The sequence below is a fragment of the Hypanus sabinus genome, chromosome 8 (genome assembly GCF_030144855.1).
Source record: "Hypanus sabinus isolate sHypSab1 chromosome 8, sHypSab1.hap1, whole genome shotgun sequence".
In the NCBI taxonomy this organism is placed as follows: domain Eukaryota; kingdom Metazoa; phylum Chordata; class Chondrichthyes; order Myliobatiformes; family Dasyatidae; genus Hypanus; species Hypanus sabinus.
In genome coordinates, this window is record NC_082713.1 from 16,609,232 (window position 1) to 16,753,410 (window position 144,179).

The following is a 144,179-nucleotide window of genomic DNA, read 5'->3' on the forward strand; positions in this document are numbered from 1 at the left end:
TTTGCCAATCACCTTTCCAGCTCTTAGCTTCATCCCACCCCCTCTGGTCTTCTCCTATCATTTCATATTTCCCCCTCCCCCCACTACTTTCAAATCTCTTAGTATCCCTCCTTTTGGTTAGTCCTGATGAAGGGTCTCGGCCCGAAACATCGACAGTGCTTCTCCTTATAGATGCTGCCTGGCCTGCTGTGTTCCACCAGCATTTTGTGTGTGTTGTTTGAATTTCCAGCATCTGCAGATTTCCTCGTCTATTGTCTCCATTGTCTATCCTGCTTGTGATGTCCTCAAAGAATTCCAACAGATTTTCCTTAAAGAAGCCATGCTGACTTTGTTGTGGTCAGATAACTGGCCTATAATTTCTGTTCTTCTGCATCCCTCCGTTGAAGAGTGGAGTGACATTTACAATTTTTCAGTCATCCAGAACTGTAATGTGTGGATCTACTACTTTTAGAGCAATGACCCTGCCCCCCCTTAGCACTATGTACTAATCTGTTGTCTGCAAGCGCACTGTTGTCTATGCATGTGCATCATTCTCTCTCTCGCAGTAATGTGAATGCACCAGTTAAAGGTGTCACCCACCTGCATGCTTTTATTTTAATGGTTATGTAGTTGTGCAGAGACAGAAATTGGCGATGCTTACGACCCTGAATGCCAGAAAATATCATGAACTGCACCGACAGTTATGGGAAGAAATAGTGAGAGTTAAACAGCATGAGAAAGTTGTTACAGATGCAAACAGAAGCGTGAATACAGCATAGCACTCGGTGAAAGACGTGGCAATGGCTTCAGTCAAATAGGTTGATGAATTTGATAGCAGTAATGAAGGCTGGGAGTCATATAGCAAGAGGGTGGAACTTTATTGAAATGTGAAAACACGGAGAAGCTAAAGAAAGCCCCTACGCTTCTTAGTTCAATCTGTGGAAAGAACATAAAGTCTCTTATGCAGCTTCATAAACCCTGCAAAGGCAGCAACCAAGCTGTTCAATAAAATTGTTACAATTTTACAAAATCACTTGAGTCCTAAACTGCTGGTAATAGCTGAGAGATTTAGATCTTACAAAAGGAACCAGTCAAAGGATGAAAGCATTTCTGAATATATTGCAGTGCTGTGCCTTTAGAGACGGACTTTCTGATGCATTATGCATTAAGGGACAGTCTTCTATATGGCATGGATAGTGAAAACACTCAAAATAAGCTAGTATTTGAAAGAGACATAACCTTAGAATGGGCATTGACCATTGCAAGATCTTTAATGACTCCAGCGAAGGATGCCGGAGAACTAAAAGGAGGTTAGTATGTGAAATGCACAAAGTATCCCTGAATGGTGCAAAAAGTCAAAGGTGTTATTGATGCAGCAAATCTTCCCATGATGCAAATGACTGTTGGTTGAAAGAAAAGGTCTGCAGACAATGTCACGTAGAGAGAATGTGCAAGGCAGACAAAAATTCAACGGAGTGAAGAGTCTCAAACACAAAATTAAACAAATGCATAAAGTTACCAAATGTAAGACAGGATCAGACAACATAGTCTGACAAAGGTGAACAGTCATGCCTTGAACTGTATTGTATAACTGAAGCAGATCACATAATCAATCACCTGGATCACAATTGATGTACAAACAAGCTTGATGAACTCAGCAGGTTGGGCAACATCTGGTGAAATGAGCAGTCAATGTTTTGGGGCGAGACCCTTTGTCAGGCCTCATTTGACTGCTCATTTCAACAGATGCTGCCCGACCTGCTGAGTTCATCCAGGTTGTTTGTACGTGTTTATTTGACTACAACATCTACAGTGTACTTTGTGTTCACAATTGATGTGTCTGGTGTAAAACTGAAAATGGAGCTGGATACAGGATCAGCTTTGTCTGTAATTCTAGAGGCTGACTACAACAGACTGTTTTCGAGGATACCATTAGAGAAGACCTCAATGATGTTAAAGATTTAAACAGATGAAAATGTGTTTCCTAAAGGCAAACTGAAAGTAAATATGATGTATGAAGGCCAAACTCAACAGTTAGAGCCTTGTGTATTGAAAAGTGGAGGGCCAGCACTTTTCAGACATGGATGGTTCAGAAAAATCCAACTAGACAAGGCACTCACTTGAAGCCCTCAGTATGACATCAATAGGCAACAACAGCCCCAATGGTAGCACTAATCAGAGACTAGCACAGCTGCTTGATACTAATGAGAAAATGTTTGAGAAGGGGATTGGAAAACTCAAAGGCATGAAGATCAAAATTGAACTGGATGAAACAGCAACACCAAGATTCCATAAATCATGTCCAGTGCCTTGTGCACTACATCCTAAAGTGGATCCTGAACTTCAAATCTTGGACATGTCTGGAATGGCCACACCCATTGTCCCGGTGATCAAGAAAGGGAAGGCTGGAGTCGTTCTCATACGTGGGGATTTCAAGGTGAGCATCATTCCAGTGCTGGGTACTGTGCAATATCCCCTTCCATGAATAGAAGACATTTTTGCATCTTTGGCAGACGTCTGCTCACCCATTATGGCACACCCCTGCCCATCACATTGGTGTGCAATGTATTGGAGCTGTTTTGTTACACATTATGAAAGATAGATCTGAACCCCAGATTGCTTCAAGATCACTGACAGGCGCAGAATGCAACTACACACAGATCGACCGAGAGACCCTTTGTCTAGTATGGGGAATAAAAAAGTTCCACCACTACCTCCACGGACAAAAATTTATGCTAGTGACAGATCACCAACCCCTTGTATCCATTTTCAATCTCAGGAAGGGAATTCCAGTTATGACTGCTACCTGGTTACAACATTGGGCACTATTCCAAGGAGCCCACTCTTATGACATGGAGTTCAAGGACACCAAACAACACAGCAACACTGATGGCCTGTCACGTCTTCCACTAATGTCAACCTGAGAAGAAAAGTCTTCATACTGACCCAGCAGAAATGTTCCACATCACATTGGTGGACCAGCTACTGATAACCAATTCCAAAATACAAAGGGAATCGAGGAATGACCCGACATTGTCAAAAATCTATGAAATCACCGTGCAAGGATGGCCAGCTCATGGTAACCCCGTGTTTCCAGAGTTCTCAGAAAGATGAAAACAACTGTTGGTATGTCAAAGAATGCTGATGTGTGGATCTTGCGTTATGGTTCCTTCTAAACTGTGCACCAGGGTGTTAGAAAATCTGCATGAAGGACACCTGGGTACAGTCAAAATGAAGAGTCTCCCCCAAAGCTACGTGTGGTGGCCGGGTATAGATAAGCAGGTTAAAGACTTGGCCAAAAGCTGTTTGGATTGCTAAACAGTTCAAAATGCACCCCACAGGCACCGTTACACCTGTGCAAGTGGCCGTCATCACCATGACAAAGCATATGTACTGACTTTGCTGGGCCATTCAATAGACAATAGACAATAGGTGCAGAAGTAGACCATTTGGCCCTTAAAGCCTGCACCGCCATTCTGAGATCATGGCTGATCATCTACTATCAATACCCGGTTCCTGCCTTGTCCCCATATCCCTTGATTCCCCTATCCATAAGATACCTATCTAGTTCCTTCTTGAAAGCATCCAGAGAATTGGCCTCCACTGCCTTCCGAGGCAATGCATTCCAGACCCCCACAACTCTCTGGGAGAATAAGTTTTTCCATAACTCCGTCCTAAATGACCTACCCCTTATTCTCAAACCATGCCCTCTGGTACTGGACCCAGCATCTGGAACATATTTCCTGCCTCTATCTTGTCCAATCCCTTAATAATCTTATATGTTGCAATCAGATCCCCTCTCATTCTCCTTAATTCCAGTGTGTACAAGCCCAGTCTCTCTAACCTCTCTGCGTAAGACAGTCCGGACATCCCAGGAATTAACCTCGTGAATCTACGCTGCACTTCCTCTATAGCCAGGATGTCTTTCCTTAACCCTGGAGACCAAAACTGTACACAATACTCCAGGTGTGGTCTCGCCAGGGCCCTGTACAAATGCAAAAGGATTTCCTTGCTCTTGTACTCAATTCCCTTTGTAATAAAGGCCAAATTTCCATTAGCCTTCTTCACTGCCTGCTGCACTTGCTCATTTACCTTCAGTGACTGATGAACAAGTACTCCTAGATCTCTTTGTATTCTCCCTTACCTAACTCTACACCATGGCCTCCATGTTCCTGATTGCAGTGGATGCTCATTCGAAGTTGCCAGAGGTTATACCGATGAAGTCAACCACCTCAGCAAAGACTGTCTCCACTCTGAGGACCACCTTCATCAGAAACAGTTTACTACAAGAACAAATTCAGTGACAACGATCCACAATACATGTCAGAAGAATTACGGCTGTTCATGAAGAAAAATGGCATCAGACATTTCAAGTCAGCGGCTCAGCAATGAATGGGTTAGCTGAAAGGTTTATCCAAACCTTCAAGAAGTCCATTAAAGTGATGGAGAAGGAGGACATTTCTCTACAACACAAGGTGGCCAACTTCCTTTTTGCATATCAGAATTCTGTTGATGCGACGACTGAACATAGAACTGCAATGCTGTTCATGAACAGCGATCTGAGATCTCGCATAGACCTCCTGACACCAGATCTACAGAGGGAAGTTCTGAATAAACAGTTCAATAAGTTGCAAAGTGAAACAACAAGGAGCTTTGAGATTGGACAGAAAGTCTTAGCGCATGAGTACTGAGAAGACAAGTGGATACCCGTTAGGATAGCTACAAGAACCGGACCACTGATATATACAGTGGATGTTGGAGATCAGGTATTGGACCAGATACTGGATGCTCAACCGAAGAACACACCTCTGAATCGATTGCATTCAATAAGGAGGACACATTACAGTTACTGGACTTGTGTCTCAGTGATGATCATGTCACTGGCAGCAACGTGACACTGGAATCCGAGAATGTTGTCTTGAACAAGGCACCTGCTAAGCCTGATGCCACGCCACAGGTCCAGAGGTGCAAAAAGAACGTTATCATTGACAAGCTACCTGCCAAGCCTGATGCCACTCCAGAGGTACTATCCTGAAAGAAATATGTGGTTGTGCGCAGTCACAACAGGAACCATGCCAGAATCTATTCATTCTTGAAAGATCATTACTAATGCCTCCACAATCTCTTTTAGAACCCTGGGGTGTAGTCCATTAGGACCAGTGACTTGTCTACCTTCAGAACTTTCTTCCTAAGCACCTTCTCCCTAGTAATAGCAATTGTAGTCACTTCTGCCCTGACACTTTTGAACTTCCGGCATACTGCTAGTTTCTTCTACAGTGAAGACTGATGTAAAATATTTAATCAGTTTATCCACCATTTCCTTGTTCCCCTATTACTTGCTCTCCAGCTTTATTTACCAGTGGATTGATATCAACCCTCGCCTCTCTTTTACTCTTTATATATCTGAAAAAATAATGTTTGCTATCCTCTTTGATATTATTGGCTAGTTTACATTCATATTTCATAACTTCCCTCCTTATAGCTCTTTTAGTTGCCTTCTGTTGGCTTTTAAAGCTTCCCAATTCTCTAACCCCACTAATTTTTTCTCTTTTATATGCCCTCTCTTTTGCTTTAACGATGGTTTGACTTAACTTGTCAGGTATAGTTGCTTCATCCTGCCTTTAAAATACTTCTATTTTAGAATATATCTATCCTGTATCTTCAGAATTGCTCCCAGAAACTCCAGGCATTGCTGCTCTGCCATCATCCCTGCTAGTGTCTCCTTCCGATGAACATTGGCCAGCTCCTCTCTCATGCTTGTGTAAATCCCCTCACTCCACTCTAATATTGATATATTTGACTTCAGCTTTTCCTCTCAAATTGCAGGGTGAATTATATCATATTGTGATCATTGTCTCCTAAGGGTTCTTTTATCTTAAGCTCCCTAATCAAATCTGGTTTATTACACACCACCTAAACCAGATTAGCTGAGCTTCTAGTAGGCGCAATCACAAACTGTTGTAAAAAAAAACCACCTTGTAGGCATTCTACAAATTCTCTCTCTTGGGATCCAGCACAAACCTGATTTTCCCAATCTACCTGCATATTGAAATACCCCATGACTATTGTAACATTGCTGTTTTGATATGCATTTTCTATCTTCCATTGTAATATGTAGCCCACATCCTGGCTACTGTTAGGAGGTGTGAAAACTGTATAACTCCCATCAGGGTCTTTTCTCGCTGTTACCTTCAGGTAGGAGGTACAAAAGCCTGAAGGCACACACTCAGTGATTGCATGATTTTTAAACTATTCAATACACATATATTGTAATTGATTGATTTATTTTTTATTCTATATTATGTATTGCATTGAACTGCTGCTAAGTTTCATGATGCCAGTCGGTGATAATAAACCTGATTCTGATTTTTACCCTTGCAGTTTCTTAACTCTATCCACAAGGATTCTACATATTCCGGTCCTACACCACCTCTTTCCAAGGATTGATTTTGTTTTTTTTTTAACCAACAAAGCCACCTCTGTCTCCCTGCCTGTCCTGGGATGTTAAGCTCCCAACCATAATCTTCTTTTATTCACAACTCAGTGATACCCACAACATCATACCTGCCAATTTCTAACTGTGCTATAAGATCATCTACCTTATTCCTTACACTGTGTGTATTCAATTATAGCACCTTCATTCCAGTATTCATTGCCCTTTCCAAGTTTGTCCATTACACTGTAACTTATCCCACTGACTGCAATTTTGCCGTATCATCTGCATGTCCTTCCTGATGGTCATTGATAGATACACATAGTGTCTAGTGGTATAGTAACTGCCCCATCCTCTGCCCTATTACCCCAGTTTCCATCCCCCTGCCAAATTTGTTTAAGCCCTCCCCAACAGTTTTAGAAACCTGCCCACAGGAATATTGGTCCCCCTCGAATTCAGGTGTAGTTCATCCCTTATATACAGATCATACCTTCCCCAGAAGAGTTCCCAGTGATCCACTAATCTAATGCCCTTCCCCCAGCACCTTTTCCTTAACCACGCATTCACCTGCAAAATCATTCTGTTCTCACCCTTACTGGTAAACATCCCATTCGGAGATGACTACCTTTGAAGTCCTGCTTCTCAGTTTTCTACCCAGCTCCCTAAATTATCTCTCCAAGACTTCCTCCCTTTTCCTACCTATGCAATTGGTACCAATATGTACCAAGACTTCTGGTTGCTCACTCCTTTCGATTGCCATGGACCACATCCAAGATGTGCAAGACCCTGGCACCTGGGAGGCAACATGCTAGCTGGGTGTCTCTATCGCATCCACAGTATCTTGTGTCAGCTGTTCTAACTATGGAATTCCCTATCTCTACTGCAGCCATCTTCTCCCCACTTCTCTTCTGAGCCACAGCGCCAAAGTCATTCGCTATGGCTTTCCCAGTAGGTTGTTACCCCACAACAGTATCCAAATCGGTACGCTTAGTACTGAGGGGAATGGCCACAGGTGTACACTGCACTGGCTGCCCATTTCCTTTCCTTCTCCTCACAGATACCTCCCTCCTGCAACTTAGAGGTGACAACCTCCTCGTTGCTCCTATCTATCAACTCCTCAGTTTCCCGTATGAGCTAAAGGTCATCGAGCTGCCGTTCCAGTTCCTTAACATGTCCACTGAGGAGCTGCAGCCTGGTGCACCTCATGCAGATGTGGTCATCTGAGAGACTGATTGTCTCCCAGAATTCCCACATCTCACACAAAGAACACAACACAGCCGCTGAATCCATTATCACTGCTCTAACTTTGTACTAACAAAGAATGAAGAAACATATCAGATACTTATCTTGCCCAAGCCTGATGAGCCAAAGCCTCCCCACTCCAACAATGGCCACTCTGCTTGTCCCTGACTTATTTTATTTGAGCTTGCTAATGAATTGTGATTTGATTGGGCCTCCCCAACCTGTGAGTCACCTCCTCTCTCACTCCCAATTTGATTGGGCTGCATCGGTGTCAAAGAATGACACAAATGGTCATTTCTTCAACACACCAGCTATTATAGCTAATTAAATTGTCCCATTTTCCTGCCCTTTTCCTATGTACTCCATTGCTTTGAGTATGCGTGAGTTCCCAACCTGGCATCCACGTACCCCTTGCTTAATGATACTGGTCTATGCCATAAAAAAGGTTGGGAACTCCTGAATGGATCATTCTGATATATATTCCTTCCCCATCACCAGCCTCTGTATTTTCCAATTTAATAGGCTGGCTTACCAATGTAAACCAAGAACAAGTGCTCATACCCAACATTCAGCCAAGGGCATTGTTCAAAGCAAGCAACAGCCAACTCTTGATCTGCGGTAGGGCATGCCTTACGTCCTGCTTGCCTCTGGTTTGGAAGAGGTTCTTACCCCTTGTTATGATCTTGCACTTTTTTAAAGATGATGATTAGCTGTATTTGTCACACGTATCTAAACATGTAATGAAATGCATTATTTGAGTCGATGACCAACACATACTGAATATGTGCTGGGGGCAGCCCGCAAGAGTCACCATGTTTCCGACGCCAACATAGCATGTCCTCAATTTACTAACCCTTACTAACACATACATCCATGGAGTGTGGGAGGAAGCAAGAATACCTAGAGGAAACCCTTATGGTTACAGAGAGATTGTACAAACTCCTTACACAGAGCAGTGGAAGTTGAAAACTGATCACTGGTACAGTACAGCACTATGTTAGTTGCTATGCGACAGAGCCACCATAATTGTTTATCCATACTGAGGAGTGCAGTAGAACAGAGTGATCTGGGAATACAGATACAAAATTCCCTAAAAGTGGCGTCACAGGTAGATAGGGTAGTAAAGAGAGCTTTTGGTACATTGGCCTTTATAAATCAAAGCATTGAGTATAAGAGTTGGAATGTTATGGTGAGGTTATATAAGGCATTGGTGAGGCCGAATTTGGGGTATTGTGTGCAGTTTTGATCACCAAATTACAGGAAGGATATTAATAAGGTTGAAAGAGTGCAGAGAAGGTTTACAAGGATGTTGCCAGGACTTGAGAAACTGAATTACAGAGAAAGGTTGAATAGGTTAGGACTTTATTCCCTGGAGCGTAGAAGAATGAGAGGAGACTTGATAGAGGCATGTAAAATTATGATGGGTATAGATAGAGTGAATGCAAGCAGGCTTTTTCCACTGAGGCCAGGGGAGAAAAAAACCAGAGGACATGGGTTAAGGGTGAAGGGGGAAAAGTTTAAAGGGAACATGGGGGGGGGGGGGCTTCTTCACACAGAGTGGTGGGAGTGTAGAATGAGCTGCCAGATGAAATGGTAAATGCGGGCTCACTTTTAACAATTAAGAAAAACTTGGACAGGTATATGGATGAGAGGTGTATAGAGGAATATGGCCCAGGTGCAGGTCAGTGGGACTAGGCAGAAAAATGGTTTGGCACAGCCAAGAAGGGCCAAAAGGCCTGTTTCTGTGCTGTAATGTTCTGTGGTTCCATGGTACTGTACTTTTTCGGTAGCTTTTGCACTTTATTCAGCATTGTTAGTGTCTTGCCTTATTCTAGCTCTTTGTACTGTGTAATGATTGGATCCCTGTAAGCTTCTCACTGCTTCCTGGTGCATGTGACATTAATAAACCAATACAAGTGCCACATTGGCTTGATTTCCCAATTTCCCTCATCATGATGATGTTTACCTCTACTGGGCTTGCTCTTTTCCCCAGGGCTGAGATGGCTAACACAAGAGGGCACAGTTTTAAGGTGCTTGGAAGTAGGCACAGAGGAGATGTCAGGGGTAAGTTTTTTTACACAGAGAACGGTAAGTGCATGAAATGAGCTGGCAGCGACAGTGGTGGAGGTGGATATGATAGGGTCTTTTAAAAGACTCTTGGATAGTTACATGGAGCTTAGAAAAATAGAGGGCTAATGTAATTTCTGACGTAAGTACATGTTCAGCACAGCATTGTGAACTGAAGGGCTTGTATTGTGCTGTAGGTTTTCTATGTTTCTATCACTGCTGAATTATATTTCTTCTTACTACCTTGATCTACCTAGTATATAGAAGTATCTGTCTGGATGGCATACAAAGAAAATCTTTCCGCTGTTGTGGCCCAATCAATGTTTGATTCAATGTGTTGTGTATTCAGAGATGTTGTTCTGCACACCACTGTTGGAACACATTGGAATTTGAGTTACTGTCACCTTTTGTCAGTTTGAATCAGTCTGGCCAATCTCCTTTGGCCTCTCTCATTAACAAGGCATTTCACCCTCAGAACTGAGGCTCACTAGATGTTTTTGTTTATTTTTCTCCCTCTTTTCTGTAAACATTAGAGAGTGTTATGCATGAAAATCCCAAACCAGCAGTTTCTGAGTTACTCAAACCACTCCATCTGACACCAACAATCATTCTATGATCAAAATCACATTTCTCCGCCATTCTGATATTTGAACAACTGAACTCTTGACCATGCATTCATGCTTTTATGCATTAAGTTTCTGCCACATGGTAGACTGCATTAACAAGCAGGTGTACCTCAAGGTAGCCATTGAGTGTATATGACAATAACAATAAATACCACTTCCAATCTAGGATAATACTGTGAATGCACGGTAAGGTATAGCTGTCTTGTAGATATCACATGGAGCTTCTTTCTGATGACCAGGACAGCTCTTTTATGAAGATATATGATTCTGCCAATACCAGCTAAGTAAGCAGCTAGGTGATGATTTATCATAAGACAAAGGAACAGAATTAGGCAAATTGGCCTATCGAGTCTGTTCCGCCATTTCATGATGGCCGATTCATCTCCCCCTCAGCCTCATTCTCCTGCCTTCTCCCTGTAACCTTTCACACCCTGACGAACCAAGAACCTTCACCTTAAGTGCACCCAGTGACTTGGCCTCCTCAATTGTCTATGGCAACAAATTCCACAGATTCACCACCCTCTGGCTAAAAAAAAATCTCCTCAATTCTGTTCTAAATGGACATCACTCTATTTTGAGGCTGTGCCCCTAGATTCTAGGCTGCCACACCAAAGGAAATATGAGCAGATTGGGCAACACACACAAAATGCTGGAGGAACTCAGCAGACCAGGCAGCACCTATGGGGGAGGAAAAAGTACAATCGATGTTTTGGGCCAAGACCCTTCAGCAGGACCTACCGAAGCATTTTGTGTTTGTTGCCTGGATTTCCAGCATCTGCAGATTCTCTATTGTTTATGAGCAGATTGGGTGTTGTTTGCCCACATTTTATCAGCAATTACATACAGAATGTACATCATTGCAGCAACACACATGCTGAGGCTTTTTTTTATGGCACCAGATGTATGCATTTTCTTCGTGAAGACAAATTCATCTGCTACCTTAACAATACTTTCCCTCCAAATTCTCTTTACTCCATTGTGTGGAGAATTGCCTCACCATTACCTTGCATTTAAAACGCTTTGCTGTTTGTGCCATGGTCTCTCAACCTATTTCTCCATTCTGTTCAATTAACAGAGCCTCTGACCCATCCAGCATGTGAGCACTGTTATATGTCAAGTTGTTTATTCAGAAGAATCTGTTTGAGCATAGGACAGTTCAGCACAGTACAGGCCTATGGGCCTACTATGTTGTGCCAATGCTTTAACTTACTCCAAGATGAATTTAAACTTCACTCGCACATAGCCCTCCCTTTTTTTCATCCATGTGCCAGTCTGAGTCTCTTAAATGTTCCTAATGTTTCTGCCTCCACCGCTGTTCCACGCACCCACCACTCTTCATGTAAGATGCCTCTTATCATCTTGTACACCTTTCATACTCCAAACCAGGGACCGTCATGGTAAATCTCTTCTGCATCCTCTCTAAAGCTTGCCCGTCCTTCCTATTAGATTGCATGCACCACTTGCATGCAATCTCGTTCCACACTCTCATGACCCTCTGAGAGAAGTTTCCCCCATGTCCCCTTAAACTTTTCACTTTTCACCCTTAACCGATAACCTCTATTTGTAGTCCCATCCAACCTCAGTGGAAAATGGCTGCTTGCTTTTACCCTGTCTATACACCTCATACTTCTATAGACCACTATCAAATCTCCTGTCAAACTTCTACATTCCACGGAATAAAATCCTAACCTCTTCAACCTTTCCTTTTAACTCGGATCCTCCAGTCCTGGCAACGTCCTTGTAAATTTTCTCTGTACTCTCCCAACCTTGTTTACATCTGACCAAAGTTGCACATAAAACTCCAAATTAAACCTCTCCAATGTCTTATACAACTTCAGGATAACATCCCATTTGCTGTATCCATCTGAATATGCCTGAAGATGGTAAACACCTCCTCTGTAACCTGTATAGGGTCCATGAAGTCGATGCTGCTTTACCTCACTCTATAGACTCCGTTCCATTGCCTGCATAAACGCAGAGGCAAAAAATCCATATAAGATCTCCCCCATCTCTTTTAGCTCCACGCAAGGATTATCATTCTGATCTTTCAGAAGACCAATTTTGTCCCTTGCACATGTGGGGAAAAAAGAAGAGAGAATGCCTTTCTCTATGAAATCTCCTGGAAGGCTTTTATAATATATTTTCAATATTTCTGTGTAGAACATGACATTTGAAATTGAAAGTCCAGCAGAATTTGTGCAAAGATATTTTATTCACAAAGACATAAATTGCGCAACCCCTTTTGTAAGACACTTTGCTGTAACAAATTTTGAATAAGAACATTCATAATTTCAAAATGACCTGTCACATCATATAAAATAAAGCTAATTTGCTATTATAAGGATTTTTATACAGAATTAAATACAATATGTACATCAATTACTACTCTTCACTCTTTGTTAGGCATAGAACCAGACAAACAATGACTCCAAAGTGCATTTTCTTCAACACATCTCAGCCCAAAATGCAACTCAGAAAAGCTTACACAAGATGACATAGCAATGACAGAATTTTAACACTGACTATTGTTACGCAAGAGCCTATGTTAGATAAACCAAACCTCATTGCTCACTCTGCTGGGTGAAAATTTAAAATTAATTGCTCAATGTTTGTATGATAAGTTGATATTAATACTCATGTGAAAATTGATACTTGATTAAGGAGTTCTGTTGACTTAATTTTAATAAGATTTTAAGGTAATCTGCAATAGTTTGAAATAAATTCATTTGCATACTCTACCTTAGGTTAATGCATTGAAAATGAAAGGACAATATACTGGGATATTATGAAGGTGAGACTGAAATATCTCGAAGTTTGAATCATATTTCTACAGGTGTGGACAGAACTGGAGCTTGGAGACTGAGAGTCTCAAAAGGCTGTACAACCTTCTTGGGTGTTCTTAACTTCTTTGTATTCTTTCAAACACCATGGCAGGCAGGATATCAATGACTGTACATGACTTTCACAAAAGCCTTTGAATCTGTCCATTGGGAATTTGTATGGAACATCCTTGTAAAATTTGGACCCTCATAGAATTCTTCTCAGACTTACACTCCCTATGTGATGGGATGTGGGCCAGGGGTCTAGTGTAGATCCAATCTTACTGGAGACAGGTGCTCATAGAGTTAGAGCATGAAAACAGGTCCTTCAGTCTAAATCACCCATGCCAACCAAGTTGCTGTATTGAGCTCGGCCCATTTGACCGCATTGAACCTACTTAGTTCTGAAACCTTTCTAGCCATGTACCCGTCCAAATGTAAATTGTACCCTCATTTTAAATCTTTTGTGTAGCAATGTGGTAGCTCACTCATAACAAAGCTTCCCATTGGGATAGAACCAATCTCCAGGACAAATGGGGAAACAGTTTAATCTACATTAATTCCACTTCAGATCCATTTCGCTCTGACAACTGTATGCACATATAATGTGTGAGTATGAATATGCACACAGCTTGGGTTCTAAGTCATCACTGGCTGAAGCATCCAAGAAAATGAGTCTTATATTTAATATCCATAAATCAACAATCTTCTATCAATGCTAGAAATCCAAATTAGCACACATGAAATCCTGCAGGAACACAGCAGGTCAGGCAGCAATCTATAGAAAGGGAAGGGTCTCAGCCTGAAATGCAAACTCTATTCCTTTCCATACATGCTGTCTAAAATGCTGATTTCCTCCAGCATGTGGTGTGTGTTAATTTTCTATCACTTCCAAGGGGACTGTGGCCTTATCATGATTTGAGGGTTGTATGCCTCAATGACCTGGAGAGCTATGTTGGCAGGAGTTAGGGCTTTACTCTTTGGATCCTGGTAGGGTCACCCATGCCAAACAAGTCACACTAAGAGTGGTCCACTCATCCTCTAGGTTCAGCTCAGCTCAGGACTGACAACCCTCGACTGGTCAAAACCAAATTTGTTACAGAAACAGCAATGGAGAATCCTTCTACATCTGAATGCAATGGTATTCCTGAGTCGCCATCTGGGACTTGCATGACTGACAGTAGTGAAAACCAAGAGGAAGGTACTGACACACAATGAAGGAAATGTGAACGCCACCGGAGATGGAGCAACTACATTGCTGTCCTAAATGCCAGTGGCAAAATGGGCAAAAGAAGAATTTTCTATCAATCTGAAACAAGCCAGAAGAACTCAGCATCAGCGGGAAGAAAGAATGCCGAGCTCTTCCAGCAGATTGTGTGTTGCTCCAGATTCCAGCATCTGCAGTCTCTTGTGTACCTATGGATCTAGTCCTTGTGCACAACACCATTCCCCAATAATAAAAAGATTAAAGATCTTGGTTTGTTTGTCACATGTAAGTCAAAATATACAATGAAATGTGTCATTTTGCACCAATGACCAACACAGTCCAAGCATGTGCTGGGAGCAGCCCACAAGTGTCACCATGATTCCAGTTCTAACCTATATGTATATGGAATATGTGAGGAAAACAGCACACCTGGACGAAATCCATGTGATTATGAGGAGACTGTGCAAACTCCTTACAGCAGCAGCAATTGAAAATCACGATCACCAGTGCAGTAAGGTGTTACATAAAATGCTATGCTACTGTGTCATCCTCATGGAAAAAGGTCCATGAGTCGACCCTGGATAATGTGGATTACTTCCTATCTCAGCAGCTCTCTTTCAGTGAAGGCAAGGCTCTCCAAGATGATGTTTGCATAGCCAACACCAATTTCTTCAATGTTTTCTCTATTTAGGCTGTCAAGAGAAGAGCAAACCTGCTGAATAGAAGAAATGATTTGAGAATGTGGCCAAAGACTGTAACATCCTCTCATGGGCCATAGCAGCTCAAAGGGCAATGAGCGATCACCACGGTGTTTGAGAGCTGGGAGTTCATTCATCAGGCCCAAGCAGAATCCCTGCCCACCCATTAACTACCTCCTCCCTCACTTCTAACAGAGTCTGCCGGTACTGAATTGGCCTCATTAGTCCCCTCAAAACCTGCAGAACTGGAATGAAAGGAAGCTGTCCTTGATCCTGAAGATTTTTTTAAATTGGTAGGCAATGGACTGTTAAAGAGTAGCTTTCAAAAGATGAGGGATTAGCTTTACCTGTTGCTTGTACATCAAAACATACAGTGAAATGCATGATTAGCATTAAATCAAATCAACGAGGATTGTGCTGGGGGCAGCCCATGTGTCTCCATGCTTCTGGTGCCAACATGACCCATCCTCAACACACCAACCGTAATCGTACATCTTTGGTGTGAAGAAACCCAAGAGGTCATGCGGATGACAAAAGCAGTGGGAAATGACTCCCTATCAGTGACTGCTTACTGCTATGTCCTACTATTTAATAGGTGACATTGAAGTATCTTTAAGTTCTGGTTGTATTAGTTAAGCTATATTATGTATTGCGTAGAAATGGAGTTCAGAAAATAAGGATCAGGCAAGATATTGAATGGCTGGAATCCTAAGTGTTTGTAGAACCTACTATTCATCTGATTTTCTAGGGTTCGTCAGGGCTTCTGGATACAAAAGGCAAAGTTCACCATTGTGGCATCAATAGAGGAGAGTTATGGTAAGCAAGGTCTTTGGAGATGATACAATTGGCTATAGCAGCAAATTTTCTTGCCCAAACTCAGCAGGCAAGAGAAATTCAACACTGTGCAATTTTTGCCCTGACTAAAAATAATCAAATAACATTTCCAATCCATGTTGATCATAATAGAATAGAATTTACCCTACATTTTGAAAGAGAAAAGCTAAAATTGAATGTGTTAGTATTATAGTTGAAGAAAGGCTTTTGTATTTTATTTAGTGATAACAGAGTTGAGTAGGCCTTTCCGGCCCTTTGAAACACGTTGCCCCAGCAACCCCCCCCCCCCCCCCCCCAATAACCCTAATTAACCCTAACCTAATCATGGGACAATTTACATGTTAACATGTTAACCTACCCGGTATGTCTTTGGACTGTGGGAGGAAACCAGAAGACAGAGAGAACCCTGCATTCCACAGGGAGGACATACAGAGACTTCTTACAGAACAGTGCCAGGATTGAAGTCCGGAATGCCCCAAGCTGTATTAGAGTCTCACTAATCACTACGCTACTGTGGCGCTTTTCTACGAAGGCATTTCATCGAGAAGAGCTGAGGTATACAAGGTATTTGGAGGCTTCAGAATTCTTCGATTTTTCAGAAGGGCCTTGACAAGGAGCTGCACATTAACTTGCTGAACAAGATAACAGCCCATGGTATTTAAGGGAAAATACTAACATGGACAGAAGATTGGCTGACTGCCACGAGATATACAGTAGGAAAAAAGGGGACCTTTTCTGATTGGCTGCCAGTGTCTAGTGGTGGTGTTGGAGCTGCTACGTTCCACATTATAAGTTAAAGATGGATTTGATGGCCAAGTTTGCAGATGATACAAAGATAGGTGAGGAGGCAGGGAGTCTATAGAAGGATTTAGACAGATTGGGAGAATGGGCAAAGAAGTGGCAGATGGAATATACTGTAGGGTCATGCACTTTAGTAAAAGGAATAAAGGTGTAGACAGTTCCTAAATGAGGAGAGATTTCAGAAATTCCCTAAAGGTTAACTTGCAGATTGAGCTGGCAGTAAGGAAGGCAATTGCAATGATGGCATGCATTTCAAAGGACTAGGATATAAAAGCAAGAATATAATAGCTGTACCTTTATAAGACATTGGTCAGACCACATTTTAATCATTGTGAGCAGTTTTGGGCACCATATCTAAGGAAAGATGTGTTGACATTTAACAGGGTCCAGAGGAGGTCGATGAGAATGTTCCCCGACTTGAAAGGGTTAATGTACAATGAGCATTTAATTGTTCTGTTCCTGTATTCACTGGAGTTTAGAAGAATGAGGAGAGATCTTATTGAAAATCTACCAAAGAGTGAATGGCCTAGATAGAGTTGACATGAAGAGGCTGTTTCCAGTAGTGGAAGAGTCTAGGATCAGAGGGCACAGGCAGAATAAAAAATGATGCTTTGCAACAGAGATGAGGAAGAATTTCTTTAGTCATAAGGTGGTGACTGTTTGGATTGCTGTGAAGGCCAAGTCATTGGTTATATTTAATGAGCTCTTGATTAGTCAGGGCATCAAAGGTTACAAGGAGAAGCAGGAGAATGGGGTTGAGAGGGATAATGAACTAACCATGACAGCGCAGACTCAATGGGCTGAATGGACTAACTTTACTCCTATGTCTAATGGCCTCACATTGATTGTACGGCAGCAAATCTAAATAATACTTAACATACATTCACATGCATTTGGATTCTGCCTCGTGCAGTAGAGTCCAACTCACAGGCCACTGAGTTTAAACATCAATTTCCCTATTTAGATCTGAATATACTAATAATATTTTTGTGTGTATATTTTTATATAATATATATAAATAATTCTTGCATGTTTGAAAAGCAGTTGAGGCATTTTAATATATCATTTGGATTTTTACTTTTATTTCCTGAGAATATAAAACTGCTAATAAATCAGGGAGCTTTTGACTCTTGATTCAATTATCACTAGACCTGAATTGAAAATTAATAATGCACTAACTAGTGTTACACACAGTGTACAGTTTACCAGCAGAGAGGTTCAATGCATTAAGTATTTTTAGTGGATTCCACAGTGAAATATTTGGTTCAGAACCAGGAGAAGAAATATGTTTTTCATTTAGTGGCAGTCAGATTTAAATATTTTTTTAAATATAAAATAGGAAAGTTATTTAGAATATGAAATATTTACCTTTGTTTTGCAACTCTAGCTATACATAAATGAGTGAAGTAAAAACAGATATTTCACAGCATCACACCTGACTTCCTGCCAACAGTAACTATTTGTATTGATTAAAAGCACAGATTATTTAACGTGACATCTGACAAAATCAACTGTACAGTTAACACAGCTTTCAAACAAGGTCACTTTTGCCATTGCTTTATCAGTAATGTTATTTTACTGATTGTTTTAATTTGTGCCAATTTAGTCAAAATTGACAGTGGTTTTAAAAAGAGAAGCATATCTTCTGACGACTAAATCGTATCAATACCTGCACTCTGAACGGTGTTGTAGAATGCGTTTTGTTTTCTAACTGTTGGATGTTGGGGTGATTTGCCACGAGGATAACAATGAAGCACAAGACCTGCTGCTTGACGCAGGAAAACCAAGCTTATACCCTTCAAGGGAGGGACCCGCTGCCCAAGCCTGGTCACCTGATTTGGCCTCAGTTTCGCACCAGCTTGTGGCCAGCCTCCTAGACGAACCACTTGTTGAAAGGCCATGTCTTCCCCCGGGTGTGCCCTCACACTCCTCATCGTCCACCTGTGGCGCACCGGCGGTTACCGTGGCAGCTGGATGTGGGACAAGTCCGAGCGGGTGCCTGCGTTGCTCTGTGTTCCACGGGTATGGTGTTGCGAGAGGTAGTCCAGGTTCACGTGCTGAGCTGAGGGCAGGAAGAGTGGCTGCGGCTGGCAGCCCTGCGTCATTCTACTTGGCACCACTTGCTAAAGAACCAAAAGGATTTTTTTATCAATTCATGCCATTAAAATTTTCACTTGTGCTGAAAAGAGCTTGTAATTTTTAATGAAAATCACACCTCCTCACTCCATCCTCCCTCACCTGGTCTGACCAATCACCTACCAGCTTGTACTTCTCCTCCCTCACTTTATTCCAGTTTCTGCCCCCTTCCTTTCCAGTCCTGATGAAGGTCTTGGCCCAAAGAGTCTGCTGATTATTCTCCTCCCTAGATTCTGCCTGACCTGCTGAGTTTATTCAGTATTTTGTGTGTGTTTCTCTCAATTTCCAGCAACTGCAGAATCTCTGGTGTTTATTGCACAGGGACAAGTTAGGAGTTGACAGTGCTCTCTTGGTAAGTCACATTTCTTCCAAAAGAGCAACTTAAGTTATGATTATATTTTGTGATGCAGCAGATTCTCAAATATTTAAAAATGCTGCATACACAGGAGATAAATGTTATGGCATACAAAATTATAAATAATCTAAAGTTACTGAAGCAGATGAAGTATTTCTGCCTGATTTGCTGAGTTCCTTCAGCATTTTGTGCACTGCTTTTCCTCTTCCTAACGCTTCCACGTCAGTCAAAACTTTGTCCATCTTTCTCCAAAGCCCCGCCAACATACTCTGCAACCTTGTTTCACCCTGCCCCTGTCATTCCCCAAAACTATGCACCATATCGTTTCTCAGTCCCATTGCCAAGGGTCAAAAACCGGCTACTCAAAAGTCTCAGGTTTGGCACAGTGACACAGCTAGTTGGACTGCTCTCTGACAGCTGGGGCAACCAGGGTTCAGTGCTGACCTCTCGTGCTCTTGGTGGAATATGTGTGACTGTGTGCTCAGCACTATTATCTATCTATCCATTTAATTCTATTTATCTAATTGTATCTATCTATCTATACAGCTATCTAGCTAATTCTATCTATCTACAGGCCCATTAAGTTCTGGTCCAATGATCCTACACTGCCTAATTACACCCATGTGACCAATTAACTTACTGACCTATTCATCTTTGGACTATGGAGCCCCCATAGGAAACCCATGCGATCATGGGGACTCCCAGCAGTCAGTGGTGGGATTTGAACCCAGTTTGCTGGTGCTGTAATAACATTATGCCAACCGCTACACCACCATGACGCTCACAAATTGTGCAGCTGGGACCTGATTTAGCTTCCTGTATTTCATTAAATCGGTGATGTTATTTATTGGAAAGCAAAAAAAAACTGCAGTTACTGGAAATCTACAATGAAAAGAGGAAACACTGGAAATACTCAGCAGGCTTAGAAAAAATAAAGACTTCTTCTCCCCTCCTTTCCAGTCCTGAAGAAAGGTCTCGGTCCAAAATATTGACTGTTTATTCCCCTCCACTGATGCTGCCTGGCCTGCTGAGTTCCTAACCATTTTATTGCCATTTTACTTGATCTGAGAAATAACTACATTCGGATGTTAAAACCACAGTTTGCAACGTTGATCCTGGAGGATGGTGTTACCCCTGGGGCTGCAGGTTGTACATTACCTGAAGGTAATGGTGTTGTTGTTGGACTGTCATGGAATGTTGGCCATGCTGCTGTGGGACGGAGCCTTGCTGGTGTTGAGGGAACCCTTGGTACTGGAGCGCCATGGAATTTGGAGATGGCAAGATGACTGTGCTACAGTTAATTGGCTGCATTGTTAGTGCTGTCAGCATCTGTTGATCTTGGATATATCTGAAAAAACGAGAGCAAAAGAGCATGTTAGGTTTCTCCGAAAACACGGAAAAGCAAAAACAAAACTGTAAAGTTTTCTGCAATAAGAACAGGAAATGTTAGATTTTTTAAAAAAAGATTAAAGATAATTAGCTTTATTTGTCACACATACAGTACCTCAAAACACAGAAACACACAGTGAAATACAGTGTATAAGATGATGAGAGGCATTGATTGTGTGGATAGTCAGAGGTTTTTTCCCAGGGCTGAAATGGCTAACATGAGAGGACGCAGTTTTAAGGTGCTTGGAAGCAGGTACAAAGGAGATGTCAGGGGTAAGTTTTTTATGCAGAGGGGTGAGAGCACGGAATGGGCTGCCGGTGACTGTGATAGAGGCAGATATGATAAAGTCTTTTAAGAGACTCCTGTATAGGTACATGGAGATTAGAAAAATAGAGGGCTATGGGTAACTCTAGGTAATTTCTAAGGTAAGGACATATTCGTCACATCTTTGTGGGCCAAAGGGCCTGTATTGTGCTGTAGGTTTTCTATGCTATGTTTCTAAATGCATGGTTTCAAATCAAATCAGCAAAGATTATGCAGGGGAAGCCTACAAGCATCACTTACTTGCGAGAAAATCTGCAGATGCTGGAAATCCAAAGCAACAGGCATAAAATGCTGGAGGAACTCAGCAGGCCAGGCAGCATCTATGAGTCCTGATGAAAAGTTTCGGCCCGAATCATCGACTGTTTACTCTTTTCCAAAGATACTGCCTGGCCTGCTGAGTTCCTCCAGCATTTTAAGTGTCACTCAGTCTATGCTTGGTCTTACCTTAGCTGCCGGTCAGACCCATTGTCAGCACATGAGTGGCTTCGGCTGGTGTCAGAAGGCAGTGACACTGGGAAAGTCCCTGTCGTAGTCTGAGTAAACATCATGGGATTACTGAAGAGTGGTGCAACCAGATTGTTTGGTGACTGAATTTGCACACTAGCTCGTTGAAATTGCCCTTCTTTCATGAACTGCTGCTTTCCCTGCAAAAAGGGAACACACATTTAACCCTCAGATGAAACATTCCAGATTTTTAAAGATTAGCTTAATTTGTCACATGTATATCGAAACATACACAAAAATGCATCGTATGTGTGAACGACCAACAGAGGCTGAAGATGTGCTGGGTCAGCCCGCAAGTGTCAGACTACCGTGCCCACACTTAACCCTCATACAATACACAAGTCATACAGTCATAGAAAAATACTGCACAGAATTGACCCTTCTGCCCATCTAGTCCATGCTGAACCATTTAAGCTGCCTACTCCCATCGACCTGTCCGGGACCTTTGCCCTCCATACCCCTACCATCCATGTACCTATTCAAACTTCTCATAAACATTGAAATTGAGCTCTTGTGTTGGCAACTCGCTCCACACTCTCACAACTCACTGAGTGAAGAAGCTTCCCCTTATATTACCCTTAAATGTGTCACCTTTCACCCTTAACCTATAACCTCTAGCTGTAGTCTCACCCAACCTCAGTGAAAAAAGCCTGCTTCTACCCCAGCTATACCCCTCATAATTTTGTATACCTCCATCAAATTTCTCCTCAGTCTCTGGTGTTCCAAGGGATGAAGTCCCAACCTATTCATTCTTCCCTTAGAACCCAGATCCTCAAGTCCTTGCAATATCGTTGTAAATTTTCTCTGTACTCTTTCAAACTTATTTTCTTCTTTCCTGTAAGTGACTAAAGCTGCACACACAACTCCAAATTAGGCCTCACCCACGTCTTATACAACGTCAACATAACATCCAATCTCCTGTACTCAATAGTTTGATAAAAGAAGACCAATGAGCCAAAAGCATTCCTTATAACTCTATCTGCCTGTGCCGTAATTTTCAATGAATTATGGACCTGTATTCTCAGATCCCTTTGTTCCACCACAGTCTCCAGGACTCCATCGTTCATTGTGTATGACCTACCATTGTTTGCAAAACCTTGTACTTGTCCACATTAAATTCCATCTGCCATTTTTCCTGCTGGTCCAGATCTCACTGCAAATTCTGATAGTCTTTCTCACTTTCCCTACATCCCCCTCCCCCCCACCAGTCTTTGACAGTGAGTATAGGAATAGAATGAGGTGGAGGATAAAAGTGTGACTAAGGGATTGGAGCAGGGAGCAGGGATTCAGATTTCTGGATCATTGGGAGCTCTTTTGAGGCAGGTGGGACCTGTACAAAAAGGACAGGTTGCACTTGAATCTGAGGGGGACCAATATCCTGGTGGGGAGGTTTGCCTAAGGCTACTGGGGAGAGTTTAAACTAGAACTGTTGGGGGGTGGGAACCGAGCTGAAGAGACTAGGGAAGAGGCTGTTGGCTCACAAATAGAGAAAGCTTGGAGGCAGTATGTGAGGGAGGATAGGCAGGTGATAGAGAAGGGATGCGCTCAGACCATCGGTTTCAGATTGTCTATTTTAACGCAAGGAGTGTTGTGAATCAAGCGGATGAGTTTAGAACGTGGATCAGTACTTGGAGCTATGATGTGGTGGCCATTACAGAGACTTGGATAGTTCAGGGACAGGAATGGTTACTTCAAGTGCCGGGTTTTAGATGTTTCAGAAGGGACAGGGAGGGAGGCAAAAGAGATGGGGGCGTGGTACTGTTGATCAGAGATAGTGTCATGGCTACAGAAAAGGTGAACGTCATGGAAGGATTATCTATGGAGTCTGTGGGTGGAGGTTAGGAACAGGAAGGGGTCGATAACTATACGGAGGTATTTTATAGACAGCCCAATATTAACAGGGATATTGGGGAGCAGATGGGGAAACAGATCCTGGAAAGGCTTAGTAATAACAGAGTTGTCATGGTGGGAGATTTTAATTTCCAAAATATTGATTGGCATCTCCCTAAAGCAAGGGGTTTAGATGGGGTGGAGTTTGTTAGGTGTGTTCAGGAAGGTTTCCTGACACAATATGTAGATAAGCCTACAAGAGGAGAGGCTGTACTTGATTTGGTATTGGGAAATGAACCTGGTCAGGTGTCAGATCTCTCAGTGGGAGAACATTTTGGAGATAGTGATCATAATTCTATCTCCTTTACAATAGCATTGGAGAGAGATAGGAACAGATAAGTTAGAAAAGCATTTAATTGGAGTAAGGGTAATTATGAGGCTATCAAGCAGGAACTTGGAAGCTTAAATTGGGAACAGATGTTCTCAGGGAAATGTACGGAAGAAATGTGGCGAATGTTCAGGGGATATTTGTGTGGAGTTCTGCATAGGTATGTTCCAATGAGACATGGAAGTTATGGTTGGGTACAGGAACCATGGTGTACAAAGGCTGTAGTAAATTTAGTCAAGAAGAAAGGAAAAGCTTACCAAAGGTTCAAAAACTTAGGTAATGATAGAGATCTAGAAGAAGATAAGGCCAACAGGAAGGAGCTTAAGAAGGAAATTAGGAGAGCCAGAAGGGCCCATGAGAAGGTTTTGGCAGGCAGGATTAAGGAAACCCCAAGGCATTCTACAAGTATGTGAAGAGTAAGGGGATAAGACATGAAAGACAACTGTGACAGTGGGAAAGTGTCTATGGAACCGGAGGAAATAGCAGAGGTACTTAACGAATACTTTACTTCAGTACTCAGTATGGAAAAGGATCTTGGTGATTGTAGTGATGACTTGCAGCAGACTGAAAAGCTTGAGCATGCAGATATTAAGAAAGAGGATGTGCTTGAGCTTTTGGAAAGCATCAAGATGGATAAGTTGCCAGGACCAAATGAGATGTACCCCAGCTACAGTGGGAGGCGAAGGAGGAGATTGCTGAGCCTCTGGTGATGATCTTTGCATCATCAATGGGGACGGGAGAGGATCCAGAGGATTGGAGGGTTGCGGATGTTGTTCCATTATTCAAGAAAGGGAGTAGAGATAGGTAGGAGATTATAGAACAGTGAGTCTTACCTCAGTGGTTGGTAAGTTGATGGAGAAGATCCTGAGAGGAAGGATTTATGAAAATTTGGAGAGGTGTAATATGATTAGGAATAGTCAGCATGGCTTTGTCAAGGGCAGGTTGGGCCTTACGAGCCTGATAGAATTTTTTGAGGATGTGACTAAACACATTGATGAAGGAAGAGCAGTAGATTATGGTGGGACATTGATAGGATGCAAAACTGGGCTGAGAAGTGGCAGATGGAGTTCAACCCAGATAAGTGTGAGGTGGTTCATTTTGGTAGGTCAAATATGATGGCAGAATATAGTAGTAATGGTAAGACTCTTGGCAGTGTGGAGGATCAGAGGGATCTTGGGGTCCAAGTCCATAAGCTGCTCAGATTGATTCTGTGGTTAAGAAGGCATATGGTGTATTGGCCTTCATCAATCATGGAATTGAATTTAGGAGCCGAGAGGTAATGTTGCAGCTATATTCGACCCTGGTCAGACCCCACTTGGAGTACTGTGCTCATTTCTGGTCGCCTCACTACAGGAAGGATGTGGAAACTGTAGAAAGGTTACAGAGGAAATTTACAAGGATGTTGCCTGAATTGGGGAGCATGCCTTATGAAAACAGGTTGAGTGAACTCTGCCTTTTGTCCTTGGAGCAACGGAGGATGAGAGGTGACCTGATAGGGGTGTACAAGATGATGAGAGGCATTGATCATGTGGATAGTCAAAGGCTTTTTCTCAGGGCTAAAATGGCTGCCACAAGAGGGCACAGGTTTAAGGTACTTGGGAGTTGGTACAGAGGAGATGTCAGGGGTAAGTTTTTTACAAGGAGAGTGGTGAATGTGTGGAAGGGGCTGCCAGCAACAGTGGTGGAGGCGGATACGACAGGGTCTTTTAAGAGACTTTTAGATAGGTACATGGAGCTTAGAAAAATAGAGGGCTATGGGTAACCCTAGTAATTTCTATGGAAGTGTACAATGTCCTGTGTATGTTACTTAAAATGGCCTCTTTGGTTTGTTACAAGTAGGAATGCTTCTTTGTCGGATAAGTGTTTCTCTCGCCAATGTTTCACTTTAGAATGGCTGATATGGTAATTGTATTCATTTGTTAATCAATGGGGAATGTTATTGTGTCTTGTGATGCTGGGAACTTGGGGGAGGGGTTTTCGCGGGTTTTTGGTGGGAGGAGGAGGCCGAGGAAGACGCCGAGGAAGGTGGACGTGTGCTGGACTGCTCGTAAGACCACCGGGGTGGTCCCAGGTGCGACGGCCGGATGGGTCGATTGGTTCGTTGATTGAGCTCCAACGAGTGCACTAAACAGACTGAACTTTGATAAGTTGGCGCCTTTTGTTTTTTTCCTTGTGTATATATATGTATTTTGTATTGCCTACTACTCTTTTAATTTTAGTAAACTCTTTAAAGTGTATTTCATAACGGTATTTGTTGTGGGTTTGATACTGTTGGCAAGCGCGAGGCATAAAACTCGATTCTCACAGCACCTGCGTGTACGGGAGGTGGGATGGTGAGTGGCTGGATCCCCTTTTTCCCCTAGACATATACCAGCCTGTGGGTAAGTGTTACAGAAGGGACACGTTCAGCAGAACTTTGTGGGCCGAAGGCCTATATTGCGCTGTAGGTTTTCTATGTTTCTTTGTTTACTGAGCCAGTTAATCACATTATCATCCAGATCATTAATATAGATGACAAACAACAATGGACCCTGTGGCACTCTACTGGTCATGGGTTTCTAGTCAAATAGGCAACCATCTACTATGATTCTTTGAGTTTTCCCACAAAGCCAAAGTCTAATCCAATGGGTACTACCTCATCTTGAATGTTAAGTGACTCAACCTTTTTGAACAATCTCCCTTGAGGGGTCTTGTCAAATGCCTTGCTAAAGTCCATGTAGACAACATCCAGTGCCTTGTCTTCATCAGCTTTCCTGGTAACTTCCTTGAAAGACTCTAAAAGATGCATTAGACATGACCTACCATGCACAAAGCCATGATAACTTTCTCTAATCAATCCATGTCTATCCAAATACTCATATCTGCTTCATTAGAATACCTTCCAATAGTTTTCCCACCACTAATGTAAGACTGATAATTTCCTGGTATATTTTTAGAGCTTTTCTTAAATGGCAGAACATCATATGCTATCCACCAATCCTCATGTCCAGATTTTTAAATATTAGCTTCATTATTCACACGTACATTGAAAGATACAGTGAAATGTGTTGCTTTGCATCTACAGCTGACACAGTTTGAGGATCTGCTGAGAGCAGCCCATGAGTATTGCCATGCTTCTGGTGCCAACATTGCATGTCCGTATTTAAACATCATACAATACACTTACCTCTAATATAACACACTTCCATATTTTTATAAGTTAGTTTTACTTGTCACACATTCATCAAAACATACATTGAATGTGTTTTTATGCACCTACAACCAACATGGTCCAAGGAAAGTGCTGGGGGTGTCCCGCAACCTCCTTCTGCATTTAACCCTCATGCAACCCGCAAAAACTTCATACCACACACTTTCTGTTAGAGCATACTCAGGGTATCGACACATTCCATTGTTATATAAGTTTGAGATCATCCTCAAAAGGATGATGTGAAAGGTACATTCTTCATCTAATTTATGAAGCTTTTGGAATATAGCACCCAATTAGTAAGCAATCAGAATTCACTATCGTTTTCCAACTTTCAAACTGTGGACAAACTTTTGATGGACAGACCGGAGAAATGTCAAGTCCTGTATTTACAGCGCTTGCATTAGGATGGGCTGCTGACTTGGTCAAATGGTTACTCATGGGAATGTTAATTACTAGACAGTAGAAATATGCACTTGTTGTTCATGTTAAATATGCAATTTATTGGTGCCTATCTAAGTATTCTATTTCTGAAAATCTCTCGCAGTGATGCTTTCATAGTTTCTGAAGTATACAATAATGCTATTATTCCCATAACACAGATTTTGAACATTTGACCATGGACAAATTTCATATTTTTATTTATGAAAGTAGACTGATTCATCAAAGAAAGAAAGCTCTCAGTTTCACGTCCACGCTCATACATCCTCAAATTTGCAGTGCAAGTTGATAAGGTTGTTAAGAAGACATTTGGCATGTTGGCCTTCATTAGTTGAGGTACTGAGTTGAAAAGCCTCCAGGGAATGTTGCAGGTGTATAAAAACCTTCATTTGATATGGTTATAACACCAGCAAGATTATGTTCAGTTCTGGTTGCTTCATTATAGGAAAGTTGTAAGCATTATAGGCAGATGTATTGGGGACATTAAAAAACTCTTAGGTAAGCAGATGGATAAGAGAAAATGGAAGGCTATGTAGAAGGGCAGCACAGCATTGTGGACCAAAGGGCCTGTAATATGCTGTAATGTTCCATATTCTCTTACTAGATTTGAAAGACGTGATTCTTGAAATTCTTAGGTCCATTGCTAATTGGAAATGGGCAACAATGCCCAGTGAATAGAAAATCAGTGTGTAACAAGAGACAAGGGCAGGAAAAGGCCGTACTGTCCCTCAAGTATCCTCCACCTTTCCAGTGTACTCTATGATCATCACGGCCTGATGCCCTCTGGTACAAAGGTCTACACCAATAAGTCAACACCATTGAAAGATCAAACATAGAGCCCAGTGTAAAATGGTTGAGTGATTTATCTTTTTTACTTTGATATACCATCCCCCTTTCCAAGTTAGAAGTTCAAAGTACATTTATTGCCAAAGTATGTATGCCAAATATGACCTTGAGATTCTTCTCCCTACAGGTCACAATCCATTTCTTTATTTATTTACATTCATGGTAAGTTTCTGCTTGCCTTGTACAAGAACACCCAGATCCCTCTGTCTAGTAACATTCAATTGTTTCATATTATTTAGCTAATGCTTTGCATTTTCATTATATAAAACATGCTGCATACAGACACTTCAGCCCCTGATGTTGTGTCAATCTTTTGATCTACTCTGAGATCAATCCAACCCCTCCTTTCCACATAGCCACATAAATGAAGGAGAAGTATCTAATAGTCTCGTAAATGCCCCTAATGTATCTACCTCCACCACCACCCCTGGTTTCACATTTCATGCACCATCACATTGTGTGTTTTAAAAAAAAAGCTACCTACACTTTCCTCCAAACACATTAAAGATACGCCCCCTTGTATTAACCATTTCCGCTCTGGAAAAGATCTGACTGCCCACTTTATCTATGCTTCTTATCTTGTACACTTCTCACCCTCCTTTGCTCCAAATTGAAAAGCACTAGCTCCCTCAAATTATCCTCATAAGATATGCTCCTTAATCCAGGAAGCATACTGGTAAAACGTCTCTGCACCCTCTCTAAAGCTTCCACATCCTTCCTATAGGGAGACAACCAGAAGTGAACACAATACTCCATGATTGGTCTAACCAGAGTTTTAATGGAGCTGCAATGTTACCTTGCAACTCTTGAACTTAATCCCCTGACTAATGAACACCTGGGTGGCAGGATGTAGATAATGTCTCTACCTAAGCAACGTAAGGTACTCCTTCCCTCTGCTGGCCTGCAGGTCGCTCTTGGGGAAGGTGTAGCACTTGCTTAGCCCCCCTAATTGGGATCATATGAAGCCATGGGAGCAGCTGGTGCATATCACAAGTCCTAGTTACGTGACCACAGACGCTAGGCAGCCTCTGAAGATAACTGATAATGGCTGGGGTCGCCAACTTGTAAAGACACTGCCCAGATGGCAATGGCAAACCACAGTTGCGGAAAAATTTACCAAGTATAATCATGGTTATGGAAAGACCATGATCACCCATGTCATACGACATGGCACATAATGACTATGAATGAACACCAACCATAAGACTATAAAACACAAACAGGATTAGGCTTTGCAGCCTGTCAAGTCTGCTCCACCATTCTATCATGGCTGATACATAAAGCCCCTCAACCACATTCTCCATGTAACTTTTGATGCCTTTACTAATCAAGAACCTATCTACCTCCACTTTCAGCACACCATATACATTCTTTCTACTGACTTAGGTCATCTAACATTTCCTCACACTCATCATTTTCCTACTCATTTAACCCATTTGTATTCCTTTGTAGACTTTGCATTTTTGATAACTGGCTTCTTACCAATGTTTGCATCGTCATCAAAATCAAAGATTTGTTTGGTTCATTCCTCTGAGTCATTGATATCCTTAGTAAATAGCTGAGGTTCCTGTACTGATCCCCGAGGCACCCCGTTAGTAACAGCTTACCTGTATAATAGAACAGACTTATCCCTCACAGGATGCTGGAGGAACCAACAAGTCAGGCATATCTATGGAGGGGAATAAACAGTTGGTGCTTTGGACCAAGACCCTTCAACCAAGTCCAAAGCATTGACTGTTTATTCCTCTCCATAGATGTGCCTGTCCCTATGGCTTCACTTGATCCGAATCAGGGGCTAAGCAGGTACTACACCTTACCCAAAGGGTGACCTGTAGACAATAGACAATAAACAATAGGTGCAGGAGTAGGCCATTCGGCCCTTCAAGCCAGCACCACCATTCAATGTGATCATGGCTGATCATCCACAACCAGTACCCCCGTTCCTGTCTTTTCCCCATATCTCTTGACTCTGCTATCTTTAAGAGCTCTATCTAACTGTAGGCTAGCAGAGGGAAGGAGCGCCTTACACCTCTTTCGATAGAGACCTATCTCCACCTTGACACATAAATAAACAGTAAGTAACAAATAAGTAACCAAGACATTACCGGTACTGATTTCATACTGGGTTCCCTGAGGAGTTGCTGGGATGAAGATAACTGCTGGCCATGAACATCAGGTTCTACAAGAGCTTGCACTTGCTTGTTGGGTAGGAATGAATTCTGCATGATGATATCTGGCTGCTGCTGCTGCTGTCCTTGAACTTGGTGCTCCGACGTGCTCATCCCGAGGGAAATGGGCTCCTGAAACAGCATCTATGGAAAAAATGGAGAACACAGATTTAAAGAAAAGATCTGTAATTAGACCACAGGTCCATAGCACAGAGGAGCAGAATTAGCCCATTAAGCCTGCTCCTCCATTCCATTATGGCTGATTTATTATCCCTCTCAACCCCATTGTCCTGTTTTCTCCCAGAAACTTTTGACACCTTTAATAATCAAGAATCTATCAATCTTTGCTTTAAATATGCCCAGTTTTAAATAGACCTCCATGGCTGTCTTTGGCAATGAATTCCACAGATCCATCAGCTTATGGCTAACTAAATTCCTTCTCAATTGTTTTCTAAAGAGACATCCTATTCTGAGGCTATGCCTTCGGATCCTACACTTCTCCCACTATCGGGAACATCCTCTCCACATCCGTTCTATCTAGGTCCTTTAAAATTCGATAGATCTCAATGAGATCCCCCCTTAGTCATTTAAATTCCAGTTAGTACAGGCCCAGAGTCACCAACACTCATCCCGGGGTACTGTTGGACAAGGTTGTATCAGCACAGGTTACTGAAAAGATGAACATAGAACAATACAGCGCAGTACAGGCCCTTCAGCCCACAATGTTGTGCCAACCCTTAAACCCTGCCTCCATGAATCATGGTTTTTCTGATATTCCCATCTCCACTACTCTGTAGAGGCACATTCAGAGTATGATTTATCAATCTGGCTTGCGTCTTTATTAAGTTGAAACAAACAGGAATTTCTATTAAGTTCATGATTCATTTCTAAGCTAATTGCGCATGGTAATAACAGAAACAAAGAGCAAGCTCTTGCATAGTATGAAATTAAACCAAAAATTTTCTCAGCGAAAAGTATATGTTCACAGATAGTTAACGTGGTTCACCAAATTACAACAAATAGAGATATGGAAGCTCTTGGCGCACTTTCTAAGTGAGAACCCTTTAAGCTGCTCTGGTGCATGGCTGCTCAGTAACAGAAATACTCCCACACACATAGCCACAGCTGGAATTTTCTTTTATATAGTGTTTTATTAAAGCGCTGTTCAGTTTCCAGGCCATGTAAAAATTTCCTGCACAGAGCAATGGATGGTCTGCACAGCTGTAAAAAAAAATTAGAGGGAACATTGGTGAGAACTTTATTTTTTAACAGGACATGTCATCCAGTTTACTTTCTCTACACACAGAAACCAAAAAAAAAACCCAGATTAGGTTAGATTCGCTTTATTTGTCACATTGTCATCTGTACAACGAAACATCAAAGTTTGCAGTGAAATGCGTCATTTACATCAATGACCAACACAGACTGAACATGAGCTGGGGGTTGCCCGCAAATCTTGCCACGCTTCCAGTACCACCATAGCATGTCAGCAATTTACTACCCCATGCTAATTTGTACAGTGTATCTTTGGAATGTGAGAGGAAAGCAAGCACCCAGAGGAGACCCAAGTGGTTACAGGGATAATGTACAAATGCCTTACAGATTGTGATGGGAATTGACCCCTGTAAAGCGTTATACTGGCCGCGTGGGAGGAGAAGCAGAGCTCCTCAAGTTTTACTATTCCATCACAATACTCTTCTTGAAGTTCAATTCCCCTTCAATCCTTGATCCTCACATCTGTTCATCTAATAATCTTAAATCTAGTGATCTCAAGCTTGAAGTGATTGATTATTAAGGGGCATTGGCATAGACTCAGGCAGGCTGACCTTACATGAAAGGAAGGGCATGATCAAAGGCTTTTAAATGTGCTTTTCATTCCTCAATGGTAACGGTTGCATTATAACCTGGTATGGAATCACCAGTGCTCAGGAATGGACAAGGAAAGTGGTGGATGCAGCCCAACCCATAACAAGGCCCTCCCCATCTCTGGGCACATTTACACAGAGTGCTGCTATAAGAAACGGCATCCATTTTGAAAGTCCTCTATCACTAATGCCTTCTTCTCACTATCACCATCATGCAGGAAGTGCAGAAAACTTGAGTCTCACACCACCAGGTTCAGGGACTATTATTACCCTACAACCATCAGGATCTTGAATCGACATGGATAACTTCACTCACCACAACTCTGAACTGATTCCACAACCTACAGACTCACTTTCAAAGACTTTTTACAACTCATTTTCTTAGTCTTTTATTTGCACAGTTTGCATTCTTTTGCATAATGGTTGTCGGTTTTTTAAGTTTTATTTGTGTAAAATTCTTCTGTATTTCTTTTTCTTGTTAATGCTTGCAAAAAAAAAATCTTAATGTAGTATATGGTAACATTTACGTATTGATAACAAATTTACTTTGAACTTTGAGGTAGTGACTATGAAGCAAGATAAAGTTTAGAAACTGTGAGCTCCCTTGACCATGATGGTTGTAGTTTCAGTGTGGCATCATCAGTGTCCCCAGTGGAAGGGCTCTATTAAATATAAAGATACTCGAGCATCTCATTTTGTGCAATAGGTCATCTTGATAGTTTAGAAGTTGTGTACTGCTCTTCTCCGAGGATTGTCATCTTTTCATAGTGGAGAGACTTGTGAGTCCTGAGATCCTGAGCGTGATGCATTCTGAAGTTTAGCCGAGTCACTTAGCTCCTGGTAGGGTCACCCTTGGTGGTAAGGTCAATGAGGAAGTTCCAGATAAAGAGCAATCCAACCAAGACCTGGGAGATGGAGCTGGCGGATGATGATGACATCACAATGGTGGTGAAGATGGAGGAAGGCTGTAGCAGTGAAGAGTCCCCTGTCGTCTTGCCACTGGACCCTGACTCTGATCTGTTAAGGACAGTGTGGTGGCTTCCTATACATCAGCCTCTCTGCGTTAATCAAAGTCACGTACATTCACACTCCATTAAGAGAATCCATTCTAACTTCTTGGTTACGTAGATCCCGTATTGGCATCTTCAGCCATCAGAGGACCCACCAATAGACAACCCCTTTGGAGAACATCATGCTCGACTTGAGTGACTGCACTACTGTGTTCTTCTCAATTAGCAATAAAGCCAAATCAGAAGCAAGCTGTGGGGCCAAACCAGAAACTAGCAAGGAAACAAATGATAAACCAAACCGAGTCTCCATCAGGATCATACCTGGAGATTGGAATCATGCACGAGCTGCAGCTGTTCTTTGATGTGGTGGAGCTCCTCCTGTTGGGTTTGGATATTGGCCTGTAGGATCCGCGTCCTCTCCTCCAGTTGCTCCTTCAGCTGGTGCATCACACCCAGCTGTACAGAGCGTGGGTACGTGGCCTGGGGAGGAAAAATACTTTGGCTTCAGTGAAAGAGATGGTAGAAGCAAATTACCCATAATCATGCATTTTCTCTTTATCTGTTTCTCTCTCTCTCCCTCACTGTATCTCTGCCTCTTAGTCTGTTTTTCTGCATTTCAGTCTGTTTTTTTCTCTCTCTCCTGTCTTTTTTACACAGTCTCTCTCTTGCTATTGCTGAAGTGAAAGTATTCTTGATTACACATATTATTTTCTATTTCTGTCTGTGTGTCTATCTTACTGTATTGTTGTCCCTCACTTTAGCTCTCTGCATCTCAGTCTGTTTCTCTCTCTCTCCCTTTTTTTTACACACACTCTCTCACTTACTCTAACCCCAATCCAGTAATCACCTGTTCAATCTCCTACCATCTGGCAGGAGAGACAGAAGCATCTCTGCACAGACATCCAGAGTGAAAAACAGATTTCTCCCTCTCCGCAGGGCTGAACAATGCCCCCAACCCCACCCATAGTCACTATGGACAGTCTCTAAGTACAAAACATGGGCATTTGGGCAACTACCTTTTTTTGATTGCAGAGTTCTGTTTCTTAAATTTCAGGTTTAGTTCTTAATGTTATTTTGTATTTAATCATTGTACTTGATAAAATGGGCACGTGCAATATTTGACTGGGGCAGCCACTGCTTCTTTTAATTGTAAGAGTTGTTTGTTTTCAATTCGGATGTCACTCTAAATAACTCAGGCACAATTTTAAATGTACTCACTCTGTTTTTAGTCATTGAATAGCCAGTGTGCAGTTTTGCACTGAATGGACCATCACAGCAATCTCAGCTTTGACAATAAAGCTCTAATCTAATCTACCTATCTGTATATCTCTCTCACTGTCTGGTCATAAAAAGATGCAGAAGCCAGCCCGACTCCAACCAAGGAGAAATTCCTTGGCTTGTTCATCTTTCTTTAACCGTAAAACGCTGCTGAATTTTAGGAACAGAATGTCACTAGCGAATAAAAAAAGGTGCTGTGCAGTTACGACTAATGTGGGGAGTGGGCTCTCATTCTGTGCCAGTCTACTGAGGCTACTTGGGGGGCCGTGCACTCGAACGCAGAAGTGGAGTAAGTGTGCTGGTATTGAACTGAGCCTTAAAGCGGATCCCTGTAGACCCATGCTCCTGTCCATTCTACTCGCTAACATCCTGTTGCTGGAAAATAGACTGGATTACCTATATCCGCATCTGAACCAGCGGGAAATGAGGGATTGTTGCACACTCCCCCTGACAGAAATGAGGCTTCAGACTCACCATCCAGCGTGTAGGCCTAATCTCCTTTCGGGCAGACAGAAGTGCTGTGACTTCCAGCAAGACCCATGGAGGTCTGTGCGTCCACATCAATAAGAATTGGCGTGTGAACGCCTTGGTAATATTGACCCAATGCTCACCACGGATAGAGCTTTTACTGGTGAAGTGCAGGCCCTTCTACTTATCAAGGAATTTCACTGCCATTGTGTTTATTGCTGTTTACATCCTCCCCTGTGCTGGTGTTGGGGAAACACTGCAGGAGCTCTTCAGAGCCATTTGCAACCTCGAAGCCACTCATCCTAATGGTGCCTTCACCATTGCTGGTGACTTCAATTATGCCAACTTAAAAACAGCCCTGCCAAAGTTCTACCAGCATGTTTGTGGTGAACTACATATACCTGTCTGGACACGCCCCCTGCTGACTGCTCCTGTGGCTCCTCCCACAGGTCCCTGTATAAAGGCGATTAAGGCCTGAGCCCAGCCTCTCAGTCTCCAGGATGTAGTATGGTGGTCACTCACTGCTTGTTCCTTCTTCCAGTCAATAAAAGCCAATATCTCGCCTTCATGTCTCAGAGTGAGTTATTGATGGTGCATCAATGTTGACTTCACAGCCAGATGAGAGAATACATTAGACCTGGTTTATTCCAACGTTTGTGGAGTCTACAAAGCTGTCCCTCATCCTCACCGCAGATACACAGACCACATCTCCATTTCTCTAATCCCTGCATACAGACCACTGGTTAAACGAGTCAGACCAATTTACAGGGAGACAGGACCCAGCCAGAAAGTGCCACCTCAGTGCTGCGGGACTGCTTGGAAAGCACGGACTGGAGCATATTCTGGGAGGAAGGTATCCACAATCATCACATCAACATTGATGACTGTGTGGGATTGGTGATCGACTACACAGGAAAATGCATCTAGGCTGATACCGTGATTAAATGCTACACTGCCAGGAAAACCAGAACTACAGAGATTTGTGCATTGCTTAGGGAGTGGGACACTGCCTTCAGATCAGGGGACAGGACATCTCTACGGTCAGCAAAAACCATGTAAAGCAAAGCATGAGTATGCACAGAAAACCCACGGACACCTTTGAGACAACAGCACGTGGCAGAGTATTCAAAGCATAACACATTGCAAGTCCACCTGCGCGTCAACAGTGATGTTTCCCTTCCTGATAGGCTGTATGCCTTCTATGCTCAATTTGATGCATGGAATAATGCGATATCGAGGAAAGCTTGCTTTTTCCCTGAGGAACAGGCACTCCCTCTGACCATAGCCTAGGTGAGGAAGATCCTAGCCAGGAGAGACCCAGACAAAGCTGTGGGGCCAGACAGTACCTGGTCACGTGCAGAGGGATAGTCTGGCCCAGCTAACAGAGGTCTTTAACATCTCTCTGAAACTGTCCACTGTCCCTGCAGGCTTCAAGGCAGCTGCCATCATTCTGGTGCCCAAGAGAGCAATGGTAACTGGCCTAAACGATTACCGCCCGGTGCCACTGACTTTAGCAATCATGGAGTGCTTTGAGCGGCTGGTAATGGATCATATAAAATGCTGCCTTCTAGCTACACTGGATTCTTTCCAGTTTGCCCAGTGCTCAGGTCCACTGATGACGCCATAGCCTCGACCCTCCACTCTGTCCTGTCCCACCTCGAAAGGCAGGATGTTGTTCCTAGCGGGATTGTTTAATATAGCTGTTAGGGAGGGTTTAAACTGTGTGGGCAAGGAGAAGGAAACCAGGGTGTTAGGGTCAAGGAAGAGGAAAATAGAATAAGTCAAGGAAGTTCTGCTGTTCAGGAGGATTTAAACTAATGTGGCAGGGGGATGGAAACAAGTCCAGAGAGACAGAGGGGTGTAAAATGAGGGTAGAAGCAAAAAGTAGTAAGGTGAGAAGTAAAACTGGCAGGCAGGCAAATCCAGGGCAAAATCAAAAAGGGCCACTTTTCAACATAATTGTATAAGGGCTAGCTAGGAGTGTTGTAAAAACAAGCCCAAAGGCTTTGTGCGTCATTGCAAGGAGCATTCGTAACAAGATGGATGAATTGAATGTGCAGATAATTATTAATGAATATGATATAGATGGGATCACAGAGACATGGCTCCAGGGTGACCAAGGATGGGAGCTCAACATCCAGGGATATTCAATATTCAGGACGGATAGACAAGAAAGAAAAGGAGGTGGGGTAGCATTGGTGGTTAGAGAGGAGATTAATGCAATAGAAAGGAAGGACATTAACCTGGAGGATGTGGAATCGATATGGGTAGAGCTGCATAACACTAAGGGGCAGAAAACGCTAGTGGGAGTTGTGTACAGGTCACCTAACAGTAGTAGTGAGGTTGGGGATGGCATTAAACAGGAAATTAGAAAAGTGTGCAATAAAGGAACAGCAGTTATAATGGGTGATTTCAATCTACATATAGATTGGGTGAACCAAATTGGTAAGGGTGCTGAAGAAGAGGATTTCTTGGAATGTATGCGGGATGGTTTTCTGAACCAACATGTTGAGGAACCAACTAGAGAGCAGGTCATTCTAGATTGGGTATTGAGCAATGAGGAAGGGTTAGTTAGCAATTTTGTCGTGCGAGGCCCCTTGGGTAAGAGTGACTATAATATGGTGGAATTCTTCATTAAGATGGAGAGTGACATAGTTAATTCAGAAACAAAGGTTCTGAACTTAAAGAAGGGTAACCTTGAAGGTATGAGATGTGAATTAGCTAAGATAGACTGGCAAATAATACTTAAACGGTTGATGGTGGATATACAATGGCAAGCATTTAAAGATTGCATGGATGAACTACAACAATTGTTTATCGCAGTTTGGCAAAAGAATAAACCAGGGAAATTAGTGCACCCATTACTGACAAGGGAAATTAGGGATAGTATCAAGTCCAAAGAAGAAACATAGAAATCAGCCAGGAAAAGCAGCACACCTGAGGACTGGGAGAAATTCAGAGACCAGCAGAGGTGGACAAAGGGCTTAATTAGGAAAGGGAAAAAAGATTATGAGAGAAAGCTGGCAGGGAACATAAAAACTGACTGTAAAAGCTGTTATAGATATGTGAAAAGAAAAAGATTGGTTAAGACAAATGTAGGTCCCTTACAGACAGAAACAGGTGAATTGATCATAGGGAAAAAGGACATGGCAGACCAGTTGAAAATCTACTTTGGTTCTGTCTCCACTAAGGAGAACATAAATGATCTTCTGGAAATAGTAGGGGACCGAGGGTCTAGTGAGATGGAGGAACTGAGGGAAATACATGTTAGTAGGGAAGTGGTGTTAGGTAAATTGAAGGGATTAAAGGCAGATAAATCCCCAGGGCCAGATAGTCTGCATCCCAGAGTGCTTAAGGAAGTAGCCCAAGAAATAGTGGATGCATTAGTGATAATTTTTCAACACTCTTTAGATTCTGGATTAGTTCCTGAGGATTGGAGGGTGGCTAGTGTAACCCCAGTTTTTAAAAAAGGAGGGAGAGAGAAACCAGGGAATTATAGACCGGTTAGCTTGACATTGGTGGCAGGGAGAATGCTAGAGTCAGTTATCAAAGATGTGATAACAGCACATTTGGAAAGCAGTGAAATCATTGGACAAAGTCAGCAAGGATTTGTGAAAGGAAAATCATGTCTGACGAATCTTATAGAATTTTTTGAAGATGTAACTAATAGAGTGGATAGGGGAGAACCAGTGGATGTGGTATATTTAGATTTTCAAAAGGCTTTTGACAAGGTCCCACACAGGAGATTAGTGTGCAAACTTAAAGCACACGGTATTGGGTGTATGGTATTGACGTGGATGGAGAATTGGTTGGCAGACAGGAAGCAAAGAGTGGGAGTCAACGGGACCTTTTCAGAATGGCAGGCAGTGACTATTGGGGTACTGCAAGGCCCAGTTGTTTACAATATATATTAATGATTTAGATGAGGGAATTAAATGCAGCATCTCCAAGTTTGCAGATGACACGAAGCTGGGCGGCAGTGTTAGCTGTGAAGAGGATGCTAAGAGGATGCAGGGTGACTTGGATAGGTTAGGTGAGTGGGCAAATTCATGGCAGATGCAATTTAATGTGGATAAATGTGAGGTTATCCACTTTGGTAGCAAGAACAGGAAAACAGATTATTATCTGAATGGTGGCTGATTAGGAAAAGGGGAGGTGCAACGAGACCTGGGTGTCATTGTACACCAGTCATTGCAAGTGGGCATGCAGGTACAGCAGGTGGTGAAAATGGCGAATGGTATGTTGGCATTCATAGCAAAAGGATTTGAGTACAGGAGCAGGGAGGTTCTACTGCAGTTGTACAAGGCCTTGGTGAGACCACACCTGAGGTATTGTGTGCAGTTTTGGTTCCCTAATCTGAAGAAAGACAATCTTGCCATAGAGGGAGTACAAAGAAGGTTCACCAGATTGATTCCTGGGATGGCAGGACTTTTATATGAATAAAGACTGGATCAACTGTGATTATACTCGCTGGAATTTAGAAGATTGACGGGGATCTTATTGAAACGTATAAAATTCTAAAGGGATTGGACAGGCGAGATGCAGGAAGATTGTTTCCGATGTTGGGGAAGTCCAGAACGAGGGGTCACAGTTTAAGGATAAAGGGGAAGCTTTTAGGACCGAGATGAGGAGAAAATTCTTCACACAGAGAGTGGTGAATCTGTGGAATTCTCAGCCACAGGGAACAGTTGAGGCCGGTTCATTGGCTATATTTAAAAAGGAGTTAGATATGGCCCTTGTGGCTAAAGGGATCAGGGGGTATGGAGAGAAGGCAGGATGAGTTGGATGATCAGCCATGATCATACTGAATGGCAATGCAGGCTCAAAGGGCTGAATGGCCTACTGCTTCACCGATTTTCTATGTTTCTATGTTTCATCAACTTCAGATCGGTGTTTAACACAATCGTCCCTCACAAGCTTGTGAATAAACTGTCCTCAATGGGACTCCACACCCTTCTTTGTATCTGGATCTTGGACTTCTTGACGGAAAGACTGCAGTCAGCCTGCGTTAGCAGCAGGATCTCAAGCTTCGTCACAGTGAGCTGTGGTGCCCCCCAGGGCTATGTGCTCAGCCTGATGCTGTTCACACTGCTGTCTCACATCTTCACTGCCAGATTCAGCTCAAACTGCATCGTCAAGTTCACTGATGATACAACAGTGGTTGGCCTCATCAGCAACAGTGATGAGTTGGCGTACAGAGAGGAGGGAGAGAGGTTTGTCAAATGGCATGAGAACAACAACATGAGTTTAATGTGGACAGACAAAAAAGATGATTGAGGACTTCCAGAAGGCACAAGCTGACAATTCTCCATTGCACATCAACGGCTCTGCTGTGGAGAGAGTGAAGAGTACAGTTCCTTGGTGTACACATAACGGATGATATAACTTGGACCCGCAACATTTCCCACCAGTCAAGAAATATCCACACTTTCTGAGAAGACGGAGGCATGCAAGGTCCCCCAACCCTATTTGTAACAACTTTCTACAGGAGCACGTCAAGAACATCCTGTCTGGCTGCATCATTGTGTGTTACGGAGGATGCAAGGCTTCCGACTGCAAGATCTTACAAAGGATAGTAAAAACCACTGAGGAGATCACCAGGGTTTCTTTTCCCCTATTTGTGCCATTTACCGGGAGCGTTGCAGATGGAGGGGCCAAAGCATTGTTGAGGATCCCTACCACCCATCTCACAGTCTCTTTGACCCACCACCGTCAGGAAGGAGGTACAGGAGCATCAGGACGAGGACGGCCAGACTGAGAAACAGCTACTTACCTCAGGCTGTGAGACTAATGAGTAACCTGCCACCACTGAGAAACCGTCACTAGGTCAGCGTGCTTTTCACTGTCTACCTGCGCTACATGCATTTTGAATTATATTTTATTAACTTATTTATGGTAATATTTTGGTTTATGTGCTGTGTGTGACATATGTTGTGTGTGTGCACCCTGGTCCAGAAGAAGGTTGTTTAGTTTGGTTGTACAGTCAGATGACAACAAACTTCAACTGTATCTCTGGCTCCGGATGTCAGACCTTTTTTCTCCCTCTCCTCTCTTTTTTCCCCACTCTGTCTCATTTTTCTCTCTCTCTATCACTGTCTGTCTCTCATTTTTTCATCACACTCGCGTTCACTGTCTGTCTCTTTCTCATTCATGTCTTGCACATTTTCTGTGGTGAGGTTTTCCTGAAGGTGGAGATAGGAGGGGTAACAGGGGTGAACATGGCTCTCTACTCTCTCATAATAGTGGATCATTTACTGTATGATCATCTGAGATTCATTCATTTTGATAAATAACATGGAATAGGTCCTTCCAGCACCCAGCAATCTTCGATTAGCCCCAGCCTAATCATGGGTCAATGATTAATAATCAATGACCAATCAGACTACTAACCAGTCATCTTTGGACTGTGGAAGAAAACTGGGGGACCCAGAGAAAACCCACACATTCCACGGGGAGGGTATACAGACTCCTTAGAGATGCCGTCTGAAATGAACACTGAATTCCGACGCCCTGAGCTAACCATTATGCTACCATGGCAACCAACTGAGATGGCAGGCAAGGCCTCATCTCATCTGAAGCTTGCCACTTCAGAAATGCATTGAAGGTTCAGCCGAGATTTTTGTGCACAAGGGCCTTGTCTCTGACTTTCAGTGGCTTTGTCATTGCTGTATCCCACAATGATGGCCACAATTCACAAAACCCATCTGTAATGGCTGCAAGAAAAACTGTTGCTCCAAGAGCAGTTCAGATACTGGGTACGATAGAGGAAGTAATTCACCTCTGCACTCTACAAAGCCTTCCCAGCATCCATGTGATACAAGTTAGGAATGTGTAAGAATGCTCTCTACTTCAAGAATTTCAACAATTCTCAGGAATCTCAACACCATTCAGGTCAAAACTGCCCATCTGGTTGACACTCATCCTCCAGCCTAAGTATTACAATAAGATGCACTCTTGGCCTCACAGTCTACCTCGTTATGATCTTGCACTTAATTATTTACCTGCTCTACACTTTTATGATAACTTTTACACTTTATTCTGCATTGTTATTGTATTACCTTACTCTACCTCAATGCACTGTGCAATGATGTAATCTGTATAATCGGTATGCAAGACGAGCTTTTCATTGTACCTTGGTGCATGTGACAATAATAAACCAATAACAATCATTTGTTCATTTCTTATATGCCGTGTCATATGACATGGGTGATCATGGTCTTTCCATGACCGTGATTGCTCTTGGCTGATTTTTCTACAGAAGTGGTTTGCCACTGCCAAGTTTTGGGCAGTGCCACTGGCCGGGTGACCTCAATACCAATACCACTTCCAGTATTAACTCCTCCATTACCAATGCACGGTGTGTACAATATGAACCATTTGCAAACAAACACTCCATTACTTGCCTGGCTATTCTGACAGCACCCTGAAACTATGTTCCAAAGAAGGGTCTCAGCTCAAAATGTTGACTATCTATTAATTTCCAGAGAGGCTGCCTGACCTGCTGAGTTCCTCAAGCATTTTGTGCATGTTGCTCTGAAACTCCACCCTTTATCACCAGGAAGAGGGAAGATGATGGTCAGGAATATCACTCTTTGCTGGTTGCCTTGCAGGCGTCAAATCACCAAGACCTGGAGATATATCATTGTGCAACCTTTGTCTCTGGGTCAAAATCTTGTCATCGCTGCTCAAACTGGAGGTTCAAGATCAAAGATTTGAGATTGTTTATCATCATTCTTCAATACATGAGTGTAAAGGAGAATGAAATGATTGTTACTCTGGATCTGATGCAGAACAAAAAACAAAATAAGCATAAAAACACAATAAAAATTAAAAAAAATTAAATATAAATATAAAAACAATCCTAATGAACACAAGGTACAAGTAACTATTACATACATAGACTGACTGCATGTAGGTAAGGTGTCGGGTATGTTGTGCTGATGCTGGTCTACTGGTGTGGTTCATGTGTGGAGGTGTTGATCAGCTTAACAGCTTCAGGGAAATGACTATTTATTCCCTAAAAGTGGCGTCACAGGTAGATAGGGTATTAAAGAGAGCTTTTGGTTCATTGGCCTTTATTGAGTATTGAGTATAAGAGTTGGAATATAATGGTAAGGTTGTATAAGACATTGGTGAGACCGAATTTGGAGTATTATGTGCAGATTTGGTCACCGAATTACAGGAAGGATATTAATAAGGTTGAAAGAGTGCAGAGAAGGCTTACAAGGATGATGCCGGGACTTGAGAAACTGAGTTACAGAGAAAGGTTGAATACATTAGGAATTTATTCCCTGGAGCGTAGAAAAATGAGGGGAGATTTGATAGAGGTGTATAAAATTATGATGGGTATAGACAGAGTGAATGCAAGCAGGCTTTTGCCCCTGAAGTTAGGGGAGAAAAAAACCAGAGGACATGGGTTAAGGGTAAAGGGGGAAAAGTTTAAAGGGAACATTAGGGGGGGCTTCTTCACACAGAGAGTGGTGGGAATGTGGAATGAGCTGCCAGATAAAGTGGTGAATGCGGGCTCACTTTTAACATTTAAGAGAAACTTGGACAGGTACGTGGATGAGAGGGGTATGGAGAGATATGGTCCAGGTGCAGGTCAGTGGGATGAGGCAGAAAAATGGTTCGACACAGCCAAGAAGGGCCAAAAGGCCTGTTTCTGTGCTGTGATGTTCTGTGGTTCTATGAGTCTGGTGGTCCTGGCATTGTATCTTCCTCCTTGATGGGAGTGGGACAAAGACCTTGAGCAGGGTGGGTGGTATGGGAGTAATTTCATCAGAACTATTACAGATATTCCAAAATGTTTCAGCACCTCAGGGACAGTTAGAACTGAGCAAAACACACAAAAATACTGGAGGAACTTAGCAAGCCAAGGAGCATGTGTGGAGGGAAATAAACAATCATTGCTTTGGGCCAAGTTCCTTCATTAGCAACTGCAGTGGTTCCAGAAGGCACCTTCTCAAGGGCAACTAGGGATGGGCAATAAATGCTGACTTAGCTGGTGATGCCCACATCCCGAAAATGAATAAATTAAAAAAAATTCGGACTGGTCATCAGAGCAAACCTGTTTGCTCTGATGACCAGTCCGAATTTTTTCGTTCTGGCCTTCCTTCTCAGTTGGAAATATCCACTGTTTATTCTTCTCCACTGATGTTGCTTGGCTTTCTAAGTTCCTTCAATATGTTCTCTGTGTGTTGCTCAAGCTTTCCAGCATTTGCAGAAACTCATATGGTTAGAGATAGGAGATAGCAGATAAAGTGGCCACTGAGTTGCGTGTTCATGGTCTTCAGCTGCTGTCGCTCATCCATTTCAATGTTCAACATGTTGTGCATTCAGAGATACAGTTGTAACATGTGGTTATTTGAGTTACTGTCACTTTTCAGTCAGCTTGGGCCAGTCTGGCTATTCTCCCCTGCCCTCTCTCATTACCAAGGTGTTTTCATCACAGGACAGCTGCTCTCTGGATTTTTTTTTTTTTTGTTTTCGTATTTTTTTGCATCATTCTCTGTAAACTCTAGAGATTGTTGTGTGTGAAAATCTCAGAAGATCAGCAGTTTCTGGAATACTCAAACCTCTCTGTCTGGCACCAATAATCCTCCATGGTCAAAGTCACTTAAATCACATTTCTTCCCCCATTCTGACGTTTGGTCTGAACCTCTTCACCATGTCTGCATGCTTTTATCCAAGTGATTGGATATTGGATTTTATCCAAGTGATATCCAAGTTGCTGCCAAGTGATTGGCTGATTAGATACTTGCAATAACAAGCAGGTGTACCGTTGTACCTAATAAAGTGGCTGGTGACATCAGGTCTCAAAAAATAAACACATAAAATTGCACACCACATTCAAGGCTCTTGTAATAATTAAGTGTTTTCAATCATCAATTAAGGTAAGTGGTATCATTATATTAACTCTAATGAAGCTGGGAGTTGGGAGTAGAGCTTGTGGTACAGTTTAAGGTTTGACTGACATTGCTGAATTTTATTGAGTAAATCAATAAATTCTCTATTACACTGGATTCAGTCCAGCTGCTCAAAGGCTCGTCACTTTGTGATTGTAGTTACAGCCACTCTGTGGAGGGTCATTGTAGTGTAGCAGTTAGCATAACTCTATTACTATGCCAGTGACCAGTGTTCAATTCCCACCACTGTCTGTAAGGAGTTTGTATATTCTCCCTGTGACCGCAAGGATCTCCTCTGGGTGCTCCAGGTTCCCCCACTTTCCAAAGACGTACGGGTTGGGGTTAGTAAGTTGCAGCATGCTCTGTCGGTGCTGGAAGCATGGAGATGTGTGCAGGCTGCCCCCAAAGACTTACGGATTAGTAGGTTAATCAGATGGAATTGGGTGGGCTGGGCTCATTAGACTGAAAGGGCCCATTACCATGCAGTATCTCTAAATAAGTAAATTTGTACCACAGAAGGCTGTTGAGTGGAGACGGTGGGAGGAGGCACAGACTGCAGATGATGTACTTCGGTCAGTGGTGTCTCTGTCATCAAAACCTGAGAAAACAAACCAGAGTCCATAATCAAAGCACCCATGACTGAAGACAGACAGCCTCCAGTAAAAGTACTAACAGTGTTTTAATCAGGGGACATCTTCAAAGCTCAAAATAAGTTTATTATCAAAGTACTGTATGCACAGTACATGCCAGCATATATTATTCTGTGATTGATTTTCTTGCAGGCATTCACAGTAGGACAAAGAAATGCAATAGAGACACTGAAAAGCAGAGACTGAAAACAACCAATTTGCATAAGAACGTAAACTATAGAATTATTAAATAAATATAAATAATATTGAGAACATGAGTTGCAGAGTCTTTGGAATGCAGGGGTTGTGGAAGAGTTTGGAATTGTGGTGAGACAAGTTATCCAGCCTGATGGATGAAAGATGATTATTGTTCCTGGACCTGATGGTGCGGGCCTCAAGTCTCCTGTACCTCATTCCTGACGGCAGCAACGAGGAAAGGGCATGGCCTGGAGCAGTTTTCTTGTGGTTAATAATGAAAATTTAAGCATTATAGCTCATTCTAATCATGGAGATTACAAGGCAGAAGAATACTCTTTCTCATTACGCTTGTGCTTCATTCAAATTTCATCAAACCTGCCTCCGGCAATCTTTTTAATCATTTCCCAATTAGATGGCGCATTTGGCTATCTTTTAAACGATAGCTAATACTGTCAAGGGCATTCAGTCTTGCCGGTCTCTGCATGAGATTTCTTAAAATGCAGCAGTGCTCAGAAAACTTTGTGAACATAACGAGCACCTTTGAATAGGTTCCCTTGCTGAAAGCTCTTTATTTCTTGAGCGGATAGATATTTCCACCGAGAATAATATGAAAGTAAAGTCATGCTAGAAGATGCAACTGACTGATCTAATCAAAAGGGTCTTTTCTGTTGTGGACTAAAGCACCCTGAGATTCAAAGTTGATTTTGAACTGCCCTGATGTAAGGAGAGAGCAAAATGTGATTCATCCCTTTTCGAGTCCAAGTTCATCTTTAATTATCATTCAACCATACACGAATACAGCTGAATGAAGCAGCTTTCCTCTGAGGCCAAGGTGCAAAACATACTCGGCACAAAATACCTCAAGGTGCACACACATTCAAGATAGCAAGCAAACATATAGTCACTACCCAAAAGAAATATATATAGCCCAGGTCCCTGTAATATGCAGTTCCTGGCAGTCTGCAGATGAACACAAACATGAGTATAATCTAACTTGTCATTACACGATCGAACACCAGAGGGCAGCACCAATGGTGGACACCAATATAAAATGGAAGTTTAAAGGCTAAATGGTGTCAGTTTGTAATGTAGTAATGGCCTGTTTTCCTACTTATTGGCCAATGTATTGTCTCTAGCTGAATACACATCATTAACATGAGATACTGGTGAATAATGTTTTCTTCCTTACAAACTGGTTGTCTCCGTTTTTCTAGGTTATGTGCCTGGGCCTAAGGTTGTGAGAGATGAGAGGGAGCAGCTGATACTACTAATGGGCTGATAATTATGTTGTAATTTTGAAGGAACTTTAAAGGGTATAACAAGGCAGAATCCTCACAAGTGGTGAAGGCGTTGGAAATAGACAGAAAGGGTTGCATGAAAGGCAGAAATCAGTTTATTAAGTGGATGATAAGTATTATGTTATTTTCTGTACCCCTACATCAGTAATCGTTTGTTGTTTTCTCTCTGTATTACATTTATGCTAGTTCTAATGAAGTGATTTCTTGTGGCCTTTGAGATGTGGGCAGGGCCTCCCTTTGTTTGCGAGTGCCCTGAGCTGAACCAGGAAAGAACAAAGAATTAATTTTTAAAATAATTTTCATTACGCCTGTGTATATCTGAGGCAAGCGTTGACCAATCCTGTTGAAAGTGAAAATGATGCAAAGTCTCACCTGAGTGCTGATTGGCTGTGACCTCTGCGCAAGCTTGTCCTGTAAGCTAGTGTTCACCGATTGCCTTGATGGCGTGCTTGCTTCAGTGCGTACCTTGGATGCTGTTGCTGAAAATGGGAAACATTCACTCCATCAAATACATTCCGATGTTCTCTCAGGCTTAAAATATTTACCAGCAGAGATTGATTTCAGAAATGTTTCAAAATTGGGATGATATGTTGAAGTTACACAAGGCATTGGCAAGGCCTGATTTGTAGTAGTGTGCTCATTTTCTGCTGGCCTACCTACAGGAACGATATTAGATTGAAGGATCACAGAGAAAATAAACAAGGATGCTGTTGGGACATGAGGACCTGAGTTGTAGAGAAAGGTTGAATTGGATAGGACTTTATGCCCTGGAGTGTAGGAGAATGAGGGGAGATTTGATAGAGGCATACAAAATTATGTGGGGTTTAGATTGGATAAATATAAGCAGGTTTTTTCCACTGAGGTTGGGTGAAACTACAACTAGAGGTCATAGGTTAAAGGGAAAGGTGAAAGTTTAAAGGGGAACCTGAAGGGGATTGTCTTCACTCAGACAGTGGTGAGAGTGTGGAATGAAGTGGTGGACTTCAATGTTTCAGTGAAGTTTGGATAAGTACATGGCTGAGAGGGGTATGGAGGGCTATGGTGCAGGCACTACCAGGTAGAATAGTAATTTGGCATGGACTAGATGGGCTGAAGGGCCTGGTACTGTGCTGTAGAGCTCTATGACCCTATAAATAATTTAAAAAAATTCAGATATGCCACCATCTTCTTCACAAATTTCAAAGATTTTTTTTTCACGAAGGGAATGTGACAGGCATTTTGCTATGTATGGAATGCGTAGTGTATTGCTGAGAAATTCATCCCTGGTCACTGGGGTTTAATGTGTAACCAGAGAGTGTCAGCTCACGACTATTTCCAAAGGTCATTACCACTGACCAGCTTACTGATTAATTTATTGTCATATACACCAGGGTGCAATGAAATTCCTTGCTCATCTGAAGCTCACAGAGTACACAAGACAAGTTGTAATAACAGATATGACAACGAATACAAGAATACAAAACGAAAGAATGCGCAAAAATTATTGTGTCGTTTGAGGTAATACAGAAAAAATGCTTAAGTGACAATAATGGAATAACTGAGAGTGCTAGGGTCAAGAATCAGTTTGCAATGTGCAGATGCTACTGTATACAGTAGTTCAAAGACCAAAGTAAATTTATTATTGAAGTATGTATATGTCACTACATACTACCCTGCAATTCATTTTCTTGCAGGCATTCACAGGAAAACAAAGAAATAGAATAGAATCAATGCTAAACTACACACGGAGAGCAACAAACAACCAAGGTACAAAAGGCAAACTGTGACAAATAAAACGATGATGATAATAAATGCATAAATAATACTGAGATCATGAGTTGGAGAGTTTTTCAAAGTGAGTCTGCAGGTTGAGGCTTATATATAATGCTATAATTAGATTTTAGAACATTGAACAGTTCAGCACAGTACAGGCCTATCAGCCCATGATGTTTTGCCAACCTTTTAACTTACGCAAGGATCAATCTAACTCTTCCCTCCTACATAGCCTCCATTTTCCTTCCATCATTGTAGCCAGGCCTAACGGAGACATTCAGGATAGACGTTGCTTTAGTTTGTCTGAAATTACCAGTGCCTCTCTGTTTCTTCTCTGTTTTACAGTTGGCGGCTGAAGATTTTAACTGTAGTAGTTCTGAACAAAAATACATGATGATTCTCTTGGGAGTGACACACAAAGTCACCGTTCTCTGGCACCATCTTGGACGATCTATCCTGGGTCCTACTCATTAGTGCATTCACAGAGGAGGCACACCAGCGGCTCTAGGTCTTTGAGATTTGGTATGCAACCAAATTTCCACAGAAGTGCCATGGAGAGCGTTCTGGCGGGTCGCATCATCGTCCGGTGTGGAGTCTCCAAAGCGCGGGGTCGGAGGACGCTGCAGAAGGTTCTAGACCCAGCCAGCTCCATCACTGGCACAAGCCTCCACACCATCAAGAACATCTTCAAAAGGAGGTGCCTTAAGAAGGCGGCACACCATTAAGGACCTCACTACGCAGGACACGCCCACTTCTCATTACTAACATCAGAAAGGAGGTGCAGGAGACTGAAGACTCACACTGAATGATTTAGAGATGGCTTGTTCTTCACAGCTATCGTATTTCTGGATGTTTAATGAACCCGACCTTGCTATTCCTCTTTTGTGCTATTTATTTATGTAACTATCTTTTTCTAGTAGCTTATAGCATTTTTATGTATGGCACTGTATTGCTGATAGAGTGATAGAGTTCTCGATAGAGTGGATATGGAGAAGATGTTTCCTATAGTGGGGGAGACTAGGACTAGAAGACAAAATCTCAGAATTGAGGGAAGTCCATTTAGAACAGAGATGAGGTGGAATTTCTTTAGCCAGAGAGTAGTGAATCTGTGGAAATTATTGTCACAAACAGCTTTGGAGACCAGGTCATTGGATGTAGTTAAGGTGGAGGTTGATAGATCCTTAATAGGTCAGGGCATGAAAGGTTATGGGAAGAAGGCAGGAGAATGGGGTTGAGAATGAGATGGGTCAGACATGATCAAATGATGACGCTGATTCAATGGGCTGAATGGCCTAATTCTGTTCCAATGTCTTATGGTCTTATACATAAGAGATTCTGCAGATGCTGAAATCTTGAGCAACACACACTAAATGATGGAGGAACTCAGCAAGTCTGACAGCATATATGGGGAGGCATGAACAGGCTGAGACCCTTCGCCAGGACACCTCCTCAGCACAATTTCATGACGAACGTACGTTAACGATAAACCTGATTCTGATTCAGCCCACCTTAATGGAAACCAAATGAGGACAAACATACTGTAGATAAATCCGGTAATTTTTCACTTACAGGGAGTGTCGGACAATGCATCGTGAGAGGACTTGAAGGAGCTTGGAGATGACACCGAGCATGGTCGACTGCTACTGAGCTTCTCGGTGGAAACATCCTGGACACACTCACATTGCCTGCTCTCCATGTGGCAGTCCTGAATCTGTAACATGCCGGAGAGGTGACAGTCACAACACTGAGATTACGGAAACACATGTTCAAAGAGCATATCGAATTTGGGAAACTTTTCTGAGGTGCTTTGCTGGGATAAAATGGGGGCCATCCAAGATTAGATGAGCTTTATTTGTCACATGTACACTGAAACATACAGTGAAATGTGTTGTTTACATCAGTGACCAACACAGTCTGAAGACACGCCGGGGATAGCCCACTGCACTTCCGGTGCCATCACAGCATGCCCACAACTCACTAACCCTAATCGGTATGTCTTTGGACTGTGGGAAGGAACTGGAGCACCTGGAGGTAACCCACGTGGTCACAGGGAGAACAGACAAACTCCTTCCAGGCAGTGGTTGGAATTGAACCCCGACCTCACAGCTGGTGCTGGCCTGTGGTGTAGTGACACCAGCAGCGGACTTCGAGGCAAATGATGCCTGGTCTGGCTGGTTCCTTGCACACTTTCTGTTGTGCTGAGCTGAGCGTCGAGCTAGCAGCCTGGGCTCCGAACAAACAGATAAATGCTACGGAAGTGGCCAAAATGCTGCCCGATGCACCACAAGGCGTGAAAAGAAACCACAATTACAACTGGTACTGTAGAGCATTGCACGCGTGGCCACACTACCAGGCTGCCCCGGAGAGCTATCCTTCATTGGTTCTCTGATTCTAGCTCAATAAGCTACGGCATGCACACTAACCCTGTGGACTTCCACTTTTGTAAGAACACAAGGTTATTTGCAGTAGACAGAGGGGCACTTGAATAAATGGTACGCAGATAAGACAGCCATTGCATCTGACCATTCACGGCTAAACTGGAGATCTGCACCAGAAAGCCACCTGTCTATAAAATGTGTCGCTTTGAAGTTTGAAGACCACTGCGTCTTATCTAAGAAAGGATGTGCTGGCACTGGAAACAATCCAGAGGAGGAGTGTGAGAATGATCTCGGGAATGAAAGCATTAATATACGAGGAGCATTTGATGTCTCCGGGCCTGTACTTGTAGTTTAGTGAAATGAGGGGAGATCTCATTGAAACCCATCAAATATTGAAAGGCCTGGATAGAGTGGACACAGACAGGATATTTCCTACAGTGGGTGAGTCTAGAATTAGCTTTATTTGTCATGTGTATCAAAACATACAGTGATACGTACTACTTGTGTCAATGACCAACACAGTCCGAGGATGTGCTGGGGGCAGCCTGTATGTTTCTGGTGCCAATGTATCACGCTCACAAATTACTAACCCAAACCGTATGTCTTTGGAATGTGGGAGGAAAACCGAGCACCCTAAGGAAATCCAAGCAGTAATGGAAAGAACATGCAAACTCCTTGTAGACAGTGGCTGGGATTGAACCTCGGTCACTGGCTTGTAACGTGTTATGCTAACTACTACGCTACCAAGAGACATGACTGAGGTTTAGCCTCACCATTGAATGGTGTAAGGAGGTAAAGATCAGCCCATGCCTTCCTCCCATTTTTGCTCTTATGACTGAAAGAATTCTGGTCATTATAGCAACTGGTTCAGGAGATCGATAACTTTGATGGTAATTGCTACCGTCAGCCAACAGATTTGGCAGTTCTTGCTACCTTTAGGACTGGTGGAGTCAGGATCTCAGGTGAAGTTTCCTTGAGGCCTAGTTCCTGCCGTCTCTCTGCACGGACTTCGGCGTAGCTGCAAATCAAAAGATGGAGGCAGATGAAATTTGGGCTTAATTTTGGGCTAAACACACAGAAAAGATGACTGTGATGTCATCAGCCACATTAGCGATACTAGCTAAATGCTTTAGTTAAGATGTACAATTAACAGGAATTCACAACTTGCCAGTGTAATAGATAAATCCTTCTAACTTGTCAAAGACTAAAGAGAAAACCATTACAGGACAAATTGAACCATCTGAAGTCATTGCCTAAACCACGTGCACACACGCAATCGGTCCTGTCAAACATGGACGTAATAGCTCAAGTTCAATTCACTTTACTTTCCGTGAGGAACTTTGTGCAGAGGTAAGGACAATATCACAGAACGTAAGATACACAACACCACACTACATATATTTAAACACAATATAAAATACTCACAATAGATAATAAATACTAAAAATTAATGCACGTGATTTAAAATACAAATACACACAATAAAACTGACTGTTTTTCGTACAAAGGTGCTAAGCGTATTATATATTCAAACGGGTGTAGAGGAGGCGAACGGAGTAAGGCACAAAAATGGATAAAGCTCTTCTGTTGCTGATGGGCAGGGCCCCGTAGTGGTGTCCAGACTGCATGGGAGTGTAGGATGTGTGAAGTGTATGTGTAATGTCCTCTTCTATTTGCTGAGCCTTCTTTATAGTCCATCTCTTACAGACGCTGTTGAGTGACTTGCGTTCCTGGCCAATGATTTTACTACTTATTCTGACAATTCTGTCGAGTGGGCTGAGATTGATAATGCCCATTGCTCTGAACCATGCCATTCAAATTTATTGTCATCTGACTGTACATAGTTAGAACTGAACACACCAACGTTCCTCTGGACTAAAGTGCGCCCACAAAACTGATATCTCACACAGCACGTAAAACAAAATATTACCACAAATAAGTTAATAGATTCATTAAAGTTTTTGAAATCTTTTATGTTCCACTATTATCCATTTCACCTTGACCTTCACTATATTTTGACAACTACCACTGTTCTGAAATTGGTTTTGAGTTTCTCTTTTCTCTCATTTTCCTTTTCAGAATGTTGGCATCATTAGCCAGGCAAGTTTTTCTTACCTGTCCCGAATTGTTCCCAGACAGAATGGCTTGCTAGACCTTTGCAGAGGCAAACACATTCTGTGGGTCTAGATTCGCATACTCAACTCTCTTCCCAACTCAGACTTTCTGATTTCTCTCACCCCCATTGGGCAAAAGATACTAAAAGTTGATAGCATGTAGTACCAGGTTCAAGGGCAGTTTCTATCCTACTGTTAGAAGGCTAATGAATGGCTTCCTTGTATGATAAATGGACCTTTGACCTTAAAATCTACACTCAGTGGCCTCTTCATTAGGTACACCTGCTCGTTGTGGACGGCCTAGTAGAGTAGTGGTTAACACAACGCTTTACAGTACCGGTGTCCCAGATTTAATTCCTGCTGCTGTCTGTAAGGAATTTGTATGTCCTCCCGGTGACTGCCATAGGTCTCCTCTGAGTGTCATGGGTTCCTTCCACAACGCAAAAGATGTATTGGTTGGTAGGTTAATTGGTCATTATAAGTTGTCCTGTGATTAAAGTTAAATCAGGCGTTGCTGGATAGCACACCTCAAAGGGCTGGGAGGGACCATTCTGTGCTGCAGCCCAATAAATAAATAAATACCTAATACCTAATCAGCCAATCACGTGGTAGCAACCTCCTGCATGCAGACATGGTCAAGAGGTTCAGTTGTTGTTTGAACCAAATGTCAGAATGGGGAAGAAATGTGATCGAAGTGACTTTGACTGTGGAATGATTGTTGGTGCCAGACAGGGTGGTTTGAGTATCTCAGAAACTGCTGATCTGGGATTTTCACACAATCCAGTCTCTAGACTTTACAGAGAATGGTGGGAAAAAGAAATAAAAGCATTCAGTGAACACCAGAAAGGTGAGAGGAGAATGGCCAGACAGGTTCAAACTGCCAGGAAGGCAACAGTAACTCAAACAACCACGAGTTACAACAGTGGTGTGCAGAAAAGCATTTCTGAATGCACAGCACATCGAACCTTGAAGTGGCTGGGCTACAGCAGCAGAAGACCATGGACATACACACAGTGACCACTTTATTAGGTACAGGAAGTACATTAACATATTGTGAAGGGTCTCAGATACTTACAGGTGCAACATGAGTCTACCATGGGTTAAAATTTAATATCAGCACCTTTTGATATAATGTTAAGCATGTTTAATATTACCAGCGAATCTCCATGGTGTGGTTTGGTGTATGCAGAGAGAATCATAAATTGATGGGGAACGATGATGATTCCAAATACCACTGGTAAAAGTTATAAGTTAAAAGTTACAAACACAAGAGGTTCTGCAGATGCTGGAAATCCAGAGTAACACACGCAAGATGCTGCAGGAACTCAGCAGGCCCGGCAGCATCTCTGGAGAGGAATAAACAGTTGCCGTTTCAGGCGGGGCCTCTTTATCAGGAAAAGGGCAGAAGGTGGAATAAGAAGGTTGGGGTGGGGAGGAGGACAAGCTGGCAGATATGTGAGACCAGATGAGGTGGTAGGCAGGTGGATGGGGGAAGGGGACGAAGCAAGAAGCTGGGAGGTGATGGGTGGAAGAGGCAAAGGGCTGAAGAGGAAGGAATCTGATAGGAGAGGACAGTGGACCAAGGGAGAAAGGGAAGGAGGAAGGCAACCAAAGGGAGGTAAAGGTATTGTGGTACTGTACACGATCTTTAACCTCAAGGCTGCTTTCTTCAGTTTCAAAGGATATTCTCAAAGGAGTCGCAAACCTCTTTCTTGAGAATAATGCCATTGATGACTGCTTGAGGTTGCAGTGAGCTAGCCTGCTACAAGAGGGCGCTCTCAGCCTATCGTTTCATGAATAGGTGCCTGATTGATTTTTCTTGGAAAAAGTACTTGTTGTTTTTATTAATAATTTTGTTATTTTGCTAAAGGCCAATTGTTAATCATTTTGAATCAGAAACATTTTACAAATTGAAGGAGTCACCAGCTAACTAATCACTGTTTGAGGAAGATTCATTGTTGGTTAGAGAGCTAAAGTCTAGAAATCCATCCCAGGTGGTATATATGACCACATGGTCAATACAACATTGTGAACTGAAGGGCCGATACTGTGCTATACCATTATGTGTTCTATGTGCTAATACTAAATAAAGATTATGTTCAACTTCTGGTAACTTACACCCTCTCCCTTCTCTCTTCAATTCCCTACTCTGGCCTCTTACCTCTTCTCCTCACCTGCCTATCACCTTCCCTTGGTGCCCATCCTCCTTCCTTTTTTCCCATGGTCCACTCTCCTCTGCCTTCAGATTCCTTCTTCTCCAGCCCTTCATCTTTTCTTCCTAACACCTACCAGTTTCTTACTTCATCCCTCCTGCCCTACCCACCCGGCTTCATGTACCACTTAGCTTGTACTCCTTCCACTCTCCCCACATTCGTAATCTGACATCTTTCCTTTTCCTTTCCAGTCTTGAAGAAAGATCTCAGCCTGAAATGACAACTGTTTATTCTTCTCCAGAGATGCTGCCTGGCCTGCTGAGTTCCTCCAGCATTTTCTGTGTGTTACTCTGGATTTCCAGCATCTGCAGAACCTCTTGTGTTTAAGATTATGTTCTATGTTCAGTGTTCTATGTTCTTATCTTTCACGTTGGGACTAAGCCGACAGCACAATACAAGCCCTTTGGCCCACAATGCTGTGCCGAACATTTAGTAATTACCTAGGGTTACCCATAGCTCTCTACTTTTCTAAGCTCCATGTACCTATCCAGGAGTCTCTTAAAAGACCCCATCATATCTGCCTCCACCACTGTTGCTGGCACTCACTCATCAATCTCTGCATAAAAAAAAACTTACCCCGACATCTCTTCTGTACCTGCTTCCAAGCACCTTAAAATTGTGCCCTCTCGTCTTAGCCATTTCAGCCCTGGGAAAAAGCCTCTGACTATCCACACGATCAGTGCCTCTCATCATCTTATACACCTCTATCAGGTCACCTCTCATCCTCTGTCACTCCAAGGAGAAAAGGCCGCGTTTGCTCAACCTATTCTCATAGGGCATGCTCCCCAATCCAGGCACCATCCTTGTAAATCTCCTTTGCACCCTCTCTATAGTTTTGATATTTTTCCTGTAGTGAGGTGACCAGACCTGAGCTCAGTACTTCAAGTGGGGTCTGACCAGGGTCCAATATAGCTGTAACATTACCTCTCGGCTCTTGAACTCAATTCCATGATTGATGAAAGCCAATGCACCCTATGCTTTCTTAACAACAGAGTCAACCTGCGCAGCAGCTTTGAGTCTGCTATGGACTTGGACCCAAGATCCCTCTGATCCTCCACAATGCCAAGAGTCTTACCACTAATACTATATTCTTCCATCATAATTGACATACCAAAATGAACCACCTCACACATGTGGATTGAACTCCATTTGCCACTTCTCAGCCCAGTTTTGCATCCTATCGATGTCCCGCTGTAATCTCTGACAGCCCTCCACACTACCACAACACCACCAACCTTTGTCATCAGCAAATCTACTAACCCATACCTCCACTTCCTCATCCGGGTTATTTATAAAAATCACAAAGAGAAGGGCTCCCAGAACAGATCTCTAAGGCACACCACTGGTCACCGACCTCCATGCAGATTATGACCCGTCTACAATCACTCTTTGCTTTCTGTAGGCAAGCCAATTCTGGATCCACAAAGCAATATCCCCTTGGATCCCATGCCTTCTAACTTTCTCCGTAAGCTTTACATAGGGGTACCTTATCAAATGGCTTGCTGAAATCCATATACCCTACATCTACTGCTCTACCTATATCAATGTGTTTAGTCACATCCTCAAAAAATTCATTCAGACTCATAAGCCATGACCTGCCCTTGACAAAGCCATGCTGACTATTCCTAATCATATTATGCCTCTCCAAATATTCATAAATCCTGCCTCTCAGGATCTTCTCCATCAACTTACCAGCCACTGAAGTAAGACTTACTTGTCTATAACGTCCTGGGGTATCTTTACTCCCTTTCTTGAATAAGGGAACAACATCCACAACCCTCCAATCCTCCGGAACCTCTCCTGCCCCCATTGATAATGCAAAGGTCATTGCCAGAAGCTCAGCAATCTCGTCTAGTCCCCATGACTTATCCAACTTGATGCTTCCGAAAGCTTCAGCACATCCTCTTTCTTAATATCTATATGCTCAAATTTTTCAGTCAGCTGTAAGTCATCCCTACAATCACCAAGATCCTTTTCCTTAGTGAATACTGAAGAAAAGTACTTATTAAGTACCCCTGCTATCTCCTCTAGTTCTGTACACACTTTTCCACTGTCACACTTGATTGGTCCTTTTCTCTATAGCTCTTCACATACTTGTAGAATGCCTTGGGGTTTTCCTTAATCCTGCCCACCAAAGTCTTCTCATGGCCCCTTCTGGCTCTCCTAATTTCATTCTTAAGTTCCTTCCTGCTAGCCTTATAATTTTCTAGATCTCTATTATTACCTAGCTCTCTGAACCTTTTGTAAGCTTTTCTTTTCGACTAAATTTACTACAGCCTTTGTTCACCATGGTTCCTGTACCCTACCATCTTTTCCCTGTCTCATTGGAACGTACTTATGTAGAACACCACACAAATATCCCCTGAACATTTGCCACATCTCTGCCATACATTTCCCTGAGAACATCTATTCCCAATTTATGCTTCCAAGTTCCTGCCTGATAGCCTCATATTTCCCCTTACTCCAATTAAACATTTTCCTAACTTGTCTGTTCCTATCCCTCTCCAATGCTCTGGTAAAGGGGATAGAATTGTGATCACTATCTCCAAAATGCTCTCCCACTGAGAGACCTGACACCTGACCAGGTTCATTTCCCAATGTCAGATCAAGTACAGCCTTTCCTCTTGTAGGCTTATCTACATATTGTGTCAGGAAACCTTCCTGAACGCACCTAACAAACTCCACCCGATCTAAACCCCTCGCTCCAGGGAGATGCCAATCAATATTTGGGAAATTAAAATCACCCACCATGACGCCCCTGTTATTATTATACCTTTTCTGAATCTGTCTCCCTATCTGCTCCTCAATGTCCCTATTACTATTGGGTGGTCTATAAAAAACACCCAGTAGAGCTATTGACCCCTTCCTGTTCCTAACTTCCACCCACAGAGACTCAGTAGACAATCCCTCCATGACTTCCTCTTTTTCTGCAGATGTGACACTATCTCTGATCAACAGTGCCACGCCCCCATCTCCTTTGCCTCCCTCCCTGTCCTTTCTGAAACATCTAAAGCCTGGCACTCGAAGTAACCATTCCTGCCCCTGAGCCATCGTAGTCTCTGTAATGGCCACAACATCATAGCTCCAAGTACTGATCCACATTCTCTCATCTGCTTTGTTCATAATACTCCTTGTATCAAAATAAACACATCTCAAACCATCAGTCTGAGTGCATCGCTTCTATATTACCTGTCTGCCCTCCCTGTCACACTGCCTACAATCTTTCTCTATTTGTGAGCCAACTACCCTTCCTCCGTCTCTTCAGTTCGGTACCCATCCCCCAGCAATTCTGGTTTAAACTCTCCACAGTAGCCTTAGCAAACCTCCCTGCCAGAATATTGGTCCCACCTTGGATTCAAGTGCAACCCGTCCTTTTTATACAGGTCACACCTGCCTCACCAGAAGTCCCAATGATCCAGAAACCTGAATCCCTGGCCCCTGCTCCAATCCCTCAGCCACGCATTTATCCTCCACCTCACTCTATTCCTATACTCACTGTCACACGGCACAGGGAGTAATCCCAAGTTTACTACCTTTGAGGTCCTGCTTCTCAACTTCCTTCCTAACTGCCTGTAGTCTGTTTTCACGCCCTCCTCCCTTTTCCTGCCTATATTATTGGTACCAATATGTACCACGACCTCTGCCTGTTCTCCTTCCCACTCCAGAATATCGTGGATGCGATCAGAAACATCCTGGACCCTGGCACCTGGGCGGCAAACTACAATCCGTGTTTTTTTCCTGTGTCCACAGAATCGCCTGTCTGACCCCCTGACTATAGAGTCCCCTATCACTACTGCCATCCTCTTCCTTTCCCTATCTTTCTGAGCCACAGGGCCAGACTCTGTGCCAGTGGTGTGGCCACTGTCGCTTCCCACAGGTAGGCTGTCCCCCCAACCGTACTCAAACAGGGGTACTTATTGTCAAGGGGGAGAGCCACAGGGGTACTCTCTACCCTCTGACTCTTGCCCTTCCCTCTCCTGACTGTTATCCACTTATCTGTCTCCTGAGGCCCCAGTGTGACTACTTGCCTGTAACTCCTCTCTATCACCTCCTCACTTTCCCTGACCAGTGGAAGGTCATCGAGCTGCATCTCCAGTTCCCTAACACGGTCCCTCAGGAGCGGCAGCTTGATGCAACTGGCGCAGATATGGCCGTCCGGGAGGCTGGGCAATATTCCAAGTGCAGTCTGACCAATGCCTCATAAAGCCTCAGCATCACATCTTCGCTTTTATATTCTCGCCCTCTCGATATGAATGTTAGCATTGCACTTGTCTTTCTTACTTCCGACTCAACCTGCAAGTTAACCTTTAGAGAATCCTATAAGAGGACTCCCAAGTCCCTCTGCAGCTCTGATTTATCAATTTTCCGCCTGTTTAGAGAACAGTCTGAACCTTTATTTCTTCCCTTCACTGCCTCTTCTTTGCCCACTCTCCTAATCTGTCTCTCCTTCTGCAAACATCCTGCTTTCTGAACACTACTAGCCCTTCCACCTATCTTCATATTGTCCACAAACATGACCACAGCGTCAATTCTTTTACTCAAGTCATTGGCATATAACATGAAAAGAAATGACCTGAACACTGATTCCTGTGGAACACCATCAGTCACCAGCAGCCAACCAGAAAAGGCCACCTTTATTCCCACTCTTTGCCTCCCGCCTCTCAGCCAATCTTTTATCCATTCTAGTGTCTTGCCTGTAATACCATTAATACCATTAAACAGCCTCATGTGTGGCACCTTGTCAAAGGCCTTCTGATACTCCAAGTGAACAACATCCATCGATTCTCCTTTGTCGATCCTACCTGTTATTTCCTCAAAGGATTCTAACAAATTTGTCAGGCAAGATTTTCCTTAAGGAAACCATGCTGAATTTGGCTGATTTTGCCATGTCTCCACGTACCCCAAAACCCCATCCTTAATAAAGGACTGTGACATCTTCCCGACCAGAGATCAGTCTAACTGGCCAACAATTTCTTTTTTTCTGTCTCCCTTCCTTCTTGAAAAGTGGAGTGACATTGTCAATTTTCCAGACTTCTGGAACTATTCCAGAATCTAGTGATTCTTGAAAGATAATTAATAGCGCCTCCACAATCTCTTCAGCCACCTTTTTCAGAAGAGTGTAGTCCACCTAGTCTAGGTGACTTATCTACCTTCAGTCACTTCAGCTTCTCAAGCATCTTCTCCTTATTAAGAGCAAAAACACTCACTCTGCCCCCTGACAGTCTCACATTTCTGGCATTCTGCTAGTGTCTCCCACAGTGAAGACTGACACAATATTCTTATTAAGTTCATCTACTATTTGTTTGTCCCCATTACTCCCTCTCCAATGTCATTTTTCCAGTGGGCCAATATCCACTCTCCTCTCTCCTTTACTCTTTATAAATAGAACAAACTGTGAGTTTGGGCACCAATATTCTTTGCATGGATAGATCAGCTGTGATTATGTTCTTCGGGACCTTCTTTGTGGCTTTTAATCTGAGTCACAGGTTAAAAGTTCACTCCTGTATCTCCAATGTGCTGTGCCACTGTATGTACTGCATTCCCTGTGAACAGCCCAATTGTAATGCAGGGGAATGGAGAATCACCGGTCTCACTTCTACTTCTAGCCCTTCCTGCTCAAGGGCATTCTGTTACACACACATTGCAGGATGGGTGAAAGGATCTCAGCAGGTCAGGCAACATTCCAATCAGATTCCTTCTTCTTCGGCACTTTGCCTTTTCCACTTATCACCCCTCAGCTTCTCACTTCATCCCCCCCTCCCTCACCCACCCACCTTCCTCTTCATGTGGTCTCACCTCTCACCTGCCAGCTTCTACTCCTTTCCATCTCCTCCATCTTCTCATTCTCGCTTCTTCCCCCTTCTTTTTCAATCCTGATGAAAGGTCTCAGCCTGAAATGTCATCTGTTTATACATCTCCCTAAATACTGCTTGGCACACTGAGTTCTTCCACTAATTAGTGTGTATTGCTCTGGATTTCCAGCATCTGCAGATTCTCTTGTGTTTATGACCTTGGCAGTTGAGTACAAGATAACACACACGGAAAATGAATGAAATGGCAACAGCTTTTTGCTATGACTGAAGTGAATCAGACAAAACCCCAGCACCAATGGCATTCAGTGAACCAGCAAAATGAGCAATGTTATTAACGCAAACACGAGAAAATCTGCAGATGCTGGAAATTCAAGCAACACACACAAATGCAGGTGGAACGCAGCAGGCCAGGCAGCATCTATAGGGAGAAGCACTGTCAACGTTTCGGGCTGAGAAGGGTCTTGGCCGGAAACGTCGACAGTGCTTCTCCCTATAGATGCTGCCTGGCCTGCTGTGTTCCACCAGCATTTGTGAATGTTATTAAAGGTCAATTATATCATTTGCTAGTGGCAGGATGGAGATATATATCTACCAAAAGGAGGTGTAAGGTATTCCTTTTCTTCACTAGCCTGCAGGTCACCCTCGGGCAAGTTGTAGCACCTGCTTAGCCCCCCAATCAGTGTCAAGTGAAGCCACAGGAGCAGAGCAGGTGGTGGATGGTCATATGAGCATATCACAAGTCCTGGTTATGCGACCACTGACACCAAGCAGATCATTTCTGAAGATTATTGATAATGGCAGGGGTTACCCATCTTGTGAAGACACTGCCCAGAAGAAGGCAATGGCAAACCAATTCTGTACAAAAATTTGCCAAGAAAAATCATGGTCGTGGAAAGACTGTGATGGGCAATGTCAGATGACACAGCGCACATCTTTTGACCCTCAAAGTATCCAACCTTCAAAGAACCTACAAACACCAGTGGATTTATTTTTGAATACCTCATTAAATGCACCTTTGTGCATAAGTTTACTTAATATTCAAAGAGTCCCTAAACACCTTGTTGATAAATAGACCCGATAACAATCTCCTCAAGAACTGAACAGCTTGGGGAGTAAGAGGGACACAGCTCATCACCTAAGTAATCAAGTGATTAATGTGATGAACATCACGATGCTGGGGAAAACCACTATCTTTGCTTGGAATAATATGGTAGCATTTTCAGGACTGATAGGTGTTTCTGCTATTTTCCCAATCACTCTGACACAGGGACAGGTACTATGTATTGGCATGTTGCTAACTGAGTTTGTCGGTCTTTGTTTACAGTATATATATATTTTCATGAATTCTATTGTATTTATTTTCCAGTAAATGCCTGCAAAATACTGAATCTTAAGGTACACATATGGTAACATATACATACTTGGATAATAAATATTATTTTGACTTTAATTGTGCAGTGTATCTCCATTGAGAGGAAACAGAATATAAATATTACACTACTGATGACCTCACTATTCTCTTGATGGGAATATTCGCAAGGGTTTGAAAATAAATATGTTTGGACCAGAGTGTCTAGATATGATGAGGAGGCTTGACCCAAACGCAAAGCAGTGGAGAGGATTTAGTGGTGAGAATTAATAATAAACTGGAAAGTAACAAGCCACAAGGGGGGGCACAAAACAAGAGAGAATGGGTACTAGGCAAGACAAGGCAACAACATAATTGAAGGCTGGGAGCAACGGGTTGAGGCTGGCTAGTTTGTATGAGTGAACAAGGATTGTGGATGCAAGCAGGGTTTAAATAGGCTGCAGGTGATGAGTTGGAAAAGAGAGACAGGTGATTCTTGTTAGCTGGATCGAGACTAGAAGCTGCTTGCCTGTGCAGGGCAGACAAAGAGCTGTTTGTATTAAACCGAAAAGTTTGTATATTTTGAATATATAATAAATATGGCTTTAATATTTAAGCCAACACTGATTCTCTGTCCATTAGAAGACACACTCCAAATACAATGGATCTGGCATGGGAGGGCAGTGATAGAGTGCATAAAAATATTAAGGAATAAAACTTGCTTTATTTGTCATGCGTATATTGAAGCATACAGTGAAAGTTGTGTCAATGATCAACACAGTCAAGGATGTGCTGGGGGCAGCCCACAAGTGGCACCAACAGAGCATGCTCACAACTTACTAACCCTAACCTGTACATCTTTGGACTGTGGGAGGAAACTGGAACACCTGGATGTGTTCAATGTTCAAACATGCCCACAATGCTCAATGCAATGAAAGCAGAACACAACACAAGCAGTAACAACAACAAGGTAAAAGAAAGGAACAGCAAAGCGAGCACCTTTCCCACTCTCCTACACACACGCACATGCCTCCAACCCCAGGAAAGGCTGCTTCCAGGCCTCCAGTCCTTGTCACCAACTCTCAGACTTGTAGAGGAAACCTACAAAAGGCGATGCCTCAATAAAGCAGCCTCCATTACTGAGGAACCTCATTACTCAGGACATGCCTTCTTCATATTAGGTCTTTATTCTTTGGAGCGTAGAAGGTTGAGGGGGGACTTGATAGAGGTATTTAAAATTATGAGGGGGATAGATAGAGTTGACGTGGATGGGCTTTTTCCATTGAGAGTAGGGGGAGATTCAAACAAGAAGACGTGAGTTGAGAGTTAGGGGGAAAAAGTTTAGGGGTAAAATGAGGGGGAACTTCTTTACTCAGAGAGTGGTAGCTGTGTGGAATGAGCTTCCAGTAGAAGTGGTAGAGGCAGGTTCAATTTTGTCATTTAGAAAAAAATTGGGTAGGTATATAGACAGGAAAGGAATGGAGGGTTATGGGCTGAGTGCGGGTCAGTGGGACTAGGTGAGAGTAAGCGTTCAGCACGGACTAGAAGGGCTGAGATGGCCTGTTTCCGTGCTGTAATTGTTATATGATTATATGGTTATATTGCTACCACCAAGGAGGAGGTAGAGGAAGCCACACACACAATGTTTCAGGAACACCTTCTTCCCCTTGCCATCAGATGTCTGAATGGACAATGAATCCATGAACACTACCTCATTATTTTCTTTGCTCTCTTTTTGCTCGGTTTACTTAATTTACTTTTATTACATATACTTCATATTGTAATTTATAGATGTATTATTATGTATTGCAAGGTATTTCTACCACAAAAAAAACAACTTTCATGACAAATGCCGGTGATATTAAAACAGATTCTGATTCTGTGGTCCCAGCTGACCTGTGCCATGTCACTAACTACCTGGACATACCTGACGACGCTGTGAGTACAAACAATGAACTCAGGCTTGGAGTTCCACTGGTGAAAGGTGATGTAATACTGAGTCTGCAGCCAAATCCACTGTTGCCCCTTTGTTAGGAAACGATAGTAGCAAGACTTGCCCTTGCCGAACTGCATCACTGCGCAGAAGAAATAGCACATTAGTGGTAATCCTTTTAATACGTAACTGTAGATTTCAAGAACGTTTTAGTTGCTGTTAAGTTCGTAGTCACGTCCAATGTTTAGGTTAATTGAATCAACAGAAACTGACCACATTCTCCGTGGCTTTTACATCCAAAGTGATAAGGAACTGCTGCGTGCTTGCTCTTGCAAAAATGTGGCTCCTGGACAACATCCCACACACCATCAATCTACAGGCCATAATACTCAGGAACTTGAGCTATATTATTATCTTATTGTGACTGTATGTTTTCCTGCTATCATAATTATATATGCTATATGTGCCTAGTGTTGTCTGTGACTGTTGGTAATGTATTTTGCACCTTGGCCACTGAGGAACACTGTCTCGTTTGGCTGTATTCCTGTGTATGGTTGAATGACAATTAAACTTGAACTTGAGATGAACCTCTGTTCATCCTTGCTCACTCATCTGTGTCAGCTTGTGCTCCTCAAGAACGTCCCCTTCCTGTCCGTAAGAACATGATAAATAGGAACAGAATTGGACCATTCAGCCCATCGAGTCTGCTTTGCCATTTGATCATGGCTAATGTAATTCACATCTAGCCTGGAAGTGGATGGGACACACCGGATTCCACCCCTGTGCCTAATAAAGTGGCCACTGAGTGTATATCACAAAAATCAAACCAGTCAGAGTGAATTTCGTAAACCACCTTCAGTTCATTTAGTACTTGTCTTGACACAAGGAAGTCTCTTCGTCAAAGCTCAGTTCAAAAGCTCGCTAATCAGCTCCTATGGGGCAGGCCCACGGAAGGGGAAAGAGTGAGTCAGCAAGTGCTTGCTTCGTTCTCCCCAGTGGTCGCGCACATTGATTTCAAACAAGGAGAGGCGAAAATGGGCTGTGATATTCTGAGCAAACTTGAAAGAACACAAGAACAGCAGGGGACATCTAGGCTGATAAGGCAGTTCCACCTTTCAAGATTCAAGATTGCATAATGCCATTTTCCAGTGCAAAGGAGATAAAATGTTTGTTACTCTGGATCCAGTGCAGCATTAAAGAATCAATAAGATAAAGAACACAATAATAATAAAAATAACACGTGAAATAGAAGCACATAAGATAGCTTATATATCTATATATATTCATTGTATATCCAAAAAGTGATGCTAACTACAGGAGTGGCTGTACATAAGATAATTGACAGGAAGAGATAAAGTAGTGGTGGTGTGGGGTGTTGAAAGGTGGGTTTGGTGGGTGGAGGTGTTGGTCAGCCTTACTGCTTGGGGAAAGTCACTGTGTTTGAGTCAGGTAGTCGTGGCATGGTTGCTACGTAGCCTCCTCCCTGTTAGTTCTGCTAATAGAGTCATTAAGTTCTTCAAGTCCCCATGTAGAATCTACATTCCAAATAAATCTTATTTGCCATCACATGTACTGAAGGTTTCTCTTCCCTGGTGATTCATGTGTTCTTCTAGGTCAGGAACTTCCAACCTGCGGCCCACGGACCCCTCAGTTAATGGTAAGGATCCATGGCCTAAAAAAGGTCCACAGACATACTGATTGATAGGCTAATTGGACATTGTAAATTGTCCCAGGATTAGACTCGGATTAAGTCAGCGGTTATTGGACAGTATGGTCTGAAGGGTCGGAAGGACCTATTCTGAGCTGTATGCCAATAAATAAATAATCCTGCAGTGGAAAATCTTTCTGAGCTTTATAACATGATCAGATTTTATTGATGCATTAATTGAATTGAATTGAATTGAATGATCTTTATTCTCAATATACATGGGTACAATGAAACTGTTTGGCTTCCTCTCAGGCAATCAAACAAAGCAGTAGAAAAACAAGACAGTAATAGAAAAACAGTATTAAATAGATAAGTAGCAGAAAATAAGTTGCAGCAGCACCAGAATATCACAGTAATGTACAAAGTGCAAGTATTTGAGTCCCTGTGTGTGCTCACAGTTTCAGTCATTGTTCTGTGGGAGTGGTGTGATGGAGGCCACAGCTCTGGGGTAGAAGCTGCTCCTCAGTCTATTTGTTCTGGCTTTTAGTGTCCTGAACCTTTTGCCGGACGGCAGCGAGTCAGACAGGGAGTGGCCGGGGTGTGTGGTGCCTCTGGTTATGCTGATTGCTTTCCTCCTGAGTCTGCTGGAATAGATGGTTTCCAGTCCTGGGAGCTCCATCCTGACAATTTGCTGGGCCGCCTTCACCTCGCGATGCAGGTCTTGTTGCTCAGCATAAGCCCTAATACCTGTCCCACTCTTCTCCCCTCTCCTATCAGGCAGCAGATACAAAAACCTGAAAGCATGTACTACCAGGCTCAAAGACAACTTTGACCATTCTCTTATATGGTCACTAATATGATGAGACGGACCCTTGACCTCACAATCTACGAGTTATGGTATTGCATCTTATTGTCTGTCTGCACTCTATAAAAATTTATTCTGTTTTGGTTATTATTTTCCCTTATATCCCTCATGCACTGTGGTAATGAAATGATCTATATGGATGGCATGCAAAACAAAGATTTTCACTGTATCTCAATATATGTGAGAATAGTAAACAAATTCACACAAAACCTGATTAAGCAGTTAAACCAACTGCCATAAGAGTCAGATTCAAGTTCGGATTTATTTATCACATGTACATCACGGAAAATGAATCTCAGGGTTGTATATGCTGACATATATGTACTTTGATGATAAATTTACTCTGAAATTTGAAACAGAGTGAAAAACATCATTGGCACCAACAAGCAACACACCTCGGGAGGCATGGAAACTGCAGCAAAGAAAGGGTTAAAATGTGAGCTGGCTGAATAGAACAAGCACGTCGTACAGCCTTTTTCTGCAGGCAATAAGTCAAGATGATAAGCTGACAAAGGAAATATGTAGACACATTGCAGCCACCCAGGCTGAACATGGCCCTTGAAAGCCTAACTAGTGAACAGCTTTTCTGTTCAAGACTGGGAACCATGGTTACCAACCCTACCAAGACAAAATAAAGATGCAAACAGAGGATTCTGTTGCAACTTTTAATATTGAGCAGTTAGTTTCATAGTTCTCATATATTATTGGCCTTTAACATGTGGATTTAACTGGCTATTAACGCCTGAAATATTTTTTATGGTTGGTTCCAATATACAAATAATGGGATTCAGAAGTGCACAGAGTTTCTATTGGATCAGTATTTGTTTCCAACGGGTCAATTTCTGTATAAAAATGGCATTTCTTTGTTCTAATTTCAGAGCAGTATGGCAACAGGGACCGGACTGTTCTCCTTATGCACAAGTAAATAAAGCCTGATTAAGGAATGAGTGCAAGTTGTCGGAATCCAGTTAGTCAGCAATGACACTGGGGGCAGTCCGTAGGTGTCGCCACACACGTCGGCATCAACATAACGTGTCCATAGTGCTCGGCAGAACAACACAGACCACAACAAGCAGCAAAACGAGCCCCATTCCTCCCTCCCTCCCAACCACCCACCTGCACATAGAATCGTAAAAGGAAGCCATTTAGCTGAAAGTACGGGAGAACTTTGTGCATTTGTCTCTAATTGGACGTTACAGCCATTACTTCTCTCATGAAAGGGTTGTGCTCCTGCAGAGCATTTGGCCAAGTGAAATTCCATAAATGAAATGAATGGACATAGTTCATTATGAAAATGTTAGTGCAGTCTATTCTTCCATGTACCATTATGAGATATGGAAGTTGCAAGCCATCAGACTGTAAGACCCTACAGAGGACAGTTAAAACTGCTGAGAGGGTCATCAGGGTCTCCCTCCCCTGTTATTTGTGACATTTACTGGGTGCGTTACACACGAAGGGCCTGAAGCATTGTTGGGGATCCCACCACCCACCCCACAATCTCTTTGACCCACTAGCATCAGGACGAATGCACAGGACTAGGTCTGTCAGATTGTCCAACAGCTTCTTCCCCCAGACTGTGAGATTAATGAATACCTTGCCATCAGCAAATCTCATCACTCGGTCATCATGCTGTTTACTGTACTATTTACCTGTGCAGTACACATTGAATTATATTTTATTAACTTATTTATGGCAATAGTTTGGTTCATGTGCTCTGTATGATATGTGTTGTGTGGTCCGGAGGAACCTCCTTTTGTTTGTTTGTATACGTGTACAATCAGATGACAATAAATGAACTTGTACATGGGGAAAATGACACATAGTTCATCACAGCAATAAATAGATTCATAAATCTATTTTGCCAATAAACAGTCAATGGCATTGCAGCTAAAATATCTATAAATTGGTTGCTTATACGTTCATAGATTATTAGGGTGGCTAATGATGGGATAAGTATCGGTTAGCTATAAGTTCCTAGACAGGGCGGTGAGCAAGGCTTTAGTCACATTGGCCTTCATGATCAGGGCATTGAGTAAGGAAGTGAGAACTTTATGTTATATTTAAACATTTAGATAAGAATTAGCTTTATTTGTCACATGTACATCAAAACATTGACATATATGATGAAACGTGTTGTTTGCGTCAACAGTCCAATGATGTGCTGGGTACAGCCTGCAAGTGTTGCCATGCGTAAAGTGCCAACATAGCATGCCCACAACTTACTAACCCTAACCTACGTCTTTGGAATGTGCGACAAAACTAGAGCAGCCACATGGTCGCAGGGAGAACATACAAACTCCTTACAATGGTGGGAATGCATCCTGTAAGAGTGTACCGCTAACTGACACGCTACCTCGTCAATTTTACAATGGATTTGTACAAGACATTTGCAAGGCTGCACTTGGACTAAGCTGTTCAGTTATGGTCATCTGCTATTGGGAAAATGTTATTACGCTATGAAGGGTGCCGAGGAGATTTACGAGGATGTTTTGGCACTCAGAGAGATTGAGTTATGAAGAGAGGTTGAGCAGGTTGGAACTTTTTCCATTGGAGCATAGGAGAATGAGAAATGACCTTATGGAGATGTATGAAATCATGAGGGGCATGAAAAGGGACAATGCATATAATCTTCATTCCAGGGTTGGGGAATAGTGAACTACTGGCCATATGTTTAAAGTGAGAGGGGAGAGATTTAATAGAAATGTGAGGGATATTACATGGAATGGGCTGTCAGAGGAAATGGTTGAAACAAGTACAGTAATAACACATAAAAGGTACTTGGACAGGTAGATGCATAGGAAGGGTTTAGAAATATAACAAGATTAGCTTTATTTGTCACACTTCCATCGAAACATGGAGTGAAATGCATCTTCTGCATCAATGTGAACACGGTCTGAGAAGGTGCTGAAGGAGCCTGCAAGCATCACTACACTTCGGATACAGACAACTTACTAGCCCTAACCTGTATGTCTCTGGAATGCGGGAAAAACCAGAGTACCTGGAGGAAACCCATGTGGTCACAGGGAGAACATACAAACTCCTTAAAGTCAATGACACAAATTGAACCCCGACTGGTGATCACAGCACTCTAATAGAGGGGCACTAACTGCTAGGCTACCATGCTTCCCTGCGCGTATGTGCCAAATGCAAAATAAAATGGGACTGGCCTAGAAGAGAATCTTGGTAGGCATAGACTATCCCCTTGACCTGAACCTTCTGGACCAGCCTCATATGCTGGACTTGGACTATGGAACTGATGACATTGCGGCCAAGTATTGTGGATACTATGAAGATGGGTAGGGCAGCTGGTTGTGCTGAGGAAGCAGTGAGTCTGCGGAAAGACAGAGTGGGAGAGTTGGCAAAGTAGCAGATGGTATATAGTGTAGGGAAGTGTGTGGCCATGCACTTTGGTAGAAGGAATAAAGGCATAGACTATTTTCTAAATGGGAAGTAAATTCAAAAAATCTGAGGTGCAAAAGGAATTGGGAGTCCTTCTGCAGGATTCCCTAAAGGTTAGCTTGTGGGTTGAGTCAGTGGTAAGGAAGGCAAATGCAACATTAGCATTCATTTTGAGAGGACTAGAACATAAAAGCAAGGATGTACTGCTCAGGCTTTGTAAGGCATTGGTCAGACCACTCTTGGAATACCACGAGCACTTCTGGTCCCCTTATCTAAAGAAAAAGATGTGCTGGCATTGGAGAGGGTCCAGAGGAATTTCACAAGAATGATCGCAGGAACGAAAGGGTTAACATACAAGTTCCATTTGTTAATCCTGTGTCTGTACTCACTGGAGTTTAGTAAAATGAGGGGAGAATTGAATATTGAAAGGCCTGAATAAAGTGGATGTAGAGAGGATGTTTCCTACAGAGCAGAAGTCCAGGACCAAAGGGCACAGCAGAATAGATGGATGTCCATTTAGAACAGAGATAAAGAGAAATTTCTTTAGCAAGAGGATGGTGAATCTGTGGAATTCACTGCCACAGACAACTGTGGAGGCCAAGTCTATGGTAATACTGCTAGGTTCTTGATTAGTCAGGGTGTCAAAGGTTATAGGGAGAAGGTAGGGGAGAATAGAGTTAAGAGTCTTACATCAGCCTTAGTGGAATAGTAGGCAGACTTGATAGGCTGAGTGGCCTAGTTCTGCTTCTATGTCTTGTGGTCTTATGGACTTTGGCCTTGCTAAAGTCCCTATTGACAACATCCATACCTTTCCTTCATTAACATCTGATAACCTCCTCGAAAAGTTCTACAAGGTTGGTTAGTTTCTATAAGATTTCTATATGATTGGTTCAGTTGGGCCAAAGGGCCTGTTTCTATGCTCTGTGACTCCATTGCTCTCGCAGCTAGTAGAGCCGTTGCCTCATACCTCCAGCAACCTTGGTCCAATTCCGATCTTCGGCACTGTCTCTGTGGAGTATGCATGTTCTTTCTGCTCTACTCGCTTTATATTTATGACAGTGATGAAAAGTACAGCTCCAATACCATAATACATTTGCTGATGACACCACTGTTTGTTGGCCAAATTAAAGGTTGTGACAAATTGGCATATAGGAGGGAGATTGAAAATCTGGTCGAATGGTGGCACAACAACTTCTCACTCAGTGTCAGCAAAACCAACGAGCCTGTTACTGACTGCTGGAGGAAGAAACTGGAGGTTTATGAGGCAGCCCTCATTAGGGGACTGGAGTTGTAGTTGGCTGGTAACATTAAATTCCTTGGCATTATCATTTCAGAGGCACTGTCCTGGGACCAGCTGATAACTGCCATTACAAAGAAGCCACAACAACACCTCTTCTTTCTTAGAAGTTTGCACAGATTAAGCTAAACCTTTGACAACCTTCTGTAGAAGTCCAATGGAAAGTTGCAACACCAATGCTATGGCCTAGGTTCATCAGGACCTCTGGTCTCCTTCTATGTTCCAAAGCTGTGTAGGCCATCAAGTTAAATGGCCTCATAAATTGATCCGAGTGTGTAGGTGATTGGGTTTACCTGGCAGCAGTTGGTGAGAATAGGTTATGGAAAATGATTGGGTGCATGAGATTGCTCTGTGAGCTGGCACTTTCTGAATGGGCCAAAATAGCCCCCTTCTATGAGTGATGGGTAGTGTGAATCATGTGTGACTAGGAGAGGAACCATGCACCTGTTACCTTACAGGTTGTAGAGGCTGTGTTGTCGGCACAGCTGACTTATTTCTGTCACTGTCCCTCTAGCCTGCCCCCAAGCTATGCCAATACAAATGGTCACCTACGGTGTTCATGGCACCTTGCTAGAAGTCCCAGGTCGTCAACATGGTAGTAATCATAGCCAGACGTCCCCAACACTTCGAATGGGAGGTAACCTATAATAGGAGGAGCCCTGATAAAGAGAAGGAAGGGATATCAATATTGTTAGTTCTGGAATATCGTACTATCAATTTCTGGAATCTTCATTCACAGTACATGGAACAGAACAAACAGAAAGTGAAGATACACAACAGATTCCACCTGGATGATGGAGGATTTCTCAATCGCCATTCATTCACTCAAGTACCTGTTCAGTTTTCCTTCATATTCCCACACTACACTTGCACTGAATGCTATACTGGCCAGAGCAGAGATGTATTTTACAGAGTGTAGGTGCTTGGACCACACTGCCTAGGTAGTGGGAGAGGAAGATGATGATGATCTTTGCCATTATGTTTTGTTGCTGTTGTTGCCCTCTTGTTGTTCTGCTGAACATTGTGGGCATGCTAGGTTGGTGTCAGATTGTGTGGTGGCACTTCTGGGCTGGCTCGAGCACATCATTGGGTTGTCTTGGTTGTTAACACAAACTGCACACTTCACTGTATGTTTTGATGTACACGTGAGAAATAGATTCATCTGAATGTGATATATTAGGGACATTTATGAGACTCGTAGGTAGGCTTGTGGATGTAGAGAAATGCAGAGTTATGGGCCACGTAGGAGAGAAGGGTTAGTTTGACCCTGCAGTGATCAAGCTCAACACAACATTGTGGGCCGAAGTGTCCGCACTGTGCTGGACTGTTCTATGTGCATTCAAAAGCAGAGCAAACAGAGTGGATGTGTGGAGTGTGCCTTGTGTGTCACCTGTGTTTGGAGCCTGTAAGGAGCTTCAGTGCAGGGGTCACACTGAGCTCACCTGACATTTCTACAACTGGCAGTCAGTACCTCGACCTATAATCTGACCACTTGCACACTCTCCACTCTCCTTCAGAATGGCTTGAGATTGAGACTGTGTGAATGAAAATATTCCCTTTTGAAGATAGTAATCTAATATAACTGAGGCATTTCACAATTACTGTATGGTGCATCTAAAAACTGGGAAGACATTACACTCAATAGATAGACCTGGAGGAAATCCGTTTAAGAGCGAGCTGCGCTGCTTGAGATTGATCTCCACTCTGCCATGAAGAACAAGTGGGAGCTGTGAAAGGAGAGACTGAACAACCCAAGACCCGACCACTGACCACAGTCATCACTGACCCTTGCCTACACTGCGTCAGAACATGTGGATCCTGGATCACACCTGAGGACCCAACAATTGACAGCTCCTTAAGAGAACACCATACTCAATTAGAGAGACTGTATGTGTAATGGGGACAGTTGCAGACTGCTTCAGTTTGCACCAGAAGGCTAATTCATTTCTTGCTGATGTATGTTACAACAAATGACTTCTTGGCAAAAAATACTTCAATTGCCATAAAGGGCTTTGCAGACACTGAGGTAATGAAAGGGGTTAGTCATTCTGAGGGTTAGCAGTGTGGACTGATGGCTCTCTTCACTACTAAAATCTTCCCACGAGATGCATTGTTTGTCGGTTCATATCCCCTTTATGAAATGAATCGTTGTTCGACTTGAGTCTCCCTGGCTGGGGAACGCACAGGTCAATGGATGGTAGTACAGAGCTGCCCTTCCTGATTTCACAAGCATTTCCATTCTTCAAGCACCTTCCCTTCAGGTTTGTCAGACTAATTTTCCTGAATAAAGTCCAATTATTTTGATGGCTACCCAAGTGGATCAAGCATGGTGCAGTGGCAGCAGCTCTGATCTGAATGTGTGACTGTCCTTTGCTGCAAACAATCATTTCAAAAGCAAGGTATACATCTGGGCTCATGTCACTTGGATTTTGCCAGGTTTTGTAGGCAACTTAGGACATAGAACACAAAATATTGCAGCACAGTACAGGCCCTTTGGCTGACCTTTTAACCTACTCTAAGATCAACCTAACCCTTTCCTACTATATAACCTCTAATTTTTCTACATCCTTGTGCCTACCCAAGAGGTTCATAAATGCTCCGAATATATTTTTTTATTTTTATGTATTTAGACTGCATAGGCCCTTCTAGTCCATCAAACCCACACCATCCAACAACTCACATGTTTAACTGTAGCTTAATTACAAGATGTTTTACAATAAGCATTTAACCTACTTTGATATCCAAGTGCCTCTGATATTTTATCAAAGTATACAGTACATCTTTGGAATAGGGGAGGAAACCGGAGCACTTGGAGGAAACCCACACATTCACAGGGAGGAACGTACAAACTCCTTACAGATGGCATTGGATCTCCCTCAACTTGAACCGTAATAGCATCATGATAATCGCCACTCTATTGTGGCGGCCCCTGGCGGCACATTCCCTGTACCTACCTCTCTGTGTAAAAGAACTTACCTCTGATATCCCTCTCTACTTCCCTCCAAATACCTTAAAATTATGTGATAAGACCATAGTACCATACGATATAGGAGCAGAATGAGGTCATTTGGCCCATCCAGTCTGTTCTGCCATTTCATCACGGTTGATCCAATTTTCCTCTCAGCCCCAATCTTCTACCTTCCACCATATCCCTTCATGCCCCGACCACTCAAGAATCTATCAATCTCTGCCTTAAATATTCCCAATGAACTGGTCTTCACAGCCGCCTGTGGCAACGAATTCCACAGATTCACCACTCTGTCAATTATGTCCCCTTGTATCGGCCATTTCTCCCTGGAAAAATGTCTCTGGCTGTCCACTCGACCTAGGCCTCTTATATTTTGTACACATCATCTTTCATCCTCCCTTGTTGCAAAGTGAAAAGCCCATGCGCACTCAACCTATCCTCGTAAGACATCTGCACCTCGAATTCTCTGGTAAACACGAAGTCTCAGTTGTTCCACTGAACTCTGTAAATGAATTCATTATTTCTTTAATATTTTAAAATATTTTCAGATTAATATCAAGTTTATATATTAAGTTGTTCTTTGAACTCTCTCTATCTATATCTATCCAAGAACTTCTGATAATATATATATTATCAGAAGCACTTGGATATTGAAAAAAACATGATAGTTTTGATAAATAGTATTTGTCAAAGATGCTCAGAGGAGTTGTAAAGGCATGTTTTGTATTGGCCTGCCATCTCCTCCATTTTGTTTCTCAAGGCCCAAATGTCACAGAACTTCTCACTGTCTGCTTTCAGGTCAAAACACGGAAGTAAGGTTGACCACATGGATCTGGAGTGGGAGCGTGAGTGGCAATTGTGGGAAGAATAGTCCTCTGGGCAAAGCCTTGGCCAAGATGTCAGTGTGCCCACCTTGCGGTATAAGAACCTGATTGACTATCAAGTAAGAATGATATTTTCACCTCATTTTACTCAGACGCTTTCATGTAGAAAATGCCCAGTAGCGCAGTGGTACTAGTGACCCAGATTCAATTCCTGCCGCTGTCTGTATGCTCTCCCCCTGACTGCGAGGGTTTCCTCCAGGTGCTCCGGGTTCCTTCCACAGTCCAAAGACATACCAATTGGTAGGTTAATTGGCCATTGTAACTTGACCAGTGATTAGGCTAGGCTTGAGTTAGGGGTTGCTGGATGGCACAGCTTGAAGGGCTGGAAGGGCCTGTTCCATGTTGAAATACGTCAATGACGCTCATCACCCAGCAACTCACCTACTTAACACTAGCCTAATCATGAACATTATGAGCCATGTCATATGACATGGGTGATCAGGGTCTATGACCATGATTGTTATCGACAAATTCTACAGAAGTGGTTTGCCAATGCCTTCTTTTGGGCAGAGCCTTTACAAGATGAAAGGACCTAGCCATTATCAATACTCTTCAGAGACTGCCTGGTGTTAGTGGTCGCATAACCGGGACTTGTGATACGCACCAGATACTCGTACAACCATCCACTAGCTGCTCCCGTGGCTTCACGTGACCTTGATTGTGGGGGGTGGGGCGAGCTAAGCAGGTGCTACACTTAGCCCAAGGGTGAGTTGTGGGCTAGAGGAAAGAAGTAGTGCTTTACACCTCCTTTGGTAGAGATTTATCTCCACCCCACCACCCATTAGCCTAAGCACAGAATAATTTACAGTGACCAATTAACCTCCTAATCAAAATCAGAATCAGGTTGGTTCTGCATTATTATTGTATTCCCTTATTCTAACTCGATGTACACTGGAATTATTTGATCTGCATGAACAGTATACGACAAGTTTTTCACTGTGTCTTGTACATGAGACAATAATAAACCATTACCAATATTGACTCTCCTCCCTACCAATGCACAGTGACTGTAGTATGAACCATCTACAAACACAAAACATTTAATTAGCTCCATACATTTGTACCTTCATTTATTCATTGGCAAATATTTATTCACTTCTTACAAGTAATTAATCCACATATTCCCTTCTACTGATTGTGACTGAGGTGAGCAGTGGATCTTTAAGTTTGAGCATATGGCCAGCAGACAATACTGTTCACTCAGAGGGACATTAGGGAACAGATGGGAATGGTTGTGTTGCATTACCTGTGATCAAGGAACAGAAATTTCCACTCTAAGCTATGCCGGGATGTAAATTCTTCACATGGCTCCTCAACATTGCACAATTCCTGCATTACAACAAGAATATCCAAAATCAGAAATGATTGCCTCCAAACAAAGGAGCACCATGACGATGAATTTTCTGTAGCTCACGTGACGAGCGTTTGCTACAGTGAAAATCTGCAAATTTTACTTTTGAGAAATTTAAAACTTTTCTGAAGATTTGATGATTAGAATGTTAAGAGCAGAAGTTTTAGTGTTGTCGCATGTACTGAGGCACAGTGGAAAACACTTTTTTTTTTAAAAAGAGAAATGACATGGTTACAGGCATTAGTGGCCCATTAAAGCTGTGTTACCCAAGTACCCAAGTGACCAATTAACCTACTAACCTGTAGGATCATGGGAGGAAATGTGTGAAGAAACTTGTATACCTGGAGGAAACCCATGCGATTGTGGGGAAACCTTACAAACTCCTTACAGCGGCAGAATTGAACCCAGGTCACTGCACTGTAATAGAGTTACACTAGCCACTATGCTACCACATCAGTACATTAAGGTAAAACAAGGGAAAAGTAACAACAGAATGCAAAATAAGGTTTTACAGAGACAGTGCAGTGCAGTCAGACAATATCTCATCAGGGGAAGGCAGCAACAGCCAAGTTCATTGCACCATGGGTGGCTCTGCAGCACAGGAGGGAAGGAAAAGGAGTGGGAGAGCTATAGTGATAGGGGATTCGATTGTAAGGGGAATAGATAGGCGTTTCTCTGGCTGCAAACGAGACTCCAGGTATGTTGCCTCCCTGGTGCAAGGGTCAAGGATGTCTCTGAGCGGCTGCAGGACATTCTGGAATGGGAGGGTGAACAGCCAGTGGTCGTGGTGCACATAGGTACCAACAATATAGGTAAAAAATGGGATGAGGTCCTACAAGGTGAATTTAAGGAGTTAGGAGATAAACTAAAAAGTAGGGCCACAAAGGTAATAATCTCTGGATTACTACCAGTGCCATGTGCTAGTCAGAGCAGAAATAGGAGGATATTTCAGATGAGTATGTGGCTTGAAAAATGGTGCAAGGGGGAGGGATTCAAATTTCTGGGGCATTGGAACCAGTTCTGGGGGAGATGGGACCAGTATAAACAGGACTGTCTGCACCTGGGCTGGACTGGAACCAATGTCCTAGGGGGAGCGTTTGCTACTGCTGTTCAGGAGGCTTTAAACTAATATGGCAGGGGGATGGGAACAAGTGCAGAGAGACAGAGGGGTGTAAAATGAGGGTAGAAGCAAAAAGTAGTAAGGTAAAAAGTAAAAGTGGCAGGCAGGCAAATCCAGGGCAAAATGCAAAAAGAGCCACTTTTCAACATAATTGTATAAGGGCTAAGAGTGTTGTAAAAACAAGCCTGAAGGCTTTGTGTGTCAATGCGAGGAGCATTCGTAACAAGGTGGATGAATTGAATGTGCAGATGGTTATTAATGAATATGATATAGTTGGGATCACAGAGACGTGGCTCCAGGGTGACCAAGGATGGGAGGTCAACATCCAGGGATATTCAATATTCAGGAGGGATAGACAGGAAAGAAAAGGAGGTGGGGTAGCATTGCTGGTTAGAGAGGAGGTTAACACAATAGAAAGGAAGAACATTAGCCTGGAGGATGTGGAATCGATATGGGTAAAGCTGCATAACACTAAGGGGCAGAAGACGCTGGTGGGAGTTGTGTACAGGCCACCTAACAGTAGTAGTGAGGTTGGGGTTGGCATTAAACAGGAAATTAGAAATGCATGCAATAAAGGAACAGTAGTCATAATGGATGACTTCAATCTACATATAGATTGGGTGAACCACATTGGTAAGGGTGCTGAGGAAGAGGATTTCTTGGAATGTATGCGGGATGGTTTTCTGAACCAACATGTCGAGGAACCAACCAGAGAGCAGGCCATTCTAGACTGGATATTGAGCAATGAGGAAGCGTTAGTTAGCAATCTTGTCGTGCGAAGACCCCTTGGGTAAGAGTGACCATAATATGGTGGAATTCTTCATTAAGATGGAGAGTGACATAAGATAGACTGGCAAATGATACTTAAAGGGTTGACAGTGGATATACAATGGCAAGCATTTAAAGATCGCATGGATGAACTACAACAATTGTTCATCCCAGTTTGGCAAAAGAATAAACCAGGGAAGGTAGTGCACCTGTGGCTGACAAGGGAAATTAGGGATAACACCAAGTCCAAAGAAGAAACATATAAATTAGCAAAAAAAAAAAGCGGCACACCTGAGGACTGGGAGAAATTCAGAGACCAGCAGAGGAGGAAAAAGGGCTTAATTAGGAAAGGGAAAAAAGATGACAGAAGGCTGGCAGGGAACATAAAAACTGACTGTAAAAGCTTTTATAGATACGTGAAAAGAAAATGATTGGTCAAGACAAATGTAGGTCCTTTACAGTTAGAAACAGGTGAATTGATCATAGGGAACAAAGACATGGCAGACCAATTGAATAACTACTTTGGTTCTGTTTTCACTAAGGAGGACATAAATAATCTTCCAGAAATAGTAAGGGACTGAGGGTCTAGTGAGATGGAGGAACTGAGGGAAATACATGTTAGTAGGGAAGTGGTGTTAGGTAAATTGAAGGGATTAAAGGCAGATAAATTCCCAGGGCCAGATGGTCTGCATCCCAGAGTGCTTAAGGAAGTATTCCAAGAAATAGTGGATGCATTAGTGATAATTTTTCAAAACTCTTTAGATTCTGGATTAGTTCCTGAGGATTGGAGGGTGGCTAATGTAACCCCAGTTTTTAAAAAAGGTGGGAGAGAGAAACCGGGGAATTATAGACCGGTTAGTCTGACATCGGTGGCGGGGAGAATGCGAGAGTCGGTTATCAAAGATGTGATAACAGCACATTTGGAAAGAAGTGATATCATCGGACAAAGTTAGCATGGATTTGTGGAAGGAAAATCATGTCTGACGAATCTTATAGAATTTTTTGAAGATGTAACTAGTAGAGTGGATAGGGGAGAGCCAGTGAATGTGGTATATTTAGATTTCCAAAAGGCTTTTGACAAGGTCCCACACAGGAGATTAGTGTGCAAACTTAAAGCACACGGTATTGGGGATATGGTATTGATGTGGATAGAGAATTGGTTGGCAGACAGGAAGCAAAGAGTGGGAGTCAACGGGACCTTTTCAGAATGGCAGGCAAGTGACTAGTGGGGTACCGCAAGGCTCAGTGCTGGGACCCCAGTTGTTTACAATATATATTAATGACTTAGATGAGGGAATTAAATGCAGCATCTCCAAGTTTGCAGATGACTCAAAGCTGGGCGGCAGTGTTAGCTGTGAAGAGGATGCTAAGAGGATGCAGGGTGACTTGGATAGGTTAGGTGAGTGGGCAAATTCATGGCAGATGCAATTTAATGTGGATAAATGTGAGGTTATCCACTTTGGTTGCAAGAACAGGAAAACAGATTATTATCCGAATGGTGGCCAATTAGGAAAAGGGGAGATGCAACGAGACCTGGGTGTCATTGTACACCAGTCATTGAAGGTGGGCATGCAGGTACAGCAGGCAGTGAAAAAGGCAAATGGTATGTTGGCAGTCATAGCAAAAGGATTTGAGTACAGGAGCAGGGAGGTTCTACTGCAGTTGTACAAGGCCTTGGTGAGACCGCACCTAGAATATTGTGTGCAGTTTTGGTCCCCTAATCTGAGGAAAGACATTCTTGCCATAGAGGGAGTACAGAGAAGGTTCACCAGATTGATTCCTGGGATGGCAGGACTTTCATATGAAGAAACACTGGATCGATTAGGCTTATACTCACTGGAATTTAGAAGATTGAGGGGGGATCTTATTGAAAATTCTAAAGGGATTGGACAGGCTAGATGCAGGAAGATTGTTTCCGATGTTGGGGAAATCCAGAACGAGGGGTCACAGTTTAAGGATAAAGGAGAAGCCTTTTAGGACCAAGATGAGGAAAAACTTCTTCACACAGAGAGTGGTGAATCTGTGGAATTCTCTGCCACAGGAAACAGTTGAGGCCGGTTTGGCTATATTTAAGAGGCCCTTGTGGCTAAAGGGATCAGGGGGTATGGAGAGAAAGCAGGTACAGGATTCTGAGTTGGATGATCAGCCATGATCATACTGAATGGCGGTGCAGGCTCGAAGGGCCGATTGGCCTACTCCTGGACCTATTTTCTATGTTTCTATGTTTCTAATATTATGCTACCATAGCAACGTAGTATGTGAGATCAAGAGTCCATCTCATTATACTAGCGGATCAGTGAAAAGCCTTACAACAATAGGATAGAATTTGCCCTTGAGCCTGGTGGTAGGTGCTTTCAGAATTTTGTATCTTCCGCTGGATGGAAGTGTAGAGAAGAGAGAATGTCAGGGGTGTGAGGGGTGAGATATATTGTCGGCATGGTGGGTAAGTAACTGGACTAGTATCCCAAGGCCTGTCTCGGGGGTACAAATCCTTGTACGTGCCTCTAGCTGCAATTTTTCCAATGAAATTACAGTATTTCTGTTTTTGCATTTATTAAAATCTATTCAATATACATAATTGATTTACTTGTTTATTTATTATTATTTATTTTATTTATTATTATTTTTCCTCTGCTAGATTATGTATTGCATTGAAATGCTGCTGCTAAGTTAACTGATTTCATGTCACATGCCGGTGATAATAAATCTGATTCTGAAATCCTGGTCATCTTCCCCAGTTTCACCCCTTCAAACATCTTGTATAAAGCTCTATTTCCCACGGGCCAGTCACCCTAAGACATTTCTGTTCCTTGCATATAGTAATTTATAGTCTATTTTATGTATTGCACTGTGCTGTTGCCACAAAACAACAAATCTTTTGGCATGCCAGTGATGATAAATCTGATTCTGATTCATATTTATTTTCAAATTAATCACTAGCTTTGGACATAATGAAAAACCATTATGCTTTCCATCTCTGACCACTTCTCTCTTGGCCCCTTCCACAGGCTCAACATCAATATTTGTTTGATGGACGCTTCACAAAAGGACGAGTAAATGCACAATAATGAAGCTTTTTAAAGTGCTGGTTCTTCATTAATTGGAAAATTATTGCCATTTCTGTAAGCCACACTTGGAAAAGATGCGAAGCTTTATTGAAGGTGCAGAATAAATTTTCTAAAATTATCCCGTGGATAATTTGCTTGGGTAGGCTTTGGGCACTTCCTTGTTCTTGGAGTGCAGAAGTTTGCAAGGGGATATGGGGAAAGGTATTTAAAAGTATGAAGGGTAGACACAGAACAGACGTAGAGAAAATATTCTCATCAGCAGAGGGAAGAAATAGGTTGCATACGTCGAATGGTAGTGCTTGGCAAAGATTGATGTGAGGAAAATAACTTGCACAGCAAGTGCTTAGAATCTGAAATGAAATGGAAGTAAATTGAGTTACAGGATTGAGCTGGTTTAATGTCTAGAAAGAAAGATTTCGTCAATGGAGATCACTTTGTGGAGATCTGTTTTCACTTTGATACAATTTTTTCTGTTGATCAGTGTAAAAAAAACAGCCAAATTAAATCCACTGTGATTCAATGTTGTACAAAAACAAAACATGAAAACTTCCAGTGGGGGGGAGGGGGGGGGGAGACCGTGAATACTTTTTATATGGAAAGTAATTAGTCAGTCTGGAGTGTAGTGGGAATATAATGTGTAGCACTTTAAAGTAATATCAGTGAGAGAGGTTACATTAAGAATCCATTGGGGCTTTTGTTTGATTCAAAATCCAGAGATCTGAAGAATATCTAAAAAAGCAGTGCTTGCATTGTCCTTACCTTTAAAAACTGTGGGATAACGAGACGTACTGTAGCCACAAGGCAGACTTGTTCCTTTCCTGCGGATCTAAATGACCTTGAAATGGCTGATTCAAAACCGTTGCAGGATGACGTAGGCACTGCAACGACAATAATGCCTTTTCAAAAGGAGAGTAACTGTTTTGCTTCAAGTACTACAGACAGACTAACAGAAGCTGCAAAAGCTAAATATTAAAATTGGACATAACCTTCCAATACAGTGTTTGATAAAACTCCGCTTGCTTGCAACAATGAGTTTATCACATCAATACTTTTGGTCGAAGATCCATGAGGTGAACTTTAAACAATTCTTGACCTTTTAATCTTGATTTCTTTGAAATTATTCTGTTGGAGCATTTGGAGATTTCTGGTGAAGTTAACTTTTATTATTCATTTCTAATTGCCTCTGATTATATTGGCTGGACTGGGTAATGAGCTGGATGACAGATGGCTAAGTTCCGTCCCATGATCCCTCCTCATCCATCCAACAATCATGCATCTAACAATCTCTTTGACACCCTATCATCAGGCAGGAGGTACCGTAGCATTAAGACAAGGACTGATAGGATAACAGCTTCTTCCTCCGGGCTGAGACTATTGAACTCCCTACCACCACCCAAGGCTCATGATCTATGAAGCCTCAGTCACATTACACCATTTACTTTTAACCTTGTGTCAGAAATGCACCTTATTATTTGTTAATATTACATCATAAGTTGAGTAGGAGTTACGTTTACTGCATTGTGCAGCTTGGTCTGGAGAAACATTCTTTAGTTTGGTGGCATTGAATGACAATAAACAAACCTGAAGTTTGCGGACAACACAAAGACAGGTGGAGGGGCAGGTGGTGTTGTGGAAGCAGGAGGTCTGCAGAAATACCTGGACAGATTAGGAGAATGGGCAAAGTGTAGATGCCGCCTGGCCTGCGGAGTTCCTCCAGCATTTTGCATGTGTTGCTTTGGATTTCCAGCATCTGCAGATTTTCTTGTGTTTGTGAATACAGTGTAGGAAAGTATATCGTCAAGTACTTTGGTAGAAGGAGTAAGTGCATAGACTGCTCTCTAAATGGGGAGCAAATTCAGAAATTCAAGTTGCAAAGGAACTTGGGAGTCTGAGTGCAAGATTTCCTAAAGGTTAATTTTCAGGCTGAGATGGTGGTAATGAAGGCAAATGCAATGTTAACATTCGTTTTGAAAATACCAGAATATAAAAGCAAGGATGTAATGTTGAGGCTTTATAAAGCATTGAACAGAATACATTTGGTGCATTGTGAGGGGTTTCGGGCCCCTTATCTAAGAAAGGAAAGGATCAAGGGGAGGTTCACCAGAATGATTCAGGGAATGAAATGGTTGACATGTGATGGCTCTGGTCTGTACTCACTGGGATTTATAAGAATGAGGAGGAATCAAATTGAATCCTATCGAATATTGAAAAGCCAAGATAGAGTGGATGTGCAGAGGATATTTCTATTAGTGCGGGAGTCTAGGAACAGAGCGAATAGCCTCAGAACAGAGGAATATCTATTTAGAACAGAGATAAGGAAAACTTTCTTTAGCCAGAGGGTGGTGAATATGTAGAATTCATTGCCACTGATGATTGTGGAGGCCAGGTCACTGGGTATATTTAAGCCGAGGTTCATAGTTTCTTGATTAATAAAAGCATCAAGGATTACAGGGAGACGGCAGGAGAATGGGGTTCAGAGGGATAATAAAGAAGTCATGATGGAATGGCAGAGCAGTCTCAATGGGCCAAACGACCTAATTCTGCTCCTATGGTAAAAATTACAGTTTTCCTTCCCTGAAGTACATCAGTTAACTTGATTGACTTTTACAATAGCTGGGTAGTTTAGTGGTCATTTTTACTGAGGCTTGTTCTGTGATTCCAGCTTACTTATTTACTTGAATTTAAATCCCTCTGTTGCCCTGGTGGGACTTGAACTTGTATCCTTGGATCGATGATCTTAATCAGCAGCTGCCTTCAGAAGAGCTTAACTGCTATGTCAGCACAACGTACCCAGGAACAGAATGTACAAAGCATCATCATATGAACTCACCCAGATTGTAAAATTTAAAATTCCCCACAAATTTTACATATTCATAGATGGGGGTGTCTTTTGGATCTAAGGACCCTCTTGATAAATGACAGCAGAATTCAATGTGACTTTGATCTGGAAAATAAAGAGGACAGCAGCTGTTATCAATGGAGTTGCGTCATCAGAACACACTCAGGCATACTTACAACTTAAAACGTGAATCAGTTCCATCTTGTTTTCAAAATATAACAAATCAGTCCATAATAACTAATATAATTCTGAATTTAACACATTCTCTAACTTAATCTGGTATGCCTATATTTTAGGTCATTCATTAACATCTGCCTTGAAGTAAGTGTATAGTTTGGTAATGGGAAAGTTCTGTAGGAATTAATTTTCAGACAGTGTTCTGGACACTTTCTTTGCCTTCTCATTCTGACAAAATCGAATTTGGATGAGATGAATCATTTATTGGTGCCCTTGTCTCATATTGATGGTTGGCAGTAGTCTCGAGACATCTTCCTGCCCAGTGTCTGGAATTGTTACCTCCTGTCCGACCTGCTGAATGTAGATGTGAACAAGGACTGAAGATGGCTTGAGCCCCTTAGGACCCAGGATGGCCAAAGGAGCAATGGGAGGCCTGCGATCAAGAATTCTGAGAACATTAAAGCAATCAACCCATCAATGAGTTTTAACATTTGCCCTGCATGTTGGAGTTGTACGACCAGCAGTAAGTCATCAGTGCATTCTGTGTTCAGCCCAGTGGTTTACTGACATTATCATTAACACAGAAAGACCATGTTAACATGCTGAGGACTACATCAGAGCAGTGTTATTGGAACAAAGAGTTCCGGCATTGATAATCTCTGCTGTAACTGTGCATCATTGCATGTGACAACATCTTGCTCCTTCACATAAAGGGAATTGTTGAGATGTAAAAGGAGACCGGACATTACGTGTGCTAACTAAGTATGCTGTCTGTACAAAAACCTGGAATTAAGTTTCACTGCACACTGTGAACAGGCAGAATTAAATTATAGATTCAATATTCCCCCTGAGAACAACTTCACTTCCAGCACAATGTGTCTACTTCTTGGTTTCAAACATGCATGAAAATAAAGTGTGAAAGTGAAAGAAAGGTGGCTTTTCAAATTCTGAATGTCTATAAGTGCATAAATCTTTTAGACAACTAAAGCAGAAAATACTGCAACAGTCATGTAAATAATATAGTTACATCAGCAGGTCAGACAGTGATTGGGTATACTGTAATGACTGCCTCACGTACACCCCAAGTCTTTCCATCGTCTACAAGATATGGATTTTAATGAGGAGGTACAGGAGTGAGATAGATGGGCTGGTTGAGTGGGGTCATAACGACAACCTTGCATTCGATGTCAGTAAGACCAAGGAATTGATTGTGGACTTCAGGAAGGGGAAGTTGGGAGAACACACACTACATTTCATTCGAAGGGTCAGCAGTGGAAAGGGTGAGCAGTCAGAAGTTCCTGGCTGTCAACATCTCTGAAGATCTATCCCGGGTACAACACATCAATGCAATTACTGTATGTAGAAGGCACCTCAGTGACTATGTTTCAATAGGAGCTTGAGGAGGTTTTGTATGCCAACAAACAGGATTCTACTGATGTTATGCAAGGAGCATTCGAACTGGTTGGGGGCTCATACCAGGCAAAGATCCATCACCCAGGACACGTTCTCTTCTTACTGCTACCATCAGAGAAGTGGTACAGATACGTGAAGATGCACACGCAATGTTTTAGGAACAATTTCTTCATGACCTCGCTATATTTGCTCTCTTTTTGCATGACTTATTTAATTTATTTTTGTATATATTTCTTATAATAAAATATTGCATTGTACTGCTGCTGCAAAGCAACAAATTTCATGACTTATGTCAGAGGTATTAAGCTATATTCTGATTCATAATACTTCCCACTGACCTGCATCAATGCAGTACCAGCAACTCTCAAGAAGTTGGCTGACACGCCACCCTGACTGTTCTTTCACGGTTACCAGTGTATAGTCGTTGTGGTGTGTACCAGTTACAAAAAGGACTAAAAGTTATTGAGCATACTTGAACAGGATCTCCCAAGCCCTCTACTACCAGAACAGACTTGTGCCTGGGAACATTATCATCTACAGGTCCTCTGCCAAGTACACTCTACCAACTCAGAACTTATCTTGATTCTTCACCGACACTGGAGTCTAATCCTGGAATTCCCCATAGAGAACGTGGGGAGTGCTTTTGAACAGAGGGGACTAGGAGCACAAGGACATAATTCTCTGGAGGTGCTGAGGGAAGTATTTGGCAGGCTGGCTTTCTGCAGTCAGAGGCATTGAATATGGGAGTTGAGGTGTTATGCACAAGATGTTGGTGAGGCCAGACTTGGACTATTATGCATAGTTTGGTCTACCCTGTTACTTGATTGATGTAATTAAGGTGGAAAGAGTACAAAGAAGCTTTTTGAGAAAATTGCCAGCAGTTGAGTTACAGGGAGAGTTTGGACAGGCTAGGTCTTTCATTCTTGGAGTATAGGAGATTGAGGGTTGACCTTATAGATGTGTATAGGATCACGAGGGGCATGGATAAGGTGAATGTGCATGATCTTTTTCTCCCAGGAATAAGGAATCAAAACTCACGGAGAATTGGATTACGGTGAGAAGGGAAAGATTTAAAATGGATTTGAGGGGCAATTTCTTCACATAGAAGTTGGTGCATTTATGGAATGAGCTGCCAGGGGAGGTGGTTGAGTCAGGAGAACTAGCACCATTTAAAAAGGCACTTGGACAGGTACGTGGACTGGAAACGTTTTGAAGGATATGGGTCAACACTCAGCAAATAAGACTCATTTAGATGGGCATTTGGTTGGCAACAAAGAGTTGAGCTGAAGGGCTTGGTTCCACATGCTATATGCCTTTATGAATCTGGAGACTGTGGAAATTCAAGAAGGTAACTCATCATCACTATCTTGAGAGCAGTTAAGGATGAACAATAAATTTTTTAAAATGTGAAAGAAATAATGAACCTATTTACAGACCTCAGTAGATCAACAGAGGCTCTGTGTTTGCATGAGAATTCCACATGAAATTGGCCTACAAGGATAGGTTGAGTGATCTATGGCTTTTCTCTTTGGAGCAAAAGAGGATGAGAGGTGACTTGATAGAGGTGTACAAGATAAGAGACATTATCAACTTCCTTTCCAGGGTGGAAAAGGTCAATACCAGGGGGGCATAATTTTAAGGTGTTTGGAGGAAAGTATAGAGTTTAGGTAGGTGGGACTATTCAGAAGACCAGGTTGGCATGATCTAGATGAACTGTATCTATGTTGTAACGCTCTGTAACTCTCTGACTAATGTTTTGTATTAGGGTTACAGAGTCATGGAACATTACAGCAGAGAAACATAACTGCAATATAACTTCCCAACCTCAATACTCAGTGCCCTGACTGATGAAGGCCAACATGCCAAATAACTTCTTTACCACCCTTTCTATCTGCAACACTGCTTTCAGTGTACTTGAAATACTTTTTTGTACTTATGTTGGGATGCTGTTTATTGACTACAGATCAGCATTTAATGCCATCATTCCCAGTGTTCTGATCAAAAAGCTCCAAAACCTGAGCCTTTGTACCTTCCTCAGCAACTGCATCCTCAATTTCCTTACCGGAAGACCACAGAATGTGCAGATTGAAAATAACATCTCCACCTCACTGACAGTTAATACTGGTACACCTCAGGGACGTGTGCTCAACCCACTGCTCTACTCTCTCTACACCAATGACCGTGTGGCTGGGCCATTTATAAATTTGCTGTCACCACAACTATTGTTGGCAAAATTTCAGATGGTGACGAGAAGGTGCACAGGAGCAAGATGCATCAGCTAGTTGAGTGGTGTCACAGCAACAACCTTGCATTCAACATCAGTAAGACCAAAGAATTGATTGTGGACTTCAGAAAGGATAAGATGAGGGAACACACACCGGTTCTTATCGAGGGATCAGAAGTAGAAAGACAGAACAATTTCAAGTTCCTGGCTGTCGACACCTCTGAAGATCTATCCTGGACCCTACGTAAGAATTCAGTTACAAAGAAGGCACAATAGTGGGCATATTTCATAACAAGTTTGAGGAGATTTGGCACATCATCAAAGACAATCGCAGATTTCTACAAATGTACGATGGAAAATATTTTAACTGGCTGCATCACCATCTGGTATGTGGTGGTGGGGGGGGGGGAGTGGTGGGTCTACTGTACACAATCAAAATAAGCTGCAGAAAGTTAAGTGAATTCCATGATGTTAGCTCCATCATGGGCACTACCTTCCACAGAATCCAGGACATCTTCAAGGAGAGATGCCTCAAAAAAATGGCTTCTATTATGAAGGACCCCCATCATGCAGTACATGCCCTCTTCTCATTGTTACCATCAGGAAAATGTTACTGAAGCCTGAAGGCACACAGCTTCTTCTCCTCTGCCATCCGATTTATGAATGGACACTGAATGCACAAATTCTCCCTCACTGCGTGTTTGCACTAATAATTTAACTATTGTATATACTGTAATTCGGTTTTTATTATTATGTATTGCAATGTTCTGCTGCCGCAGAAAACAACAAACTTCACAACCTATGCCAGTGATATTAAACCTGATTATGATTCTACTCCTGTGTTAGAGAGCAGGTCAGGGAGAAAGTGGATGGGTCTCTTTGATACTATGAGTTGAATGGTCTGACTGTAAGCCTCTCTGACTACCTAAGGCAATACACAATCTGCTTGCTTTGCAGTTACACTCCCTATTCTGTGGTTTATTTTATTTAATGACTCATTTTTGTAGTTTTGTTTTTCACTCTTGTTGTTCTCTTCTACCTCTAAAACAGTTGCAGATTCTTCATCTGTTTGATTTGCCCTGGTCTGAAACTCTCAACTGTTACACATGTGAAAATAGGGCACAGAAATGTGTGATTCACCCATCAAAACATCACCAAGTTCTCAAACAAAAACACGCAAAAACCCATTTAATTAACATCAGCCGTAGAGTCAAGTTACAGTGTATGGAAAAAGCCCTCACCTCAATTTGTTACTGCCAACCAAGATATCTTCCTGAGTTACTTCCCTTACCTACATTTGACCCACATCTCTCTAAAGTCTAGAGACTCTAGGGCCTAGACCTTTCCTATCTATAAACCTACTTAAGTATCTTTTAAGTGTTATAAATTATTATAAATTAGAATATAGACCAGGAACAGGCCCTTAGCCCACAATTAGTAATCAAATAGCCAACAACACTAATTCCCTCTGTCTATACAATATCCAAGTCCTTCCAGTTTTCTCACATTCCTGTCCCTACCCATATGTCTCTTAAAAGTCCCTGATGCTCCTGCCACTATCACCATCTCAGCAGGCACATTTCAGGAATCCACCACTTTCTGTGTAAAAAATTGCCCCTCACAGCCCTTTGAACTTACCCCCTCTCACGCTCAGTGCATGCCCTCTGGTGTTAGACATTTCGATCCTGGGGGAAAAGAATTGTCTTCTCCATCTATGCCTCTCATAGAAACATAGAAAGCCTACAGCGTAATACAGGCCCTTTGGCCCACAAAGCTGTGCCGAACATGTCCTTACCTTAGAAATTGCCTAGGGTTACCCATAGCCCTCGACTTTTCTGAGCTCCATGTCATAATCTTATAAACCTCTTTCAGATCTTCCCACCGCTCCACAGAAAACAAGCCAAACTTGTCCAACCTCTCATTATAGCACATGGCCTCTAATCCAGGCAGTAACCTGGTAAATTTCTTCTGTACCCTCACCAAAGACCCAACATCCTTTCACTAATGGGATGACCAGAATTGTACCTGGCTCTGCCACTTCATGTGGCAACTCATTTCATGCCCATAATCCTCTGTGTGAAAAACTTGCCTCTCAGTCATCTCGCACATCAAACTCCTTCACTCCATGGAAAGCAGTCTCAGTCTACCCTCATGACTCAAGCTCTCCAGTTCCTGCAACGTCCTTGTACTCTCCAGATTAATCACGTCCTCTCTATAGTTCAGCAATTAGAACTGCACACAATATTGCAGGTGCAGTCTCACCAACTTCTTACATAATTGTAACATGATGTCCCAACTCTTGTACTCAATGCCCAGTTGATGAAGACCTTTTTTTAACACTTTATCTTTTTGTATCACTACTTTCAGGGAGAAATGTACTCTTAAGTCTCTTCTACATTCTCCAGGGCCCTGCTGTTCACTGTATAACTTCTTCCCCCATCCTTTCTGGTTCTGATTTAGGGTCTCAGCCTGAAAAGTTGGCTCTATATTCCTCCCCGTAGATGCTCTCTGATCTGCTGTGTTCCTCCAGCATGTTGTGTGTATTACTCTGGATTTCCAGCATCTGCAATATTTCTTGTGTTTACAGTATGTGTAAGTTCTGCCCTCAGTTTAACTTCCCAGTGTTCCTCATTTCACTTTTATCTGAGCTAAAATTCACCTGCAATTTCTCTGAATACTTCCCAATTTGATTTAGATCCTGTTGTAAATTCAGACTTAACATCTTTAAACATAAAAAAATTATTTGGAGAGGATTAAAGAGTTGACATTTTTGGGCTGAGACCTTTTATCAGCACTGCTGAGAAAGTCCTGATGAAGGGTCTCAGCCTGAAACTGTTTATTCATCCCCATAGGTGCTGCCTGACCTGCTCAGTTCCTCCAGCATTCCGTATGTGTCTCTCTGGACTTCCAGCATCTGCAGAATCCATTATTCTTACAATTTCCTTGTTGCAGTCCTACTTTTTAAAACTCTTGGAATAAATTTACAGCTAATTTCCACATACTTCCCACTCAGTTTGTTTTTGGCTTTGTGTGTGGGAACTTGTGTCTCATGAACTTTTTGAAAAGGTGACCAAGAGTATTGACAAGGCCAGAGAGGTAGGCATTGCCTACATGGACTTCAACATAATACGTTGATCAAGGAAGTAGGATCATATGAGATGGAGGTGAACTGGTTAGTTGGATACAAAATTGATCTGGAGGAAGAACTAAGACTGGTTGAAGTGGGTGGTGTTTCTCTTTCCCTAGACTGCAGGCCTGTGTGATGCACCATCAATAACTCACACTGAGACGTAGGCGAGATATCGGCTTTTATTGACTGGAAGAAGGAACCAGGAGTGAGTATCTATCATACAAGGTCCTGGAGACTGAGGCCGATCTTCAGGCCGCAGGTCTCCTTTATACAGGGGCCTGTGGGAGGAGCCACAGGAGCAGTCAGCAGGGGCGTGTCCCGACAGGCACATAGTTCACCACACTGTGACTAGTGATGCGCCATAGCTGCCAGAGAAAGTGGTTGACCCAGGAACAATTACAATGTGTAAAAGACAGGTGGCATATTAGAAAATATGCAATGTATCAATTGTGAAGCAGACCAGATAGGCTGATTGGTCTAATTATACTCTTAAGTGTTACGGTCTTATAGACACCAAAGTTGGTGCTGTGTTGGTCTTTGATACAAACAATGCATTTTACTGTATATTTCAATGTGGCTGTGATGAATAAACATAATTTTGTTCTTTAATCTCTTTTATCAATGCACTCTCCTCTCAGAAATTAGCTCGGTGAATCTCCTTTGTACTGCCTCCAATGTTAGTATATCTTTAGGTAAATTTCAACAAAATTAACACCTCATCAACATCCAATACAATTCAGCAAACTCTTCCTGCTCTTAAACTTCAGTCCCTTGGTAATGAAGTCCAAGATGATGCTTGCCTTCTTAACTAAACGTTGGACCTACCTGTTAACCTTTTGTAACTCTTGCACAGGGACACCTATATCCTTCTGTTTCACTCACTTACAGATCAGAACCACAGGGCAACATCTGTATAAAGCAGGATTTATTAGATTCAAGTCAGGTCTCATTGTGATCTGACAGGCTATCTTATCAGTTTTCTGCACTTAATTCCTTCTTGCCCTCAGGAACACACCACTGCCACCTCTATGTGAACTGGTCAGATCAGAAGTGGGTAATCAGAGGACCACAAAAAAATTTGAAAGTTATGGAACAAAATCAATCTCCCATTACTGAGTTCTCATGAAAGGCCATCGGCCTTTCAAACTCAGAGTTGTAAATTCCATTTCCATCATGAGCATTAATCCCCTCAGCATCATGGGCATCTTCAAAAGGTGATGCATCAAAAAAGGTGGTATCTGGCATGAAGGAGCCCCATGACATAGGATGTGCTTGCTTCTTATTTCTACATCAGGGAGGACGTACAGGAGCCTGAAGACATACACTCAATGTTTTAGTTTCTACCCCTTTGTTATCAGATTTCTGAATGGTCAATGAACCATTTTTACTCTTTTACACTTACTTTTAATTTAATTAAAAATATTATTGTAATTTATAGTACTTTTAAAATATATTGCACCATACCGCTGCCACAAGACAATAAATTTTGTGATGTACGTACCTTAGTGATATTAGGCCTGATTCTGGCCTGTTCCTCTCTCCCACTGCTCCCACTGGCATCACCTGAACGGCCGATCATTTCCAGTATTTTTCAGCTTTGCTACACTTTTACAGTAAGCACCAGTAGATCAGCCCAGTGCACATCACTTTCACCTCATCTGGTTCACTCTTGTATCTCCAGGTTAGGAGGTGCCTCCAGGTTTGAGGGCTATCACAGGACCCAGGCTGACACCCCAGTGCAACTCCAATGGAGGGTTGTCCCTCAGCTGTGACTGTAAACTGAAAAACGTCTCCTCTAGGAGATGCTTGCTTCTCATTGTTGGCGAATTCTCCCAAAGCGGCTGGCTACTCATCTCTCAGTAAATATCACTAAAACAGTCGATCAAATGACTGCTTTTAAGAGCAGAAGACATGAGGCCATTCACCCGATCAAGTTTGCACTGTCATTCCATCATGGCTAATTTATTATCCCTCTCAGCCCCATTCTCCTGCCTTCTTCCCTTAACTTTTTACAGCCCGACTAATCAAGAACCTATCAACCTCCTCTTTAAATATATCCAATAACCTAGCTCCATAGCCATCTGTGGCAAAGTATTCCACAGATTCACCAACCTCTGGCTGAAGGAATCACTTCTCATCTCTCTTCTAAAGGGACATCCTGCTGCATCTTCTAGTCCTGGACATCCTCACTATGGGAACATCCTCTCCATCAAACACTCCTCATACATTAAACCTTTTAATTATTCTCATGAACCTCCTATGGATTCTCACCAATACCAGCACATCCTTTCTTAGATAAGGGGCCCAAAGCTGCTCACAATATGGGATCTCACTAAGAATATCAGATGCAGCTGTAGATTAAGTGTCTCCTCAGGTATACAATGTCAAAGACAAAAGTCAAGCTTGTTGTCACATATACAAGTACATGCATGCACACACAACCATTCTATAAGTGCTATCTGATCCTGGTCTCAGTTTGGTGTCCTGTCTTTTCATCATGTCCAGCTGGAGACTAAGGTGATTTGTCCTTGCGTTGTAAAGTAACAAACAGTCTGCTAGAGGAACTTAGAAGGTTGAACAGTTGTGGGAACATCTGCACTTTACTCTGTAAATATATATTTATATATTTCATTAAAATTGCCTTCATTCTTTTAAATTCAGTGAATCACACCTTTGTCAATTCCACCTATCTTCTTCTGACCTCACCCCACCCTCCTTCCTCCTTCACCTGCCTATCACTCCCCTCACCTGAATCCCCCTATCACTTGCCAGCTCTTGCTTCACCTCTTTCCATATTACCTACCTCTCCTTTCTTTCTAGTCCAAATAAAGGGTCTCAATCCAAAATGTCAATGGTCTATTTCCATCCTTAAATATTGCCTGCCCTGCTGAGTTCCTCAAGTGCTTTGTGTATTGAACCAGATGCTTGCCACTTTTTCTCCAACAGAGATATCCTGCCCTATGAGCTACTGTATTCCTTCCTCCAGCCCTGTACTCCAGAGATTGATCACTCCCGTGCATGTCTACCTGGACCCTAAGCTCTGGATTGTCCTCTTCACCTCTTTTTCATGTCTTAAGATGCTCCTTGAAGCATGTCTTTGACGAAGTACATTGTCATCTGTCCTGGAAACTTCTTCTCTTCAACAGAGCCAAACTGATAAGCCTTGTGATAAGCCTTTGTGAACACCTTGGGATGTTTTGCTATTTTAAAGAAATGCTGTAAATGCAAGTTTATGTTGTTAAATTTATCTGCTGAAATAAGAAATCAGATACAAGATGGTACATACTGTTGGAGTAGTCTTGAGAGACCTGGTCAGTCATCAGCATCTGGTTTGATAGCAGCTTGAATACTTCTGCATGCTCCTGTTCTGGGAGGAAGTTCAGTATATTTTGGTCCACTAGATCTGACTGGTACAAAAGAAAATGTTAGTTTTTAATGGAAAACCTTCTCTGTTTCTTCATACAGAACCATTCAATTCCTTGTCCTAGGTTGACTTGAAAATAGCCATAATAGTCATCATTCTAGTACATCATAACCTCTCTGGATTTCGGGTGGAACTGTAGTGTAATATTTTACGGTGCCAGTGACCTGGGTTCAATTCTCTCCACTGTCTGCAAGGAGCTTGTATGTTCTCCCTGTGTCCATGTGGGTTTCCTCCAGGTGTTCCACATGTGATGTGTTCTAGGTTTACAGTGTCATTCATCATGCTCACAGTTGGGTTCTAATCTTACAGCCATGCAGCTTGGTTATAAAACTCAATTATATTTATGGCCAATTTGGAATCTGAGCTGGAGGACGTACTAATATCTGACCTAAACCCCATCACATATAATCAACAACACCAGGCTTGAGGTAGAGATCATTGCACCATGTAAAGTCCTGACCACAGAAAGGTTTGAATAGGTCAGATGAGTCAATTGCTAAAATTATCACAGCAATGATTAATTATCTCAGAAAGAGAAGGCTGGTTGGCATGTGGTTAAGAATGGAACCGAAAATTAGATGTATTAGACAGAGATGAACCAGTCAATTGTGCAGTGACACAAGAAACTCTGTAGATGCTGGAAATCTTTAGCAGCACAGACAAAAGGCAGGAAGGACTCAACAGGTCAGGCAGCATCTATGGAGGGAATAAGCAGTCGATGTTGTGTGTTGCTTCTGGAGGAACCTGCTAGCTTGTGCTCCTCCCCACCCCTACCTTCTTATTCTGGCTTCTGTTCCGCCCGAGATGTCAACTGCTTATTCCCCTCCGTAGATGCAATCTGACCTGCTGAGTTCCTCCTGCACTTTGTGTGGGTTGCTCAATTGTGCAATGCTTTGCAGCCAGTGAGGACTTCTAGTGCAGGCAAGTGACAGCCTAATTTCCAATTCAAGAGCTGGGCACAACAATCGAACTAACAGTCAGTTTTCAACCCATTAGAGAAAGCTAGCAGAAATTGTTAGTTTACTGAATGAGGCCAAAGCAATGTCAGAAAAAAGTAACTATCCTGTGGGTTAGAAGGGAGAAAAGCACTACCCATAGCACTAGAATCCCAGCTCTACCCTTGTTCCTCACTTTCTGCATTTCGCTATATTTCACTAATGGAGAGTGCACTTCTGATCTGAATCAGTGAGAGGAAACCTAGATTGAAAGCTTAGGAAAATCCTCAGCGGCACAGCATGAAAGAGAGGATCTATTTGTGCTATCATGTTTCCCTAATTAGGCCTGGACAAGAAGTGGCAGATGGTGTTCAAGCTGGAAGAGTATGATATGATTCTTTTTGGGAGGTCAAACTTGAAGACGGAGTACAGGGTTACTGGCAGAATTCTTAGAAGTGTGGAGGAGCAGAGGGATCTTGGGGTCAACATGTACAAACAAGCTGGCTGAACTCAGCAGGTCGGGCAGCATCCATTGAAATGAGCAGTCAATGTTTCGGGCTGAGACCCTTCGTCAGGACAAATGTGTTTTGATCTGCAACATTAGTTCATCATTCCTGAGCTCAATTCCCCGACTAACGAAGGCCAACACATTATACACTTCTTAGCCGTCCTAACAACAACTTGCACAGCACCTTTGAGGTATCAATGGACATGGACCCCAAGATCCTATACACACCCTTTCTACAGAGGGGAATAAGCAGTTAACGTCTCGGGCAGAGCAGAAGCCAGAATAAGAAGGTAGGGGTCCTGACAAAGGGTCTCAGCTCGAAACGTTGACTGCTCATTTCAACAGATGCTGCCCGACCTGCTGAGCTCATCCAGCTTGTTTGTATGTGTTGATTTGACCACAGCATCTGCATTGTACTTTGTGTTTAGGACCTTGGCATCCATGTCCATTGACATCTCAAAGTTGCTGTGCAAGTTGTTGATAGTACGGCTAAGAAGTGTATAATGTGTTGGCTTTCATTAGTTGGGGAATTGAGCTCAGGAACTATGGAGTAATGTTGCAGATCTATAAAACCCTCATTAAACACATTTGTTTTATTTGTGTTCTGTTCTGGTCCCCTCATTATGGAAAGATTTGGAAGATTTTGGAAGTGTGCGGAGGAGATTCACCAGAATACTGCATGGATTAGAGAGCATACCTTATGAGCGTGCTCAGGCTTCTCTCTTTGGATTGAAGGAAGATGAAAGGAGAACTGATAGAGGTTTATAAGACTATATGACATTGGAGCAGAATTAGGCCATTTGATCCATTTGGTCTCCTCCACCATTTGATCATAGCTGATCCATTTCTCTCTCAACCCCATTCTCTTGCTTTTTCCCTGTAACCTTTCACGCCCTAACTTATCAAGAACCTATCAAACTCTGCCTTAAACATACTCAATGACCTGGCCTCCATAGTTGCCTGTGGCAACAAATTCCATAGATTCACCACCCTCTGACTAAAGAAACTTCTCATTTCCATTCTAAATGGACGTCCCTCTATTCTGAGTTTATGTCCTCTGGTCTTAGACTCCCCCACTATAGGAAACATCCTCCCCACGTCCACAATATAGAGGCCTTTCAACATTCTATTCGTTTCAAAGAGATCCCTCCCCTCAATTCCAGCGAATAAAGACTCAGAGCCATCAAGTGCTCCTCATGATAAACCTTTCAATCTCAGAATCATTTTTGTGAACCTCTCTGATAAGATGACAAGAGGCATAGACAGAGTGGACAGCAGAGATATTTCTTCAAGGCAGAAACACAAGGGGTAAGAACTTTAAGGTGATTGAAGGAAAGTGTAAAGTAATTTGAGGAAAGGATGCCTGAGGTACACAGTGCTGGGTGTGTGTAACACACTGTTGGGGGTGAAGGTAGAGGCAGATACATCAGGGAAATATAGATAGAGATACAGATGAAAGGAAAATGGAGGGCTATGTGAGGGGGAAGGGTGAGATTGATCTTAGAGTAGGCTAAAAGGTCAGCACAAGATTGTGAGTGAAATGGACTGCACTGTGTTGTAATGTTCTATGTTCTACAAACTGCAAGATCTTTTAGAGTTTCTTCTCCCATTTTATAAGTGAGCGAAAGCTGAAATTTCTAAGTGATTTACTGACTTTGTTTAAGCCAAAATTAAGTGTGGAGAGACAGCCAGAAATACACTGTCTTCCTTCAAAACTGAGGCATGATTTGCAAAGAAGAATTCAAGGTAGAAATGTTCAGAGGCACAATTGAGCAATTACAGTTCAGAGTTGAGATTCATACAAGTAGACTGCTTTGATTTTTGTGTTGAATATTCTCACTGGATATAACCTCCTTCTTGCCTGCAGCCATTTAGTGGTGCTTACCTATGTGCACAGAATAACACAGTTTAACGCACATTTAGATTACAACCCCACAGGCAGAAATCAATCTGCTTTTCAATTTGTCTTGTATGATTCTGTAGTTACTTACTTTTCCAATTCATGTAAGATCACTAGACCAAAGTGTCATCAAAAAAAATATTGCATCATTCTTACCGGTAAATGTCCAAGCAGGGAAGAAACACTGTCAGAGGTATAAATAATGTTTCCATCGACACTAAGTGCTATGAGAAATCCATCTAAAGCCTAAAAGGACATAGAAAGAAATAACCATCGCTGCTCCACTTAAGTGCAATACACATTTCTAGTTTAGATTTTGAACGAAGAGCCCTTAGAAAATAACTCATACATGACAGTACCAAGCTACAGACATCACTTAAGTGTGGATAGATGACAGTCAAAACAGGCCTGCTGTATTTTTTTATTCTTGAGGTGATGCGACGATATTTCTTTTCCAATGCATCACCTACCCACCATCAAGGACATACATGCAGAACAGTGTTGGATAAGGGCCAGTAACATCATGGAGGATCCGTTCCACCCTGCTCAGGGATTGTTTGTCCCACTTCATCAGAGAGGAGGCTACGTAGCATCCACACCAGGACCACCAGACTCAAACACAGTTACTTTTCCCAAGCAGCAAGGCTGATCAGCATCTTCACCCACTGACCCACCTTCCACACACCCAACCACCACTACCAATAACTGTCAGAGTCACCTTATGTGCAGACACTCTTGTGCCTAGTGCTACTTTAGGACCTATAATCAATTTGTGTATATAAGTTATCTTATGTATATATGCATTTATTTATCTAATTATTGACTTTCAGCATGGAATAAGCCCTACAAGCTGTGTTGGCTAACAATCCCCCAGTTTAATCCTAAACTAATCACGGGACAATTTACAAAGACCAATTAACTGGGCAACTAGTACGTCTATAGACTGTGGGAGAAAACTGCAGTACCCAGAGGAAACCCACGCAATCACAGGAAGAACGTACAAACTCCTTACAGGCAGTGGTGGGAATTGAATGGAGGCCCCTGTACTGTAAAGCCTTGTGCTAACCACTATGCTATGGTGCTGCATTATATTTAGTGTGTTTTTTTATTATTACTGTGTTCTTTATCATTGTGCTTTTTTGAGCTGCGTCAGATCTGGAATAACAATTATTTTGTCCTCCTTTACACTTGTGTGCTGGAAATGACATTAAACAATCTTGAACTGTCTGCAAACTGTGTGACCAGTACATTGCCAATTTCAAACCTTCTCACATCCCAACTTCAGGTTTATTGTCATAGGCATCAACTCACAGGGTATAAATGCCATGACAATTAGCTTTATACAGTAGCAACACAGTGCACTACAAGCATATATTAACACATGTTAACATAAATTAACATAAATCATGAATAATTTACATGTGCTCAGAAATAAACATCAAAATAAACCTAATGACACCAGTGTAGAGAAAGAGAAAAAAGAAATACAGTCCAAGATTCAGTTTGGAAAAACCCATTCCTTTTATGAAGTTTGGTGAATTTAAGCATAGGTTAGTAGAGCCAATGTTCTTGAAGGTCAAAGACAATGATGAGGTACTGCTGCAGTTTAGTTAAACAGATGCTGCTAATATTACAAACTGTGAAGTTTTATAACATTAAAGCTTCAGTGGTTATATGGTCTGTCTGCCTTTATAGGTTAGGGCATAGAATATTACAACTGGGATGTTAGGATGCAGTTTTATAAAACACTGGCCAGGCTACACTTGGGCACCGGTCATCAAACTGCAGGAAGGGAATGACTATACTAGAGAGAGTGCAGAGGAGATTCACCAGGATGTTGCCTAGATTGGCAGAATTTATTTATGGGGGAGAGTGGAGAGGACTTCATTCCCTGGAACATAGGAGAATGAGGGGAAAGTTGACAGAGCCATATACAATTATGAGTATAGATAGGGTAAATGCAAGCAGACTTTTTCCACTGAGGTTGTGTTTGGCAGCTTTGGGTCTGTACTGACTGGAACTTAGAAGAATGCAGGGGCAGGGGTTGGGCAGGATCTCATTGAAACCTACTGAATGTTGAAAGGACTAGATAGGGTGGATGTGGAGAGGATGTTTCCTGTGGTGGGGGTATCCAGAACTAAAGGCACAGTCTCAAGATTGAGGGGTGACCTTTTAGAACAGAGATAAGGAGGATTTTTTTTAGCCAGAGAATCTGTGGAATGCTCTGCCACAGACTGCAGTGGAGGCCAGGTCCACGGGTATATTTAAGGTGGAAGATGACCATTTCCTGATCAGTCAGGGCATCAAAGGATATGGCGAGAGGGCAGGTGTATGGGGTTGCGTGGGATCTGGATTAGCCTTAATGGAATGGCGGAGCAGACCTGATGGGCTGAATGGCCTAATTCTGTTCCTATGTCTTATAGTCACATGGTGAGACTACAACTAGGGGTCATGGGTTAAGGGTGAAAGGTGAAATATTTAAGGTCAACATGAGGGGAACTTCTTCATTCAGAGGGTGGCGTGAGTGTGGAACGAGCTTCCAGCAGAAGTGCTGAATGTAGATTCGATTGCACCATTTAAGAGAAGTTTGGACGGGTACATGGATGGGAGGGGTATGGAGGGCTATGGTCCCAGTACTGGTCGATGGACTAGGCAGATTAATAGTTTGGCATGGTCTAGATGGGCTGAATGGCTTGTTGCTATGCTCTATGACTAGGTGGGGCTTCATGGACAGAAAGAGGCTGATGGGAGACCTACTGGAAGAATATATTATAAGAGGCAGACAAACCAAATATTTTTATTCCCAAGGTAGGACTATCAAAAGCAAGGGGCACATGTTTAAGATGAGAGACAAGGGGATCTAAGGGACAAGTTCACAAGAGTGTGGTTGCTGTCTGGAATATGCTGCCAGAAGTGAAATCAGAGACAATCATTATTTGTAAGAGGCATTTAGAGAGACTCTTAAATAAGCAAGGCACAGAAGGATAGTTATAATGCAGGTAAATAGTATATGCATAGATGAACAAAAATTGGCATGGAAATGTTGGACTGAATGGCCTGTTACTGTTCTGTATGCCTTTAAGACTTGGCTTCTTAAATGGATACGGACTCTGTGGTGAAGGTTCTCCCTCAGTACTGTTAGAACTATTTACTTACTGGCTCAAAAATGCACGATCATCTTATAGGTCCATTGAAGTGAAGAAAGACTCTTTAGATGATCATAGATTTTTGAGTTTTGAGGCGTTTCTCAGACCTAGTCATCAGTACATTTTCCAAATGCAAGCAGTATTTGAGCTTGGTGATGAAGAATACTGAAACACACCTCCAACATCAACTGTGTGAACTCTTCGTTGCTAAGGAAAGAAGGCTTCCAGTCCTGTCTGATCTCACAAGCATCTGTCTGAGCGGAAAGTTCTGAAAGGGAAAATAGGTTTGAATAACATTCCGTGAACTGGGAAACGCAGCTCCAAGAAGACATCTGAGTTATATTTTATAGTTTTGTAAGTAGCCTGGTGTTAATACAAAATTAGTTTGACCTTTAGATCAGTGTAAAGAAGTCTAACCACATATTCTTATGTATAATCTGTATTGGTGGTTTACACCTCCTCCTGGTGTCACTCCTCCTTCCCTATCTCCCATGGTCCTTCTCTCCTTTGAGATTCCTTCTTCTCCAGTCCTTTAACTTTTCCACCTATCACCTCCCAACTTCTCACTTCATCACCCTTCCAGCTTGTCCTCCTTCTCCTCCCCCCCTTCTTATTCTGGCTTCTTCCCCCTTCCTTTCCAGTCCAGATGAAGGGTCTTGATCAGAAACTCAGAAACATCAGCTGTTTATTCATTTTCATAGATGCTTCCTGAGCTGCTGACTTATTCCAGTGGTTTACAAATGAGTAAATTTAACTTTTAAGTATTGTACAGATGGTTGATTGAAAAATCTTGGGAATAAGGGGATAGACACATGGAATGAAAACTACTTTATTGGTGATGGATAAAAATAAATACAGATTTATGATACAAAACAGATTCCTATAGTTTTAAGATTAGCTTGATTTGTCACATGTAAATTGAAACATACATAGTGAAATGCATCATTCATGTCAACAACCAACACAGTCCAAAGATTGTGCAGGGGGCAGTCTGCAAGTATCGTTGTGCTTCCAGCACCAACATAGCATGCTCACAACTTATGAACCCTAACTTGCACGTCTTTGGAATGTGGGAGGAAACTGGAGCATCAGGAGAAAAATCATAGATGGAAACATAGAAAACCTACAGCACAATACAAGCCCTTCAGCTCACAATGCTGTGCTGAACATGTACTTACGTCAGAAATTACCAAGGGTTACCCATAGCCCTCTATTTTTCTGAGCACCATGTCCTGAGAGTGGCAAATGTGCAACCTTTTGCCCATGAGGTTGTTCCAACCGTTTAGCCTACTCTAACATCAATCTAACCCTTCCCTCTTGCATTATCCTCCTCCTTTTTTTATCATCCATGTGCCTACCTAAGTGTTTCTTAAATGCCCTTAATGCATCTGCCTCTACCACCACTCGGGCAAGATGTTCAGCACATTCACCACTCTCTGTGTAAAATACATACCTCTGAATGTGGTGTGGAGTTTGGGAACCAGAGCACCAGAACGGATAGTGGAGTGGTTGTGGAGAAACATGTTGTTAAACCTACATACAGGGTCAGGAAGCAAGTTGGGACTAATGTTCTGAGCTGTGTAAATTTCAATGGAAGGACTATTGCTGGAAAGGCAGTTGAGTTTAGGCAATGGATTAGCTTGTGGAATTATGACATTGTAGCCATTAGTGAGACTTGTTTGCAGGAGGGGCAGGACTGGCAGCTCAATATTCTGGGGCTCTTTTAGTCATGATAGAGGTGATAGATGTGGGAGGGGTGGCATTGCTAGTCAGAGAAAATGTCAGCTTTCAATCAGAACAGATTGCAAAGATCATCTAGTGAGGCTTTATAGGTAGAACTGAGGAATAAGAAAGGGATATTATCGACCAGTGAACAATCCGTGGGATTTAGAGGAGCAAATTTGTAGAGAAATCGCAGACTGTTGCAAAAAAGAAAGTTGTGATAGTAGATGATTTTAAACTTTTCACATATTGACTGGGACTTCTGTATTTTAAAAGAGCTGGATAGGATAGAGTTTGTCAAATGTGTTGAGGAAAGTTTCCTTAATCAGTACATAGAAGTCCTAACTAGAGAGAATGTGATACTATGGATACAATTAAGGAATGAGACAGGGCAGGTGACAGAAGTTTGTGGAGGGGAACGCTTTGCATCTAATGATCAGAAGGCCATTAGTTCAAGGTATTTATAGCAAAGGATAGGTCTGGTCCTCAGGTTGAGATTCAGAATTGGAGAAAAAACAATTTTGATGGCATCAAAAAGGATGTGGCAAACGTGGATTGGGACAGGCTGTTTTCTGGCAAAGATGTGCTTGGTAGGTGGAAAGCATTCAAAATTGAAACTTTGGGAGTGGAGTTTATGGGTTCCTGTCAGAATAAAAGGTAAGGATGACAGCTTTTTTGAGAGATAGAGGCCGTGGTTAAGAAAAAGGAGATAAATAGCAGTTATAGGCAGGAAGGGACAAACGAAATACTTGAGGAGTACAAGAAATGCAAGAGAACACTTATGAAGGAAACCTGAAAGTCTAAAAGAAGACATGAGGTTGCTCTCGCAGACAAGGTGAAGGAGAATCTTAAGACCTTCTGCATGTATGTTAAGAAGACAAGGATAGCAGGGTACAAAATTAGTTCTCTGGAAGGCCAGACTGATTATTTATGCTTGGAGCTGAAAGAGATGGATTTTTGGGAGATGGATACAGAGTGTATTGATGTGAGGAAAAGCAGCAGCGAGGTCATGGACCCAATACAGATTACAGAGGAGGAAGCGTTTGCTGTCTTGAAGTAAATTAGAGTGGATAAGTCCCTAGGGCCTGACAAGGTGTTCCCTCGGACCTGGTGGGATACTAGTACAGAAATTGCAGGGACCCCAGCAGAGATATTTAAAGCATCCTTAGCCATAGGTGAGGTGCCAGAGGATTGGAAGATAGCTAATGTTGGTCCATTATTTAAGAAAGGTTCTAAGATGAGCCAGGAAATTATAGGCCTGTGACCCTGACGTCAGTAGTAGGAAAGTTATTGGAAAGGACCGGATATATAAGTATTTGGATATTCAAGGACTGATTAGCAATAATCAACATGGCTCTGCATGTGGTAGCTCATGTCTAACCAATCTTATCGAGCTTTTCAAGGAAGTTACCAGGAAAGTTGATGAAGACAAGGCAGTGGATGTGTCTGCATGCCTTTGACAAAGTCCTGCATAGGAGGTTGGTCAAGAAGGTTCAGTCACTCAGCATTCAAGGTGAGGTAGTTAATTGAATGGTTTGATGGTTCAAAGGTTCAGTGGTTAAATTTAATATCAGAGAATGTTTACAGTATACAACCTGAAATTCTTATTCTTCAGACTTCCACAAAACAGAAAAAAACGCCAAAAAATGAATGACAGAAAAATGTGAGAACCCGAAAGTTCCCCTCTCCCTTCCACACACAAACAGCAGCAAAGCATCAACCCACCCCTCCCCATCTCCTTCCCCCCACTTACTGCAGAAGAAAGCATTTGCCTCCTGATCACTCACCATGCAAGCAGTAGCAAAGCCCCCCCCCCAAAAGGGGCCATGATCTAGTGTCCATCAAAAATCACTGTTCATCCTAACAACACTAACAAAAGCGAGAGAGAGAGGTGGAGAGGGGGAGAAGGGGATGCCAAACTGTTGGGATGTATAGTGGATTAGACAACGGCTTTGCAGAAGCAGCCAGGGAGTGGTTGTAAATGGTTGCCTCTCTGGCTAGAGGTCGATGACTAGTGGAGTGTTGCGGGGATCAGAGCCTGGTCAGTTGTTGTTTGTCACCTATTTCAATGAGTCGTATGATAATGTGGCAAACGGGATCAGCAAATTTACAGATGACACCAAGTTTGGTGGTGCAGTGGATAGTGAGGAAGAGTATCAAAGCTTTTTGTGGTTCTGGATCAGCTGGAGAAATGGGCTGAAAAATGTCAGACGGAATTTAATGGAGACAAGTGTCAGCTGTTTCACTCTGGGAGGACAAAACAGGGTAGGTCTTATACGGTGAGGGGTAGAGCACTAAGGAGTGTGACAGAACAAAGGGATCTGGCAGTACAGATCCATAATTCCTTGAAAGTAGTGTAACAGGTAGATAGGGTCGTAAAGAAAGCTTTTGGCACATTGGCCTTCATAAATCAATGTATTGAGCACAGGAGTTGGGATGTTATGTTGAAATTGTACAAGACCTTGGTGAGGCCTAAGCTGAAGCATTGTGGACACTTTTCATCACCTACCTACCGGAAAGATGACTATAAGATTGAGTGCAGAGAAAATTTACAAGAATGTTGCTGTGCTTGAGGACCTGAGATACTAGAACCCGAAGACTGAGAAGACTTTTGACATAGGTATACAAAATTATGATGCATGTTGTTTGGGCAAACTCAAGCAGACTTTTTCCACTGAGGTTGGGTGAGACTACAACTAGAGCTCATAGGTTAAGGGTGAAAGGTGAAAAGTTTAAGGGAACATGAAGGGGAACTTATTCCCTCAGAGGGTGGTGAGAGTGTGGAACAAGCTGCCAGCACAAGTGGTGGATGCAGGGTTGATTTCAACATTTAAAAGAAATTTGGATAAGTACATGGTTGAGAGGGGTATGGAAGGCTATGTAGCAGATGCAGTTCAATGAGACTAGGCACATTAGTAATTCAGCACAGACTAGATGGCTGAAGAGCCTGTTTCTGTGATGTAGAGTTCAATGTTTCTATGACTCAATCATATCCACTTAACTTTCCTCCATTCACCTTAAAATTATGACCTCAGGTATTAACCATTTCCACCATGGGAAAAAAATCTAACTGTCTGGTTGATCATCTTATCATCATGTTCAAACTAACAAGCTCATAATAAGTCAAACCTTCACAAAGAAGTGCTGAGGCTTAATTGCTGTAAGTTAATGGGTAGAAATCAGATGACCGTGAATACGTTAAGGCGGTTTTTGTTTAGAAGTCTTTGCCAGAATATAAAACCTTTTTGTTTCTGCAGGAAGTCAATTGTCCTCTGCAGCACAGTAGACTTGTCCATCTTGTGTGTGGACCCCTGGAGCATTGTACTGAGTTCTTTGATGAGAACATTGAACTGGTCTCTTCGCTTCTTCTCAGATTTGTTGCGTGAAGCCCTACAATAGAGGAAGATTCCTTAAGCCATCAAGAGGTTATAAATTCAAATGAAACACAAGACAACGTGATTGGAGTCCCTTTTTATTCCTTGATGGGATATGCATATCACATCAAGGCCAACTTATATTGCCCAAATCTGTCTGTTCTGGGGGCCACCAGCACTCAGTGTGATTAAGCTAGAGATGCTGCTGCCAACATGGAATGACACAAATTAAAAAGTGAACAGTAATACATGATGAGACCTGGGTGGTGGCTCGGTGGTCTCATGGTCTGGGGGAAGAAACTGTTTCCCATCCTAACAGTCCTTGTGCTAATGCTACCTCTTGCCTGATGATAGGGGGTCAAGGAGATTGTTGGATGGATGAGAAGGATCACTGAAAAGGCTATGGCCCTGCATATGCAGTGCTCCTGATAAATATCTCAGATTGTTGGAGGAGACACCCAATGATCCTCTTAGCAGTCCATGCAATCCTTTGTAAGGAACTGGGTTCAGATGCCTTGCAATTCCCAAACCAGATGGTGATGCAGCTGGTCAGGATGATCTTGATGGTATGCCTCTGAAAATTGGTTAGAGAGGTGGGTGGGGGAGAGTCACTGCCTCTAACTTTTCAGTAAGTGGAGACATTGCTGTATTTTCTCAACTATAGAGGTGGAATTGAGAGGCCAGGTGAGATCAAACAGTATGTGCTCTCTCAGAAACTTGGTGATCTTAACTCTCCACGAAGAGAATTTATGTGCAATGAGGAGTGGTCGGCCTGCCTTCCTATAGTTCACAATCCTCTCTTTGGTCTTGTCTATGGTAAGATTCAAATTGTTGTGGTCACGCTATTCTACCAGCTTTTAAACCTCCTCTCTGTAAGCCACTTTGACATTGTTCCTGATGTGGCAAGGCTATTGTGTCACCAGCAAACGGGATTATTCGCTCTGAAATGGATCTAGCAGCGCAGTCATCATACTGTACAAATGTTACGGCATCATTCGAGGACCGTTTTATGAGTTGAGGGAACTGGAAAGGGTCCATTGTAGCAGGATTTTTATACATATGCACATTTTATACCATATTCATTAACTTCTTTTGGAATTAACAAAGTCACAATGGGCTTGGAATAGCTAACTTGTAAGACCTTAAGACATAGGAGCAGAATTAGACCATTTGGCCCATCTAGTCTGCTCTGCCATTCCATCATGGCTCATTTACTATCCCTCGCAACACTATTCACCTGCCTTCTCCTCATAATATAGAACATAGAACAATATGGAACTGGAACAGGCACTTCAGCCCCGTGTTATGCTGAACCAATTAAATGGCTAACTAAACTAATCTCTTCTGCCTACCCAATGTCCATAATCTTCCACTTTCTTCACATTCATGTGCCTATCTAAACACTTCGTAAAGTCTCTAATGTATCTGCCTCTACCATCACCTCAGGCAGTGCATTCCAGGCACCCACAACTCACTGTGTGAAAACCTATCTCACATCTCCTTTCAAATTGCCTGCTTTTACCTTAAATGCCCTCTGATATTAGACACTTCAACCCTGGGAAAAAGATATTGCCTCTCTACTCCATCTGTGCCTCTTATAATCTTATAAGCCACCATCGAATCTCCCGTCAACCTCTGTTGCTACAGAGAAAACAACCCAAGTTTGTTCAACCTGTTGTTATTGTACATGCCCTCTAATCCAGGTAGTATCCTCGTAAACCTCTTTTTGCACCGTCTACAAAGCCTCAACATCCTTCCTATAACAGAGTAACCAGAACGATATGCACTATCCAGATAACCTTTGACACCCTAACTAAACAAGAACCTATCAGCATCTGGTTTAAATATACCCAATGACTTGTCTCCATAGCTGTCTGTGGCAATGAATTGCAGAGATTCACCATCCTATGGCTAAAGAAATGCCTCCTCATCTCTGTTCTAAAGGGGCAGCCTTTTATTCTGAGGTTCTGTCCTCTGGTTTCAACTTCCCCATCCTCTCCAAGTCCATTCCATTATGAACTAACTCAAGTCAAAGGAATAGTAATAAATAAGTTGGCTTTCTTAGAAAATTCACACTCAGCATCAATGATGCCAGCTTTTATTTTAATTGCAAATCATTTAATTAACTAAATTTAAATTCTCAACTGCTCTGGGTAGATTACAAAAGTCCCTGTGAATCCTTCTTAATTACCTATCCATTAACATTACCAGTGTACCATTGTGTCTGGACAGAAATGTACTGCATATTATAAATTAGTAATGCAAGATAGTGAGGTAGTGTTCATGGGTTTATAGACCGTTCAGAAATTTCAACGTGGAGGGGAAGAAGCTGTTCTTAAAATGTTGTGTGCCTGTCTTCAGGCTCCTGATGGTACTCATGAGAAGTGGACATGTCCTGGACGGTAAGGATCCTTAACAACGGATGCCACCTTTTCGATGCATTGCCTTTTAAAGATGCGCTCAGTGGTGGGGAGGGTGGTACCCATGATGGAGCTGAATGTGTTTACGACTCTCTATAGTATTTTCTGATCCTGTGAAGTGGTCCCTCCATACAGGCTACTTCACAGTGACGTAACGAGTCAGAATGCTCTCTACAGATAATCTGTAGAAATTTGCTGCAGTCTTTGCTGCCATACTAAATCTTCTCAAACTCCTAATGAAGTATAGCCGCTGGCAAGTTTGCATCAATATGCTGAGCCCAGGATAGATCATCCAAAATGTTGGCCCTCAGGAACTTGAAATTGCTCATCATAGCTCAGCAAAAGCGTCAGAAATCAAAGAACCAGTGACAGATTCAGGCCCTTTGGCCCATCGAGTCTGTACTGACCCATTTACACTAATCCTACATTCATTCTGTTTCTTTATTCTCCCCACACAGTGATCAACTGAGATTCCACTGCTCCCCTGTACACTAGAGACAGTCGTAAATGGCCAATCAACCTGAGTTGTGGGAGGAAACTAGAGCACCCAGAGGTAACACATGGCGAAATGGAGAATATGCCAACTACACGCACTGCACCCAAAGTCAGAGATGAACCTGGGTCGTTGGCGCTGTGTGTGTCAGTGCCTCTACAAGCTGCACCAACTTGCCACCCTCTTCTTCCTAAACCTTGTTCTCCATAAAATATGAGAGCTTAAATTAAAATGTTCTCTTTACTCTTTATCTGTGGGGAAAGGCACCGAGTGCTATTTATCCCCCCCCCCCCAATACAATACAATTTATTCCTCCCAAAAATATACAAAGATGAAGATATAAACTGTATTATTCTCAACAAGTATACAAATACTTAAGTACGACACATGAATGACCTTCACCTCTCAGGACATGCCCTCTTCTCGTTGGACCATCGGGGGAGGTACAGGAGCTTGAAGACCCGTATTCAACAATTCAGAAATAACTGGTCTCTAGCGTGGTTGGTACGTTAGTCCCCATTGCTTTGAGATTCAATTCCCACCATTATCTTTAAGGAGTTAGAGTTTCTCCCTGTGACTGTGGCTGTCCTCTAATGACATTCTGTTAGGGTTCTGTGAGTTGTGGGTATGCTATGATGGCACCAGAAGCGGGAAACTTGTGGGCTGTTTAGCACAATCCCTGCTGATGTGATTTGTCGCAAGTAACAATTTCACTGTATGTTTCAATGTACATGTGACAAATAAAACTAATCTTTAGAATCTTTATATCTTCTCCTCTGCCAGCAGAATTCTGAATAATCTATGAACCTATCAACAGTACTTCACTATTCCTCTTTTGCCATTTTTTTTGTAACCTATAGTAAATTTTATATCTTGCGCTGTACACTGTTGAGCCTCTCTGATTTTCGGGTGGATGCACCAGAGAAAGCAACCAATCTGGATACATCGCAGCTTGGTAAAGCAATTGCTCTGCCCAGAACTGCGGAGAAATGCAGAGAATTAAGGACACAGCTCAGCACATCAAAGAAACCAGCCTCCTCACTATGGATTTTGCCCACACTTCTCACTGCTTCAGTAAAGCAGCTAACATAATTTCATCTAGATCTATTTAGAGATGCCGTATGGAACAGGCCCTTTCAGCCCTGCGAGCAGTGCCACCCAGCAACCCACTGATTCAGCCCTAACCCATCACAGGACCAATTAACCTACCAGCCAGTACGTTTTTGGACTGTGGGAGGAAACTGGAGTAATCAGAAGAACCCACACACACAGACTTGCTCACTGAGGATGCCAGAATTAAACCACAAATGCTGACACTCTGAGTATTGCACTAATAGTCCCACCTATCCCTGGGCGTTCTTTCCTCTTTCCTCTCCCATTGGGTAGAAGATAAGAAAGCACGTATCACCAGGCTTAAGGGCAGCTTCTATTCCTCGGTTATCGGAATCTCAAATGGACCTCCTGTACGATAAGGTGGAGTCGACCTCACAATCTACCTCGTTATGATTCTGCACTTTACCTTTCAGCTGCACTGCACTTTCTCTGGAGCTTTTACACTTTATTCTACATTGTTATTGTTCTAAGACTATTTTAAGATCATTAGACAGCCCCTAGTATATTAAGTATTTTTCATGTCTTTCCACTGTTCTACTAATGTAGGACTAGTTTTGTGTCTTACAAGTCAGAGATAATAAACCTGATTCTGATTCAGAATACAATAAGATAGACTCTTAACCTCACAAACTCACTTGCCTTGCACCTCATTGCTAACCTGCAGAGCACTTTCACTGAATCTGTAACAATTCTGCTATTGTTTTCCTTTGTACTTCCTCCATGATGTGCTGAATTAATCTGTACAGATGTCATGCAAGGTTTTTCACTGTAACTCAGTTTATAACCAATTTATCAAATAGTAAGGCAGGCAGTTTGACATCGGGGTAAATTATGGACTAATTTCCCACCATCTTCATATATATGTTTAGATTTTCTTGGACAGGTGTCAAAGTTCTTATATATGCTACTTAAGATTGGATGATGCCTCTGGGTCTTGACCAAGAACCAACACACTCCTGTGTTAGGTGCATTCGCTTCCCTATTTGAAAAGCTTTTTTAAGACCATAAGATGTAGGAGCAGAATTCGGCAATTCTCGTCTGCCATTCCAACATGGCTGATTTATGATCCCTCTCTACACCTTGATGCCCTGACTAATCAAAAACCTATCAACCTCTGCTTTAAATATACCCAATGATTTGCCCTCCACAGCCATCTGTGTGCAATGAATTCCACAGATTCACCACCCTCTGACTAAAGAAATTCCTTCTCATCTCTGTTCTAAATGGATGTCTTGCTATTCTGAGGCTGCGCCCTCTGGTCCTAGACTCCCTCACTGTGGGAACTCCGCTACTATTTACACTGAAGACAATTGCATTGCAGTGTGCAATAATATTTCCCCACTGACACAGTGGCATAGTGATTCTATTCATGATCAGCTACTTAGTGATGATTCATATTTAAAGGCTCAAATCCCACCATGGCAACTGGGGACTTTAAATTTAATTACCTGGAAGTAAAATCTGGTATCATTGATAGTGTAGATGAAACTTCTGGATTATCATAAATAGCTGCTGATATCCTTTACACCTGAGTTATTCTGTACCCACTGCAAAAGGCCTCAGTAATTACCCAACCAGTTATCTCAACTGAGATTTATAAAGCATTGGTGAGACCACACTTGGAATATGGTGAACAGCTGTGGGCCCCTTAGTGAAGAAAGGATGTGCTTGCAATAGAGAGGATCCAGAGAAGGTTCACAAGAATAGGCTCGGTATGAAATGGTTAATATGCGAGAAGTGCTTGATGGCTCTAGCCTGTACTTGTTTGAGAAGAATGAAGGGATCTTACTGAAACATATCAAATATTGGAAGGCCTAGATAGAGTGGATGTAGAGAGGATATTTCCTATAATGGTGGAGTCTAGGACCAGAGGGCATAATCTCAGAACGTGAGGACATCCCTTTAGAACAGAGATGAAGAGGAATTTCTTTAACTAGAGGGTGATAAATCTGTGGAATTCATTGCTACAGATGGCAGTGGAGGTAACAGTCATTGGGTATATTTGAGGCCTAGGTTGATGAGTTCTTGATTAATTAAGGGCATCAAATGTCATGGTGAGAAGGCAGGAGAATGGAGGTTGAGGAGAATAATAAATCAACCATGATGGAATGGCAGAACAGACTCAATGGGCTGAATGGCCTAATTCTGCTCCAATGTCTTGTGGTCTTTATGTTAAAAAATATTAGTTAACATACTATCCATGACAGATAGTGAGTTATTAAACTTAAGACAAGGATGTCTCACCAAGGATCCAAGAAAGAATGAAACTCTCAGACCTGCCAAGGCTGTTAGAATCCTGCAATCTGATGCAACTTTAGAGCAACAGCACAGTAACAGGCCCGGATGGCCCAATGAGGCTGCACTGCCCAATTACACTTATGTGGCCAAATAACCTACAAAACCGTACGTTTTATGAATGTGGGAGGAAATCAGAGGAAATGCATGCAGCCATGAGGGGAAGGTGCAAACTCCTGACAAGCAGTAGTGGAATTGAAGACCGGTCACTGGTGCTGTATTTGTGTTATACTAACTGCTACTCTACCGTGTCACTGCAATTTCTTTTTGGAAACTCAACAAACTCTGGGGATGTAACCTGCAAACCTCTGGAAAATGGGGTGTAGTTACACATTCTTTGACCCAGGGTGTTCAAGTTCGGGTGGCAGAGTGGAGAAACAAGGGAGGTATAAGGCACTCCTTCCCTCCATTAGCCTGCAGGGTATAGCCTCGCTAAGCCCCCAATCACAGTAACATGAAGCCATGGGAGAAGGTGGGGATGGTCTTATAAGCAGCTGGTGCATATCACGAGTCCTGGTTATGTGACCATTGACTCCAAGCAGACAATCTCCAAAGAGTATTCGTAATGGCTGGGGTCACCCGTCTGGTAAAGACACTGCCCAGAAGAAGGCAATGGCAAACCACTTCTGTAAAAAAAATTTGCCAAGAGCAATCGTGATTGTGAGACCTATGCTAGATGACACAGCACATAATGCTGATGGTATTCAAGTTATAGATCACGGTTCACATCACCAATGCTGTTAATGGCTGAGTTTGCAGGACTGTGGTGCTCACACCCAGCTACAATGGAAAATACCGATGCTGCAAGTTTGGGTTCAGAGCTGATGGAGTTGCTCATTGCAACCACACTGAACAGGACGGCCTCCAACCTCTGCACAACTTCCCCAATCAACAAGGACTTTGCTCTGGCTTCTTCTGTGGCCCTTTCCAAATATGATGCAAGTGGATCATCTTAGATTAATTGGCCCAATTGCTGGAACTGTTGCATTATCAATCACCTCACCTCTTTGCCCTGTCCTTCTCATCGTCATCCATCAGATCACCTCCACAGCTGCTATTTCTACAAAAAAAAAAGAACAGAAATAAGTGTAAACAAAATTTACATCACTGGATCAATATTCTGAGAAAAGAGACGAATTGATAGATTCATTGATCATCTGGAATTTGTGTCTGAGACAGCCAATCATAGGAAGAAGGACGATATGTTCTTAATTACTGTTATAGATAGGGTGGGAAAGGATGTTTATTGTCAATTAGGTATTGTTGTTTCTTGATGTTCCTGGATAGCAGAAGAAAATATTGGTTTATGATCAACCCCTTGTGTAAGGGTTCAAAGTGATTGATGGTTTTATCAAGATACTTTACTCAATTATCTTTATCAGTTTTTGTGTAGACGGAGCGTAAATTACAATTGTATTCCTGCAAAAATGGCACAGTGGTGCAGCTAGTAGAAGCGCTGTTGCACAGATGCAAGAGATTCTGGTTGAATCCTGAACTCTGGTGTTGTCTGTATGGAGTCTGCACATTCCCCTAATGAGCGGTTTTCCTTTGGCTGAAGATTCAAAGATGAGTTTCGGGTGGCTCAGTAGCATACTGGCTAGTACAAGGCTTTACAGTACCAGCAACTCAGGTTCAATTCTTGCCATTGCCTTTACGGAGCTTGTATGTTCTCCCCTTGCCCGCGTGGATTTCCTCTAGATGATCTAGTTTCCTTTCTCAGTCTAAAGATGTACCGATTAGTAGGTCAATGTAAATTTCCCCTGATTAAGCTATGGTTAAATCAGGGGTTGATGTTGGCCTGGAGCGAAGGGCTGGAAGGGCCTGTTCCACTCAATAACTACAGTAAATAATAAAAAATTGTTGCCATTACTAAGTTGAATAAGGTGTGGACTATTTTCTAACTAGGGAACAAATTCTGAAATCAGAAGTGCAAATGAATTTGGGGGTCCTTGTGCAGGATTCCCTAAAGGTTATCTTGCAGGTGGAGTCAATGGTTAAGGAAGACAAATGAAATGTCAGCATTCATTTTGGGAGGACAAGAATACATGAGCAATGAGGTAATGCCGAGGTTTTATAGGGTGTTGCTCAGACCACATTTGGAGTATTGTGAGCAGTTTTGGGGGTCTCATCTGAGAAAGAGTGCCGGTGTAGGAAAAGGTCCAGAGGAGGTTCACAGGAATGAAAGTGCTAACATATAAGGCAGGTTTGATCTTTTGGAAACTGGAGTTTAAAAGAAGGGGTGATCTCATTGAAATCCACTGAATATTGGAAGAGCTAAACAGAGACTAACATGGAGAGTATGTATCCTCTGGTGGGGGAATCTAGAACCAGAGGGCACAGCTTCTGAACAGAAGGATGTCCCTTTAGAAGAGAAATGAAGTGGAATTTCTTTAGTGAGAGGGTGATGAATCTGTGGAATTCATTGACACATACAGCTGTGAAGGCCATGGCATTGGGAACATTTTAAAGTGGAGGTTCTTGATTAATCAGATGTCAAAGTTTACGTGGTGAAGGCAGGACAGTGGGTTCCAAGGGATAATAAATCAGCCATGATGGAATGGCAGAGAAGACTCAATGGACTGAATGGCCTAATCCTGCCCCTATATCTTATGGTCTAACTATGGTCTTGGGGATAAGAGTAGGAAGCAATTCAATAGATTCATAGCACACGTGTATGGGTATAACAGCAGGACATCATTGTAACAATATTAACATACAAAATTAATGCCCAGTGCATGTAAACAACTATTTCAATCTTTCTTGAGCAATACATACAAAATGCAGGAGGAACTCAGCAGAGCAGGCAGCATCGATGGAAAAAAGTACAGACTACATTTTGGACTGAGGCCCTTTGGCAGCACTGAAGGGAAAAAGCTGAGGAGTAGATTTGAAAGGTAACATGAGGGGAGGGAGGAACACCAGCCAAAAAGTGAGACTTGGAAGGGAGGAATGAAGCAAAGAGCTAGGAAGTTGATTGCTGAAAGAGAGGAAATGATTGACATCTCCCACAGTTCACAGATCAGTGATCACCCACACCGAGCAGGGACTGGGATCACCACAGTTCACAGATCAGTGATCACCCACACCGAGTAGTGACTGGGATCACCACAGTTCACAGATCAGTGATCACCCACACCGAGTAGTGACTGGGATCACCACAGATCACAGATCAGTGATCATCCACCCCGAGGACGGACTGGGAGCACCACAGTTCACAGATCAGTGATCACCCACACCGAGTAGAGACTGGAATCACCACAGTTCACAGATCAGTGATCACCCACACTGGGGAAGGACTGGGATCACCACAGATCACCACAGATCCGGGCAGCGGAGTCCGTGGAAGCAGAGTCCTGGGCTTTGGCTAAGTGGGCTTCGGCGTAAGGGGACTTCGGTAAGCCTGTGTGATTGCTCGCTGAGGGGAAGAAGGCAAGGTCGCTCGGTGCTTTTTAGACTTATTCTATTAATCCAGTTCAGGTATGGGGGAGACCGTCAGAGCAGTGGTGTGCTCCGTATGCAGTATGTGGGAAGTCAGGGTCAACACAGTTGTCCCTGATGACCACACCTGCAAAAGGTGCGTCCAGCTGCAGCTCCTATCAGACCGAGTTAGGGAGTTGGAGCAGGAGCTGGATGAACTACGGATCATTCGGGAGGTGGAGGCAGAGATAGATAGGAGTTATCAGGAGGTAGTCACACCAAAAAACCAAGAAGTAGGCAGATGGGTGACGGTCCAGAGAGGCAGGGGGAGCAGGCAGAGAGAGCAGAGCACCCCTGCGGCCATTCCCATTAACAATAAGTATACCGTACTGGATACTGTTGATGGGGATGACCTACCAGGAATGAGTTGTAGTGGTCCTGCCTCTGGCACAGAGGTTGAACCCTCAACTAGAAAGGGGAGGAGGGAAGAGAAGAGAGCGATAGTTTTAGGGGACTCTATAGTTAGGGGGGCAGATAGGAGATTTTGTGGGGCAGATCGGGAGTCTCGGATGGTATGTTGCCTCCCTGGTGCCAGGGTCCGGGACATCTCAAATCGGGTGCAGGCTATTCTTGAGAGTGAGGGCATGAACCCAGATGTAGTGGTCCATGTAGGGACCAATGATGTAGGTAAGGTGAGTGAGGGGGTCCTGCTTAGAGAGTTCAGGGAGTTAGGAGTGAAGCTGAAAGGCAGGACCTCCAGGGTGACAATCTCAGGATTGCTACCTGTGCCATGTGCGAGTGAGGCGAAGAACAGAATGATTATGCACATTAATACGAGGCTGAGAGCATGGTGCAGGAAGGAAGGGTTCAGGTTTTTGGATAATTGGTCTTTGTTCCAGGGACATTGGGATCTGTTTCGAAGGGATGGTCTACATCTGAACCGGAGGGGTACTAACATTCTTGCAGGAGTGTTTGCCAGTGCTGCTCGGGGGGTTTAAACTAGATGTGCAGGGGGCAGGGATCCAGATCCAGAGGGTTGGTCAGAAGGTGCATGGGGTTAAATGTGTACAAGGTTTGGGTGATCTTGAGAAGGTCATCAAAATTCAGGGTGCAATTTGCCCGATGGAAGTTCAAGGAGCTGGGTTAGGTACAGTAGACAGTGTTTTAAGCAAAGAGAGGAGGAATGGGCTAAGAATTCTATACTTGAATGCGCGTAGTGTCAGAAATAAGACAGATGAGCTTGAAGCTCAGATGAAAATGGGGAACTACGATATTGTTGGGATAACGGAGACATGGCTGCAAGGGGATCAGGCCTGGGAATTGAGTGTACCAGGGTATACGTGATATCGTAGAGACAGAAATATGGGAAGAGGGGGTGGGTGGCCTGTTGGTGAGGAATGAGATTCAGTCCTTAGCAAGATGTGACTTGGGAACAGGGGAAGTAGAGTCTGTGTGGATTGAGCTGAGGAACAGTAAGGGTAAAAAGACCCTAATGGGTGTTGTGTACAGGCCCCCAAACAGTAGCGTGGATATTGGGTACAAGTTGATTAGGGAGTTAACATTGGCATGTGCTAAAGGTAATGCAGTCGTTATGGGAGATTTCAACATGCAGGTGGACTGGGAGAATCAGGTAGGTGCTGGACCCCAGGATAGGGAGTTTGTGGAGTGTCTAAGGGATGTATTTTTGGAACAGCTTGTGCTTGAGCCAACCAGGAACGAGGCTATTTTGGACTTGGTGATGTGTAATGAACAGGAATTGATAAGTGATCTTGAAGTAAAGGAGCCATTAGGAAGTAGTGATCATAACATGATAAGTTTTTATCTACAATTTGAGAGGGATAGGGGCAGATCAGAGGTGTCAGTGTTGCAATTAAATAAAGGAGACTACGGAGCCATGAGGGAAGAGCTGGCCAAAGTTAAATGGGCGGATGCCCTGGCAGGAAAGACAGTGGATCAGCAGTGGCAGATATTCTTGGGCATAATACAAAAGATGCAAATGCAGTTCATTCCAATGAGAAGGAAGGATTCAAAGAGGGGGAAGGGGCCACAGTGGTTGACAAAGGAAGTCAGAGATTGTATAGCATTAAAGAAAAAGAAGTATGACAGGGCTAAGATGAGTGGGAATACAGATGATTGGGAAAGTTTTAAGGAACAGCAGATCTTAACTAAAAAAGCAATACGGAGAGAAAAAATCAGGTATGAGCTCAGTCTAGCCAGGAATATAAAAGGGGATAGCAAAAGCTTTTTTAGCTATGTGAAGAGAAAGAAGATGGTTAAGAACAATGTTGGCCCCTTGAAGAATGAATTTGGAGAAATTGTTATGGGAAACAGGGAAATGGAAACAGAATTTAATGCATACTTTAGATCTGTCTTCACCAGGGAGGACACAAGCAATCTCCCAGATGTATGGATGGGCCAGGGTCATAAGATATCAGAGGAATTGAGACAGATTGACATTAGGAAAGAAACTGTGATGAGTAGACTGGTAGGACTGAAGGCTAATAAATCCCCGGGTCCAGATGGTCTGCATCCGAGGGTTCTAAAAGAGGTGGCTCAGGAAATTGCGGATGCATTGGTAATCATTTTCCAATGTTCCATAGATTCAGGATCAGTTCCTGAAGATTGGAGAGTGGCTAATGTTGTCCCACTTTTCAAGAAGGGAGGGAAGGAGAGAACGGAGAACTATCGCCCTGTTAGCCTAACGCCAGTCGTGGGGAAGATGCTTGACTCCATTATTAAGGACGAAATAGTGGCACATCTAGATGGCAGAAATAGGATTAGGCCAAGCCAGCATGGATTTACCAAGGGCAAATCATGCTTGACTAATCTGTTGGAGTTTTTTGAGGGTGTAACAAGGATGTTAGACGAGGGTAAGCCAGTAGATGTTGTGTACCTAGATTGTCAGAAGGCATTCGATAAGGTGCCACATAGGAGATTGGTGAGTAAAATCAGAGCTCATGGCATTGGGGGCAGGGTTTCAACATGGATAGAAAACTGGTTGGCAGATAGAAAGCAAAGGGTAGCAGTGAATGGGTGTTTCTCAGACTGGCTGGAGGTGACTAGTGGGGTACCACAGGGCTCTGTATTGGGACCACAGCTCTTTACGATTTATGTCAATGATTTAGATGAGGGCATTGAAAACTATATCAGCAAGTTTGCTGACGATACTAAACTGGGTGGCAGTGTGACATGCGAAGAGGACGTTAGGAGAATACAGGGAGACTTGGATAGGCTGAGTGACTGGGCAGATACTTGGCAGATGTCATTCAATGTGAACAAATGTGAAGTTATCCACTTTGGAAGCAGGAACAAGAGGGCAGAGTATTGTCTGAACGGTGTCGAGTTAGGTAAGGGAGAAATGCAAAGAGACCTAGGAGTCCTAGTTCACCAGTCAATGAAGGTGAATGAGCAAGTGCAACAGGCAGTGAAGAGGGCAAATGGAATGTTGGCCTTTGTTACAAGGGGAATTGAAGACAAGAGCAAGGATGTTCTTTTGCATTTGTACAGGGCCCTGGTGAGACCACACCTGGAATATTGTGTACAGTTTTGGTCTCCAGGTTTAAGGAAGGACATTCTGGCAATTGAGGAAGTGCAGCGTAGATTCACTAGGTTGATTCCTGGGATGGCAGGGCTGTCTTACGCAGAGAGATTGGAGAGATTGGGCTTGTACACGCTGGAATTGAGGAGATTGAGAGGGGATCAGGGAAACGTTTAAGATAATTAAAGGATTTGATAGGATTGAGGCAGGAAATATGTTCCAGATGTTGGGAGAGTCCAGTACCAGAGGGCATGGATTGAGAATAAGAGGTCAGTTATTTAAAACAGAGTTGAGGAAGAGCTTCTTCTCCCAGAGAGTTGTGGAGGTGTGGAATGCACTGCCTCGGAAGACGGTGGAGGCCAATTCTCTGGATGCTTTCAAGAAGGAGCTGGATAGATATCTGATGGATAGGGGAATCAAGGGATATGGGGACAAGGCAGGGACTGGGTATTGATAGTGAATGATCAGCCATGATCTCAGAATGGCGGTGCAGACTCGAGGGGCTGAATGGTCTACTTCTGCACCTATTGTCTATTGTCTATTGTCACAGATCAGTGATCACCCACACCGAGGAGTGACTCGGAGCACCACAGATCACAGATCAGTGATCACCCACAGCGAGGACGGACTAGGAGCAGCACAGCAGAGATTAGTGATCAACCACTCCGAGGAGGGACTGGGATCACAACAGTTCACAGATCAGTGATCACCCACATTGAGGGACTGTGATCACCACAGTTCCCAGATCAGTGATCACCCACACCGTGGAGGGACTGGGATCACCACAGTTCACAGATCAGTGATAACCCACACCGAGGAGGGTCTGGGATCACCACAGTTCACAGATCAGTGATCACCCACCACGAGGAGTGACAGGGATCACCGCAGTTCACAGATCAGTGATCACCCACATCGAGGAGGGATTGGGATCACCACAGTTCACAGATCAGTGATTACCCACATCGAGGAGGGATTGGGATCACCACAGTTCACAGATCAGTGATCACCCACACCGAGGAGGGTCTGGGATCACCACAGTTCACAGATCAGTGATCACCCACACCGAGTAGTGACTGGGATCACCACAGTTCACAGATCAGTGATCACCCGCACCGAGTAGTGACTGGGATCACCACAGTTCACAGATCAGTGATCCCCCACACCGAGGAGGGTCTGGGATCACCACAGTTCACAGATCAGTGATCACCCACACCGAGTAGTGACTGGGATCACCACAGTTCACAGATCAGTGATCACCCACACCGAGTAGTGACTGGGATCACCACAGTTCACAGATCAGTGATCACCCGCACCGAGGAGTGACTGGGATCACCACAGTTCCCAGATCAGTGATCACCCACATCGAGGATGCACTGGGATCACCACAGTTCACAGATCAGTGATCACCCACACCGAGGAGGGTCTGGGATCGCCACAGTTCACAGATCAGTGATCACCCACACCGAGTAGTGACTGGGATCACCACAGTTCACAGATCAGTGATCACCCACACCGAGTAGTGACTGGGATCACCACAGTTCACAGATCAGTGATCACCCGCACCGAGTAGTGACTGGGATCACCACAGTTCACAGATCAGTGATCCCCCACACCGAGGAGGGACTGGGATCACCACAGTTCACAGATCAGTGATCACCCACACCGAGGAGGGTCTGGGATCATCACAGTTCACAGATCAGTGATAACCCACACCGAGGAGGGATTGGGATCACCACAGTTCACAGATCAGTGATCACCCAGACCGAGGCGGGACTGCGATCACCACAGTTCACAGATCAGTGATCACCCACACCGAGGAGTGACTGGGATCACCATAGTTCACAGATCAGTGATCACCCAGACCGAGGCGGGACTGCGATCACCACAGTTCACAGATCAGTGATCACCCACACCGAGTAGTGACTGGGATCACCATAGTTCACAGATCAGTGATCACCCACACCGTGGAGGGACTGGGATCACCACAGTTCCCAGATCAGTGATCACCCACACCAAGGAGTGACTGGGATCACCACAGTTCACAGATCAGTGATAACCCACCCCGAGGCGGGTCTGGGATCACCACAGTTCACAGATCAGTGATCACCCACACTGAGTAGTGACTGGGATCACCACAGTTCACAGATCAGTGATCACCCACTCCGAGTAGTGACTGGGATCACCACAGTTCACAGATCAGTGATCACCCACACCGAGGAGTGACTGGGATCACCACAGTTCACAGATCAGTGATCACCCACACCGAGTAGTGACTGGGATCACCACAGTTCCCAGATTAGTGATCACCCATACCGAGGAGGGACTGGGATCACCACAGTTCGCAGATCAGTGATCACCCGCACCGAGTAGTGACTGGGATCACCACAGTTCACAGATCAGTGATCACCCACACCGAGGAGGGACTGGGATCACCACAGTTCACAGATCAGTGATCACCCACACCGAGGAGTGACTGGGATCACCGCAGTTCACAGATCAGTGATCACCCACACCGAGGAGGAACTGTGATCACCACAGTTTCCAGATCAGTGATCACCCACACCGAGGAGTGACTGGGATCACCACAGTTCACAGATCAGTGATCACTCACACCGAGGAGTGACTGGGATCACCACAGTTCACAGATCAGTGATCACCCAGACCGAGGAGGGTCTGGGATCACCACAGTTCACAGATCAGTGATCACCCACACCGAGGAGGGTCTGGGATCACCACAGTTCACAGATCAGTGATCACCCACACCGTGAAGGGACTGGGATCACCGCAGTTCACAGATCAGTGATCACCCACACCGAGTAGTGACTGAGATCACCACAGTTCACACATCAGTGATCACCCACACCGTGCAGTGACTGGGATCACCACAGTTCACACATCAGTGATCACCCGCACCGAGTAGTGACTGGGATCACCACAGTTCACAGATCAGTGATCCCCCACACCGAGGAGGGACTGGGATCACCACAGTTCACAGATCAGTGATCACCCACACCGAGGAGGGTCTGGGATCATCACAGTTCACAGATCAGTGATAACCCACACCGAGGAGGGATTGGGATCACCACAGTTCACAGATCAGTGATCACCCAGACCGAGGCGGGACTGCGATCACCACAGTTCACAGATCAGTGATCACCCACACCGAGGAGTGACTGGGATCACCATAGTTCACAGATCAGTGATCACCCAGACCGAGGCGGGACTGCGATCACCACAGTTCACAGATCAGTGATCACCCACACCGAGTAGTGACTGGGATCACCATAGTTCACAGATCAGTGATCACCCACACCGTGGAGGGACTGGGATCACCACAGTTCCCAGATCAGTGATCACCCACACCAAGGAGTGACTGGGATCACCACAGTTCACAGATCAGTGATAACCCACCCCGAGGCGGGTCTGGGATCACCACAGTTCACAGATCAGTGATCACCCACACTGAGTAGTGACTGGGATCACCACAGTTCACAGATCAGTGATCACCCACTCCGAGTAGTGACTGGGATCACCACAGTTCACAGATCAGTGATCACCCACACCGAGGAGTGACTGGGATCACCACAGTTCACAGATCAGTGATCACCCACACCGAGTAGTGACTGGGATCACCACAGTTCCCAGATTAGTGATCACCCATACCGAGGAGGGACTGGGATCACCACAGTTCGCAGATCAGTGATCACCCGCACCGAGTAGTGACTGGGATCACCACAGTTCACAGATCAGTGATCACCCACACCGAGGAGGGACTGGGATCACCACAGTTCACAGATCAGTGATCACCCACACCGAGGAGTGACTGGGATCACCGCAGTTCACAGATCAGTGATCACCCACACCGAGGAGGAACTGTGATCACCACAGTTTCCAGATCAGTGATCACCCACACCGAGGAGTGACTGGGATCACCACAGTTCACAGATCAGTGATCACTCACACCGAGGAGTGACTGGGATCACCACAGTTCACAGATCAGTGATCACCCAGACCGAGGAGGGTCTGGGATCACCACAGTTCACAGATCAGTGATCACCCACACCGAGGAGGGTCTGGGATCACCACAGTTCACAGATCAGTGATCACCCACACCGTGAAGGGACTGGGATCACCGCAGTTCACAGATCAGTGATCACCCACACCGAGTAGTGACTGAGATCACCACAGTTCACACATCAGTGATCACCCACACCGTGCAGTGACTGGGATCACCACAGTTCACACATCAGTGATCACCCACATCGAGAAGGGACTGGGATCACCACAGTTCACAGATTAGTGATCACCCACACCGAGGAGTGACTGGGATCACCACAGTTCACACATCAGTGATCACCCACATCGAGGAGGGACTGAGATCACCACAGTTCACAGATCAGTGATCACCACAGTTCACAGATCAGTGATCACCCACACTGAGGAGTGACTGATATCACCACAGTTCCCAGATCAGTGATCACCCACACCAAGGAGTGACTGAGTTCACCACAGTTCACTGATCAGTGATCACCCACACCGAGGAGGGATTGGGATCACCACAGTTCACAGATCAGTGATCACCCACACCGAGGAGGGACTGCGATCACCACAGTTCACAGATCAGTGATCACCCACACCGAGTAGTGACTGGGATCACCATAGTTCACAGATCAGTGATCACCCACACCGAGTAGTGACTGGGATCACCACAGTTCACAGATCAGTGATCACCCACACCGTGGAGGGACTGGGATCTCCACAGTTCCCAGATCAGTGATCACCCACACTAAGGAGTGACTGGGATCACCACAGTTCACAGATCAGTGATAACCCACCCCGAGGCGGGTCTGGGATCACCACAGTTCACAGATCAGTGATCACCCACACTGAGTAGTGACTGGGATCACCACAGTTCACAGATCAGTGATCACCCACACCGAGTAGTGACTGGGATCACCACAGTTCACAGATCAGTGATCACCCACACCGAGGAGTGACTGGGATCACCACAGTTCACAGATCAGTGATCACCCACACCGAGTAGTGACTGGGATCACCACAGTTCCCAGATTAGTGATCACCCAGACCGAGGCGGGACTGCGATCACCACAGTTCACAGATCAGTGATCACCCACACCGAGGAGTGACTGGGATCACCATAGTTCACAGATCAGTGATCACCCAGACCGAGGCGGGACTGCGATCACCACAGTTCACAGATCAGTGATCACCCACACCGAGTAGTGACTGGGATCACCATAGTTCACAGATCAGTGATCACCCACACCCAGTAGTGACTGGGATCACCATAGTTCACAGATCAGTGATCACCCACACCGAGTAGTGACTGGGATCACCACAGTTCACAGATCAGTGATCACCCACACCGTGGAGGGACTGGGATCACCACAGTTCCCAGATCAGTGATCACCCACACCAAGGAGTGACTGGGATCACCACAGTTCACAGATCAGTGATAACCCACCCCGAGGCGGGTCTGGGATCACCACAGTTCACAGATCAGTGATCACCCACACTGAGTAGTGACTGGGATCACCACAGTTCACAGATCAGTGATCACCCACACCGAGTAGTAACTGGGATCACCACAGTTCACAGATCAGTGATCACCCACACCGAGGAGTGACTGGGATCACCACAGTTCACAGATCAGTGATCACCCACACCGAGTAGTGACTGGGATCACCACAGTTCCCAGATTAGTGATCACCCATACCGAGGAGGGACTGGGATCACCACAGTTCACAGATCAGTGATCACCCACACCGAGGAGGGACTGGGATCACCACAGTTCACAGATCAGTGATCACCCACACCGAGGAGTGACTGGGATCACCGCAGTTCACAGATCAGTGATCACCCACACCGAGGAGGAACTGTGATCACCACAGTTTCCAGATCAGTGATCACCCACACTGAGTAGTGACTGGGATCACCACAGTTCACAGATCAGTGATCACCCACACCGAGGAGGGACTGCGATCACCACAGTTCACAGATCAGTGATCACCCACACCGAGTAGTGACTGGGATCACCATAGTTCACAGATCAGTGATCACCCACACCGAGTAGTGACTGGGATCACCACAGTTCACAGATCAGTGATCACCCACACCGAGTAGTGACTGGGATCACCACAGTTCACAGATCAGTGATCACCCACACCGAGTAGTGACTGGGATCACCACAGTTCCCAGATCAGTGATCACCCACATCGAGGATGCACTGGGATCACCACAGTTCACAGATCAGTGATCACCCAGACCGAGGCGGGAATGGGATCACCACAGTTCACAGATCAGTGATCACCCAGACCGAGGCGGGACTGCGATCACCACAGTTCACAGGGCAGTTGCAGGATAGTTTCCCTTGACTTTCTTAGAAAGCCACAAGTGTTTGTTTTTCCTTTTAGAGCTCTTTCAAGTTGCTGAAGTCAACATGGAGGGTACTACAGTATAAGAGTTGATCAAAGATTTGAAAGCATTACTTAGAACCCCTCTGTACCACCTGGTTAGGCCAGCAAGTTCTGGGGAGGGAGACTGCGGAAGCACTGGAGGTCCAGTCTCTAAGCCACAGCCACACTTGACAAACTTCTACAAAATAACAGTATCCAAGCTGGTTGCATCATGGCCTGATTTGAAAACCACAATGCCCAGGAACAGAAAAGTCTACAGAACATTGTGGATACAGCTCAGTCCATCACGAGCAAGCCCTCCCCATCATTAAGCTCATGTACTCTGAGTGCTGCCACAGGAAAGCAACTTCCATCATCCATCAAGGTCTCCCATAAACCAGTTCACGCTCTCTTCTCACGTGGATAATTTCACTCATCTCAATTCTGAACTGATTCCATGAGAACATAAAAGATACAAAGAAGGACGGATAATTATATCTGAGGAAGAATGGACAACAATATGGAGGTATCAATGGAAGTGTGCCAATTCACTGAAATGGAGGGAGTTTGGATGGAAAAACTTGGTAAGATATTTTATTACACCCTCTCAGAAGTCCCATTATGATAGCAACCTCCCTGTCTGCTGGAGAAATTGTGGAATTCAAAATGCAAATCATTATCATATTTTTTGGGACTGCCCTGTTATCATAAACTATTGGAGGGGGATACACAATGCCCTACAAGACATCTTTAAATGTGAAATACCCTTAGAGAGCAAGACCATATATTTTGGATATATACCTCAAGAATGGTTGAAAAGAGATAAATATTTAATGAATATATTGTTGGTGGCTGGTAAAAAGACTCTTACTAGGAAATGGTTATCACAGGAGAGCCCAACTTTAAATACATGGATGGAAATTACAATGGACATTTACAAAATGGAGAAGATAACAGCATCTGTTAATCATAAGCTGGAACAATTTGATTCATACTGGGGAAAAATGGTTTAACTACATAATGCCTCATAGGCCTGATTTTATTCTCACAAATCAATGAATCTGTTGTAAAAAAAAAACTCACTCCCTACTTGTACATAGTTCTCCCCTTTTGCTTGTTTTTTCTTTCTACTCTTTTCTGTAAGTGTATACCCCAGATAAATACTTTGTGGAGATTTGTGATATATGATTGTATATGTATGTATAATGTCTGAAATACATCTCATGGAAATGTTTGTTTGATGATGAACAATTAAATAAATTACTAAAAAAGATACAAAGCTACAGTACATTACAGGCAACACGTACAAGAAGCTGAAGGAACTCAGCAGGTCAAGCAGCATCCATGGAAACGAGTAGTCAATGTTTCCAGAGATGCTGCCCAACCTGCTGAGTTCCTCCAGCTTGTTGTACGCTTTGTTTTGACCCCAGCAGTCTACCTTGTGAGCACATTACAGGCCCTTTGGCCCAGAATGTAACCTACTCTAGAAACTGCCAAGAATTATCTTACTGCATAGCCCTCTATTTTGCTTAGCTCCATGTCACTATCTAAGAGTCTCTTAAAAGATCCTATCATATCCACCTCCATCACCATCACCAGCAGTGCATTCCACAAACCCACCATGCTCTGTGTGGAAAACTTATCTGTGACATCCCCTCTGTACTTACTTCCAAACACTTTAAAACTTCACATCCTCATGTTAGTCATTTCAGCCCCAGAAAAAAGCCTCAAGCTATCCACATGATCAATGCCTCACTTTCAAGGGCTCTATAACTTATGTTCAGTGGCCACATTATGAGCTGCTTCCTGCGCCTAATAAAGTGCCCCATGATTGGTGATTATATATTTGCATAATGAGCAGGTGAACAGGTGTACCTAATAAAGTGGCCACCGAGTGCATGCTTCTCAGTATTATTTATTTTTTATCTGTACAATTTGACTCCTTTTGCACATTTGTTGTTCCTCAGTCTTTGACATCGCACTTGGTTAAATGTTGCCTTGAAGTCAGGTGGAGCAAAGCTCAGCTCACCGTGGAATTCAGCCTCTTTGTCCCTGTCTGGATCAAGGCCAGGACAAGGTATTCGACTGAGTGAACTGGAGAGATCCAATCAGCATGTTGCTGAGCAGGCTCAAGGCGTGTGAGATGCCTTGACCATGTGCCAATTAAAGATTAGCTTTCTTTGTCAAAAGAACATTGGAATATTGAGAGCTATGGTTAAATGCATCGTTTGCGTCAAATCAAATCAGCGAGTATTGTGCGGGAGGGGGTGGTGCCGCTGTAAGTGTTGCCATGCATTTGGCGCCAACAGAGAATGCCCACAACTTACTAACCATTAACCATGTGTCTTTTGAACATGAGAGGAAACCAGATCATAGGGAGAACATATGAACTCCTTACAGACAGCAGTGGGAATCGAACCCCAATCGCTGATCACTGGCACTGTAAAGCAAATGTGCTAACCGCTATGCTACCATGCCAATTACATCCTCCATCTCTAAGCTATCACTTGGAAATAATGTAACCCAGAGGTCATAGGTTAAGGGTGAAAGGTGAGATACTTAAGGGGAAATTCTTCACTCAGAAGGTGATGAGAGTGTGGAACAAGTTGCCGGTGGAAGTGGCAGATGTGGTTTCCCCTCCACCCACCCTCATATTCTGGCTTCTTCCTCCTTTTTAAGTCCTAGTAAGGGGTCTCAGCCCGTAACATCAATTATTTATTCATCTCCATGGATGCCATCTGACCTGTTGAGTTCATCCAGCATTTTGCGAATGATTGGACAATAATTAACCAGATTGGATTTGATCTGATTTTTTTGAGCTGGACATTTCTGGGCAATTTGCCACATTGTTCAGGAGATTGCCAATGTTGTAACGGCATTACCACAGCTGTATTGTTGGCTGCTCCTGAACTCTTTACAGAATCCTGTGCCCTCAGCCCATTCTTGGTATCATCAGAGTGGCACTGATTGCCTGGAGACGGCCGAGATCACAGGACGAAGCAGAGCTGGATTATCTAATCGTTGCTTCGGCAAAACCTGTGAGTTTTCTCAGTCTTACAAGTGAATGTGGCACAGTAGCATAGCAGTTAGCATCATGCTTTAAAGCACTAGTGAATGGAAGATCCGGGATCAGTTATGGCCACAGTCTATAAGGGGTTTGTATGATCTTCCCATGATTGTGCGGGGTTCCTCCAGGTGCTCCAGTTTCCTCCCACATTCCAAAGACATACGGGTTAGGGCTAGTAAATGCAGACGGCCCCCAGCACATCCTTGAACTGTTGTTGACGCAGATGATATCTTTCACTCTATGTTTTGAGAGATAAAGCTAATCTTTAACTTTTCCTTTTCCTCCTCAAACCTGCCACAGAACTTGTGCTCCTGACATCCCATCACCGTCATACCTCTACGCTAGCCTGTGAATTACCCAGTAAGTTTGAAATCAGTTGATGACACATCATCTCCATCATCATCGCCGTGCTTTTTTTTTGCACTACCCAGGCAGAGTGCAGCTCCTTGGGAAATGAAGTGAGGGAAGTCACAAGGGTTAGGCTGTGGTGTGCTGGGAGGGGAAAGTACATGATGCTTGCACTGCCTGTTGCTTGTGAACCAGAGGTTGATATCCAAGGAGTGGTGAGTCTGGATGTCAAAATTGAAGGTCAAAGACTGAAGTCAGTGAGTCAGGACGTTGAGACCCGAAGATCAAAACAGACTCTAGCTGTCCACTCTATTTAACATCTTGTACAATTCTATCAAGTCCTCTCTCATCCTCCTTCACTCCAAAGAGAAAAGCCCTACCTTGCTCAAAGTTCCCACATAAAAAAGGTCTCTAATCCAGGCAGCATCCAGGCAAATATCCTCTGCACCCTCTCTACATTGTCCGCATCCTTTCTATATTGAGTTAACCACAAATGAACACAATACTCCAAATGTGGTCTAACTACAATTTTGTAAAGCTTCAGCAATAAGTTCAAGGTAAACTCTTGATCTCAAAATTGACTTCATAATGACTCTTACACCTTATTGCTTATCTGCACTGCATTTTCTCTGTAATTGTAAATGTAAAACTATATTCTACATTCTGCAATTGCTTTCTCCTTGTACAACTTTGATGTACTTAATGTTTTGAAATGATCTGTGTGGATGGCGTACAAAACAAAATTTTATACTGCATCAAGGTATATGTGACATTAATAAACCAATTACCAAAAAAATTAAAAAAAATAAGTCAATCTGACATGATGGAATGATGGAGCAAATAGCCTAATTGGGCTCCTATGTCTTCTGCTTTATGTCTAACATTAGCTCTGTTTTTCTTCCTCACAGATGCTGTCTGACCTGCTGAGTGTTTCCGGTATTGTCTGCTCCTATTTCAACAATTTTGCTTCTTTATTCTTAGAGAGTTTTAATGAATGTGAAGTATATTTTTTCCAGTTAACGCAAAGAACTGACAAATTGAACATTACTCAAGCAGCAGGGAAAAGAACATTCAATTAGTATCTCAACCACCTTATGCCTGGGAGCTTTCTTGTCCTGTGAGACTACACGGTTGCTCAAAAAAACACTTTAAATGTGGCACTTCAATTGGTTAGAACATCCTTAAATGTTTCTCAGAATTTTAAAAATAGATTTTGTAAGTGATTAAATCGGACTCGGAACATGTTGCCTTACAGACAGCTAAAACCGGGCTGAGGGCATGTTTCTTTTTCAGTAGATCTTTCTCTGAAATAAGGTGATTTCAATTATGATTTTACAAGCTTAAGATGTCAATCCTTAACCATAACATCAGAAGACATAGGGGCAGAATTAGGCCATTCAGCTCATCGAGCTTGCTCCACCATTTCATCATGGCTGGTCCCAGATCCCGGTCAAACCCATACACCTGCCCTCTCATCATATCCCTTGATGCCCCAACTAATCAAGAATCTGTCCACTTCTGCTTTGAATGTACCCATGGACTTGGCCTCCACCAATTCACCACCCTTTTGCTGAAAAAAATTCCTCCTTACTTCTGTTCTAAAAGGCCACCCCTGAATTCTGAGACTGTGTCTTCTTTTTCTGGATATCCTCAGCAGGGGAAACATCCTCTCCACATCCACTTTATCTATTCCTTTCAACATTTGCTAGGTTTCAATGAGATTGCCACGCGTTCTACTAAATTCTAGTTAGTACAGGCCCAACCTGCCAAATGCTACTCATATGTTAATCCCTTCATTCCCAGAATCAGCCTCGTGAACCTCCCCTGGACTCTCTCCAATGAAAACATGTTTTTTCTGAGTTATGGGGCCCAAAACTGTCGACAATACTCCAAGTGCTGCCTGACCAGTGTCCCATAAAACCTCAGCATTATCTCCTTGCTTTTATATTCTATTCCCCTTGAAATAAATGCCAACATTGTATTTGCCTTCTTTACCACAGACTCGACCTCTAAATTAACCTCCATGGAGTCTCACATGAGGACTCCTAAATCCCTTTGCACCCCTGATGTTTGACGATCCTTCTAATTGTTATACTAGGTGAAGTTGCACTTTTAATTATAAAATCACACACCGACTAGTGGGAATTCTTTGTTAAGATTGCTGCATATAAGTTCTATGTTTTCAGTGGGGCTGTGTAAGGATACAAGCTGCCAGAGGAACTGTTTAAGGCAGGTACAATAACATTTAAAAGACAGGTGGACAGATATATCCTTCTAGAGGACCACAACTTCTTTGTAGGCTTTGCAGGCTTGCATGCCTCAATGACTTGCAGAACTATGCTGTCAGGAGTCAGTGCTTTATGTTTTGGCTCTTGGTAGGGTCACCCATGTCAAACCGGTCAAGAGTAGAGGACAGACTAAGAGTGGTCCACAGGTCCTCCAGTTTTGAATCTTCAGCTCAGGGCTAACAACCTTGATTGGTAATACAAAATTGTTACAGAAAAAACAATGAGGAATCCTTCTACATCTGAGTGCAACAGTATTCCTGAGTCCCCACCTGGGATGTGCATGACCGACAGCAGCGAAAACTGAGAGGAAGCTATTGACATGATGACGGAAACCCTGAATACCGCCAGAGATGGAGGACCTTCCTTGCTGCCCTAAATGCCAGTGGCAAAATGGGCAGTAAGTAAGTAAGACTGGTAGCATGGATAGGAAAGGTTTAGAGTAGGAGATCCCAATATTTTTTATGCCATAGACCCCCTACCATTAACTGAGTGGTCTATAGACCCCAGGTTGGGGACTCCTGGTTTAGAGGGATATGGGCATAATGGATACTGTTGGGGAAGACAACTTACTAGAGGGAGGCATCAGTCACCTGATCTCTGGCATTGAATCTGTCTCTATGGCTCAGAGGGAAGGAGGGAGAAGATGAACGGTGTAGTGATAGGAGATTCCATAATTAGAGAAGCAGACAGCAGATCTGTGGGTGTGAAAAAGGTGCCCAGATGGTATGTTGCTTTCCAGTACCAGGGTCAGGGATGTCTCAGATTGGATCCATAGCATTCTGAAACAGAAGGGTGAACAGCCAGAATCATGGTACATATTGATACCAATGACATTGGTAGAAAAAGGGAGGTCCTGAAGAGAGGATATAGGGAGTTATGTAGAAAGCTGAGAAACAGGACCTCCAGGGTAGTAATCTCTGGATTGCTGCCTGTGTCAGGTGCCAGTGAGGGTAAAAATAGGATGATGCAGCAGATGAATGTGTGACTGAAGAACTAGTGCAGGGGCTAGGATTTCAGATTTCTGGATCATTGGGATCTTTTCTAGAGAATGTCTGACCTGACCAAGAAGGGCAGGTTACACCTGAACCCAAGGGGGACCAATCTTCCAGCAGACAGTTTTGCTAGAACAGTTGAGGGTGGTTTAAACTAATTTGGCAGGAGGATGGGAACCAGTGTGACAGGGCTGAGGATGGGGTAGTTAGCATACAGGTAGATGCTGTGTGTAATGAGACCGTGAGGAAGGATAGGCAGATGGTCAGGCAAAATTTCAGTCAGTGGGATGAGTTGAAGTGCAACATGGGGGCAAAATCGAAAATGGTGATGAATACAGGACCGAAGGTATTATATTTGAATGCACACTATATATATGGAAGAGGTAGGTGATCTTGTGGGCTGGATGGTGGTGTAGTGGCATTAGCACTAGGCTTCAAGGCAGATGGTCCTGTGTTCAAACCCATTCGGGTCCCAACCTGGGCAGCAGTAGTATTTGTGCAGAATAAAGGCCTGGCAATCTGCTTCCGTATCTTGCCATGAAAACCCTCTGGACCCTAGGGTCCGTGAGGTCACAAAGCGTCGGACTCGACTGAACAATTGAGCAACAAGGTGATCTTGTAGCACAGTTCAAATCAGAATCAGAATGGAGCAGGCTGAGCTTTCCACGGTCTGCAGCTTTTCCCAATCCTGTGCAGTGGCCCCTCCTGACCAGATGGTAATTCTCCTCAGGCTCTTAATGAAATATATCCACTGTCATGTCTTTGAAACTGCTTCAATATGTTGGCCCAGTATAGATCTTCAGAGATGCTGACAGCCAGGAACATCACCTACTAGACCTATCCTTACCTCCCTCTAACCTCATTAAACCAGTTGTCTACCCTCACTTCTGATAAAGATTGTGACCCGAGGCGTTGACGATCCCTTTGCCTCCACAAGTGTGTCCTGACCTGCAGACTCCTTCCAGCAGTCAAATTATTTTTGTTCCATATTTTAGCCTCCGCAGTCTCTTCTGAAAACAATGTACGTTTATTTTGAATAAAACCCCCAAAACTTGCAGATGCTGCAAATCTGGAGGCAAGACTAGAGATGCTGCAAGCATTCAGCCGAGAAAGACCCTTCCTCAGAACTGGGAAAGAGAGGGAAAAAGCTTAAGTTGCTGAGATGCTCTTTAAGGGATGGATAGGTCAATGGCTGAGTGGCTTTATGTTCTTGAGTGTCAACAAACTCCAATGATCTGCCCAGGGTCCAACACACTGATGCAGTGAAGAAGGCATGTTCACAGCTCTACTTTGTTAGGAGTTGGAAGAGATTGATACGTCACCAAAGACCCTTGCAGTTTTCCCTAGGTGTAGACGTTTCTGATTGCTATACCCAACGCACAGGATTGCAAAAAGCTGCAGAAGTTGTAGACTCAGCTCCATCACGAGCATAACCATTTTTACCATCGAGGACACCTTCAAAAGATCCTCATCTTCACTCAAGAAAGCTGTATCCATCATTAAGGACCCTCAATGTCTGGGACATGCCCTCTTTTTGTTACTACTATCAGGGAGGAGGTAGAGGTGCCTGAAGACTCACACTTCTTAATTCAGAAACAGCTTCATCCCTTTCAACATCAGACTTCTGAACAGTCTATAAACCCATGAGCACTAACTCATTATTCCTCTTCTTTATACTATATATTTATTTTGTAATTTATAACATTTTCTCTCTCACACACTCTCTCTCTCTCTCTCTCCCCACCCTCCCCTCTCCCTCCCTCTACCCCTTCCTCTACCCACCCCTCTGCCTTGCTACCTTGCTCTCAATCCCTCTTCCACTTCTTCCCTTCCCCTTAATCCCTTCTCTTCTGTCTCCCTTTCGCTTTACTCTTTTTTGGACAGTTTTTTTTTAATTACAGTAATTCAATCCCTTTAATACTCCAACACTCACTGTAAAGTTACCAGACAGAATACAGTTCTAAGCCATGCTATGAGTTGTTACTTTCGCTCTACCAAAATGAGAACATGGTGACCAAGCTACCTAAAGCTGACCAAAAGTTTGATCAAACAGTTATTTTAACAAAATCTTAAAACAGACATTGAAAGGCTTAGTGATGGATTTGCAGAGCTTAGACACTGAAGTTATGGACACCAACACAGGTGTGATTGAATTTGTGAATAAGAATAGGTAAAGAATGAGATAGGGATTCAGAGATTCACAACATAGTAGTAATGATAAAGGGATTGAGAGATTCACTGTAGCGACAGGGACTGAAAGATTCACAATATGGAAGTAGTGCCAGAGGGATTGAGAGAATCATAACACAGTAGTTAGGGAGCCACAGAGAAGTACAGAATAAAAAAGGCCCTTCAGCCCATCTAGTCCTTGTCTAAACCCTTTTAAACTGCATAGTGCTTTTGACTTGCAGTGGGACTCTAGTCCTCCATATCTCTACTATCTATATATCCATCCTAACTTCTCTTAAATGTAGAAAGCACATGGACCACTTGTGCTCGCAGCTCATTCCACACTCTCATGACCCTCGGTGTGAAAAAGTTTCCCCTAATGTTCCCGTCAAACTTTTCACCTTTCACCCTTAATCCATGACCTCTGGTTGTAGTCCCACTCAGCCTCAGTGGAAAGAGCATGCTTGCATTTACCCTATCTGTACCCCTCAAAAGTTTGTGTACTTCTATCAAATTTCCTGTCAATTTTCTACATTCAAAAGAAAACAGTCTTTACTTACACAATCTTTCCTTTTAACTCAGGTCCTCCAGACTTTGCAACATCTTTGTAAATTTTCTCTGCACTCTTTTAACCTTGTTTACATCTTTCCTGTAGAAAGGTGACCAAAGCTACACACAATTCTCCAGATTAGGCTTCACTAACATCCTATACAATTTCAACACAACATGCCATCTTCTGTACTCAATACATTGATTTATGAAGGCCAACCTTACAACCTTATCTACCTGTGATACAATTTTCAATGAATTGTAGACCTATATTCCCAGATCTCCTTGTTCTACCGCACTCCTCAGTGCCCTACTGTTCACTCAGTAAGACCTACCTTGGTTGGTCCTACTGAACTGCAAAACCTCACGTTTGTCTGCCATTTTTCAGCCCCGATGCAGATCCCTCTGCAAGCCATGATAGCCTTCATCATTGTTCACTACACTCACAAACTAGGTGTCATCTGTAAATTTGTTGATCCAATTATCATCCAGATCATTGATATACTGTAGATGACAAATGACAAAGGACCCAGCACCAATCCCCATGGCACACCACCAGTCACAGGCCTCCAGTCAGAGAGGCAACCCTCTACTACCGCTCTCTGGCTTCCCACACAAAGCCAATGTCTAATCGAATTTACTATCTCATCCTGACTGCCAAGCGGCTGAAGCTTCTTGACCAGCTTCCCATGCAGGACCCCGTCAACTGCCTTACCAAAGTCCATGTGGACAAGTGCGTGGACATCAGCGAGTTAGACTGGCAGGAAGGATTTAAAAAGAAGACAGCTTTATAGAGCGGGCCACAGAGTAGAAGGAGTCAGAGTAGGATGGCTTTGGCTCAACGGGGCTTTGGCAGTAATGTGTCAAGGCGTGGTAAGTTACTTGTGAAGAATAGGAATAGGAAGTGTTTCTGTGAGGCCGGTGTTCTGTACTGGGTGTCAGATGTGGGATGTCCGGGAGACTCCCAGCTTCGCGGATGGCCAAATCTGTGTCAGGTGCATCGAGCTGCAGCTCCTTAGGGACTAGATTAGGGAACTGAAGATGCAGGTAGATGACATTTTGTCTGGTCAGGGAAAGTGAGGAGGTGATAGAGGGGAGCTATAGGCAGGTAGTTACACCGGGGCTTGGGAGACAGATAAGTGGGTAACAGTCAGGAGAGGGAAGGGCAAGAGTCAGATACTACAGTGTACCCCTGTGGCTGTCCCCCTTAATAATCCGTACTCCTTTTTGAGTACCACTGGGGGGGGATGACCTACCTGGGGAAAGCAACAGTGGCTGTGCCTCTGGCCCTGTGACTCAGAAGGGTAGGGAAGGGAAGAGGAAGGCAGTAGTGATAGGGGGCTCTATAGTTAGGGGGTCAGACAGGTGATTCTGTGGACGCAGGAAAGAAGCACGGATGGTAGTTCGGCTCCCAGGTGCCAGGGTGTGGGATGTTTCTGATCATGTCCATGATATCCTGAAGTGCGAAGGTAAACAGCCAGAGGTCGTGGTACATATTGGTACCAACGACATAGGTAGGAAAAGGGAGGAGATCCTGAAAGCAGACTACAGGGAGTTAGGAAGGAAGCTGAAAAGCAGGACTGCAAAGGTAGCAATCTCGGGATTACTGCCTGTGCCACACGACAGTGAGTACAGAAATAGAGTGAGGTGGAGGATAAATGCATGGCTGAGGAATTGGAGCAGGGGCCAGGGATTCAGACTTCTGCATCAATGGGACCTCTTTTGAGGCAGGCACGACCTGTACAAAAAGGATGGGTTGCATTTGAATTCAAGTGGGACAAATTTTCTGACGGGGAGGTTTGCTAACGTTATTAGGGAGTGTTTAAACTAGAATTGCTAGGGGGTGGGAACAGAGCTGAAAATATAGAGGAAGAGGCGGTTAACCACAAATAGAGAAAGCTTGTAGGCAGTGCAAGAGGGAGGGTAGACAGGTGATGGAGAAGGGATGTTCTCAGACTGATGGTTTGCGATGTGTCTATTTTAGTGCAACATCACGAACAAAGCAGATGAGCTTAAAGCATGGATCAGGAGCTATGATGCTGTGGCCATTACAGAGACTTGGATGGCTCAAGGGCAGGAATGGTTACTTTGGGTTCCAGGCTTTAGATATTTTAGAAAGGACAGGGAGGGAGGCAAAAGAGGTGGGGGCATGGCACTGTTTATCAGAGATAGTGTCACAGCTGCAGAAAAGGAGGAAGTCATGGAGGGATTGTCTACTGGTGAACAGGTTTAAGGAAAACCCCAAGGCATTCTACAAGTATGTGAAGAGCAAGAGGATAAGATGTGAAAGAATAGGACCAATCAAGTGTGACAATGCAAAAGTGTGTATGGAATCGGAAGAGGTAGAGGAGGTATTTAATGAATAATTTACGTCAGTATTCACTACGGAAAAGGACCGTAGGGATTGTAGGGATAACTTACAGCGGACTGGAAAGCTTGGGCATAATGATATTAAGAAAGAGGATGTGCTTGAGCTTTTGGAAAGTTGGGTAAGTCACCAGGACTGGACAAAATATACCTGAGGCTACTGTGGGAGGCGAGGGATGAGATTGCTGAGCCTCTGGCAATGATATTTGCATCAATGGGGGTGGAGAGATTCTGGAGGATTGGAGGGTTGCAGATGTTGTTCCCTTGATCAAGAAATGGGGTAGAGATAGCCAGGAAATTATAGACCAGTGTGTCTTACTTCAGTGATTGGTGAGTTGATGGAGAAGATCGTGAGAGGCAGGATTTATGAACATTTAGAGAGGCATAATATGGTTAGGAATAGTCAGCATGGCTTTGCCATGCCTTACAAGCCTGATTGAATTTTTTTGAAGTTGTGACTAAACAGGTAGAGTAGTAGATGTAGTGTATATGGATTTCAGCAAGGCATTTGATAAGGTACACCATGCAAGGCTTATTAAGAAATTAAAGAGGCATGGGACCCAAGGGGACCTTACTCTGTCGATTCAGAACTGGCTGGACCACAGAAGGCAAAGAGTGGTTGTAGATGGGTCATATTCTGCATGGAGGTTGGTGACCGGTGGTGTGCCTCAGGGATCTGTTCTGGGACCCCTTCTCTTCGTGATTTTTATAAATGACCTGGATGAGAAAGTGGAGGGATGGGTTAATAAATTTGTTGATGACACAAAGGTTGGGGGTGTTGTGAATAATGTGAAGGGGCATCAATAGAATGCAAAACTGGGCTGAGAATTGGCAGATGAAGTTGAACCCAGATAAGTGTGAGGTGGTTCACTTTCATAGGCCAAATATGATGGCAGAATATAGCATTAATGGTAAGACTTTTGGCAATGTGGAGGATCAGAGGGATCTTGGGGTCCGAGTCCTTAAGACACTCAAAGCTGCTGTGCAGGTTGACTGTGTGGTTAAGAAGGCGTATGGTATATTGGCCTTGATGAACTGTGTGATTGAGTTCAAGAACTGACAGGTCACACTACAGCTATATAGGACCCTGGTCAGACCCCACTTGGAGTACTGCGCTTGGTTTTGGTCATCTCACTACAGGAAGGATGTGGAAACTATAGAAAGGGTGCAGAGGAGATGTACAAGGATGTTGCCTGGATTGGGGGGCATGCCTTATGAGAATAGGTTGAGTGAACTTGGCCTTTTCTCCTTGGAGAGACGCAAGATGTGAGGTGACTTGGTAGAGGTGTATAAGATGATGAGAGGCATTGATTGTGTGGGTAGTCAGAGGCTTTTTCCCAGGGCTGAAATGGCTAACAAGAGAGGACACAATTTTAAGGTGCTTGGAAGTAGGTACAGAGGAGACGTCAGGGTTAAGTTTTTTACTCAGAGAGTGGTGAATGCATGGAATGAGCTTCCGTTTACAGTAGTGGAGGTGGATATGATTGGGTCTTTTAAGAGGCTCCTGGATAGGTACATGGAGCTTAGAAAAATAGAGGGCTATGGGTAACCCGAGGTAATTTCTAAAGTAAGTACAATTTCGGCACAGCATTGTGGGTCAAAGGCCTGTATTGTGCTGTAGGCTTTCCAAGTTTCCATGTTTCTATCCACTGCCTTGCCTTCATTCATTTTTCTATTAACTTCTTTGAAAAACTCTAAAAAGGTTGGTTAGACATGACCTACCGTGCACGAACCCATCAGTCCATGTCTATCCAAATGCTTATGTATCTAGTCCCATCGAATGCCTTCCAATAACTTTCCCGCAACTGATGTCAGACTCACTAGCCTATAATTTCCTGCTTCTGTTTCGAGCCTGTCTTAGAGCGGAACAACATTGACTATCCTCCAATCCTCTGGTATCTCACCTGTCGCTGAGGATGTTTTAAATAGTTTTGCCAGGGCCATGGCAATTTCTGCACTTGCCTCCCATAGAATCCAAGGGAACATCTTGTCAAGCCCTGTGGATTTATCCACCCTGATTTGCCTCAGGGTAGCAAACACCTCCTCTTCTGTAATCTGTACAGGGAACAAGTAGTACTGATAGAGGGACTGAGAGATTCACAGTACAGTAGTAATGACAGAAGGATTGAGAAATTTACAATACAGTAATAATGACAGGCACTCAGAGATTCACAATACACTAGTAGTGGCAGAGTGATTCAGAGATTCACTGTATTTTGAATCTGAATTTTTTTGTCATCTCAGTTCTAAAAGGGTGCCTTTTTATTCTGAAGCTGTGTCTTTGGATTCTCTACCATCCTGCCAATGGAAACATCTTCTCTATATTTCCTCTTTCCAGACCTTTCAGAGTTCATTAGGTCTCCAGGAGATCCCCTCATGTATTGAGTGCAGGCCCAGAGCCATTGAAAAGCTTATTCCTGCACTTCTTGCTGCACTGCACTACCACTTGGATTCTGTACTTAATTTACTCAATATGAAAATGTTGGATTCAATCTGCAGCTCAACTGCAGCCTGGACGGAGAAACTGGGCTGTTGTTTCAGGCGATCCTTCTCCCTCCATGGATGCTAACTAACCTGTTGAATGTTCCTGGGATTTTCTGCTTTGATTTCAGACACCCAGTATCCTCTCATTTAATATGGGGTCGCACAAATTGAGTCCCGTGATAGTGCAAACAAGAATTTTGCTCATTAATTCTGTTAATTTGCATTGACACAAATTAAACTGCTGCTGTTAAATCGTGGATCGTGCGAATCTGCTGCTGTTAACAATTCCACATTATTCTGAGGCTTTGACTGGCAGCCTTTCAGGAAGAGCATTGCTATAAGTGAAATTCGTAAATTCGTGAATTTGTGAAATGCTTTGAAAATTTGAATTTAAGCTGGTTTTAAATATTCCAGACTTTTTGATTTTTCAGGTTCTTAATAACTACAGTAAATCACATTTATATGACAGTTTAAAGTCGTAGGTCATTGGGCAGAAGATACAAAAGCTTGGGAACAAATACCACCAGGTTCAAAGAGAACTTCTATCCTACTGTTCTCTAGAACAGATTTCCCAGCTCTGCTACAAAGAAGGTGAAGACTTGACTCTCAGTCTACCTCAATAAGGTCTTTTCACTGTATTTGCCTAACTGGACTGCACTTTCTCTGTAACTGTAACAATACAGCAGCATAATATGTAAACTCAGGAATTGCTTTGAAAAAATAGAAGCTAAGATTGTTTTATTTATTTCAGATTGTTAACATTAGCAAATTACATTTATGTTGCAGTTTTAAAGTTGCAAAGGTTCCTAAGGATCAATGCCTGAAGTCTTTGCAAGGACAGTCCAAATAACAGCAATGCTGGCTAAACAAAAACCAATCTGGAGGGACAATAATATCGCTCTCAGATCCAAGTTGAAACTCCGGCATGCACTTTATGCTCTCCATCTTCCTGTATGCATGCCAGTCACAGACTTTGACAGCAGAACTACAAAAAAAAAGATCCAGGCAGTAGAAATGAGATGCTTCAGAAGGCTCCTCGGCATCTCCTATACAGATCATGTCGCAAATGACAAAGTATGAAGAACCATTATCCAGCACGAGACACTATGAAGATCTACTGTCCACAGTAAAGGAGAAGAAACTGCAATGGTATGGCCACTTCACAAGATCAAGTGGAGTCTCAAAGACTATTCACAGGGAACAGTGCAGTAAAAAGAAAAAGGGGCAGGCAGGGGAAAAAAATGGACAGACAACATTGCAGAGTGGACCGGAAAGAGCTTTGCTGCAACCCAGGCACTCATCCAGAATCAGAATCAGGTTTATTATCACCGGCATGTGATGTGAAATTTGTTAACTTAGCAGCAGCAGTTCAATGCAATACATAATTTAGCAGAGAGAGAGAGAGAAATAATATAATAATAAAATAAAAACATAATAGGTAAGTAAATCAATTACATATATTGAATAGATTATTAAAAATGTGCCAAAACAGAAATACTGTATATTTAAAAAAGTGAGGTAGTGTCCAAAGCTTCAACGTCCATTTAGGAATCGGATGTCAGAGGGGAAGAAGCTGTTCCTGAATCGCTGAGTGTGTGCCTTCAGGATTCTGTATCTCCTACCTGATTGTAACAGTTAGAAAAACAGTGGCTGCTGGTGGCCCTTAATAATGGACACTGCCTTTCAGAGACACCGTTCCCTAAAGCTGTCCTGGGTACTTTGTAGGCTGTGCCCAAAATGGAGCTGACTTCTGCAGCTTCTTTCAGTCCTGTGCAATAGCCCCTCCATACCAGACAGTGATGCAGCCTGTCAGAATGCTCTCCACGGTACAACTTTAGAAGTTTCTCAGTGTATTTGTTGACATGCAAAACCGCTTCAAACTCCTAATGAAGTATAGCCACTGTCTTGCCTTCTATATGCCTTCAATGTGTTGGGACCAGGTTAGATCCTCAGAGATCTTGACACCGAGGAACTTGAAACTGCTCACTCTCTCCACTTCTGATCCCTCTATGAGGATTGGTATGTGTTCCTTCAACTTACCCTTCCTGAAGTCCACAATCAACTCTTTCATCTTACTGATGTTGAATGCCAGTTTGTTGCTGCGGCACCACTCCACTAGTTGGCATATCTCACTCATGTACGCCCTCTCATCACCACCTGAAATTCTACCAACAATGGTTGTATCATCAGAAAATTTGTAGATGGTATTTGAGCTATGCCTAGCCACACAGTCATGTGTATACAGAGAGTAGAGCAGTGGGCTAATTAAGGTTTGACAGTGTTGATCGTCAGCGAGGAGGATATGTGATCACCAATCCGCACAGACTGTGGTCTTCTGGTTTGGAAGTCGAAGATCCAATTATAGAGAGAAGTACAGAGGCCCAGGTTCTGCAACTTCTCAATCAGGATTGTGGGAATGATGGTATTAAATGCTGAGCTATAGTTGATGAACAGCATCCTGACGTAGGTGTTTGTGTTGTCTAGGTGGTCTAAAGCTGTGTGAAGAGCCATGGAGATTGTGTCTGCCGTTGACCTATTGTGGTGATAGGCAAATTGCAATGGGTCCAGGTCCTTGCTGAGGCAGGAGTTCAGTCTAGTCATAACCAACCTCTCAAAGCATTTCATCACTGTTGATGTAAGTGCTATCGGGTGATAGTCATTAAGGCAGCCCACATTATTCTTCTTTGGTATAATTGTTGCCTTTTTGAAGCAAGTGAGAGCTTCTGGCCATAGCAGTGAGAGGTTGAAAATATCCTTGAATACTCCCGGTAGTTGGTTGGCACAGGTTTTCAGAGCCTTACCGGGTACTCCATTGGGTCCTTCTGCTTTGCAAGGGTTCACTATCTTTAAGAGAGTGAGAGTTAACTGGTTCAGTGCCCATCTGTACAACGCCCCTATGACCCAGGGGGGCTGTGGCATCTGTAGCCATAACGGTTCCTTCAGTTTGTCATAGCCAAGTCTGGTAATGGGGACAAATTCCCACTATCTATAAATGCTCCCAATGGTGTGGGCCTAAAATAGCCTCTGACAACCAAATCCAGCTCCTGGCCTTCACGCGTGGCTAGGCTAATCAGCCTGGTGGAACTGCTCCTACTGACAGAGCAGGGGAAGGGGCAAAGGTAGGTTTCTAACACTTTAAAATCAGTCACTTTGCGCAGATAGGACTCGTCAACCATGGTAGGAAGCTCATCTAGAAGGAAAACTCTGATCTCAAACCTCTGCTGCCTTGTGGCTATACCCACTGATGGGAAAGGCTTTGGGAGTAAAGCCCGAGAGAAAAATCTGGAGCTGGAATCTGTAAGGTAGTCCAATGTTTAGTTCCATGCTGACCGGCATCTCCTGTGATGCTGCTGGTGCCAAACTGTATTGGTCTCTGCCATTCCTTTGGGTTCATCAGATGCATGAAGAGAGAGAGCTTGCTACTTGGTCAGCAGCTTGCTCTCAACATTGTACTGTCCAGGCTTGCACATCTAGACAGCTAGGATGCAACATCCAAGGTTGGCCCTGGCTGACGGAGGCTTTAGAGAAAGTTGTAAACCATTTGAAGGCACTTCACAAAAGAGCTTCCACATAAAGGTCCTGCCAA

General features: G+C 43.2%; 1 protein-coding gene across 1 annotated transcript; it reads right to left on the reverse strand.

Annotated features, from left to right (window-relative positions):
• Positions 1-18,664: 18,664 nt before the first annotated feature.
• npas2 (neuronal PAS domain protein 2) lies at positions 18,665-113,993 on the reverse strand. The gene is made up of 19 exons (XM_059976628.1): positions 113,962-113,993; positions 106,505-106,653; positions 101,718-101,809; positions 98,552-98,641; positions 94,915-95,035; positions 92,295-92,297; positions 84,676-84,789; positions 82,605-82,723; positions 76,785-76,867; positions 72,239-72,345; positions 64,472-64,619; positions 51,990-52,074; positions 50,248-50,389; positions 47,299-47,405; positions 33,472-33,630; positions 30,213-30,419; positions 21,356-21,555; positions 20,356-20,545; positions 18,665-18,829 (listed from the first exon to the last, which is right to left on the reverse strand). Exons 1-19 carry the CDS (start codon positions 113,991-113,993, stop codon positions 18,665-18,667), a joined length of 2,313 nt encoding a protein of 770 aa, XP_059832611.1.
• Between the last annotated feature and the right edge of the window lie 30,186 nt (positions 113,994-144,179).

Excerpts from the sequence above, each read along its gene's own strand:
- npas2 (XM_059976628.1), bottom strand. The coding sequence starts at position 113,993 with ATGGATGACGATGAGAAGGACAGGGCAAAGAG. Across the intron at positions 47,406-50,247 it reads TGCATTGTCCGACACTCCCT|CAACAGCATCCAAGGTACGC; the intron begins GTAAGTGAAAAA and ends TCCCATTTTCAG. Across the intron at positions 18,830-20,355 it reads AACAACACCATTACCTTCAG|CAAGTGGTGCCAAGTAGAAT; the intron begins GTAATGTACAAC and ends TTGGTTCTTTAG.